Below are 143,090 nucleotides of genomic sequence, written 5' to 3' on the forward strand. Positions count from 1 at the left end.
CGATTCTTTTTAATGTAGTTGATGCAGACTTATTCATAAATTAGTTGCAGCAAAAATGCTGATTAGCGATGTGATTTTCCATGAATCTGCTCTATTAGCGATTAAAATATGACTTATCTAGTGAACGTTAGCTTGTTTACAATAGCTTGTAGCATAGTGCACTGACACTAACACTGCAACTAATGTACTAGTGCACTGACACTAACACGCCAAAGCCGTTTCCCATGCAGTGTTTTATTTGGGACGACTTGGCATAATGTTAACTTAACATTAACACACAATTAGCATATTGTTTATCTGTGCATTTACTAAATTAACACTGTGCTACATCTGAACTGACCACACTGTATTTTTATAACCAATTTCTATTCTGTTCTTAAGTGTCTTTATTTGTAAATAAAATGTTAAACCTTTTTTTAATTCCTTGTTTTTATTGTTGTGATTTTTTATGATAGTTTTACTTTATTTATGTAAACCACTTTGAATTGCCATTGTAATTGACGCAGTCTCCATGCTACAATAATAATGATAGAAATAAAGTTTTTCACTGTGGGGACACTGTGTCTTTATACTGTAAGTACAATTTGACTGTATTATTTGTGTCCCCCTTCAAAAATTGCTCACGAGAAATTTTATATTTATTGTCCCCCCCCTACTGTTAAATGAAATGTACGCCCATGGTTTATCATAAATGAAAACATAGTCAATATAGAGCATAAAGATAAACTATTATTGCAAATGTTTTAAAGTAATTATTCTGTTTTAAATGATGTAAATCATCAGGACACCAAAAAGAACCTTTGCTATGTTTCCACACGAACGGTTAATAAGGTGATACCGGAGAAACTGCACCTCTTCTAACTGTCTTCCGGATTACAGAATCAGAGAATATTGGTGTTCGATGTGAATTTGGGTTTTTAAAAGAAGACATTTCAAGCTTCTTATTCATGTATTTATTATGTCTGTGAGGCAAGTATTCTCTGAGATTCAGGTTGTTTTACGTATGTGTTTGTGACGAGAGATGACAGAGACGGCAGAGAGCGCCCCCTGTGTGTTTTCTTTATTTTACAAAATCACAGCGTTGTTACAGATAAAAGTAGACCCTTTACAGATTAAAATGATGTATTGCTCTTATCTGTACGATCACAAAAAACAGTAATTTAAGTTCGTTTTGAGGAAAAAATGCCACAAAATGCACTGGTGTATTTGTCGGCTCTAAAGGGTTAATTGTGTGCATCGTGGCGGATTTTGGTACTGATTTGTGACTTGGGGCATCAATAAAACACGTTTACTGAGTCAAAATAATTTTTCAGTGCAGTTTTTTTTTCTAATTGAGTAAATAAAGGACGTTGTGAATAAACGTGTGTTGCGCTGAAGATTTTAATTTCGCTTCTTTTATATTAATTTATATTTTGAATAAAAATGGTCAAACAGAAATGCGCGCTGCATTAATCACGCCTTAATAAAATGAGTGCCGTTAAAATCAATTTGCGTTAACACGTTATTAACACGTTATTCTTGACTGCCCTAATTAATATATAAATACAAAACGACTTTTAATTTTTGTTACTTAATAAATGTATACAGTCTGAACATCCACCACATAGAACACACCATGACTCCATGTTATTGGCATGACCATAATGGACATTCGTATTGCCTAAGCATAGAACATACAGACAAATAACAACAGAAATAAATAAACAACAATAAACTATAATAATTCTGTATATCATATAGTATATAATAATAATAATGAGGATAATAATAATAAAATATACTGTAATATAACTATAATAATATAAAAAACTATAGGGTTAAAAAGAATAGTTAGAATAAATAAAAGACAAGAAAAGAAAAAGGAAAGAAAATGAATATAACTGTGTGATTTGTTATATTGTTTTCAGATTTGTTAGCGTTTTCTAATATCACTTTGGTTTTTAATATCACTTTCTCAGTAATCTAAATTTTACTACAGTTCTTGGTTTGGTTTGGTTTAGTTATGCTGGTCTGAGTGGTGGGTGTTGGTGGGTTTGTGAGTTTTAAAGCCAGCTAACAGAGGGGGCTGTTTTCTTGGATTAGTTCTTGGTTTTTGAGGGCTTAATTTTGGATTGTATTTTCAGGGGAGTCTAGAACATAGGTGCCATAGCTTATTTCAATGAAGGGCCAAAATTCTACTTGACTGAGGGCCGTGGGATGAAAATAAATGTTGCTTCATAACAAAGTGTATTATATTACACTACAAGTTGCCATATTTCCTATCATTTATGATCTCATAATTTAAAAATAAAACAAATACATAGAAAACATGACTCTGTAATCTGCTTAACCAATGCAGATTTATTTACAAAGTTCAGTGTAACTTATAGTATAATGAGAAACAATTCAGTTTATTGTACAGTAGAGTGTCTAATACGAGTATTCAGTGGCTTCCAATAAGTGACATGAAGCTGGTCCTTATTTTCATTAAGGTTTTTTAAAGTAACATTTTCTCACTTTTATCCTCTTCTTATACAGTATATGACATGGTCCAGTTTAGGCATCTCTCATCTAGAATTTAAGTAAACATTTTGAATTTGTATAAATAAGGGATATCTGCCTAGTTTAGCTCTGTTAGTGGGTGTTCTCTCTCTCTCTCTCTCTCTCTCTCTCTCTCTCTCTCTCTCTCTCTCTCTCTCTCTGTCTCTCTCTCTCTCTCTCTTTCTCTCTCTCTCTTTCTTTCTCTCTCTCTCTCTCTCTCTCTCTTTCTCTATCTTTCTCTCTCTCTCTCTCTCTCTCTCTCTCTCTCTCTCTCTCTCTCTCTCTCTCTCTCTCTCTCTCTCTCTCTCTCTCTTTCTTGTTTTGCAAAGTCATCATTTAACTGTTATCAGTATATATCAGTTTGGTTAATTTTTATCCATATCACCATCTTGAGTAAATGTTTTTATCCTGATAAAGGTTTATGTGTATACAAAATTCATACTGGTAACACTGGGTAAAAGATGGGAATAAACCCTGGATGGATCTGCCTACTGTTTTTTTTTTTTTTGGAGAAAACACCACACACAGTAACCTGAACTCAATATCAAACCAGGGTCCCTGGAGCCATCCAATATACACTCACCAAGCACTTTCTTTGGAACACCCATATTTATATTCAGCCATCATGAACATAACGAATAAAATTCTGCGTATACGGGGCAGTAGCTATGGGTGAAGTATGCTTCAACTACCAGAATGGAGGAGAATTGTGATCTTTGATTATGATTTGAGTATTTCCATTAGGAATGTCTTCTGCCTGCTCATTGTTGGCTTCGTAGCTTATGTCTCAGGTGTGTGAGAGCCAGAAATGATACACCAGTGGTAGATTGAAAAAGCTGTGCGGTGAAGAAAAAATATTGATCATGTCACCAAATAGATTAAAACTCGAGTAACGAGCCTGGTTTAAAATGTAAGAAGTAGAAAGTGCAGATATTTGTGTAAAAAATGTAATTAGTGAAAGTAAAAAGTTGTCCGAAAAATAAATAGTGAAGTAAAGTACTGATACCAGAGAAATCTACTTAAGTACAGTAACGAAGTATTTGTACTTCACTGCTTCCCACTTCTGTTCATTTTATAAGTTATTCAAAGTCAAATGCAAGAGGATAGCATAAGATCCTATTGTAAATTGGTATCCATAGATCTAGCTTGTTTGTCCAGTACATCCCACAGATGCTAAATCAGATCTAGAGTACACCTTCAACTATTTGTCATGTTCCTCAAACAGTTCCTGAGCAGTTGTTGCAAAGTGGCTTGACACATTATTCATCTAAGAAGGCGGTTTGTAATAGGGTATACCTTTGCAATGAAGGGATGTACTTGGTTTGCAAGAATGTAGGTGCTGCATGTCAAAAACAGCTGAAAGAATTACTGGTGCTCCCCTGCCCACTGTACAGGAACTGTATACATCCAGAGTGAGATAAAGGGCTCAGAAAATCACTCTGGATCCCTCACATCCAAGCCATATGTTTTTTTTTTACTTTTGCCATCTGGCCGACGCTACATCGCACCAAACACTAAGACAGCCAGGCACAAAAAAAAGTTTCTTCTCCCAGGCAATCAAACTCATAAAAACTTAAATGTTCTCCGCATTGTGCAATTAAATAAAAAAAAAATACATATGTGCAATACCACTTTTTACTAATCTAAATCTGTAGTTTTCTTGTGCAATAATACTCTTTGTTTATTTTCTTTATAAAAAAAAAATGTGCAATTACATTTATTCTCATTATTTATTTTGCTTTTTAATTGCCATTTTTTACTTTAAAAATGTGCAACTGGAAGATTTGTGCACCAAAACAAATTCCTTGTAAGTGCAAACATACTTGCCAATAAAGCACTTTCTGATTCTACTTCTGATTCTAAATCCACTTATAGGTTAGCAGAGCCCATCTTTTCCACAAGTTTAAACTTTAATAATGCAAAACATTTCAATGACTAAAATTTAGCAACTTAAATTATGTTGCTGCATAAAGAGCACACTAGAGGGCAGCACTTTGTTAATGATTAATTGTAATCCTAAGTAAATCTACATTTTATGGGGAAGTGGTAGCTCAGTGGTTCATGAGCTGGTTTACTGATTGGAAGGTCCTATATACTGCTATAATGTACACGTGACAAGTTAAAAGGCCTGCCCCCTTTAAATTGTAATAAACAGACTGCCAAAAGAACACTGCAGTACAGTAAAAACCTTCTGCTGTTAAATCAGGGTAGTTTATATCTGTGCTGTCAGAATAAGTCATGTTTATAATTGCAAAACAGTGTGATCACTGTCTCTACTGTTCATCTTTTCTTGCATATATCCAAAATGTTAGTGTTAGATGGTATTATGGTGTTAAGTGAACTAAGACATGTTTGGCTACACTAATAAATATTTCATTCATGAATTCACTACATGTCTTGCCAAGAATGGAAGGCCCTGATCTTGGAAATATACCAGATTTTTTTAATTGCCAAGGTTTATTATGGTAATGTATTGGTTTGTAATATAAACCTTTTTACCGGGTGTGTTAAACTGAACCTTTTCATGGTGCTGTGCACTGATGTCCAATCAAAGCTCTATTCCCATTATTAATCCCCAGAGAGACTTCAGAAATACCATGATCCTGAACAAGATAAAGATAATGAATGAATGAATACATCTGTTAAAACTGTTCTTTTCATCTGTGCATCTGTTCATTATGAATCAAACAGTATCATTTTAATATTGATATATACATATCCATATTTTCTTACTTCCATTCACTCATTCATTTATCCATCCAGCCATGGTTGTGAGATGTAGACCTTTTTATTTACCCCGGGAGTTCACCACCGCTATTTTGCTCGGAGTGTACATTCCACCTAGAGCTAACGCTAAGGAAGTGCTCAGTGTACTCTAGGGACCAATAGCAAACTGCAGAACACACACCCTGACAGATTGTTTATTGTCGCCGGAGATTTCAACCATGCAAATCTCAGGACTGTGCCCCCTAAATTTCACCAAAATGTGGACTTTGCAACCAGAGGCGAAAACCACAGTTGTTAACACAAACCACATGTTGTTTACACAAACATCCCAGTCACATACAAGGCGAAGCCCTGCCCCGAACTTGGTTACCCAGACCACATCTCTGTTGTGCTGATCCCAGCATACAGACCACTCAACAGGCTTTCAAGACCAGCTCGAAAGTGGCCAGCAGAATTCATGTCTGCTCTCCAGGACTGCTTTGAATGCACTGACTCATGGCTGTGTGCTCAGTCCACTGCTGTTCACTTTGTTGACTTACGACTGTGTAGCAATGTACAGCTCGAATCACATCATCCAGTTCGCAGATGGCACGACTGTGGTGGATCTCATCAGCAAGAACGATGAGTCAGCATACAGACAGAAGGTGAAACAGTCAACAGCCTGGTGTAGAGCCAAAAGCCTGTCTCTGAACGTTAACAAAACTAAAGAGATGGTCGTTGACTTCACAAGAACACAGAGCGACCATTTGCCACTGATCATCAATGGGTCCCCCGTGGAGATCATCAAGAGCACTAAATTCCTTGGTGTTCATCTGGCTGAGAAGGCTGAGGAAAGATCATCTCCTTCCCCCATCCTGCCCATGTTCTACAGAGGGACCATTAAGAGCATCCTGAGCAACTGCATCACTGCCAAGTTTGGAAACTGCACCTACAGAGGATAGTGAGGACGGCTGAGAAGATCATCAGAGTCTTTCTCTCCTCTATCACGGACATTTACACCACACGCTGCATCCCAACAGCATTGTGGACGACCCCACACACCCTTCACACACACTCTTCACCCTCCTGCCATTAAGGAAACGATTCCAAAGCATTTGGGTCGTCACATCCAGATTGTACAACAGTTTTTTCCCTCAAGCCATCAGGCTTCTCAACACAGAGCTGAAATGAAACTCACGCACACACACAATCAGCTGTGTGACTGATCTGTACAACCCGGACTCAACACACAATCATACTCACTTCACACATCCATGTCTTCAGCACCACCCATATTACATTACTTAATTATTATAAACTGTTTTCATGCTGTTTACATGCTGTTTTTGCACATCCTTTAGAATGCTACAATTGCTGGTTTGCACAAACCCTTTTGTTTACATTTTGTTTACTTACAAGTACACTCCTGTGCTCAGTTCTCTCTGCACACTGTACTGTATAATATACAGTAGGTTTTACTGGCAGCGCTATCTTGTGTTTTGTGTATTTGTCCTACACTGTCCTGTGTTGTCTTTGCACTGTCTGTCTTGCACTTTTGAACCAGGTTGCACACGTTGCACTTTAGGTGGTGAGAACACTTACTATTCCTTAGCTCTGTGTTTTCTGTTATGTAGCTTATGTTTTTTTTATGTAGCACCAGTTCTGGAGGAACGTCGTCTCATTTCGCTGTGTACTGCATCAGCTATATATGGTCGAAATTACAATAAAAGCTTCTTGACTTGACTTGATCTAACACAGCTACTGAATTATAATCACATGTATAAATCTGAATTTATTATTCTTTACCAACAATGTGGAACCAGTATCTATATTATATTTAGATCATATAAATATCATAAAATTACAATCTTTTAAAATGTTAGAAATTCAATTCGTAACTAACTAAGTTCGAAACGATTTGATTGCCAGAACATTCAGTGCATTTTTCAGAAAGCCGTGTGAAATTGTGTCACATGACCATTCGCAGTTGGTTAAACCACAGTATGATTTAAAGTTTCATTAATAGACCCAAATATTTGTCATTTTGATAAATGGTGAAATGATTTAGTGAAATCTTGGTGTTTCTTGCTTAAAGTATAGGAAAGCCCAAACAGTCAACTTAAACTTGAAGAAACTCAAACAGCAGAAACCTTATTAAAATGTATTTTAAAATGATAATGAAATAAAGACTATAACTGCATGGGAGGTAAAATATATTTGACCCTAAGAGGTCAGATTTACAAAGCATTCCCAGTTACCCACCCTCAAGTGGGTCAAATCAACTGCAATCCAGGGGTATTAAGGATTGTTAATTCAATGGGAAAAAGACCGCTAAAGATTAAGACATCACATGCTTACTTGGGAAGAAGTACTTAATGGTCAGATGATATCCTTTTGCATTGATTGGACTGCAAAAATCTTGCCACTAAAAGTTCCCAGACTTAAAATAAAAGACAAGTGGTTTTTAGTTTTGCTGATTACAACAATCCAACAATCGTGAGAATTTGGGAAATGATTTAATAAATGAATATATGATTTAACAAGTGAAAAACATACAAATAATGTTGAATAACAATCATGTTTACTGCTATTTGCTTATATTACATATAATATTTGATTATTTTCTATTTATACTAAAGAACTGTTGAATTCTCAAACCTGATTGGTCAGAAGAGTCATTATATTAGTTTTCAGTAACAGCAACATTATTCACAGGAACCTATATGGTAGGATATCTCCAAAAGTGTAAACGTTATTTTAAGTGTATAAATGTGTTATAAATGTGTGTCCTTTAATAAAGAAAAGGGTATAATTAAATTAGGCTCAAACTCATTAAGTGTCTGAAAGTTTTCCACCATGGGGAATGTCTCCAGGACTCGTTTCTGAATTCCCAGAATTATGAAAAGCTGCATGTTTTTTATCCGTATCAGGGAAAAGAAAATATGTGATAACATGAACTTACTTGTTTAATAGATGTTTCACAACATGTAATGTACCATGTAAATGTAATGATGCAAGGTTAAAAGGAGAAGTGCAAACTTGGCCTATTGCTCTATAATATGCAATAAATAAAACACTTTGAGATGTGATGTTATTTAAAAAATCTTCACTTTCTTACAGTGTGAGTATTTGGCAGATTCGATGACATCGTTTTAGTGAAAGCTTGCTTGTTTATTGCTTTGTTTTTGGATTTTTTTCAATAGAGTCTCTATTTAGGCTGAATTTATTCTGTCTCACACTTCTCATAACAAGTCCCTGGTCCCCTGCACGTCTTACAGGCTCTCTATGAAAACGTGACATAAAGATATATTATTTACATTATTAGTTCTAATGCATAATAAAATGATGAGTAACACTCTAGCTTTAGTTGATGTTATATAAATTTTTCTTTGGTTCTATGAAGTGAGGCACAGCAACTAATGTGCTGATGCATATAAAAAAGAAAATATTTCTTTGCTCTCTGTTGTGTATGAATTTCTTTAATAAATCATCTAAGATCAAATATCATGCATATTTTATACAATTTTATTGACATACTGCTTGTTTCCATCACTGAGATCATTGTTTTAATTAAAAACCTAAAAAAAAAAAACAGGTCTTTGAAAGTGAAGCTGGCTGTTATACAGAAATCCACTTGGCTCCCATCTCGGATGCTGAGTGCTTGGCATGGAGTGTAAAAGCTGTTATACTTTATGTGTACAGTAATTTGGATTCCGTAGCTATTTAGGATCCAGCTATTGACTTTTCAGCAGGTCTGTAAAAGTGGGTCACTCATTTCTCTCATACGTCCTCATAGACACCACATCATCCATTATGCATTTCTAAAAAAAAAAGGTGTGCACACACACACACACACACACACACACACACATAACACACACACACACACATCTCGCCATTCTGCATTTCGTAAAGAAGGGCATATGACAGTAAAGGAAACATTAACCTCAAATTACTCACCACTAACAATTTCCCGCCCTGAACTTCTCTTTCAATTATTGTGCTCTTGCCTTCCCAGGTCTGTGTTTGAATGAGTTTACCATCCACCAGTCTCATAACAGTCTGAAATGAAATGTTTATTAGAAGAAGATACCTGGTTGTAAAAAAGTATGACACAAATGTTTGTTGCATTTACCTTCGCCTTCCTGTCATCTGCGGTGAGCTCATCAAATTCCTCATCCAACCGGAATTTTATTTCCACTGTCTTGAAGGTAGTTGTGGTTTTCATCAATATGAGCCCCTGATCATCGACACTGAATAACAGACTGGGCTTGGCCAAATTAGCGATTTGCCTGGATGCAAACCCAATGCCTGCAAATCCAAACTTATTTTTATTCATCTTGGTGCAGATAAATCACAAAGGAAATATGTGCAATAGGTTTCTATTGAAATATTTGTGAATTAATACTCACCAACAGCCTTCATGTATTCATCAAAATTCTCGCTAGCAGTCAATTTCCATGTACCAATAAACTGTTCCATGTTAACACTGCTTTTTGGTATACTTTGGTATTCGAATACTGATATGAACACTGGGGAGCCTGAATTAGAGAATTAAAAGAGAAAGGCATGTATAGGCACATACGGACAACCCCCAAGGGTGGAAACTTTTCATTGGCCCTAGATTTCTTAAAAGGGAGGGGTATAAGTGTGTGTGTGTGTGTGTGTGTGTGTGTGTGTGTGTGTGTGTGTGTGTGTGTGTGTGTGTGTGGAAATAGGAACAGAAATCAGTAGATGCATCATACTGTGTTATGAAACTAAGTTTCAAAAGATTCCAAATTATTACTTCTTTCTTTAGAACTGGACTGCACATGTACGCACACACATTTACATTAGCCATCATGCATCAAATATGCATCTTTACTAGTATTAGTTATTTAAAAAAAGATGATGTACATCATCTGAGTCATTCATAAGAATTAAATTAAATGCAGGGATTTGAGAAAACCTTTCAGGCAAATGACAAAAAACTTGTACCAGTTTTGGGGTTAAAGCTATGTAACTGTACTGTGCATTTTATAATTCTGCATTAACATTATGGTTTGATTTATGACACACAGTGGGCATGACTGTAGGACATGAAGCAGGATAAATACACTCAAACAGTGTACAGCAGTCCTGCTGAGAGAATATAGCTTTAATCCCGATTACAGGAATTTTACTAAGTATGCTAGATCAGCATATTCAGCTGGCACCACACTTGTATCAGAGAAATGTAAAAAAAATGTAAAAATACTAAACATTTTCCAAATATAGATAAGAATTAGCAATGATATTTGACATGTCAAGTCAAGTCAAGTTTATTTGTATAGCGCTTTTCAACAACAGACATTGTCTCAAAGCAGCTTTACAGAAATCAACAATCAAGGTAAATGGTGTGCATTTATCCCTGATGAGCAAGCCATGACATGCATGTATATTCACCCATTAACTATTTCTGTTTGCAGGCCATCTTAACAAATTAAAACTTTGCAAGCAATAATTAAAAAACAATGTAATAGACAATGTATTGGAAATCTAGCTGTGTTCAGGTGCTGTTATAGATAAAAAGAACAGATAGGCAGTTAAGGATGTGATTATCTGACTGTTGCAGAAGAGTGGGCATTTAATTTTTAGACAAAGACAACAATTGTTTGTACTGTGATTACTGTACCAGTGTACCACTATAGCACACTGGTGTGTTGAGTGTTTAGGTTGCCCAGTATACGAGGACACACTTCTAAGCCAACAAGACACAAGAACTGTTTTTGCAGTCACTCTATTATTTCATTCTAATGGAATTAAAGGATAAAGGAAATTATCTTCAAGCTATCGAATCCTTTTTTTCTATTATTGTCATTCTAACCACTGTTGGTTCTGTTCTATGCATATTTCTCCTGCTATTAATTATTACTTATTTATTGTGCTTAATGTCAGGTATTTTGTCAGTTTTTACTGTTTTATTAATATTGATATTGCTTTTAAGAAAAGCGTTGCTCCGGAAAGGTTCCTGATAGTTCTTGAAAACAGGTGACTCCGGTTAGTGAGTAGGGCTCGGAGGGTTATATCCACACAACTTTATTAATTAAAAATCAAAATATGAAGCTTTTTATGAAGGTCTAAATATCATATCATTGATCATAAAATGACCAAGAATCAAAGCAGTTGCACCTCTGAGACCTCCTGTAGCTGGCTAAGTTACTTACCAAGTTTTTAGGTTTTTAGGTTTTTGCTAATTTACTGGGCAATAATATGTAATAAAACCATTAAAAGCCTCTATGGCTTGGCCTTATTTTTTTGCCAGGAGTGTTTATTGTGTTTTTTCTGAGTATCTAATTTTGTGCAGCAAAAATAGGATTTCATTGTGTTTTCGAATGTTGCATCTTAAATAGTTTTTTGATGCTATAGTAATATATGCTGACTGCAAATGAAAACCACACAAGAGGAGATCATACAAAGCCTAGAGAGTAACCTGAGCTCTGGATTAAACCAGAACTGTGAAGCAGCAACACTAACGTGCCCCACCCTACCTCACAGTTATTCTGCCTTTCAGCCCATTCAACACAATCGGCACTGGACAAAATAGGTCAAATCTACAACTCTGCATCTTTGATCAGTTTTTCTGTTTTTGAATCTTACAATTCAATCACGGTTATTTATCATATCATATATGGGCTTTTGAAATTTGTATGTGATTTGTGAACTGTCAATTGTTATAAGTCCAGTAGGTGGCACTGTTCCTACACAAGAAACCTTTTTCTTTCCTTCCTCAGTTCCACAAGTTTATTGCGTTCACTTACTTTTAAAAAACATCGCTGTCCTGCATGAGGAAGACATTTTTTGATTATTCTCCTTTTTCTGTGTCTGAAAACATCTTCCTAACTGCTCTTCCTAGACTGCAAGCCAAACTCAGCTGTTGCACTAAAGTTAACATTACATTACTAAAGAGAGCTTTAGTGTTCAATTCTTTTATATGGTATATGTAATTATGGTGTTTAAACTTCATAAATCATCAGAACAACAACTGAACATTTGCTGTTTCCACACGGACGATTAATGAGGTGATACCGGAGAATCTGTACTTCTTCTAACATTCATACGGGATACAGAATCAGAGAATTTTTAAGAGAATATCTTATCTTATCTTATCAACATTTTAAGCTTTCTATTCATATATTTATTATGTATTATGGCAAATATCCACTGAGATTCAGGTTGTTTTATTTATGTGTTTGTATAGAGACGGCAGAGAGCGCCCCCTGTCTGTTTTCTTTATTTTACAAATAAATAAAGCACAGCGTTTTGTTATTATTATGAGTTTATACTAAAATATATCCTTTACATGTTCGATTGATATGTTGCTTTATTCTGTACTTTTAAAAAAGACAGAGTAATTTAAGTTCATTTTGGCATTATAAGGGAAAAATGGCTCAAAACGTGCCGGGGCCCTCAGAGGGTTAATTGTCTGCATCATGGCGGTTTTTGGTGCTGATTTGAAACTTGACGCATCAGTAAAACACACGTTTACTGATTAAAAAATCTAATTTTTATATCTAAGTAAAGAAGGGACGTATAAATGTGACGAATAAATGTGTGTTGCACTGAAGGTTTTAATTTCGCCTTTTCTACATGTATTTATTTATATTTATTTATTAGAAATGAGCAAACCAAAAATGCGCTCTTCATCAATCACACGTTAATAAACTTTGTGCCGTTAAAATGAATTTGCATTAACGCTTTACTAGTGCGTTAATTTTGACATCCCAAATTCATATATTAATACAAAAATCTAATTTAAAATTTTTTTACTTAATGAATGTATCCAGGCTGAACATCCACTATATAGAACACAAGCAGAGAAAAGATGTTGATGATCAGGTGATCAGGAATATCATGTTTACATTACTGACTCCCTCTGTCTCATCCACGTTAACTATACTGTACTTCTTGTTGGCTTCTACCTGCTCATTGTTAGCTTCGTACACTAGCCTGCGTCTGTGGTGTGTAAGAAACTTGCAGAGACCTGTTTAGAGGTCTGCCATTACAACATTAAATGTAATGATTAAGTTCCTCGCTCAAACGTTTCAAACCTAATTAATAATGCAAAATATAATGGTAAAATTACACCACCCAGTCTCAGTACCTGAGTATGAATGATGCTTAATATTTTATGATTAGCAAAGTGGTACACTATATTTTATGATGTTATATATTTGTAGTATTAATTGTACATGAATTGTCATACAGTGGAAATGCAGAGGGATTGAGGGAAATATGAATAATAACTGCGATTGGTTTATCTGTCTGATTCAACATTACATTTAAAGGTACATATTTGTTTTTGTTATTTGTCTAAGTTACATTTAGTGTTAAATGTCTAACCCATTATTCATATAGATAGATAGCTCTAGAGATCTAGAGATGGATGCTATTTGAACTGATTTACAGAAAACTGGTGGCTCCTTGTGGGTTTACATTGTCAATTTTTCCTCAGATAAAACAATTGGCACTCTTGGCCATGCTTATCAATTTAGCTTTTGCTTTAATTTAAAAACACATAAAACTTTACATTTTTCATTTTAATTAATTAGTTTTCATATAGTGTAGTTTAGTATCAATCACCCCATAACCTCTACCTCCAGAGAACCACTGCCTTCACTTGCAACATTATGTAAAGTGATGTCTCTCATTCACTCAGTTTAATATCTTATGGTATATGTTTGAGGATGAGTGCTGATAATCTCCTCTCTAGGCTAATCCTTTGTAAGGAAAAGAATGATCTTTTTGGACTGCTCCTTTATTTCTCATTTTGTTCTTTTTGCTTGTGTTATTCCAGAACTGGTGTTGTTTGTTTTTAACCTGCAAAGATATAAACTTAATCTGTGTCACTCTGACAACTACATGTTTACTACACATCAGCTCTTGGTTTGCACATTACTGGCACTTATATATTGCCCAAATATTTGTGAGGCAGGAATCACCTGCTTGTACAAGGCTCTCAGAGACATCTGCTAAAATTTAAACTGAAGATTGTATTCACCTTTTTTTATGCTACTGTTAACAAGCGTCTGCGAACCTATGCAAATAATTGCTTTGTGCAAGAGGATCAAAAATTAGCCATTATCTGCACAACACACCTGCAGGCACGTTACCACCCCACCCCAGCCCACCCACGTACTGATATACACACAAACTGAAATACATTTTGTACAACAACATGACAGAAATTCTATTATACAGATATGCATAATGTATAATGTATATAAATAACATCATAACAGGGATTATGCATCTGTCTCAGGTAAAGTCTAAGCTAAACCCATTTAGTGTTGTGTCTGGCACTTACTTACACACTCTCAGGGTGTTAGAGTGTGGCTGAATAGAATAGAATAGAATAGAATAGAATAGAATAGAATAGAATAGAATAGAATTTTAGATCTTAAAACATAGTCATGTGTTGCATGAAGCAGTATTTGGAATAATAATAATAAATCATCATGCAGCCATCTGTTCCTGGAAATATCTCATTGAGTGGGCACTGGTTTCAAAAGACTGAAAACTCTGGCTGTTAACCAGGATTCATAGAATCACTGTGACTAGTGCCCTATTTCAGCCCTTCACTTCCTGAAGTACTATAAAGCAGATGAATATAGTATGCCAAATATTGGAACAGGACATTTAGGTCATAAGGACTTAACAAAAATGTGCTTGATGTGCTTGATGCAGCATTACTGATATAAACCTTTATACAGAACATGAAAATGGTGCAATGGAGACACAAGTAGAAACCAACTGCCCAGACATCCTGGACTGCAAATGTTCTAAAACCCATGCAAAAGCCACAAGACCCATGAGAAGGAGATGTGCCTTAAAGAAAAAATGTCAGTATTGACTAGGTGACCAACATGTCTCGGTTTTCATGCTGATGTCTTGCCCAGGCTCTGTTTAGACAGGGGAAATTAGGCCCATGTGCATTTCCTCATGGCAGATAAACAGTTGGTCTGACAATTATACTTCCCACTATTCGGTCTATGCAATGCCATAGTTTGCATTTAAAGGAAGGAATGCTCTACAAGCTCACGCTCTGATTCTGACTTACTGAGCCATTAAATGGAATTATATTAGAAACCCATTTTGGAAACATTTGTTTTAGGAGTGTAAAGATACATGTATTCATGTCCAAACCTTTTTGGTACAGGGCTTTAGGTTCAGTGCACATGTAAACTGAATGCAATCCTTTTACGCACGGAACATAGTTAAAAGCTGAGTTCCCTCACAAATGTATTAAGTGGCAAAATGCAAGTTCGTTTAGTCTCCACCTCGCACTTGAGTGCAGTATTACTCTTTCTTTATTATTACTAAATTTCAAAACACAAAAAAAAAAAAATCCAAAGGTAAAATCCAAAGGTGTCACTGTGGCTATTCACTCAGTACCGGAAATACAATTTATAGTCCATTGTAAAAGCCAGATTTTGTTTTGCACATGCACAGAATTGCCTCCACATCCTGTCATCACCACCTGGCAATTTCTGACAATTCCGCATATCAAGGAAGTAAATGAATGAAGGATTGAAAGAATGAAGACATTTGTTAAAGTATGATGAAATAAGAAGAACAGTTAAGGAGAACATAACTTTAGAAAATATTAAATGTAAAACACACACACACACACACACACACACACACACACACACACACACACATACTTACATGTACATCTGTATTTAAGTACATTCTGCTTTTTTGTGTTGTTTTTTTGTTGTTTTGTCCCCCGCTTCTGTTTGTGTAACCTGCTGCTGCTGTAACACAATAATTTCCCTCACTGGATCAATAAAGTATGTCTAAGTCTGAAGTCTAAGTCTATTAAAGTAGTAAGTTAGTAGTTAAAACAGGTTTTGGGCTCATGATAATTTAAATAAATATTAATCAGTGTTTAACTCATTAATATCATTCTTAATAGATAATAGATAGATTCATAGATTTGTGTGCTAAGAGTAACAGAGCCTTTAACATAAACTGAGTTGATTAAGCGAGAGTCTTGTGACAAAAATGATAATAGCATATTATATCCAGTACTTTGGATACTTAAGTACATTTGAAAGCAAATACTTTTGTCCTTTTACTTAAGTGAAAGTTTAATGGGAGCACTTTTACTATTCCTGGAGTAGTATTTTAGAGTGTATCTCTACTTTAGTAAAGTTAGTGTTCATTTGCTTTATTCTATTTTATTTGTATATGCATATTATTTGTATGAAATTTTATTAAATATTATTTTATATATTAGTTAACCAAGCAGGCATTTTATTAAAAATGTTTTAAATTTAAACTTCACAGAATAATATTAAACGTAAACGACACATGAGACAAACCAGTCTTTAATGAACCTAAAATTTTTTGCCATAATGGACACAATTAGTTTAACGATTACATTTATAACCACTGCACATTAAATGATAAAAAAGCATTTTACTATAAAGCATAGTATATTTGTTTTAAATCATCAAATTAATAGCAGCTTTATGCCATAGTAATATTTAATTTACATCCTGTTATAGATCAGAGTTCTGTTTGTTGTTCAACCAAAGGTGGGGGAGCTGCACCTCTGAGTAAATGTCAAGTCTGTTCATTTATTTATAAACACACGTTAAATCTAATCCTAATTACATGTGAGTGTTTGCAAATTATGTTCTGTCAGGCTGGGTCATTTAAATTCTAGACAGTACAATTCCAGGCTTCGCTGAATAATTGTACTGAAAATGCTCTTGTAGCACCAGTGTTCATTATTATGCACACTTGGTTTGGCTTTGGCATGGTCTTACATGGATTAAGCCCTGAACATCTACTGATTATTGCATATTCTCAGTCTTGTGATTGCAGTTGCGATGTGACACAAGCATCAGCTCCATGCAAATGGTTACAGAAGATGGGCTCATTATCCACCATGGTAAATAGATTGTACGCCTCAATCTAGAGTTTGTGTTCAGGTGAACTAATACAGCTCTACATTTTCCTCTACAGTGCAGAAGTGGAAAGTAAATCTAACAGACTGTAGCAAACAGGAATAGGGGATTGGTGTTGTAATTTGTTTAGTCATAGATGGCAGTCTGTATATGTTTATGACAATATGAACAAGCAGAAGATGATAGATAGATAGATAGATAGATAGATAGATAGATAGATAGATAGATAGATAGATAGATAGATAGATAGATAGATAGATAGATAGATAGATAGATAGATAGATAGATAGATAGATAGATAGATAGATAGATAATGGTTAATGGAAAGCCGGCAGCAGTTAATGTTGCCTCTGAAATGTTTAATCTTCTTGTATTTCCACATACTGATTTATAAATTAATGTTGTAAAACATTTTGGATCGCCTTCCAAAAAAACTAACAACTCCTCACAAACAAATGTTTTCCACAATACAAATTACACACAGATCCACCACAAACAATAACACATATAATAACTATAGTATTGATATCAATCATCATGCAGCCATCTGTTCCTGTAAACCGTTCATTGCCAGATATTGAAAATGAATCTACAATTTCTGACCATTCAGTTTCTAGAACTTGCCATGATCTATTGAGTATGGAAGTATGTTTATGTATATGTATGTTTATGTATAACTTACCTTATATCGTAATGAATTATTCAGTCATTAGAATAATGTTCATGCTAATAGTGAAGTAATTATGAGAGTGAGGACTGTAAGTCTGGAATTATCAAAACGATTCTAAATATATGAGTGTCCATTGTATAGCACAGTGTGTTCTACAGTCTGTGTAATCTGTGTCTTGTATGTCTCACAGCACTCAAGTCATCATACACTGCAGGAGCAGGAATTTCAGAAAGGGACACCATAAATATCTACACTGTTTGTACAGTATAGCAGAACATTTGAAAATATCACAATTACTATGTCTTATTTGTCCACAAACAAATTCATCCACAGCATGTTCACAGAACCCCAAATCTTTATTCACCAAATTTTGCACACAGCGAAATGAAGGGAAAACACAATTTACACAGCAGAAGATGCAGGCAGGCATATTTTTTGAGGAAATCATTACATTAAAAAAAAAGAAAGAAAGAAAAGAAAAGACAAAAAAAACATTCAATGCATATTCTGTTTCCACCTCACTTCCACAGAGAATGGTCACAGAAGCTTAGCCACTGTAACATGGACACACACACACACACACTCATACATACACGCACACAAACACTCATTCAGATTTACACAAATGATTAGTCACTCCTCCGCAATGGCTGGATGTAAGCAGATGAAATTTGATTTTACAATAGTTACGTTAGCAGAATATATAGCGGAATAATATGGCATTTGACATCTTATGAAGTGTCCTGCTGGAAATAAAAATCACTCACTGCGTTCGTGTTCGGAAAAATAAAAGCCAACGTTAGAAGAAGAAGTCAAGGTGAGAAAAAACATGCTCTTATGAGTTATATAAAAAGGGCATGTAAGAAGACTAAACATTTTGCATTTACTATTAAGTCCAGAAGGTGGCTCAGGATGTGTTGCTGCAGATGAAGAATGTGTTAAGCTTGAACAAGGCTGCTTCATTCAGAAGATGGAAGTGCAATGTCATGATTATATTGTATATAAGCATAAATACACTGTACGGTTTCTTGTATATTTATGTGCATCTGTGTGTATGTGTATGTGTGAATGTGTGTGAGTATGTGTGCGAGTGCATGTGTGGATGCTGGGAGTGTCCCAGTGTGTCTTTGTTTGCATTTGTCACATCGAGACTAACCATCACTTATTCCAGAATCTTCAAAACGCTTAAATAAACAAATGATATCTCTTTTTGTTGTAGTTTAATCTAAAAGTTATATGATTATATTTACAAAATAATCTGTCATAAGCTATGAAATCAAGCAAGACAATTAAATGTTACTTGCTAGGTACTGACTGTGTGTGTGTGTGTGTGTGTGTGTGTGTGTGTGTGTGTGTGTGTGTGTGTGTGTGTGTGTGTGTAAGAGGAGGATAAGAAAGCTGATGAGCGGAGTGAGGAAAGGTGAGGACAGGATGCTTTCACGCTGTAATCTCTTCTTTCAGCTCCTTGTTTCTGCGGACCACAGCAGCGTGTTGCTCCTGAGAGAAGCACAAAAAAGCGACAGTCACATAATGACAGCAAAGAAATATAATTACCTAATTACAAAATAAAATAATTGGTACATACTACAACATATGTTCAGGGGTCTAAAGATCTGTATCTACATTGAGATTTAACAAGAAAGTGGGCATGTCTTATACCAAATGAGTTTGTTTGTTTTTTTCAATAGCGGTGACATGGGAGTTATTATTTTCTGCTCCTGTCTATCTGTGACATTTCCTAACAAGTGTAATTGATTTTAAATGTAAAATTTAATAGTATAGGGTATAGGAATGAATGTGGGCTTCCAACATTATTTGTAAGCATGCAATCCAAAGACTACAAGCTACAGACTACAGACTTCCCTGTCATTCCCTGAATCCCACAGGTGACTAGCAGCTTTCATACGCTCACACTATAGAGCAAGAATCACATGTGAGTTTGATTTAAAAATCTAATTCTCTATAGATTCTGAGGATGTTGTAGCCTCATTTCAACATGTTCACCAATTTAGAACTAAAACAACTCGTCTAAACTGGTCACATGGCAGGAGTGTCATGTTCTACCTTCTCATGCAGGCGTTCCAACATGGCCGCCAGGTAAGCCCTGCGGTTCTCATTGTTTTGCTCCATTTTCATAATGAGCTTTTCCTCTGCCATTCTGCTAAAGTTGTTGTTCTCCTCCATGGCTTTGAACAGCACGTCACGCTCATGATCCCGTTTCTCAGCCAGAGCTCTCAGAACCTGTGCTTCTTGAGACTGGGGAGAGAAGCCAAATATAAGCAGGCATTCTATATCAATGCAAACAACTGACATAAAACAAATTAGGTTTAGCACATTCATCACACTTCTTCTTTGATTTCACACCCGAATGTACAGTAGAAACTAATCAGTATTCATTCCAAGTCATTTGTGCCACCATGTCAGAATTGAAAACACTCACTTTCCTGCGGTCTTCTGCAGCTTCCAGTTTCTTCTGAATGTCATCCAGAGAGATGTTCCTCTTTTTGGGAGGAGTTACAATACTATGTGCCACATCTGACACAGGGGAAGGGGGCTTCAGGATCAACTCAAAGGCCTGACCCGAAGCCCGTTTGTTTATGGGCTTCACCTCCATGTCTGCATGAAAACCATATGTGAAACAACTGAAATATTAACTATGGCTTACAAAAGTAATTGTGTCTTAATTGGCTTTTACTATTACTACTACTAATAATAATAATAATAATAAAATAAAATAAAGGCCCATTAAATTCCTCATTGTAAGATATCCAATTAAGATCCAATTAAACATGATTAAAATATGAATTATCAAGTTAAATACTTAAGTAAACATATTTCTGAGCCAATATAATTAGTATATCTTACAGTCTTTCTTGGCGTCCAGGTTTTTCTGTGGCCTCGAGTTAAAACAGGAGCATATGAGGGAGAACATGGACAGCTCCTTCATCTTTTCTTTGTATGCTGTGAAAAAAAGAGCAATAAAATAAGCACCCTGAAGTGCAAAGTTTTACAAAATACATGGTCTCACAAGTGTTTTTTTACTCGTTTATTTCTGAGCATCCATTGTTATCTCATTATTTACACATTCAGTTCTATATTAGTGAGCTTTTTTGTTAGCAGGTGTTACATAATTTCAGCTATAACATGCGTTTTAAAATCCACTTTAAGTACAGGACGTAAGCTTTGCAGTATTACAGCGATGTTCCCCCACACACCACCTGATACATTCCAGATAGTTCAGTTAATTGAGTTAATTTCGAACTGTAATATGAAGCTCTTTACCAAGCGCAAAGTGCACCCTCCTTTACCACGTGCACATTTAAGTCTTTACAAAGCCTTAAAGCACAGGTGGCTCAGCTAATGTCTGGATTATGAACATTTTGAGGCCGGAGCTCTGAGTCTCATGAAATATGCAGGACAGGCTAATGATGCTGGTCATTTCCTGTCATCTGTAGAGTTTTACAGATTGCAGGCACATCCTCCAAACTCCATTATCTAGGGGAACAGAAAAAAGCTAGAATATATTTTATGCAGCAGTGAGACAAGAGTTAGGTGGAGATAGCCTGTGGTTTCTGAGCCATCAGCCATCCCATGCTAAAGCTTGTCTTTTTCCATTATGACCAAGCCCAGTTCACAGGACCAACAAGACAAAGGAGCAGACACATGGTCCCCTGTGTGCAGATGTCCACTAGTGTCAACAGAGCATAGATAACAATTCACATGGACCAGCAAATGCCACCATGTGCAGTGTTCCATTACTGCAGGGCTGGCCAGCCTCCCAATCTGTGGACTGCTTGGCTTCCTGCTACGAACAAGCCCAAGTCTATAAATATATTGTAAATTAGACCTGTATTTATATTCAGTATAGTAATAAGACAGCATATTTTGATGTTTAGGCCTGTATTTCTGCTGTAGGTCATAAAACACAGACCCACCCATTTACAGCTAAGCTTTCATTGAAACCTGGTGATCAACCCATCGGCGGCTTAGCCAAAGCAAATAACGATATTTCACCTTTTTAATGCTTTTAAATAATGCATTTTTACATTTTTAGCATATTCTTGTGTTGTAGTTGAATTAAAGAATTGCAATGATGTTAATAAAAAATGTCAGTCCATAAATAAATCAGGAGCCCTTTCATAAATCACATAGGTATACAACACAAACACAAAAGCTATCACTTATACTTGTGCATATCAATAAATCTGTGAATCAATACCATAAATCAGGAGTTCCTCTGTATATTTGTGTGTATCCATGATCTAGACGGGGCGTGTGATCTGATTCACAGCCAAACGTTTAACACATAAAGCTTTCAAAAGGCCATCGAGCATATATACAATCCCAGGCGGATAACCCATCCATCTATTATAACGCATTTAGGAATAGGAAAAAAAAACGACGCGTTTCAAACATAATAGAAAAGCATGGATAGGTGAATGTTTGATTATAAAGCTGTATTTTTTTTTTTTTGAAAGAGTTATTTTTGCTGTTGAGGGGGAGCAGTTGTAGAAGAGAAGATGCCGGTGTCTTGGGTGGGGTCTTTCTGCATTATGCTGGAGAGAGAGCCGAGGCAGGTGCGCCATTCTACACGCAGAATCGGATAAAATATCATATATATATATATATATATATATATATATATATATATATATATATATATATATATATATATATATATAGTAATTAGTTTATTTGTCTTGGATTGTAATCTTTTCTTCCAAATCATTTCCAAAAATATATTTTGTTCTAGCTTAAGGATGTTTTTTAGGTAGTAAAATCAGAATTGCACAACAGAATTAATTAATGCGACTGTATTTAATAGAATATTATTGTTATTGTAAATCCGTGCGTTATATAATTCTGTGTGCATGGGATTTGGATACAATCTTGGATTCAGGAATCCCGACAAATTGAGGATGAATAGGATGAATAGATGATCAAAATGTGAGCACACTTACCGACGGCGATTTTGTCCATTGTGGTGGTTTTGGGGTGAAGTGTTCAGGCGTTGCGGTCTGTGCCGGCGGCGTTAAGAAGATGCGTAAGGCACTGAATCAGCAGAGCACAATGCGCTCGTGCAGAGGGAGACAGCACTAATAAGCAGTGGGAGCGGTTCACTGATCAGCATCTCCACGCGAGAGCAGATTGGCCGGTTCCACTTTACGTAGAAAAAAGAGGGCAGGCGTTTAAGCGAATAGCTTACATAGCTCAGAGAAATGATCTTACAGATGTTCCCTTCCTGCTGTTGCCACAGAGCAATGTCAATCCAAATACCCAGGAATGCATCATCTCTCTCAGTGCCCAGTTCAACATTTCTGACCCTCTTTTTTTCTATAACATTTAATAAAGATATATACTGCATTATCCATGGTCGCAGCAGATCCAAAGCCAAATCCGTGGGCACAATAATCAAAAGGACACACCCTGAATAGGACAGGGTGGAAATGCACACACACACACACACACACACATGCACGCACACATATATACACTCATAAGAGGCATTTTAATCTGGGTTCTTCAATCATAGGTGGCTGCAGGTTGTCATTCCAACCTGATTCCACTGGATTAATCAATTCCCATTGGTCTACAATCACTCTGAAACAATGAAATATGAAATATGAGGACACACCCATAATAAGATGCCAGTCCATCACAGGGCACTGTGCACACACATTCAACACACTCAAAAGTAGTTCTGTCCAGCCCATTGTTCTTCCACAAATCCAGCGTTTTTCAAACCAAGCAGGAGATGATTTTACTGTTTTAATCAGTTCATCTTGGTCTCTAATAAACTGTGAAGTGTGTCATCTGTTTGGGTGGAATGGAAGCCTGCTGCCACAGTGGCCAACGATAGAAGATCCCTGGTCTGGCAAATTGAATCTAATTATTATTATGGTTGGAATAAAGCAGGGAACATAAAGGAAACCAATAGGAACAGTAGGAACACATGAGAAAGCACACACAGCAAAATATTTCGATTCAGACAAGATTTAGCATCTGTGCTAAACTTAATTACTTTGACACGCATTCAGAAGCTGTTTATTGTCACATAGTGATAGATTCAGAGGATATCCTCATACACATGGACATTAGGAGTGAGGAGGGAATACACCCTGAGAGGGACACCGTTCCTTTACAGCATTGTGCTTCCCATCAGTTATTTCATTTAATAAAAAAAACAACAGAATCAGATTGCTAGGCCACAAATATTTTTTCCCACATACAGTAGAGCCTGGCCATCATTAGGGGCTATATGTCATATATGATACGCACCAGAACAATTTAGACACTCTTGACCAAGGACTGTAATGTGACACCTGCATTAGAAGGCAGATATACTTTATAGTGGCAGCAAAAGGACATTTGGAATCATGTGCTCTCTGAGGTAAATCTCCCTCCCCGTAATTATGTTGCATCACAGACTGAGTCTTTCATATGTCATGATCAGTATTTTCAGGTTGTCAGTAACCAGCAACCAAGCCAATAAATCATCATACAAAGATACATAATTACTTCAGGACCTTTTCCGAAAACACTATACTATGTAGTCTGATCTCAATGAAAGCACACAACAGACTAAATAGTGCTGTGTCATGGATCCAGTGGAGCAGTGCAACACTGAAGGATTACTCCACTTCTCATAGACAGTGCAGGAAACATGATCAGAGCTACAGCTCCTGTGGACATCTCAGCATGTATCTACTGCTCTCTCACACTCTCGCTACAGTCTGACAGTGCTGTACTGACAACACTGAAATGTCACACTGAACTGTAACACTGAAGGTTAATCACACACTGCAGAAAAAAAGCTATTCTATTCTATTCTATTCTATTCTATTCATTTATTTTCATTTTGCTTTATTCTATCATGCTAATTTTTGCATTGATCTAGTTTATTGTATCCAGTTCTGATACATTCTGTTTTATTTTATTCTTTTCTATTCTATATTCACATTTTATTCTACTCCGATTTATTCGACTCTGTTCTGCAATCTTGTTTTCTGGTTTATTCAAGTCTCTTCGATACTAACTATCACTAACACTATATTCTATTGTGTTTTATATAATTTAATTTTGTTTTGCTTTATTCTATAGCATTGGTTGATAACATTCTATTTCGCTATATTTCATTCTATTTTATTCTATTCTGTTCATTTTGCTTTGTTCTATCATGCTCATTTCTGAATAGACCTATTCTATTGTATTCAGTTTTGTTCCATTATGTTTTATTTTAATTCTTTTCTATTCTACATTCACATTCTATTCTACTCAGATTTATGTTACTCTGTTCTGCACTATTTTATTCTGGTTTATTCACGTCTCTTTGGAACTTTTACAATATCCTATTCTGTTTTATATCATATAATTCTGTTTTGCTTTATTCAGAAGCATTGGTTGATAATGTATTTCGATCGATTTTATCCTATTTATATGGGTCTATTTAATTTCTATTCAATTCTTCTATTTACTTCTCCTATTCTACTCTATTCTTTTTTACTTTATTCTACTCTATTCTACTCTATTCTATTCTACTCTACTCTATTCTATTCTACTCTATTCTACTCTACTCTACTCTACTCTACTCTATTCTACTCTACTCTATTCTATTCTACTCTACTCTATTCTACTCTATTCTATTCTATTCCTCTCCGTTCTGTTCAAACCAATTCTATCATACTTAATTCTGCACTGGTCTATTCTTTTCATTCTATTGTACCCTTTTTTTATTTGATACATGTTTATTTCATTCCAATTCTATTCAGCGCTTTACTGCTCTATTCTATTCTAATCTGTTTCATTACCTTCTTCTCTTTTTTTATTCTATCTTATTCTATGTGTTCTATTTTTTTTTTTTTCATTGTCTTCTTTTTTATTGTATTTCTCCATATTCTACATCTTTATATATTCTTCATATTTCAGGTGAAAGATAGTTAGAAGTGGTGCAGTGAGTTTCAGGAAGCGTGGTTCACCCCTGAGCTCTTTCTGTCTGTTTCTCCACCATTGTTCTCCAGCAGCTCTTTTCCTTGGGACACTATGGTATAATGGACACTCCCCAGAAACTGAGCAATGAAAAGAACAAGCACATGTGGATTATGGTGAATATTTCGATGAGTAGACGGTCAGTGAACATGGAGCTTCGTGTTCAACGAATGAAGGTACAAATATTGAAGCTTAACATCAGTCAGATGTTGCCTGTATCTATGTATTCCGTATGCATAACCGTATATTCGTACTTGTAGTCCGTGTGAGGCTTTTTATATATATAATTATTACATCATTACCCAGGATCCATGTCGGCTTGACCTTCAGTGGGAGGAGACACGTGGCGGAAATCGTGAGCATGGCTGCTGGGATACTGACTAAAGGTGAAATGTTTATTTAAACTCATTTAACTATGAGACTTGGTGGTGCGTGTTAGAATCAGATGCACGCATGTTTCATTTTTTATATAATGTGTGTGTAGGGTGTATTATATTTGCTTGCATTATATATAGAGAGTGACGTATTCTTGCTAATGACCGGCTAAGCTTTCTGCGTGTTTCCCTGCTAGTCGGAGAGACTCAGTACACGTCCTCCACGTGTATGGAGAAATGTTGAAGTAGGCGAGTGCTGAGGCATTTATTGAGTTTTCATGTTCATGGTGTTATTTTAATATACACGATCTAACGTGGTTACCACAGTGGAATACTCGTGCACATCAGACTCTTATCACTTCCGGTGTATTAATTATTGAATGATGTGTTGGTTTTGTGTGATCAGTGATCCGTGGTGTGACTCGGAGTGATCGGCTTGGTGGAGCTGTGATTTCCTGCAACAGTCGCACATTCACCACTGCTGCTGCACCCACACCTACTTTCCCCATCGAGGATGCTGGTATGACCTGGAGCTCATGGATTCAAATATTTGCATCATTTCCGGTTATTGACTAGAATTGTGATCATTAAGGAGATACCACATGACTGGGTGTGGCTTTGTAGGAAACAAACATCAGCGTTAGTGAGGGGTGTCGCATTACCACACCGTACAGTGTGTAGAGGAGGGTTTTATTCTACTTATACCACCAGCAGTTTGACAGTGACACACCATGTTTCTTAAGCATTTCGATACCTTTTAATGTTTTCATATTTTCCCAAAACATGTACCTTTTAATTTTTCATATCCATTATGCAAGTGATAAACAGGTGTTTTCTCACCTACTTGTTAATTATTAAATACAGCTTGTGGTTTTACAACAGAAACAGAAATACCTCAAGTAGGATTTTATTATTCCAACCATACAGTACAATACACAGTGAAATCAAACCACCTGTTCAATGAAACATCATTACCCCAGGACTAATGTGCTGCATTAGACAAATTAACATACAGAAAGTAACACAAAACTTGTTTTTTTTTCTCAAATACGAACAGCTTGTGGTTTTTACAATGAAACCAGAAATTCTGACTGAAACACACTCTTGTGTTGGAAAACTCGCTAACACTTACAAAGATTCTTTACATAAATGTAACAAAGTTTAATCGTAATCAAATAATTGTGATGCATCTATATTAAATAAAGTATTTACTGCCACATTTTTGAACAGCAGTAAGAAAAAGGGCAGTAAATATTTTGGTGGGTTGTAAATAATCAACATTATTGTTGGACTTCTTTGAGATTCTTAAAAAAAACTGAAAGTGTTCACACATACAGTGATAATGTGCTGCTTAACTCTTGTTCCTGTTTTTTTCTCACAGATGTTAATGATAAGATCATGAACTTTCCTTTGACCCAGACTGACTTCTTCAGCGTCTCCGAGCTCTTTACTATAAAGGACCTGTTTGAGGCCCGAGTCCACCTTGGCCACAAGAAAGGCTGCAGGCACAGGTAGAGCTCAAAGATTTTGTGTTCTTTTATTCCTATGATCATTCCTCATTTAACTAAGTTTATATAATATTCTTGAGACTAATCATCTAGCCACAGTCTCATTGTCCTCTCTCTCTCTCTCTCTCTCTCTCTCTCTCTCTCTCTCTCTCTCTTTCTCTCTGCAGACTGATGGAGCCCTATCTATTTGGTAGCCGCCTGGACATGGACATCATTGACCTGGAGCAGACGGCATCCCACCTAAAGCAGGCTCTGAACTTCACAGCACACGTGGCTTACCGCGGAGGAATCGTGCTCTTCGTAAGCCGACGTCGCCAGTTCGCACACCTCATTGAATCCACGGCGAAACAATGCAGCGAATACGCACACGCCCGCTACTGGCAGGGTGGTGTGCTCACCAATGCCACTGGAGTGCGCCTACCTGACCTCATCATCTTCCTCTGTACACAAAACAGTGTCTTCCAGACTCATACGGGCGTACGCGATGCCGCCAAGGTCAACATTCCTACAGTGGGCATCATCGACTCGGACTGTGATCCAAGCCTCATCACGTATCCAGTGCCGGGCAACGATGACACTCCAGCTGCGGTGGAGCTGTACTGCCGGCTGTTCAGGATGGCCATCAACAGGGCAAAGGACAAGAGGAAGCAAATGGAGCTGATTAAGGGTATATGAACAAAAAAGAGCCCAGAGACATAAAAAGTTAAATGCAAGTTCTGATTTGTTTGTTGTCACAATTAAGAGATTATTGTTGCTTAACTAATTCCTGGTCTTTGTTGATTTGAACCCATTGCTCATGGAACCAGCTAATCAAACCTAACACCCCCTTTGTTTCCAAGCAGGGAGTCACAGAAATCTGTAGGGTGGGCATGGTGATGTATGGAGTTTATTTTATGTATTGTGTGGAGTACTATGTACTATTAAACATTTCAGTTCAATCAATAAGCAAGGATACGATTTCTGGTTAAAGCTTGGTTTTTTTTCTAGATAAAGCTTGGGTTATTTCTACATATCATCAAAGATATTACTGATTCAGCAATTTAAGTTTCTAAACACCCCATCCAGCATCTTTTAGTGTTTTTCCAGCACTCATTTTAACTCAGGAAGAAATGTTGCTTAATTGTATTGGTTGAATCAGTTGTGAAGTGACTCATTCATTTTTATTAATGGTTTTATTTTGCTCAGTGCCACAGTGTATCCAGAGGAGGGAAAACTGTGAACAAAGTGTTGGAGCAAACCTTGGGATGATAGTCCATCACAGGTGCAGATTGCACATGTTTATTTGCACCTATGATTATAATTTTGCACAATAGAAGGAAAATTGCGAACAAACACTGTGTGGGCAATAATGCAGACATGTAGATCGTTTTGTGCAAATATATTCCTGAGTATCGACTACAATTAACCCATTTTGACATGATGATCAGTTTAAAAAAAAAAAAAATGTTTACTCCAACAGGGGTCACCAGTGAGCCAAGTGAATGATTTTTTTAAATTTGCATTGTAAATATCTCGTCACACTGTTTGTGGAAATATTGACTTTATTACTAGACACCTTCTCCATAAATCAGTGACCAAGACAAGAAAACCCAATCATCAGACATTAAGAGAAAGGATATGTGTCCATGTGCTTTTCAGAGGACAACAATAGTCTGAGTCAGCACAGTGAAAAGTGTTGGTATAGATTTGGGGCCTTGGCATGGGGACTGTGGCAGATAGTGTTATTTCTCCTGGCTGCTGTAGGATATTTGAAGTTTTACGGTTCAGTACACAAATGCTGTTAATGAAACAACTCACTTTTAACGTTTTATAATAGCAGTGCTTTTTATTTCATAAATTATTGCAAATAACAGTATCGTGTCATCAAGTATTTAAATATTAAAGTTTATATATAGTTACGGTGGAACTATTGCAAATTCAAGTGTATAATTTATACTGTAAAAAAATCCTATACAGTATATAAGGAATATAAGGAAGTCTCTAAAACTTTGGTTTAGTATTAGAAATTTAAGTACTCTTGAAGGCATTCAGCTTCTTTTTGATGTAATGGCCAACTAGGATCTGTGGTCTTTGCTGGTAGTTGACCATTACATCATGAGAACTGGTCAGTTGGTCCCCTTTCTGCCGGTTCAAGAGGGTCACACACACCACAGCCGCTGTGAAACAAGATGAAACGAGATGACGGGTATGCATGGGTTATTTTTAAAACTAAACTAATTTATTATATTGTTTACTTTTTACACTCCTGAGGAAAAATACTACAAATGGCAAAAGTATTAGACGTTGAATGTTCATAAGGGATAAAAAAGTTAGAGTATTGAAGAGCATTTCCTACTCTGTTCTTTAAATGTTTAATCCTTACGGATGAACAGTTTTTTAGAATGAAGAAAAGAAGAGTCTTGTGTTTCTTTTTTTGAATGGTGGTGTTCATAGTTGGTTGTACGTCTATTCAATTTCAAAATCTATAAATATTTAGTGAGTCCTACGAATGTAAACAAAACATTTAACCACAGCAAGAATGCTTCCTGTTAGCTTTAACAGCACAATTCTGTATGTCCCGCACAGCGGATATAAAAAGTCTACACACTATAAAAAAATAAACGAAAGACAACATAAATGTCAGACTTTTGTGATCTTACCCTAAAAATAATCCAGATCGAAAATTAATTTTATTATTGGCTATTGCATAATTCTGAACACCCCTCCCAACAAATACTTTTGCCCTTATTATGGCATCATGTCTGTAAATAAGTCTTAATTTCTCAACTTTACACATTGAGTCTTTGAAATTTAATCTCGATCTTCTTTGCGAAAAGTTCAAGTTACTTCAAATTGTGAGGGGATCTCTTGTGTGTGGCTCTTGTGTGTGACTAATACTACAACAGCAACAGCTGATCTTTATCTGGCGTTACTAAGAATCACTTTAAATGATGAAACGTTAATTCCATTTACCTACAGGTCTAATTATAAATGTGGCTGTTTGACTCTAAGGATCAGTTAGAGCCCCTATTGTGAAAGGTTGTGCAGACTTATGTAATCAGGGTGGTGGTGGTGGTTTTTTTTGGTTTTTAAATGTTCCCATTTATTAAATATTTTAGCTTGTTGGAAGATCATGTTGAAGATGTAACAATTCTGACATTTATGTTGTTATTTCTGTCTTTTAAAAAAAAATCCAATTTCAAATGTCTGAAAATGGTTATATAAGGAAAAAAGTAAATAAGATTTAAGGCGAAAGTTCTACCTCGTATATTACTGAGTTTGCACATGGCAGCAAAAACGGAAGATTCCATCTCAATGTTGCGGACTCCTGCTGCGTACGCCTCAGACAGGTAGTTTTGTTTTTCCTCTTCGGTGTATGAACAGAAAGCCCCGTCCAAACGAGCTTGACCTGCATCAACACCAGCAAGTGGGAGCAGTGAGTGAGACAGCCAATAAACAACTGTTCAAACTGATATAATAGTGTAATAACTATATATATATATATATATATATATATATAATCTCTCGATATAGTTGCCGGACATAATACCTTCATAGAAGTCCATGGTGCACATGGTGTTCCCTATGACGGTCTCAAACTCTGCCAGCTCTTTGCCACATTGTAGCAGCTCCTCTGCCAGTTCAAAGTCCAGCTCCGTGCCCCTCACCACTGTTTTACCCAGGACCACCTGCTCAAAGCGGGGCAAGAACGTGGCATCCACTGCTTCTTTAGTGACCACAACTGTACCTGGCTGCAGACCTGAGAACACAAACCAGATTCTAGTTCATTCATCATCACTCATATTTTTATGATTCTTTAATGATTCTTTGACAATCTAGTAGGGTATTGTACAGTTGTGTCTAGTTTTGTTAAGAGAACTTGTCATAAAAGTATAATACCTATTCCACCAGAGGTCCCAATGCGCACGATAGTGACATCAGTGCAGTGAGCGTGAAAGAGGAGTTTGATAAGCTCGTGCAACATTATTGAGATTGAGGGAATGCCCATGCCATGCTAAAACACAGACATTAAACTCTACAATGAGGAACAACTCAGATCAACAGAAGCACACACATCATTGTGTTAAAGTAACACTACAAGCATCAGATTCTGAAGTCTGTATTCTTTGGTTACTTACACTAACAGATAGCACAGGTCCTACTTTGTACATGGCATAGCGATCGGTTCCCTCACAGAGGTTCGGGTACTCTCCATTTAGATCTTCAAGCCCCAGCTCTTTAGCAATGTACTCGATGAAAGACTTCATCCTCCATGGACTTCCCCCGACACACACAAACTTCCAATAAAAACCAAAATGCAGTTTGTTTATTGTACAAGTCTTTTCTATCACTAAAAACTCCAAGATGATTCAACCTAAGGCACACCCTATACAATTACGCAACATTATAGTGTAGTGCAATACAACCGGATCATTGATTAACTTACTTTAACATCCCCAAACTGTTTTTGGAAGTCATGAGTTGCTGTATCCAAGTTGAGATGGTACAGTATGTCCTCTTTCATCGACTTCAAATGAGGATTGTTAACACATATGGATCTATTGGTAAAAAATCAATGAAAAAACATACATTGAGATATGTGTGACGTGCTTAGTGAATCTTTTGTGACATTTTAGTGACATTTTGGGTTCTTTTTTTGCATAGAAGTGTAAGGCAGCACTATCACAATTGTGGGTAATGTAGAAAACCTCTGCCTGTAGTATAAACTGGCCAACATGATGTCAAAATAAATTACTGCCTGCACTAAGGATCACGTCAATTCCCAAAAAAAAAAAAAAAACGCTCAAGACTGATTTTTCCTTTATGTCTTTTAAGATAAAAAAAAATACAGTAAAAGCCAGATATCTAAACAGGATTTGCGGTCATGTCGTCTGAACAGCTGAACAAAGAATGCCAGTGAACAAAAATAGGAGCGTTTTTTTTTCTTTTCCTGTGATTAACACTGACCTCAGGTCAATAAGTCCTACACTGGCCCATCCCATACTACTACGCTTTTAACTGTCTTAATAATAAATCACTGCTTAGATCACAAATCTGAATGAACCATATGCACTCTTAAGACCCTCCTGTGCCATTGTTTCCTCTTTTACGTTTGCCACAGGGAACTGTTTAGAGGAAAAACGCTCGAAACACTGTAAATCGTCTTCTTACCCAAAGGTAAAACTGTGTTAATGATGATGTTTCACAGATTTTCCATTATTACTCATCAACTGGAGAAATGCCATTAGCACTAAATGACTCATTATTCTGTATAAAGCTGATTGTGAGTTACACACAAGGCTTAAAGGTTCAAATAAATAAAGTAGGAAATGTTTTTTTTGTACTATGTCACCTATTAGGTTCATTCCCGCTGATTTCCTGGACAATGATTTGTTGCCAAGACAATTAAAAGCTCAAGATTTTACAATAAGAGGTCATTATCAGTTTATAAATGAGGATTAATGTACAGGATCGTCTGTTCACGTTTTTAATGGAAGATTGAAAGAACTGAGACTGAAAGAAGACAAAGAAAAAACACAGCTGAGTGTGACATTAATGTTTACCTTTCACACTGATCTCTCTTTCTCTCCTCACTCACATCTGAAGGCATGTTTTCTTCCTGTCCTCTAAAAAGACACACAGGGAGACACGAAGGGACAGCAGGACAGTGATGAGGACCAGAACCACAAGATGTCAAGACACAATCAGTAGTAAGGTCATGGTCAGAGGAATCACTCTCTCTCTCTCTCTCTCTCTCTCTCTCTCTCTGTGATCAATGATTCTTTTGAACAGGTGAATAAATGTCTGTCTGCTCACACATCATTCACACACTTTTACCTTTCTGAAGAATGTCTCAAGCTGGACGCGATTTCCTCTCTAAGTGATGCTCCTTTTCCTCTCTGTTCCCAAATAAACTAAAGGGCTCCCGGGGCTTTCGGTTCTTTGCCGGTGTTACAGTATTTAGATTATGGCTAAATCCTAAACGACTCATTCCTGTACATATAGTGCACTTGATAGGGTGCAGGCAGGCAGTGTATTAAACTATGCGTAGTTGAAGTGTATAGGAGGGAGCAGTGTGATGATTTAGATGGAGCCCATAACATCCGGCTGTAACATTGGAGTACGTGACCGCGCCGCAGCCCTCAGTAAGGAAGTGTGGAACCCAAGGCTGTTAGCGCCACACGAAATACAGCGGCCAACCAGTGCAATGACAGCCACACACACACACACACACACACACACACACACACACACACATACAAAGTGCCCTTAGTGAGATTTTAGATTTCCCCCTAAACACCACAAAAAAATATTACAAAATGCAGATTTTTCAAACCTTTACTATCATATAACACAACATAAATACTGCAATACATTAACATAAATAAGTAATAAATCAATTGTGATAATAATTAAACTAATTTGTCTAACCGTCACTAGTAGAATCATCCAACAATTAAACAAAGTGCAAACTCTATTATATGTACTGTATTACAGAGCAGTTTACAAATCTGGATTCCGTTGCAGCAAAGTCATCAACGATTGCATCAAACCACAAATTCTGAGAAACATCATTATTGATGCTGATGACAGCAAGTTTGCTGAGACTCTCTTGGGCCATGATAGAACTCAAGTAGGTTTTAATTAGTTTGAGCTTTGAAAAGCTCTTCTCTGCAGCTGCTCCAGTGACTGGTATACTCACACTTATCCTCAGTGCCACCAACTTTTTTCAAGTCACATTGTTGGTAACTCATGTTGGTTGATGGTTTGTCAGAGGACATACATGATAACTGTATGCACCAGGCATAATTAATACGTTATGGTGATATTGTTCATCAGCTGCTCAAAATACTCCCTTTATCTTCTCAACACACTCTCCTCACTAGTCAACACATTTCCATCTCCACCTTTTCTTGCTCTAACTTGCAGCACATCTTTCCCAGCTCAGTCCCTCTGTCTGGCCAATCGGTACAAATCATTTTCTTCTTCCTTAGTGTCCAACTTCTCATAAAGCTCCTCATATGTCTTTTCCTTGGCTTTCGCCACATCCCTCTTTACCTGCTGCTGCATCTCCTTGTACTCCTGCCTACTTTTCACATCACTCTGTCGATCCCAATTCTGTTTTGCCAACCTCTTTCTCCTTATGCTCTCCTGCACGTCCTCATTCCACCACCACCGTGTCTCTTTGTCTTCCTTTCTATATTTCAGGTGTCTATTATTTACCAGCAGTTAACAGAAACATGGCAGATAGGACAACAGATTTTATGGGACTGTGAGTGTACTGAAACATGAATTAAATGTTGTTATAGAAATGTTCAAGGAAAAACAACACATCTCTCAGACTCTAATTAGCAATCAGACTGTAAAAATACATTTATTCATACAAATATCCAAACCAATAAGCTATAACATTAAAGCTACTTAAATATTTAAATAAATGAATATAGTGGTTGAGCCATGCATTTCACACCTAGGCCTTCATTGTTGTCCTGCCTTAATCAATCCACCTCTTTATGCCATCATTATGCTGCCACAGCTATAGAAAACATCAATATTATACAGAAACACAGTATAACAGAGCGCTGCATCACAGAGAGGTATATCATGCAGTGAGAAGGAATGAAAATAAAGAAACAACAATATTAACCTCATAAAATGACAAGAATAAAGTCCACCCCAGGTTTCTGTGCATTTCTGTAATATCTTTTCGTTTTCTCCGACTGCGAAAAAAAACCCTGGAGTACGATTCTCTTTAGAATTTGAAACAAGGTGTTTTTGTGAAACTTCTACAAGAAAAAAAAAAGTATAAATGTTTCTTAAAAAGGTTTAGCAACTGTTTTAGCTGACCTTACATCACAATGTCCAGCTTTTTTTTTAAAGTCTGTTTTGAAAATGGCCTTGTAATTATATCTATGACCAAATAAATTTCTTCCTCTCTGTTTGACATTTTGGAATGAAAAAACAGCTTATAAATCCACATGAATATATTTGTTTGTGTAGTTTAATGAAGATGACTAGTGCATGCTCTGACAATCCAATCAAAGGCTGTTAAAAAAATGCTAACGTTAGGGTACGCCGCTAGATGGCCCGGGTGTCACTAAGTCGAAATCTGATTGGTTAAAGCAACAGCTTTATCCTCATGTATCTGAAGCTACAGGTGTTGATCTAAAGACCTCAAGGCAAATTTCTTTGACCCTGTTAATTTATGATAGCTGAAATATGACTGTATAGAAACTCCACTCCTGAATAGACTATTGGGAATAATTTAACACATATTTATTGGAAAAAAATAATCAAAAAGTAAGTTAGTGAGTGAATAGTGATTAGGCCAGCAGAGAAGGCCTTGCTGGTCCAGATGGCCACCACCAGTGTTGGGGTTAACGCGTTACAAGTAACGTGCGTTACGTAATAATATTACTTTTCTGAAGTAACGAGTAAAGTAGCGCGTTACTTTTTAAATTTACACATTAATATCTGAGTTACTTTTTTAAAAAAGTAATGCGAGTTACTTTTCAGTTAAATAATTTTGCATAAAAAAATCAATACTGAATTAAAATGAACGTAGTCACGTAGAATCGCGCACTCATACGTGCGAGCCGCGGGAACAGAAGCTGGTCAGAAGCGGAGATGGCAAACCAGGGCATTACATTACTGTGATGGAAGTATTCTTATTATTTTGAAATAGTCGAGGAAAAGGAGAAAGGAATAATGGTTAAGTGTAGATTATGTGTTGGTGAAAAGCTCTTGTCAACTGCAAAAAATACCACTTTAAAAAAAAAAAAACATCTGCATGCAAAACACAGCACTACAGATGTGTATGTGTGTGTGTGTGTGTGTGTGTGTGTGTGTATAATGTTGAATATATGCAACATTATGCAATGTTGCATATATGGAAATGGAGACAGAAATATAGAAAACTTTTGCCGACATCTGCAGCTCTATGGACTGCTCAGAATAAAAGTTTTCAGTGGTACATGTACGATGCCATCACAGTGGAGATAGAGAGCAAATTCACAGCTCATTTGCTCTTTGTGGGAAGATAAACTGCCACGGTCACTGATAATAGCGTGAACTTTGTAAAAGCGTTCAGAATGTTTCAAGCTGATGATGAAGCAGAGAATGATGTAGACGAGGACGAGGTCATATTTACGGAAAAAGTTTTACGAGATGACAGCGAAAGGTATGTTCTCCCTCCACATACTCCAGTAATCATGTTAGTTCTCACTCTCCAGTGTTCTGTATTGTTAAAAGATTTATGATTAAACTCTTGATGTCACCCAAATGAGGATGGGTTCCCCTTTTGAGTCTGGTTCCTCTCAAGGTTTCTTCCTCATAACATCTAAGGGGAGTTTTTCCTTGCCACAGTCGCCATGGCTTGCTCATCAGGGATAAATACACACACACCATTCACCTTAACTGTTGATTTGTGTAAAGCTGCTTTGAGACAATGTCTGTTGTGAAAAGCGCTATACAAATAAACTTGACTTGACTTGACTTGACTTAAACACATACCACATACATTTGGATTGTACTTACCAAAAGTGATCCAAGGAAAGACAACTAGTTTGCCAGCAACCAGTTGTCCATTGATGCAGTTTGAAAGTGAAGGCTAACCCACATAGTACTATTATCTAAAAGAAGAACGAGCACAAATTGCTAAAACAGTTCATGCTGGCTATGATTGAATGGTGTCCATAATACATGAGCATCAGAACTACAAAAATGTATTATTATTAGGGTTCAAGAAAAAAAAAATGCATTATTATAACATTAGCATTATCTTGACAAAAAAGAGCAACGCAGTGCAACTATGAAAGTCATTTGTTTGGAATGTACCATAAAAAAAAAAAATCTTATTGTAAACAATTCATGATCTAGAATAAGTTTAGATTGTGGAGCACACCATTTACAATCATGGAATTAAAACTGTCATCTAGATTTCCCTCCATACCAAGTCAAAGATAAATAATTGCACAAGTAAACAATTTGTTGGATTAGACTTGTATTTGTTTTGAAAACAATAATACAGTTGTGAACTCGGCTTCACCAAAACACACAAAAACATTTACAAAACACAATACATAGAAATATTAGAAATCTTTTAAACAAACTGGGTTAAAGGAGTGCATGATGGTAACTTTGATAACTGAAAAGTAACATTTTCTAAATGACATCTCAAAATACTTACACAGAATTTACCCTTACTTTCCCCCTTATTTACAGTTAGGTACTGACATATACACATCAGTGTCCATTTTGGCAAATACAGTAAATATATGCAGGAAGTTTATTCTTGTATAATGTAGACCCCAGGGGTACAGTCTCCTCAGGGACAAAGTGCAGCACAACACCATGTACAACACAGCTGTATTCCTAAATTCAAAATCCTGTTTATATAAAAAAATAAAGTGTCATTGTAGCGTTCATTAGTAAGAATTAAAGTCAACACACACTTTACACTGAAATAAGAAACTACTGGATTTGGTCTAAATGGCAAAATCTGTTAAAACTCCAGTATTGAGAGAAATCATTATTCGGGCTACATAAAAGCATCACCTTATTTTGTGTCTCTAAAAAGAAGACAGAGGAGAACAAATAATATATAAATATTAATTGCACACAAAAATATCATCCTTGTATACCAGGAAAAACATTTTTACAACCACAAACCTATTTAACTGTAGAATAAATTTGTCTAAATATATACTATATACAGTAATAATGTTTTCAGTACTGGTTTGAGTTGAATTCCTACATTTTAGTGTGACATACCCCAAGAGGCCTACACCTACATTATTTTATGTAATTTAATTCTATTCTAGTTGCATAAGAAGGTATAATCACAAAGTGGTTTTAAGGAAATCTGGATATAAATGTATGTTTAGCTTATTTATATGAACATTTTAAAAACAACATTTAATTCAACTTAAAAATCAGATCCCATCTGAACAACAATACTAATACTTATACTAATACTAATACTAATACTTATAATAATAACAATAATAATAATAATAATAATAATAATAATAATATCAAATAACCAAATCTAAGGACATTTCCACACTTGGTCCAAATACTCAAGTCCCCACTCAGGGGTGATTCTAAGCATGTATGAAGAAGGGGTTCCTTATCAGATATAAGAATTTCCTTCTGAACCATGGCTCAGTCGCATAAATCCTCACTTCACATTTGTGCATTCAGGCTTGAAGAATAGTAGATACCTGTTGTTTTTTATTTTCTTTAGTCATTAGCATACAGGCAGTGAAGAGCAGCTCTGCTAAATAAGATTTTCACGTCTGAATGCAGGCTGGCTTGAGGTTTTCTCCCTTTTAGAGTAGCTGACCTTAACTCGAATCAATAATACAGAAATGAAGATTAAAAAGATTACTCCAGTCAGGATCACGCAGGGAACTAAGTAAGCCATTTGTAAATCTGCTTTATGGAGTAAATCATCACACACTTTTCTGGACATTTGACTTTATTAATGGACACACCTTTAGCATTTATAAATCAGTGACCAAAACCAAAGTTTTGATTCTGCTGTAACTACCAGCAAAAATAAACGTATAATTCATATAGTAAAATCTTATGTGATTTTACCAGGAAAGTAGATCTCTAAAACTTTGGTTTTGTATTAGAAATTTAAGTACTCTTGAAGGCATTCAGCTTCTTCTTGATGTAATGGCCAACTAGGATCTGTGGTCTTTGCTGGTAGTTGACCATTACATCATGAGAACTGGTCAGTTGGTCTCCTTTCTGGCGGTCCAAGAGGGTCACACACACCACAGCCGCTGTGAAACAAGATGAAACGAGATTACAGGTATGCATGGGTTATTAAAAAAAAAAAAAAATTATAAATAATAATAATTATATATATATATATATATATATATATATATATATATATATATATATATATATATATATACACACACACACACACACACACTGTTTACACTCCTGGGGAAAAAAGCTGACAAAATGTTAAGCTTTATTCTTAAGAAAAATGAAAGTTTAACTAAAGTAACAGTATTGAAGAGCATTTCTTCTTCCTTTTTCTGTTCATCAAATGTTTAAACCTTGTGGATGAAGAGTTTTTTACTGTGAGTTGCAATGCTGTGTTGAATTTTCATGATTTTACCTTTGCGTACTAGAAAAAGAGAATTTCCCTGTTTGCTGCAGCCAATTTAAATGAACAAATCGTTGCGCAAAAGCTCTCAGGATGAATCATTTGTTGTTGAGACCATTTAAAAATTTTGCTCAGGAGTGTGGGATCCAGGTATATTTATCTCCTCTTAGCTATAAGTGCATGTATATCAGGTTGATGGGTTACTGTTACATAACATGCGTTTTAGATTTTTTTTTTTAAACACAAGGGTTATTAATCAAATATATACAATACTATTAGGGCTATTTTTTATTTTTTGAAGTAAAAAGATTCAATTTATCTAAACAACCAAACTCTCTTAATATATATTGGGATCAATATTGTATATAATAACTTTGATAATGGTGAAACAAAAAAAAAACATCGCCCAAAACATTTACGACACGTTATATGTAAAACTTAATACTGTTTAAACAGCAGCACCTTTCTTTATGTACCCTGAGATTTATGTATAAGGTAAAACCTAAAGGGTTTTTTTTAATACATTTTTTCGATTTAGTTGGTTGTATATACTTTTATTATTTTTTTATCTCTATAATCTAACTATTGAAGGATGAATACAAAATTAAAGAAACTTTCGACTGCAGGAAGAATGATTCCTGTTATCTGAAACTGCAATAACTGTATGTCACATATAACCCTTTTCAGACATTCCAATAAAGAAAAATGTTCAGATTTAAGGCGAAAGTTCTACCTCGTATATTACTGAGTTTGCACATGGCAGCAAAAACTGTAGATTCCATCTCAATGTTGCGGACTCCTGCTGCGTACGCCTCAGACAGGTAGTTTTGTTTTCCTCTTGATTGTATGAACAGAAAGCCCCGTCCAAACGAGCTTGACCTGCATCAACACCAGCAAGTGGGAGCAGTGAGTGAGACAGCCAATAAACAACTGTTCAAACTGATATAATTGCAATACATTGTGCAATAAAATATATATATATATATATATATATATACACACCCACACACATAATACCTTCATAGAAGTCCATGGTGCACATGGTGTTCCCTATGACGGTCTCAAACTCTACCAGGCCACATTGTAGCAGCTCCTCTGCCAGCTCGACGTCCAGCTCCGTGCTCCTCACCACTGTTTTACCCAGGACCACCTGCTCAAAGCGGGGCAAGAACGTGGCATCCACTGCTTCTTTAGTGACCACAACTGTACCTGGCTGCAGACCTGAGAACACAAACCAGATTCTAGTTCATTCATCATCACTCATCCTATTTATTATGTCTAATGATTACCAACTAATTACACACCTGTATGTAATTAGTAATTTTGTTACTGTTGATGCATAAATCTAGAATTAGTAGGGTATTCTACAGTCAACATACACATATAAATACACTGATAAGATAATGTCTGAACTTTTCTTACCCTTAATGTGAAATTATAAAAAGAATCAGAACATTTTATATAAATATAAAAAATATATAAAAAAACTTACAAGTATTTGGTTGCATTGTTCTGAACATCCTTATGGTCTGATAATATGTATACAAAATGTTATCTCTGAGGCGAAAGAAGCACCTCACCTAAAAAAACACCATATCCACCGTACAAAATAGTGATGGTGGTATCATGCTTTAGGGCTTTTCTCCAGCAAGAATTGGGGCTTTAACGAAAGTGGAGAAAATCGTGAGTAAAAAAAAGTCAAAACGTGCCACGCTGATAGGCTCTTCCCCAAAAAGATGTAAATGGTGTAATAAAATCATAATGTGTTTCAAGAAAGTCTTAGTCTACGGGTGTCTTTTTTAAAATTTTGGGAAATATTCTGTCTTTAACTAAATTTTTATAGGTTGTAATTTCACATAGAGGGTGGAAAAAGATGACCTGATTCATCTTCATCATTTATAACAGAGCTGTGTATTATTATTACATACATTGGCAGAAACTGTGTGTTATAAAAACATACCTATTCCACCAGAGGTCCCAATGCGCACCATAGTGACGTCAGTGCAGTGAGCGTGATAGAGGAGTTTGATAAGCTCGTGTAACAATATTGCGGTTGAAGGAACACCAATGCCATGCTAAAACACAAAATAAACTCTCCAACAAGGAACAACTCAGATCAACAGAAAAAAATCTCTTTAAAAAGTATTCTTTGGTTACTTACACTAACAGATAGCACAGGTCCTACTTTGTACATGGCATAGCGATCGGTTCCCTCACAGAGGTTCGGGTACTCTCCATTTGGATCTTCAAGCCCCAGCTCTTTAGCAATGTACTCGATGAAAAACTTCATCCTCAATTGACTTCCCCCGACACACACAAACTTCCAGTAAAAAACAAAATGCAGATTGATTATTGTGCAAGTCTTTTCTGTCACTAATACTAAGCCCAAGATGTTTCAACTTGACACCCCATACAATTACACGACATTATAGTGTAGTGCAGGGGTCACCAACGTAGTGCCCGCAAGAACCACATGAGTAGCCCACAGGCCTTTTCTAAAAAATAGCTGTTTCCTACTTTGTTAAACCATTGTTGATAATTATTATGAGATATCATTAACATGATCAGTGTCTTCACATAGATGAATATCATTAATTATTAATAATAACATATAATAAAAGGTAAATTGAGCAAATTTGTTATTTCAGATCAAACTGAAAACTGTGTGTATCAAACTGGTAGCCCTTCACATTAATGGTACCCAAGAAGTAGCTCTCAGTTTCAAAAAGGTTGGTGACCCCTGGTGTAGCGCAATACAACCGGATCATTGATTAACTTACTTTAACATCCCCAAACTGTTTTTGCAAGTCATGAGTTGCTGTATCCAAGTTGAGATGGTACAGTATGTCCTGTTTCATCGACTTCAAATGAGGATTGTTAACACATATGGATCTATTGGTAAAGAAATCAATGAAAATCCACTAAGTGAAAAAAGCAGTGTAGCTGTAACTCATTGAATTATACCATAAAATATCTTTATTTTGAAATATGTGGATGTGCTTAGTGACTTTGGTGCCTTTTTTTTACTCACGTGAAAAGTGGTTTTGTCCCATACTAACATCACTGCTAACTTATGATAATATATAGTTGTTACAACTTTTAAAAGCTACATATTTTGTTTAGTTAAAAGCTCAATGTAAGTTACACACGTGGCTTAAACATAAAAATCAATATATAAAAAATAAAAACATACTGTTACATCACCTATTTGGGGTTTGTTTTAATTCCTGCTGATTTCCTGACCAATGATTTGTTGTAAGGACAATTTTAAACTTAATATTTTAATACTTAGGGCTGTTATAATTTTTTGAAATGGGGATTTATGTATAGGATTTTGTTAATATTTCATAGTTCTATTACTGCTTCAAAATGACTATTGTATCTTTATTTAAAAATCTGGTCCAGCTTCTGTTTCTCCTACGCTGTTTAACTGAATAACAGCTGAGTGTGACATTAATGTTTACCTCTCACACTGATCTCCTTTTCTCTCCTCACTTCTCTCAGAAAGCATTTTTTCTCCTTGTCCTCTAAAAAGACACACAGGGAGACACAGAGGGACAGCAGAACAGTGATGAGGACCAGAACCACAAGATGACAAGAGACAATCAGAAGTGAGGCTATGGTCAAAGGAATAATGTCTATCTCTCTCTCTCTCTCTCTCTCTCTCTCTCTCTCTCTCTCTCTCTCTCACTGGTATGATTTTATTGAACAGTTGAATGAATGTCTGTCTGCTCAAACATCATTCTAGTGACGGGAAGATCGGATAATTTTAGTGACTCGGTAGAAGAATCGAACGAATGAATCACATTAAAGACTCGATTAAAGAATCATTCATGAACGACCCTTCACTATATCTTCACCCATCACTACATCACTTTGACCTCTAATATTATACAAAAAATAACCCCAAACCAATAGAAAAAGTAATAAAAAAAGTTTATACCTATAAACCTACAATTTTTACGAAAATTCTCACGGAATTATAGATTTGTTACAATTTGCTCAATTTCTCAATTGCGTGACACTCGTTGTCCTGGCAACTGGGTTGCGGCTCGCCTTTAAAAACCAAGCTCCGCCCCTTGTCTCAACCAAAGCCACATCAGCAGGTAAGTAGAATTTATAAGTTTATATATGCTTCTATATAAACATGTACATATATATCACATTAATTCCATAAAAATAGCAATAACAACTACCACTATATTAATATTCGAACGAATCTAACAACACATTATGTATAAACCTAATATTAATACACCCCCCTACAGGAAAACAATGGACTCGTCAGCTTTTTGGTGCTCTGCGCATGCGCGGCGCTCAGTTTTTGCTCACCCAAGATCGCAATGTAGAAGTCTGACTATACCAGGGGTCCCCAAACTACGGGCTGCGGGCTGAATACAGCTCACCCCCATATCTGGAAAATCTGTGTTTGATTTTAAATGTTGGCTTTCAAACTAAAATGTCGCTTAGTTATTAATAGAGTTCGGAGCATCGATAGTTTATAGCTGTAACTATCGGCAAAAATCCATAGCAATAGTTTTTCCGGCTTTCGGTCCGCTGTCGATACGAGAGCGGCCTCTAGAGGCGAATCACTGACACACTATGTTTTTACACGTGAGACGGCGCGCTGCAAATTTATTATTATTATTATTATTATTATTATTAATATATATATATATATATATATATATATATATATATATATATATTTGTAATACAGTTCAGTACTATTTTATATGGAGTATTAGGTTTGTTTTGGTTTTTATCGAGTATCCATTAAAAAAAAATATTTTGGCTGCTCCCATTAGGGGTCGCCACAGCAGATCATCCGTCTCCATTCTACTTGGTCCTCTACATCTGCCTCTTTCACACCAACTGTCTTTAAAACCTGTCCCTCTCCAAAGAAAGGAAAAATGATGTGGTCCTCACAGAAAAATGTTTGGTGCCCTGGACAATCAGCACTAACTAACATCTCTCTGCTTATTATTAATAGAAAACATTAACCAAATAGATAAATAGAATTTAAAATGGCAGCAACATGTGTGCCTGTGTCAGCAACAGACTGTAGCAAACAGGAAAAGGAAATTGATGTTTTAATTTTCTACACATGAAGTCAGGCCTTCAGAAATCAGCACTGGTAGTGTAAAATCTGCACAAGCTAAAATTCTAAAGAATTTACACAACGCCACAATTTGTCTTAATAACAAATCCCCAAGGAAAACCATAATGCACAGAAAAAATGCACAGAAAACCTGGGGTTGATTTTACGAGGTTAGTGTTGATGTTTTAGCGAGAGATGATGTATCTGGACAGTGCGGCAGAAAAGTGGACTTTTTGACTTGTGTCATTCTCCCTGTATGAGATTCCTTTCTGTGATGCAGTGCTGTTATACTGCATTACTGTATGTGTATACAGTACACACACACACACATATATAATATATACGCACATATATATAAAATATATATACACACACACACACACACACACACTATATATATATATATAATATATAAAATAAAACATACTGTTACATCACCTATTTGGGGTTTGTTTTAATTCCTGCTGATTTCCTGACCAATGATTTGTTGTAAGGACAATTTTAAACTTAATATTTTAATACTTAGGGCTGTTATAATTTTTTTAAATGGGGATTTATGTATAGGATTTTGTTAATATTTCATAGTTCTATTACTGCTTCAAAATGACTATTGTATCTTTATTTAAAAATCTGGTCCAGCTTCTGTTTCTCCTACGCTGTTTAACTGAATAACAGCTGAGTGTGACAATGTTTACCTCTCACACTGATCTCCTTTTCTCTCCTCACTTCTCTCAGAAAGCATTTTTTCTCCTTGTCCTCTAAAAAGACACACAGGGAGACACAGAGGGACAGCAGAACAGTGATGAGGACCAGAACCACAAGATGACAAAAGACAATCAGAAGTGAGGCTATGGTCAAAGGAATAATGTCTATCTCTCTCTCTCTCTCTCTCTCTCACTGTTATGATTTTATTGAACAGTTGAATGAATGTCTGTCTGCTCAAACATCATTCTAGTGACGGGAAGATCGGATAATTTTAGTGACTCGGTAGAAGAATCGAACGAATGAATCACATTAAAGACTCGATTAAAGAATCATTCATGAACGACCCTTCACTATATCTTCACCCATCACTACATCACTTTGACCTCTAATATTATACAAAAATAACCCCAAACCAATAGAAAAAGTAATAAAAAAAGTTTATACCTATAAACCTACAATTTTTACGAAAATTCTCACGGAATTATAGATTTGTTACAATTTGCTCAATTTCTCAATTGCGTGACACTCGTTGTCCTGGCAACTGGGTTGCGGCTCGCCTTTAAAAACCAAGCTCCGCCCCTTGTCTCAACCAAAGCCACATCAGCAGGTAAGTAGAATTTATAAGTTTATATATGCTTCTATATAAACATGTACATATATATCACATTAATTCCATAAAAATAGCAATAACAACTACCACTATATTAATATTCGAACGAATCTAACAACACATTATGTATAAACCTAATATTAATACACCCCCCTACAGGAAAACAATGGACTCGTCAGCTTTTTGGTGCTCTGCGCATGCGCGGCGTTCAGTTTTTGCTCACCCAAGATCGCAATGTAGAAGTCTGACTATACCAGGGGTCCCCAAACTACGGGCTGCGGGCTGAATACAGCTCACCCCCATATCTGGAAAATCTGTGTTTGATTTTAAATGTTGGCTTTCAAACTAAAATGTCGCTTAGTTATTAATAGAGTTCGAGCATCGATAGTTTATAGCTGTAACTATCGGCAAAAATCCATAGCAATAGTTTTTCCGGCTTTCGGTCCGCTGTCGATACGAGAGCGGCCTCTAGAGGCGAATCACTGACACACTATGTTTTTACACGTGAGACGCGCTGCAAATTTATTATTATTATTATATATATATATATATATATATATATATATATAAAATAAAATTCTTTATATATATATATAAAATAAAATTCTTTTCATTAACATCCAAACTATAAAAGAACATATGGAATTATGTAGCAAAAGAAAAAAGTGTTAAATATCCCAGAATGTTTTATACTATCAATTCTTTAGCACCCCCACACAATGACCCCTAAGCTCTCATCAAAGATTAATGTAGCTACTTTAGAAATTCCAACGCACCACCCTCTGGAGGGCTCGTCTGTCCTGCATGGAACACCTTTCTCCTGGGTATAGTTTTTACATTTCTCCTCACACAGTACTGTATATTTAAGTATACAGTAGGTTTACTAGTCGGCACTATACTTGGTTTTTGTCTTTTGTCTTGTCTTGTGTTGTCTGTCTGCACTCTGTCTGTCTGTACTGTTCTTTTGTTTGCACTGTTTGCACCAGGCTGCACTCGATGCACTTTATGTTGTTTGTTGTTTAGTGTAGCACCAGGGTTTCGGAGGAACGTTGTTTCGTTTTTACTGTGTACTGTGTACCACTGTGTATAGTGAAAATGACAATAAAAGCCACTTGACTTGACTTGACTGTTCCCAAACCAGGAAGTGATGCTACTCGTCAGAACGCTCTCAATGGTGCAGGTGTAGAAAGTCTTAAGCACCTGAGAGGGTAGTTTAAAGTCCCTTAAGCGTCAGATGGTACAGACGCTGCCAAGACAGATCCTGTGCGATGTGAACACCCAAGTACCGGAAACTGTCCACTCTTTCCACTGGAGTCCCGCAGATGTTTAGCGGTTGGTATGACCGCTCCCACTTTGTGCTGAAGTCCACAATCAACTCCTTAGTTTTGCTGACGTTCAGGAGAAGGTCTCCAGGTTTTTAACCTCCTGTAGGTAGGCCGTCTCGTCGTTGGTGTTGATCAGGCCCACCACAACAGTGTCGTCAGCAAACTTGATGATGGTGGTGGAGTTGGATGTGGCCACACAGTCATATGTGTACAGCGAGTACAGCAGGGGGCTCAGAACACAACCCAGGGGAGCTCCAGTGCTGAGGGTGAGGGTGGATGAGGTGTGTTTTCCCACCTGTACGGCTTGTGGTCTGTCTGTCAGGAAGTTAGAGATCCATTGACACAGCGGCTGGCTGAGTCCCAGGACCTCCAACTTAGAGGTGAGTGTGGAGGGAATTTTTGTTGTTTATGTGTTTTTGCACCATACTTGGTGTCTTGTCTTGTGTTGTCTGTCTGCACTCTGTCTGTCTGTACTGTTCTTTTGTTTGCACTGTTTGCACCAGGCTGCACTCGATGCACTTTATGTTGTTTGTTGTTTAGTGTAGCACCAGGGTTTCGGAGGAACGTTGTTTCGTTTTACTGTGTACTGTGTACCACTGTGTATAGTGAAAATGACAATAAAAGCCACTTGACTTGACTTGACTGTTCCCAAACCAGGAAGTGATGCTACCCGTCAGAACGCTCTCAATGGTGCAGGTGTAGAAAGTCTTAAGCACCTGAGAGGGTAGTTTAAAGTCCCTTAAGCGTCAGATGGTACAGACGCTGCCAAGACAGATCCTGTGTGATGTGAACACCCAAGTACCGGAAACTGTCCACTCTTTCCACTGGAGTCCCGCAGATGTTTAGCGGTTGGTATGACCGCTCCCACTTTGTGCTGAAGTCCACAATCAACTCCTTAGTTTTGCTGACGTTCAGGAGAAGGTCTCCAGGTTTTAACCTCCTGTAGGTAGGCCGTCTCGTCGTTGTTGTTGATCAGGCCCACCACAACAGTGTCGTCAGCAAACTTGATGATGGTGGTGGAGTTGGATGTGGCCACACAGTCATATGTGTACAGCGAGTACAGCAGGGGGCTCAGAACACAACCCAGGGGAGCTCCAGTGCTGAGGGTGAGGGTGGATGAGGTGTGTTTTCCCACCTGTACGGCTTGTGGTCTGTCTGTCAGGAAGTTAGAGATCCATTGACACAACGGTTGGCTGAGTCCCAGGACCTCCAACTTAGAGGTGAGTGTGGAGGGAATTATGGTGTTAAACGCTGAACTGTAGTCCACGAACAACATCTTTGCATAATTCCCGTTTCTTTGGTCCAGGTGGCTCATCGTGGTGTGGAGGAGATGAGCAATGCAGCCTCAGTAGAGCGGTTCTGACGGTACGCAAACTGTAATGGGTCCAGTGTGTCTGATAGTGATGCAGTGATGAAGTCTCTGACCAGTCTCTCGAAGCACTTCATCACTACTGAGGTCAAAGCTACAGGGCGGTAGTCATTGAGGCAGGTAGTCATTTTCCAGACTGATAGTTCTCAATTACTTTCTTTCTCCTTTGTTTCTGAATTTCTTTGGATCTCAGCATGATGTTTAGCTTTTGAGGATCTTTTGGTCTACTTCACTTTGTCAGCCAGGTCCTATTTAAGAGATTTCTTGATTGTGAACAGGTGTGGCAGTAATCAGGCCTGGGTGTGGTGAGAGAAATTCAACTCAGGTGTGATAAACCACAGTTTTACAACACTTTTTCACACAGGGCCATGTAGTTTTGGATTTTGTTTTCCTCAATAATAAAAACCTTCATTTACAAACTGCATGTTGTGTTCACTTGTGTTATCTTTTACTAATATTTAAATTAGTTTGAACTGAAACATTAAAGTGTGACAAACATGCAAAATATAAGAAATCAGGACTTTTTCACACCACTGTATAAAACATATTCTGGGTTGTTTAACACTTTTTTGTTTAGATGTGTCAACACACACACACACACACACACACACACACACACACACACACACACACACACACACACACACACACACACACACACACACTATTAGGCAGTTTGATTTAATGCCTTGTGTTTGTTGATCTTCCCTTATTCGAGACATTCTTTACAAGTATGCGCTTTTTTATACTTTCTGAAACAGTTTGGGACACATGGGTGTGATGGTCAGATGTCTAAATATGTAACCAAATCATGACCTAGAATAAGGTTCTTGCATAAAGCACACCATTTACAATCACTGGAATGAAATAAAAGTCATCTAGATTTCCATCTATACCAAGTCAAAGTGGAATAATTGAACAAGTAAACACTTTCTTGGATTAGACTTGTATTTGTTTTTTCACAGTTGTGAACTTGGTTTCACCAAAACACACAAAAATATTTACAAAACACGACATGTAGAAATCTTAAAAATCTTTCACACTAACAGTAAAAGGAGTGCATTGACTTTGGAAAACTGAAAAATACCATGGTCTACCATGTCCCCCACCCCAACCCCTTATTTACAGTTAGGCACACTGACATATTAGCATCATTGTCTATTTTGGCAAATAAATATGTGCAGGAAGTTTAGTCTTATAAGGAATCATGTAAACTTTGTACAATGTAGACCCCAGGGGTACAGTCTCCTCAGAGACAAAGTGCAGCACAACACCATGCTAGTTACTAAATATAAAACTCTGTTCGAATCTCACTTCAAAAAAAAAAAAAAAAAGAACAAATAAAGTGTCACACAAAGTCATTGTAGTGTTTGTTAGTAAGTAAGAATTAAAGTCCACACACTTTACACTGAAATTAGAAACCGCTGGATTTGGTCTAAATGCTCAAATTAAATGGTCAAAGGTCAAAACGTAAACTCCATGTTACAAAAATTCCTTTCAAAGTTCTGAACTTGCCCTATTTCCAAAATGACATGCAATCCTGTAAAGCTTTTCAGAGTCGAAATTCTCATTGCTTCTTAGTTATTATGTTAAAGTTGGTTCAATCTGTTGAAACTCGAGCAGACAGGAATCATTCTTCAGGCTACCAGGACACAAACGCCACCTTATTTTGAGTGTCTACACAGAAGAAGGAGGAGAACAAATCATAAACAATTATTCAGTGCACATAGTAATATGTCATCCCAGATATATTCCTGACTGATATACAACATAAACTTTCTTTCGGCTTCTCTATACAACATAAACATACAATATATAACTCGACATACAGCCATTATTGTGAAAATATCTGGCAACAAAAGTGAGTACACCCTAAGTGAGAACAGCTGTACATGGTGTAACCATGCAAAGCCACATGTCCTATTTATCATGTTTATGTTTTTGTCTGTTTGACAGGACCATACAAAGGTGAGCAGTTCAAATTTGGTGTTTTGAGTACAAGTCTCTCATACTGACCACTGGATGTTTAATATGGAACCTCATGGTAACTCTATGAGGATTTGAGAATCAGAATTGTTGCTCTTCACAAAGATGGCTGAGGCTAAAAGAAGATCCGTAACACCCTGAAACTGAGTTACAGCACAGTGGTCAGGGGCATACAGAGGTTTTCCAAGACGGGTTCCGCTCGGAACAGACCTTGCGAGGGTCCATCAAAGAAGTAGAGCCCTGGTGCTGTGTGTCAGGTGCAGAATCTGGCTTTAAAAAACAGATGCATGAGTGCTGCAGCATTGCTTTAGAGGTTGAAGAAGCGGAAGATCTGCTTGTCAGTGCTCAGACCGTACGCCACACACTGCAGCAAGTCAGTTTGCATAGCCGTCATTTCAGAAGGAAACCTCCCCTGAAGCTGGTTCACAAGAAAACCCACAAACATTTTGCTGAAGAGAACCTGTCCAAGAGCATGAACTACTGGAGTCATGTCCTGTGGTCTGATGAGACTAAATAAAATTGTTTGGCTCAGATGGTGTCCAAGATGACAACTGCTTTGCTGAGGAAGCTGAAGGTGATGGAGTCTCCAGACCTGAACCTATTGAGCACCTGTGGGGCATCCTCAAGCAGAAGATGGAGAAACAACCTGTGCAGCTCTGGTGAATCCTGAACCTGAAGCTCTAAACTGGCTGAATACGTTTTCTGCACTCCAGGTATATTTGGCTGATGTTATGTTCTGAGTGTCATACAACTTTTATACTCATTTTGGGAACATGGCAGGATTTTTACACAGTATGTTGGTTAGGTATAGTTTTCTTCATCTAAGAATAGTATCCAAAATTGGATCAAGTCCATCTTTTTCGGACACAGATAATAATTCATGATTTGCATGATTTTGTAATCTGTTTTTTTTAATGTGCATAGCTCATATTTCCCAAATATTAGCCTACTTACAATGGCAATGTATAAATGAATGCTAAAAGTCTTAGCAAATCTAGTCTAGGTCCGCTAGATGATCCAGAGTAGACGACAAAACGTCTACCAAATTGTAGTCAGGGTCTCAAATCTGTGGAACAGTCCCCCTGTATGTATTATATCTGCTTTTTCCGTCTCTGCTTTAAAATCTTATATGAAAATTGATCTTTATAGAAAGGCATTTCCCAACCTACCTGATATTTAAGTACTTAAATGAGCAATTAATAAAAATAATAAAAATAAATGATTGTATTTATTCAAAGAAATAACTTCAATACTTTCTGTAAGTTAAGGGTAAATGTGAATGTGGCACCTATGTGCTGTCTTTAGACTGCCTTTCTGTCCTATGTTTATGTTCCTTCTATTTAAATATTCCATGTTACATGTTTTTCCTGCATACTGTTTATCTGATTTCACAAAAAAAAGGTGAACATGCTGGAATTCATATAAATGTACTTACAGGTCCCCTTCAGCTCAGCTTCCCCCAACAACTTGTGCGTGTCTAGTTCCCTCTGTGAATAAATAAAATGAAATACAGGAACAGTAACATGTGTATAATATACAATGTGTGTATAAAACATGTAATAATAAAATAGACATTCAAACAGTATTCCATAAACAGCAACCTACCCCTTTGACCAGAACTACTGGGTGAGATGGTAGATAATCCGGTCTTTTCTTTGCCATTGGTGAATTTGCCAAGCTGATCAAGAAGTCCCTGCTGTATGATATTCTCTCTATCAAGAACAAGAGCACCGCTTTACTCTCAATAATATCATTGAATCAAAACAGGGAAATCGGGCTTTTCAGCCGACAGTGTTGTTACCATAGTGAAAATAAAACCTTATTCAGTATTAACCTACAATTAAACCTGAATCATTTAACAATCACAATTTGGCAACCTTTTATAATAATGCAGGTCTTGCTTCATATCTTGTATTTTATAATATTACAGATCTGTCAAATTCTTGATTCTGATTGGCTTATCACATCAGCTTGAGCGAGAGTGCTGGCTGTAATTTAACTAACAGTTCTCCATTAATGCGTATTAATATTGCACTGTAACAGTAAGATTTACACTGTGTGAAAGTATTCAGGACAGAGGACTTTGTGCTTTCTAGTTTCTTGATAAGATGCCAAGCTGTGTCTTTTTTGGCCTGTTGATCTCGAGAGAATAAAACGGAAATGTTGGTGGATAAATTAATGTTTATAGTGGCTATGACATCACAAGTCTAACTGGGTAAATATATAAATGTAAATATGAAAGGATAGAAAATACAACAAGCTGTTTATGAAACATTTTAACATAGTAATCATTGGCAGACTGCTGTGGTATGAAAGAAATTGTTATGAATAAAATGAAATGATGTGAGTAAAAAAATCAATTTTTCAGTAGACTGCTTTTCTATATAACAGCACACCCTGCTGTTTCTTTTAATAAAATAATAATGAGTGAATATCTGAAAACTGACTCCTACCTGATTTGGCAGGTGCTAGACTTTGGCTTGAGAGCTTAAGAACTTCAATACAATTCTCTATTATTATGTGGTTTAGCTGAAACAAACAGAGAAACAAAAAAGGAACCAGTTTCATTTAGCAAAAAGTAACCAGGGAAACCAGATATGAATGAAAAGAACCTGACACTGTAATGAGCATTTTACAGTATGAGATACAAAAACCCAGCCTTACTGGGTTTTCTGTTCCCATCTTCACAGGCTCAGCTTCTACATTTGTCTGGACTACTGTACACATAAACAGCACACACTTTAGAAAAAAGGCAAACAGTAATGTCCACTGCAACATGTTAGAAAATACTTAAAAACTGGTAGCGTGGTTCAGAGAGAACAGTGAATCGATGTTACCTTGATTACAGTTTAGTCTGCGCAGTGGCCTTGCTGGCTTTAGATTTCGCATCCTCCTTGTGGACCCCTCCATTATTCTGATAAAATGAAATGTTCATGAATTAAGATTCGTAAACTACCCTATAAATAAATAACGAATAACGGTGTGGTGTCGCAAAATGTTTTCCTTCCAGGGGACAAACTTCATGACTAAGGTTTTGCGTCCCTTTTTGTTTTCATTTTATTGTATTTGTATTATTAAAAACGGAAAATAAATGGGGACTGCTGTGAAAAAAACGAGTGACTGATAATTGAAATTTAGTCTGCAAACATTCCACAACATGAAATTTATCTATAAACAAATGTTTTAGCAAATTAGTCTTTTGAAATATCATACCCATGTGCAATATGCTTATTTAACTGGACAATCACTGCACTGTCACTGTCTGTCTTAGGCCAATGTGTACCGTCTTCTCTGCTTTAATCATTAAGTTGTAAACATATATTAGTCTATGTCTTGTTTCAGTCCAGCACTGATGTGTAGTACCTGTATGTAAATTACAATGTTGGTTTACTGTAGACTGGAGACAATTTCCTGGTCAATATTGTGTGTGTGTGTGTGTGTGTGTGTGTGTGTAATGATCAGGCATAACATTATGACATTATAACATCGTGACCGGTAAAGTGAACGAAACTAATTATCTCGTCATCATAGCACCTGTTGGTTGGGTGGGAAATATTAGACAGCATGTGAAAATTTTGTCCTCAAAATTGATGTGTTAGAAGCAGGAAAAATGGGCAAGAGAATGGAATTGGGCGAGTTTGACCAGGGCCAAATTGTGATGTCTAGATGAGTCAGAGCATCTCCAAAACTGCAGCTCTTGAAGGATGTTCCCAGTCTGCAGTGGTCAGTATCTATCAAAAGTGGCCCAAGGAAGGAACAGTGGTGAACTGGCGACAGGGTCCTGGGTGGCTTCATGGATGCACGTAGGGAGTGAAGGCTGGACCGTGTGATCCGATTCAACAGACGAGCTCCTGTAGCTCAAATTGCTGAAGAGGTTAATGTTGTTAATGCTCGAACAGTCTGGACTGTTTTGGCAGCAAAAGGAGGATCAACACAATATTAGGCATGTGGTCATAATGACAATACTGATCAGTACACACACACACACACACACACACACACACACACACACATATATATATATATATATATATATATATATATATATATGTCTTTATGTCTCTCTCTCTCATATAGATGATATAGTTTGGTTAAGTTTAATAGTAAACAGGTTTAACACTGTTTGTTAAGGTTCAGTTCACTGCTGTCTGATGCAAGAGCTCCTCTGGCTGCCATTTCAAACATAAACACACTGATATTATTTGATTTATGCAAGTATTTAAAAAGAATGTATGACATTTCAGTAGATACAAGATCTACTACACAGAAAAACACATGTTTTTGTTGACAAAGAGATAAAACAATGTCCAGATCATTTAAAAAAAAAAAAAAGTTTGCAGGCCAGGTCGTGTTCATGGCTGATGGCTGATGGAGCAAACGGCCACCACTGAACATTTTCACAAAGTTCTTTCAAATGTAACCTTACCATATTACCAAACAATACACACTGTCGAGAAAAAGGTTACAGTAAAAACTTGTCGTCGGTGTCTTACGTGAGGAATTTCTCCAACGTGAGAAACAGTGCTATGTCTCTCTCTTTCTCTCTGTGAGATCTCCTGTACTACACACTGCGGTTCTACGTAAGTATGTAGAGATGCAGGTCGGTGCAGCGCCTCTCACACTCTGATCAGGACGGTTTGTGAACCAATCCGGGCTCAGCATCCGGGATCATCCTAAACCGCTCTCTATCTGACATTATAGTGCACTATAAAGGGTGTTCCGGCTACCATTTGAGCACACTACATAGGGAACAGAATGCTGTTTAGGACATAGCCCTGGAAAATGACCTCGGAGCACATCAATCCCTAAAGATGATCCGTGATTCGTAATTGAGAATTCATTTTTATACAAGTTTTACTACTTTGTTTTAATTATGTAGAAAATCATGGTACTGTAGCAAGTATGTGTTTAAAATCAAATAAAAAAATGAAGAATCTCTGCCTCAACGCTCCTGCCTATATTTTTACGTATTTTTCCGTTGTCTTTGTTATTTTATTTTAGTGCGCTCTAGATAATACATTTATTTTGAGAGATTTTATATTTTTATATATTATTAATTTCAAATGATTCCCTCTTCCATACCCAAGTGAATTATCATTACAGGGACTGGGACTGTGACGTCACGAGGAAGACTCCATTCACTGGTCCGCCATTTTGGTTAGTCAGTAGACTGAAAAGCAAACCTAGATGGCAGAAATCCATTTACACGCAATTAAAGTTTTTAAAATCTGCAACGTGTGCTAAAAATATATATATATTATTATCTGAATAGCACAATACGCAACTCCTAACCAACTCTATCCTCACAGTGTGGTATGGCAGCTCCACAGTGTGTGAACAGAAACCACCTCATGTATCTACCTGCACCCTCAACACAGTAGATGTATACACAGAACACACATCACCAAGACACTCAAAACCCACTCACAACGCCACTGTCCATCCAGAAGGAGATGCAGGAACATTCGCACCAGAACCAGCAGGTTCAGGGCCTGTAGTTTTCCACCAACCATGACCCCATTAAACTCCACACTGCACCACTACGACACTGACGGTTCACTACCAGCTACCAGGAATCATTCTGCTTAAATTTATGTATAATTATATTTTATAATAAATGTAGTAAACATATAATTACTGTATGTAATTGTAAAGTTTTAGCATATACCAGATTATCTTCTATATACCTGTAATTAATCGATACATATAATTTCTGTATCATTGCACATACAATCTACATATATTGTAATATATAAAGCTTACATTTATCTACATATATTGTGCCATACAAACATTTTGTTAACATTTTTTTATACTTTTAAAATTGTGTAAAAAAAAAAAAAAAAAATTACATATACGAATGTGTGTGTGTGTGTGTGTGTGTACTTGCTTAACAGCTGGCAAATGTTTATGAAATCTTTATTAAAAATATGTAAAACTCCTGTTATTATATTTGGGTTTCCTGTACCTTGCAAACATTGATTTATACACAACATGGGCTTTGAGTGACAGTTTTTATTCTTTTGATTGATTAAAAAAAAAACAGGCACACTAGATAAGAAACAATGTCTGGAAAAAAAAAAAAAAAAGAATATAACACATCCAGAGTTTTACTCCACTGTTTGAGGGTCACCATCCATATAATCCGTAGACCATTTACAGTGGAACCTCGATACACGTGACCTCGACAGTTCACGACTTTTCATTTGGAACTGGACTGAGAGTAACTCGAGAAAAAATATGATAGTTTGCGAGAAGTCGAAAGTTCAAAACAGAGTTTGTACTTTTATTATTGTAATATTTCATTTAAAGTAGTAAATAAAACATTTTTTGACAATTCACAATTTTTGTTGTGTTCACAATACGGTACATTACACTGTACACCTATTTGGGCTGCAAAACCGCAGTTTTTTTGTTACTCCTAGAACTAGGGGGGTCCTGGAACATAACCTTCAGGAGTATCGAGGTTGCACTGTATTTGCTTCATTAAAACACTTTCATGCATTCTAATAATACTGAACTGCAGCAATATAAAAATTATGCCATTGCACTTGTATTAAAAAAAACAACATAAGAATGGGTTTGTTAATAACAACAAACCAAACCATTAATATTAGTAAATGAGTGCATTATACATACAGTAGTAAATTATCTTAAATGTAACAAAACCGAACATAAATGCACGCTTATACCCCATGAATATGGGGGGATATATTCAAATCAAAAGTAAATGCCGTGAACGCATGTAACTGCATCTTTGGCACTAAGTCTCTTCACAAAAAAAAAAAAAAACCAGTGTCTCTCTCAGGGGTCTGATAAAGATGCTGGTCATGTACAGGTCCCCAAACACTCCAGGGATTAGATCAGGAGGCCGTTGAATTAAGTTTATCCAGTTTTTAAACATGTTTTACTTCTGTGTGAGTCTTAGCAAAGTTACTTGGTAAATCTTGTGTACATCTGTCTAACTACAATCACCAGGCTCTTAAAACGACGACCCTGAACCCCTGCTCATTCATGCAATAACTCAATCAACCCATAATTTCACACCAGTGCACTGTATGTATGTATGTATGTATGTATATATATATAAAACATTTGCTCGTTGTTTTTATACCATTTTGTATAAACTCTGAATAACATTGTCTGAAAAAATGCATCCGCGGCTGTTTCGACTGCACCACTGCCGTATGACTGGCTGAGTAAAAACAACAGCATGAATGAGCAAGGGCTTTTGCAAGTTATTACATTATAGTGATCAGTGGGTGTACGTATAAATACATTTGAGTGTTGAAGATTCCACACTGTCCGTACCTGTCCCTGTTTGTAATGGCCATTCAAGCATGCTCATAAAATGCTTATCCATTAGTAGGTTCAGTAAATTCCACCAGAACGTTGTCATATTTGTTTTCCAACCCAATTTAAAGGATGTTCATCATCCCAGTTGGGCTTTGTACTTCGTTTTTGTATTTGGTTTTTACACTCTTACACACACTTTGTTGCCTGGGAAAATTAAATAAATCATCACCATATAATGCACAAAACCTACCAATCACAATAGGAAATGTTCAGTTTCTGTTTTTATGCATCAAGTAACAAAAAAAAAAGAAAAGAAAAATACCATGTAAGCATTTTAAATTATTATTATAGTGGCTTAACAGTCAATATCAATCATGACACACACTAACATGTGAACAAAATTTTCTATGAGAATGTTGAATGAAAAACGTTGATTTTAAACACCAATAACTATAAAACAGTAGCACATATACCAGAATAACTACAACCTTTTCTAAAATGTTTCTGAAAAATAAAAAATAATAAAACAAAACAAATCGTTGCAATTAAGTGTCTGATAAAATGCCCAGAGTCTCTCATTTTACACAAACACAACATTAATTTTCCTTGTACCAATGGGTCTTCCATCTAATTCTTGGACAGCAGTGACTGCCTCACTGTGGCTTTCAAACACAACAGTTGCAGTACCTGTAGGTGCTCCAAACCTATTATACTGCAATGAGACCGACCCTGGAATTACTCTGTACCCGTAGCAGAAGTCATAGATTTCATCATCCCTTATCTTAGATGGTAGATTGAGCAACCGGACGCAAGTAGGCTGATTAAATAGTTGGTCAGATGGTCCATACTGTTGTACGTCAGAAGCACAGGGCCCCTGTCCATAAGCATCTGGGTTTTCAAAATCATCCAATAGACCACTCTTTCCAGGACCATAGTGTTGGGTATCTGGCATCATGTCATAATTGTCCTGATACATTCCGTCATTAAGGAAATTCTGCTCACCGCTGTATCTTGGCGATTTGCTCGGAGATTTCTTCTCGGGTTTGCTGCTGTTTTCAATACCAAATTCTTGCATCTGAGTCAAGGTGATGCATTTCAGCATGACCTCCGATCCAAGAAATCTTCGCCCGTTCAGAGACTGGGCCATCATTGCCTCCGTTTCTGTCTGAAAAACCACTAACGCCTCCCCAAGTCCGGCTCCTCGCTCATCATGGAGCAGGAAAAGCCTGTCTTCTGCAAGCTGGAATCCATGGAAGAAGTCCATGATCTCTACTTTCCGGACATCGAAAGGCAGGTTGCGAACATATATGCATCGTCTTTCAGAGTCATACACACTCTTTTGTGAATGCTCAGATGATTTGCTGGAACTTCTGTGGTCTTTTCTTGGGTACTGAGTAGACTCAAATATAGTGGCAATCTTTTCTTTGGAGACAGGAGACGCATAAATAACACTGTGCAAAAAGGTCTCCTTATGGTGAGCCAGGCCAGAACAATAATCCTTTAGATTCTTGAACACCACAATAGCTGATTTGCTCCTGTTACTATGGTTATCAACAACAATACTGATCTGGTCGTCTGTCAAAGACACGGGATGGAGTAAGGCTTTTATATCTCGCTTTTCAACTGAATATGAGAGGTTTTCATACAACACACCAAACTCTTCATTGGAAGGGGAATGAGACCGATGGCGAATAGGAGAGCGAGATTTTGAGCGCGATGAGACGTGTCTTCTCGGACTTGTCCCTTCTGGATTAACTGAACCCCCTGATTTGACCCACTGATGCTCCGAAGCCGGCATTACTCTAATGTACCGTGGCCCAATGTATTCCCGATCCTTCTTCAGACCTTCAATGGTATCCTCTCTGGTTCTGAACTTGACCAAACAACAACCATTAAACATTCCATAATTGTTTCGCATGAAAATTAGGTCATCGATTTGCAAACCTTCAAAAAAGACACGAACATCCTCCTTCGCTGCTGAGAATGGCATTCCAGACAAGTACAAGTAGATGCTATCTTTAGTTCTTTCTTTCCTCTGAGACCGAGAGTCATTAGGAAAAGCTAGAAGAGGTCTAATTCCCATGTTTTGATTATCTCCTCTTCGCATATCTACTTGAATGTCCTCGTTTGGTGACGGGGGTCCTCCTTTGACTCCTGGTCTTTTGACAACCTCCTTGTAATTTCTCCTGTTAACCGTTTCAGATTTTCTTGTGCTTTCCTCGAGGACCTTCTGCATCTCTGACCTGCTACTCAAAAGCAAGTTGACAGGAGAGCCTTTAATGCATCCTCCTGAGCGACTCATCGCCCGTCTTGCATCTTCATCAGATGCAAAAATTATGAACGCTTCCCCGAGTTCGCCGCCAATTATATGAACCCCACCATCGGGGATTTTAAGGCCAGTGAAGAAATTGCGAATGTCCTCTGAACCAGCTGTGATTCTAAGTCCCTGTAAGCGGATGACCACTGCCATGATGGCACACACAACAGCACCTGCAGACAAAAGTACACATGATAGTGTTATCTCCATCTTGGCCATCATCCACCATGTCACAATATTCAAGCTCTTCCATTTTCCAAAAACCAACGCATAATAATGAACCCGAGTGATTTAACATAATGCACACAAAAAATAATAGCGCCGATCACGTGTTACTACGCAACTGATTTCCTGTTCTTCGTAACAGGTTTATTGTGTTGTCTTGTTACTTGTCCTGTCCTCCACAAAAAAATACAGCACTCCAATTCTCAAAAAAAAAAAGAAAATGTTTCATCCGGCATTCATACCTTTGCGATTTCCTCATGCTCAATACGCCGCCCATTTCCGTCAATGATACTAGACTGTTCCTAGTGTTATAACACAATCACACCAATCACATCATTCTGTCAAAGTTCATTCAGATGACACACCACGACACCGTCTCCTGCTACAAGTGAAACTGAATACAAAGACTGACATTCCACAAAAATCCCATTCACCCATTTCACCATGTCCGAGACTTCAGTGGTTCTCCAAAGCACATAACCGGTCAATTTTCCATTGAAGAATTCAGTTATTTCATGATGCCATTTCCACCACATCAGACTTACCTTTGAATTCAAAACCAAATCCAACTTTTCAAATAGCATCTCACTTCAGCAAGATATCCCAAGGCCTGAGACATTATCTGGTGCAATAACCAAGAAGGGAATATCCTCGAGGTAGACACAGAGATAAGGTGAAGAAAAAAAAATTAGACATTCATTCATCTTCAATAACTGTTTTATCCTTCTCGGGACTGAGGTAAATCCAGAGGCTATCCAGGGAATACAGGCCGGAATAAAGCCTGTATAAGACACTTGTCTTCAACCTGTGAAAGACCAAACCAGATCGAAGTGTGTGTACAAACTCCATAGCATTAGCAGCTTCCATAAGACTGTTACAAGACACGGTGGCTAAACCCCCAGACGGGATGTAAAACACAACACACACCAGGAAAACCGCAACAACAACAAGATCGCAATCCGAATTCTTCTAGGTACTTTGCAGGCAGAAGTAATTGCTTCACACCAGAACGATGCTCGACATGGCCGCCATGATGACGCACATACAAATCATAGACGCATAATCAGAAGCGCAATACCGGATCACTTACACAAGCTGCCACAGGACCAGCGCCTTATTTAGCTTATTAAACCACTGATGTACTCTTAAACAGAGTATTAGACTTCTAAATTTAGCAGTTCAGTCTTTTTCCTGACAAGAAAACGTGTCAGAGTATCAATCCGCCCAGCAGCGAGATAGCGAGAGGAGCGTCTTCTTGCTCTGCGTTAGTCACAGGAACGGAGCTTCTGCACACACCGCCATCTAGAGTACGGAGGGCAACAACACAGTGATGGCTGAAAACTAAGAGATTTACAAGCAAACTAATAAAATATGTTTTTAAACCCGCAAAGCATTTATTAAAAATTGTAAACAGTCTGGTACTATGAGTTAAAACTCCACTTGTCATGAACACTTTTGCATTTAAGAGTCCTTCGGGAACATTTGATAACCTAAACAGTGATGACACTATGACGAATGGAAACTCACTGTCAAGATGAGGATGGGGTTAAAATATGCATTTTTCAAGTATAACATAGTATTTTGTCATTTGTGTTTGATAGGGTTGATGAAAATAGCTTCATATTTTGTATCAAAAATACCTGTGTTTGGTATTGTTAAAATACTGTTTAATACTTTTGTAAAAAGTCTACATGATGACATAAAAAATGAGGCCTCTGATCGGAGCCTACTCAGTACTTTACCCAGACTTGTTGAGATCAGAACAGAAAATTGATCCATATGGAGGAAGGTGGTGAAGGTAAGAAACGTGCAGGCTGCCAGCTTCCAAACAGGTGTCCATTGATTGATAAATAAATATTTGATTTGCATGAATGACTGCCTGACACATCATATATTATTATATTTATGATTACCAAATCAAATGATTAATTAGTTAGAAACTAGTTGCTATGAACACTGCTGCCATCGGTTCTTATGAATAACTTGTTTGTCAGTAAGTCAGTGTTGCTGATGCAAAGTAGCCCTTTATTACCAAACACCAAGTAACCTTCATCTGGGAGATCACAGGGATTATGTATGTGAATAATGATTTATTGTGTGACTCGGCCAGAGAAAAGCTGTTGCTATCAAACATTGTTTACTTAATCAGCTGAGTCAGAGTTATGGTGAAGGGATTGACTAAATACGCCAATTGAAATTTCATGCTTTCTTGTAAAAGTATTTTTTATTATTTTTAAAATACAAAAATACAGTCATTTATTTTGATACATAGTGTGGTTGCTGTATTTTGTAGTTTATTTTGAAACACAAAGATATTTGGTATTTTATTTTTATGTGTCTTTGCCCAACACTGCCTATTAATATAAATCTATTTCATTCTGTAACACTGCTTTGGGACAAGATCCATTGTAAAAAGCACTATACAAGTAAAATCAAACTGAAGTTTCTGGTGACCCTCAAAAACACAGTCATTTTACATGTTCTTACGGAAATCTTGTCTCTTGTATGATATTGTTCCATGTTTGATACTAAAAAGCATACATGCATATATTCTGTGAATTCCTCATCAAAGTCATGTTATATATATATATATATATATATATATATATATATATTTTTTTTTTTTTTTTAAGAAAATGTTTCATTACCATGAGACTACATAAAGGGGGTCAAATAAAACCGTATTCATTCTATATATATATATATATATATATATATATATATATATATATATATATATATATATATATATATATATATATATATAAATAATCACCCCCTTTATAAGTTTAAGTTTTTATAGTTTAAGCATTCTGGTATGAAGTGTAGCACTACTCCTGTTTTATTTTATAATAGTATTTTATGTTTGCAGAAACTTTTACCTCACTTTTTCTCTGAATAACATGCTAATTTAAAGTGAATACATAAACTGTGTTAAATGACCATTACCCTGCAGTTTTGTGAGTTTGAATGATGTGTGTGCCTGCTGTAACAATAGACAATTAGCTCCTAAAATATGTATGATGTGCAAAAGCATGTACATTAGACACATTTATGCAATACACCAATGAATTTGCATAAATGATTAAAATATAGTTCTTGTAGATCAGTACGTTGGCTTTTTACTTACTTTACGCTTGAGCACATTCAAAAGCAAGGTTAATGAAAGGTTAATGTATCTGTGTATACAGTGCACAGGCCCATTGGTTTAACCTGTAATGATACAACATACACAATACAACATATACAACCAAATGGATACATTTACCATTTACATAAGATACATTAACCATTTCATTTTAACAGAATTGTTCTATATGCTAACTGCTCACTTTAATCAGGAACACCTTAATACATTAATCATTCATTTCATTAGGAGCACCTCAAGGAATGTACCTCTGTAATAGTTGGCAAATATTTGTGGTGTAAGTGGAATAACACAACAGACTGTGTTGTAGCAAAGTAATGTACTTTCAGGAAGAAATGTGATTTGAAGTATGCATTTTTTAAAACCTTTGATTCTTTTTTTTTTTTGCACCTTTAAAACCTTTATATTTTCTTTATTTAATTTAATTTTTTTAATTTTTATTTTTTTATGGTTTCAACAATTAATACCGGACCATGTATAAACCATATATCACAGATTATATCGTTTCACCAGCAGATGCAGCTAAAGATACCTTCAAAGCCTTGAACTTGCTAGCATGTGAAGACTTTTTAAAACCCAAATACACCATCTATGCATTTAAACGTATCATAATTCAGTGACTGTTCTAAGCATCACTGAGACTCGTACTCCTCAATTAAACCGGAAATTGTATTTAATGCCTGCTGAAATTCTTCCATCCCTATTCCATAACGCTCGTACCAGTGTAGATAAGCTCGTGCACTTAACATCTCTGTGGCGCGTTGAACTACATGGCCTAATAACCTCGTGACACTGCTGTGGTTGGAACATACAGTGAGTGTACGGGTGGACAAGGACACTTTAGCCTCATTTCGGGGATCTGGAAAATAAGAAAAAGAAGTTACACGTCTTGAGTATGCCTTTGTGTCCTTTAATACAATACAAAAGCATTTTCACACAATTGCTTACACTAAAATTGTGACAAATGACTGTTTTTTGCCAAACCAAGCACATGATAGCTCACCAGTCCAGTGGTCAACAGGAAAAGGATTCCATGGGACACATCTATGTCCTTGCTGCAACTTCTGCAAGACATTTGAAAGGATAAAAGTGTTGTCCTGGTTGCCACGTGCAACTGCCAGCACAGCACGACTAGAATACTGCACTCGGCAATAAGGAATAACCCACGCACAAAAATAATGAGACTTAGTTTCAACAGTAACCCTATACCGGGAACAAGAACAGGAATTTCAACTCTAGTACTGGGTGTGAAATAGGGGTGTAGGCTAATATTGGGTAGGAGGTAAACAAATTAGTACTGTTTTCACTTGATGTGTTTGCAGAATTAGCAGTTATACCACAGTATCACTGATCCCAGTCACTGCTGCAAGATCAATCACAATAACAGCCATAATAAATATGTATGTATATATGAATAAATATGTGTGTATATGAATAAATATGTGCTATTTAATATATTATTACACTGTAATGGTTATTTTTCTTTAGATCAATTATTTATTACACAGTTTGGGAATTGTATTCTATTTGATTTACTGATGCATGCAACAAAATCTAAGCAAAGCACAGCATAAACCACATAATAATAACTTCTTATGAAATTAGCTAACTGTAGCATTTTCCTAATCCTGTATAGCTTTAGAAATGAATGTGAAACAAATATAAAGGTAAAAAAAAAAAAAAAAAAAAATTTTTTTAGCTGACTCAGCATGTTACTGTGTATACACAATAACGCCAGTTTTCAGTGGTTAACACTTTGATGGTCTGTGAATAATCTTCAGTACTCTCAGACAATTTCGAAGGCCCTGAATACTTGTTTTACTTCAATCTTGATAATAAGCGTTGTGATTTCACCAAACATGCAAATGATCCCGATTTACCTGCAGTGGGGGAAATAATTCTTTGAGTCCCCTGCTGATTATGTAAATTTGCCCCCTTACAAAAAAACAAACAGTCCAGAATATTTATGGTAGGTTTATTTTTTTTTTAATCCAGAAAGAAAAGATGTTATATATAAATTAATTTGTATTTGATCCCCTACCAACCAGCAAGAATTCTGACCACCACACACCTAAATTAGTCCTGTACCTTTAAGAAAGAACTCCTTATATCAACTTACCCCTACCCCATCCATTCAAACCTCTCCACCACCATGGGAACAACCAAAGAGCTGTCAGGGACAAGATTGTAGACTTGCACAAGGCTGGAATAGGCTACAAGACTTGAGAATGGAAAAAATACAAGATAAGTCAAATCGCCCTCGCTCTGGAGCTCCATGCAAAGTCTCACCTCATGAGGTAATAAAAATAGAATAAATTCTGAGAAAGGTGAGGGATCAGCCCAGAATTACACGGGAGGAGCTTGTTAATGATTTTAACGGAGCTCGGAAAGTCACCAAGACAACCATTGGTAACACACCAAGGTCTCTCTGCTAAAGAATGCACATGAACAGGCCCGTCTGAAGTTTGCCAACGAACACCTGAATGATTCAGAGAATGGCTGGGAGAATGTGATGTGGACAGATGAGACTCGCAGTGTTTGGAGGCAGAGAAATGCTGAATATGACCCCAAAAACACCATCACCACTATCAAACATGGAGGAGGAAACATTCTGCTTTGGGGCTGTTTCTCTGCTAAGGGTACAGGAAGACTTCACCACATGAACGGGTCCATGCACTGTAGAATCTTGGATGAGAACCTCCTGGCCTGGACGTGTCTTCCAGCATGACAATAAACAAAAACATAAGGCCAAGACAACAATCTGATGGTTTTGTAGCTCATTCCAGCCTTGTGCAGGTCTATAATCTTGTCCCTGATGTCTTTTGACAGCTCTTTTTTCGTTCCCATGGTGGTGGAGAGGTTTGAATTGAAGAGGTTGATTCTGGAACAGGTGTCTTTTATAGATATAATGAGTTTATATTAAGAGTACTTTTCTAAAAGGTACAGGACTAATTTGGCTCTGTGGGAGTCAGAATTCTTGCTGGTTGGTACAGGATCAAATACTTATTTAACTATCAAATACGAATTAATTTATAAACTTTCAGATTTTTTTTATATTCTGTCTCTCTCTGTTAAAATAAACCTACCATAAAAAATCTAGACAGTTCATTTCTTTGTAAGGGGTAAACTCACAAAATCAGCAGGGGATCAAATAATTACTTCCCCCACTGTAATGCCTATTAAAGGATACAGGTTTTCCATCAGGCGAAAACTGAGGTAGATTCCGAAGTGTTTCACTGACTAACGTGTCCCAGTGTGTTGTTTCACTAGAGAGAGTCATAAAAAGATACAAGCAATGTTATTAGCAATGTACAAACTTCATTAATACACAAGTAAAATATCCAATGACACAAAAATCTCAAAATATTAAAACAGAATTGGCCTTCTGAACTATCCACAACTTACCTTGCAGAAGCTTGGGCAGTGTAAAGTAGTTTGGCTGTAGGAACTGGACATACAGACCTCACCAACTCCCATGGTTCTATTCCCAAACCTTGGCCACTTAAAACAAAACAAAAAAACTGAAGTTTGTGGAGACCTGACCATCACACCCATATGCACAATCCCAAACCAAATGGATTATTAATGGTATTATAAACACCTGAAAATCTACTAAATGAAAAGAAAGGATCGGATTTTAGGCCTAAATAAGGTCAGATAAAAACAGTTATAATTAGTTATGCTCAATAGCCCGATTTTGCCACAGAATCACATTTACCTGCCTGTAGTCAAAGACCTCAGTGGCATCAAGAGTCCGGCCATGCACGAGGTTATGTGTGCATTCATTGCTGAAAGTGTGCTTTGTGGAAAACCACAGGAGACAGCTCCAAACCCTGCATGTGATTTCTGTTGAAAGCCAGCCTGACTTAATACATGGTCATTATGAAACAGAAGTATGCCGTCGGTTGACCTGCAAGTTATGGAAAACGTAATTACGCAAAACTGAAAAAATAAAATTAGATTTTTAGAGAGCAGATCGTTGAAATTAACATTTGTAAGACCTGTGTAGTGCTGCTAGACTCAATAAAGTGTTGTAGTGCTGGAGCGGGCTCTCTCCACTTTGATGAGGGACCACGGACACGGTCAGGATATGACCCACAGGAAACTCCTCACGAATATCCTCACACAGTCGTGAACCAAAACCTGCCAGTCCGTACAGGTGAAAATAATATATACTTTCTATTTTGAGCAAATCAATCGATTTCATTGGTCTTCTCTATCGAATAAATGTCTTTTCCACACTGAAGAGTGTAATTAGATATGAAGTGATTATAGATTAACTGCAGGGCCACGCTGCTCACCGGACCCTGTGCCTCCACTCAGACTGTGCAGGAGCACAGTTCCACCGTAGTAATCTTGTCTCTCTGCCTCTCGACGCACTGCCTCCATTGTTTGCTGGAGTAAAGCATTCTCAGTCTCACCTCTTCCTCCATGGTAACCTGTTTTATACATCAACAGCTCAGGTTCCTTTGTTTTTTGAGAAACACAACAAATAATTCACCATAATTAAAAGTACACATGCCTATTTTTTTAATATGGCCATGCGACAGATCATATATTATAATCGTTTATTGTTATCGTCATTAAAAACATTGCAAAATTACATTTTTATTGTCTTTACCTGGTGTAAATGCTGAATTTTTTTTTTGGTCATTTTAAACTGTTAGGTTTGTCAGGACAAAACTTAAAATAAATCTGCCCCTTCTAAATAATTGTGCTTTATATAACATATGTTCATTATATGTACCATGAACTATAAAAAGTGTATCTGCATTGTTAAGGATTGAGCAGCACTCTGGACTGACCATAGGCCCAGTTTCCTCCACGTCCACCTTTTCCCTCTATAATGTTGGATGGATGGATCACTCTGGAGGACAGAACAAATACTGAAATTCCTCCAATAACATTAAAATGTTTTTTTTTTTGTCTTTGTGATGATTATTTACTTCTTTTTGACAAACTTGTAAGCATTTCTGAGGACTTTGGGCTCAGTGTCAACACACACTGCTGCTAGTTCACCATTCCTGGAACTGAAAGGACATCTAAAAAAAAAAAAGGACCATATTGTCTTAAAAAAAGCCATTAAACGATATGTTTTGTTGTTTGGTTTGTAATTGAGGTAGTTACCTTTTCTTGTGCTGTTTTGACTTTTGTGTAATGAGCTTCCACCAGTCCAGGCCCAGCTGATTCCCACACTGGCCAACTTGCAGCACTACAGCAGACATACTTCTGACCAGGCGTTAGGAAGTTATACAGCATTATAACACGCCTAATCAATGACAAATGTGTGTTGAACTAAATCAATAACAAAACAGCTACATATCTGATTAATGTACAGAGTCTGTATTTACCTTAAACGGTGCTAGCTCTCGCAGCTAACCAAATCCGTGTTTCATTTCATTCCGTGTAACAAACCCACGACCAGTCGGCGGTTCGAACCCGATCCAGGGCCTGCTGTGACTGCTTATAACCGCCTTTTGAGCGCTCGACTTGAAGTGTGCTGATCAGTGTGATGGTGTTCTCTGTGAATGCAGCTGAAGAGGAGGAGGAGTCCAAACCGGTGCATTGTATCGAGTCAGGAGCGTGTGTGTGAGTTTGCCCTGGCCGTCTTCACTAGACCATGAAGCAAAAAGGAGTCTGCTTTCCACGACATGCTCGACGGTGCTGAGAAAGTGCACCAGAAGCAAACCTCGGCTCTCTTCATGGACTCCATTTGGATTAACCTGTCTCGAAAATTTACTTGAAGCTCACCTAAAAATCCCGAAGCGCATCTACTGAATCCGTGGGACGAGCTGTTTTTGAGGAGTGTTAGCCGGCTAGCTCGTTGGAGGCTAAGCTGGCTATCCCGTCCGTGTGGATTTGACGTTTCATGGTGGATGTTTATCAAACAGCCCATAGAGATTCCTGCCTCTCTTGGTGTCGACGATGGGGGATTTACCTGAATTAGACCAGAGCCCGAAGTGAGTATTTTCTCTGTGTTTGCATCGCATTTGATCAATTTGCCCAACTTTATACACAAACATCTACAGCAAAGCTTGCTAGCTAAACCGCTACTGATTCCTCCCCCCGAGCTAACTGGTTCTAGTTATCCGCCTGGTTTAGCAGTCTCTAAATCCAGAAATCACTCTCCTGTTATATTTAGACCTAAAACAATCAATGATCACTTGTAAGATGGTTAAAAAAACATACACCTCACAACTAGTAGTGAACTAGCCGACTTTCTGTAGCATTCGTTAACCTCATGTCTTAACTGGTCAATCGCAGCGTATATGCTAAACTAAACTATAACCCACTATGTGGCCGAAACCTCTACCAGATCACCTCATTCACAACCGTGTCAATCAGTGAATGAGCCAAAACAGATCTGATGTATGACTGTCCCGCTAACACGGACGGACGGACGGACGGACACCGAGGCCTCGCCACTAGGCCTCTGTATCTGCGGTGTAAATTTCACAGCCTTCCCCCCACGCCTGCTTCCTGTGCAGCCGTTTTATTGGGGTTATTCTCGCAGGCTGCCATATTCAACTCACACGTTTCTGTCCGGCTCGTTCTGCTTCCAGCGAGCAAAGAGAATCGATAGGAGGTTAGCATGGGCATGAAATCATTTGCACGATTAGGATTGCTTCTGCACAAATTTATTCGAGATACAAACGTGTAACATTGAACATGCATATTACACGGGCACCTATTCTCTACAGCCAAACGGGGTTTGTGTGTGTGTGTGTGTGTGTGTGTGTGTGTGTGTGTGTGTGTGTGTGTGTGTGTGTTATTGGCCTTTGTGTTGTTGCATCGATCGAGTGTGCGTTATGTTGAGGGTCTGCCATCGTTTTCTGCACATGTAAGGCTTTTGCTCTCTGAGACAAAAGGTACCCTCTTTGAACAAGGACAGGTAACCTACTGATTTGCACCCGGTTTAAAAAGAAAAAGAAAAGCCCCCCAAAAAAACATTTGATCAGTGTTGTAGGATTTCACCAGCACGTAGTAAAGCTCGTTTTTTTGCAAATGTCTAGCTAAGACTCGTGCAGTTCTCCTGAGACGTGTTTACCCTTGATTTTCAGAGTCTGGGCAAACATTTGCATATTAATTTGGTTTCCTTTTTGGCGTCACGCAGCTCTCCATCTTCCCATTAACACTATCAGATTTTTCTAAAATTGTGTTTTATCTCGCACGTTTCTGACAGTGTCACAGTTGTTCTCCTGACCTAAGTATTAGACACACCACACAGACAAGTTCGCTCTTGCCATAACCTAATTACATCATCAGGGAGACGAACAATCTCAACTTTTTAGTGCACAAGTAAATATATTATACACATTGAGGTGCAAACAAATCAGCACCCCAGTCTAGGGAGCTCATCAGAATAGGTAGAAGAGAGTAGCACGGAACCGAAGAGTCATGTCTGTTGTTGTTGCTTCTCGTCAGGTTTTGCATTACATCAGAGAGCGTGCTTCTCTGAGCTGCTTTATCCCAGTGAGGGAGCTTCCATCAAGGTGCTCCTCGCTCGGCCTGCCTCAAAATGGATGCACTGCTGAATCCTGAACTCAGGTAAGCTCCACACGTGTCACTAAGCAACTATGATCGAGGGTAAACTTGTGTGTTGTTTCTGACCGGCGAGAATGCTGCCTTTTCATTTCATGTTACGTGTTTCCTGGTTTTAATAGACGATCAGGTTATCATGACCCCCGGATTATCGGAAGTTAGTGCATGTAAGTGTTTAGCGAGGCTGGAGTGAAATTTTATACCAGCTCCACACACAAATTAGTCCTTCATCAGCAAAGGAGTTTAGATGACTGGGCAGATAAGTATAAATAATACAAAGCTAAATTTTCAACTGTTGTCACCTGTTTTCACAAGCTGCATAATCTCTATTCTTGAAAAAAAAAAAAAGATCTGTGGCAACTTTTATTTTATTTCTTTTTTGCACAGTGGTTAGTTTTTTCTTTTTCTTTCTTCTTCTTCCTGTACACACCTTTAAAGGCAGACAGGTTTTGTTGTCTTTCTCAAAGATCTCATTGGTGATTCATTGTTTTAAAGATGGGCTTAGATCCCAGTGCAACTAGAGATACTTTCTCACACAGGGTCAGACAATGTATTGTCAAGTTTCTGAAGCAGTAATTATTAGCACCTCTGAGGGCTGCAAAATGAAACCCCTTTTTTATTATGATGCAAACATTTATGTCAGGTGGGTGCAGTGAGGGAAAAACTCCACTCCATATCCCAAAATGTCAAAGCTAAATCCATGTGATATTTTTTTGACCTTCTGCAAGTTCCTCTCATCTTCATGCATGATCTTTAGAGCTTTGTTCGACTGACTATTGGGTCCCTGGTTATCTTATTTTTAAAGGCCCTTCTCTTTCGATGGTTCAGTTTGACTGGAAAGCGAGCTTTAGCAAGAGTCCTCATTTTTCCAGTCTTTTTTTCCATGTAAGATTTATGTAAGTTGCTCAGTGCTGTTGCGAACCTTTAATGGAGCAGTGTGTTGTTGTTTTGTTTTTTGTTTGTTTGTTTTTTGCAGCTTTTCACCAAAATTTTCATTCTGCCAACAATGTGAATGAATTTGACCTGAACTTTAAAGGATAGTATTATTTGTCTTTGCAAATTAGCACCTCACTCATATATACAGTATCTCACAAAAGTAAGTACACCCCTCACATTTCAGCAACCATTTAATTACATGTTCTCAAGGGACAATACTGTAGAAATTAAACTTGGATAGGTTTTTAGCAGTGGCGGGCCGTGCATTTGTTACCTGGACCTTGGGACTTACTTGACTTAATCCACCTCTTAATACCACCACGATCACGTTGACATTTTAGAAACCATCCATACTATACAAAAACGCAATATAACAACACGTGGCATTACATAGAGAGAAGCATTTCACATATGGAGGGTGAAAACCATTTAACTAAAACAAGAAACCCAGTTAAGACTTCAAGCCTCTACACTACAATCACAACTGTGCCATCTACATTATCTGGAGCAGTTCAGAATCGATATTTGTCTAATAACATGACAAAAATATTAAAATGTAAATTAAAAAAAAAAAACTCACCAGAGATGCAGACTCATAATTTGCACTGTTCCTCAGAGGCTGTAATCCAGTGGTTTCGCTTGTATTCACTGGTCTGGAAGTGGCGAACAAACCCTTTCCCGGGCTGAGACAAGCTATCTAGCTTTGTTTTTAGCTGATCTCTCCTCACGATGTCTAGCTTTTCTGGAAATGTCCACCTTCGAAATGGATTTTTAAGTATGTCCGAGACTAAGTCAATTTCTATTCCATTGTCAGCCATTGTGGGTGTAAAATATTCCGATGTATTAACACATGTTCCGATGTATTAATGTGTGCAGAGTGCTACACATGTGTTTTGCCAGTTGAACTTGGCTGTAACAGTTTCCCTCTGACCAACCAATCAGAGGACGGAAAAATGCTGAAGCTCTTCTGGGCCTGCTAGCTGCCCTGTAAGGCGAATATGAAATCTGATTAGTTAAAGAAACAGACTCATTGCTAACATAGGTTATGGTACATCGGCCAGCACTACTGATTCTGAAGGCCCTTGTCAGATTAGAACGACATGGCTGCACATAGACGTTGAAATGTGATTGGACAAAAAAAATCTGACCTACACGTACTGGAAGCAGTGCAGCCAAGAGAAACGCTACGAAATGAAGAGAATAAACTGTTGGGAATAAATTAATACAATTTTATGAAGCTAATATTAGAATTTAGGATGTAAATGTGGGTCAGTGCTTCTGATGGTGTTTAGGCCAGCAGAGAAGGCTTTGCTGGCCCTGACTGCCCACCACTGATTTTTAGAGAAGTCAATGTGCAGCTTTTATAATGGTACCGATTTACTGTCCTCTGTAACTAACTCAGCATACAGCCATTATTGTCAAAATAACTGTGTGTGTATGTGAGTAAAGTGAGTACACCCTAAGTGAACATGTGAAACTTTGTCCAAAGGGTCAATATTTTGTGTGAGCACTATTGTTATCCAGAACTGCCTTATCCTCCTGGGTATGGAATTCACCAGAGCTGCACAGGTTGTTGCTGGGATCCTCTTCGTGACATCATGGAGCTGCTGGATATTCTAGACACATGGCGCTTCTTCACCTACCACTTGAGGATGCCCCACAGGTGCTCAATAGGGTTCAGGTCTGGATACTCGATCACCTTCAGCTTCCTCAGCAAGGCAGTTGTTATCTTGGCGATGTGTTTGGGGTCATTATTATGTTGAAAAAAACACCCATTTGGCCCAGTTTCTTAATGTGGGCGTCATGTTCTGCTTCAGAATGTCACAGTACATGCTGGAATCTATTACCACCAGGACTCAACTTCATTGATTGACCCTTGCGAGGTCTGTTCTGAGAGGAATCCGTCTTGGAAAACTGTATGACCCTGGAAACTATACTGTAACTCAGTTTAAGGGTATTACGGATCTTCTTATAGCCTCAGCCATCTTTGTGGAGAGCAACAATTCTATGTAAAATCATGTACATGATTAATAGGACGTGACTTTGCACGGTTAAGCTGTTATCAGTCAGGGTGTACTCACTTTTGTTGTGTTATGTAGACAATGTTGGCTGTATCTTGTTCTTTTTCAGAGGACAGTAAATCTATACAGCTAAACAAGCTGCGCACTGGCAACTCTAATGCTATCTGAGTTTCATTTCTATATTATTGTCCCTTGAGAAGACACTAAAATGGTTGCTGAAATGTGAGGGGTGTACTCACTTTTGCAAGATACTGTATATTTATTGATAAAACTAGTATGTGATGTCATTTTTGATCTAGATTAATCTCACTAGGGTTGTCTGATGCAACAAGCCTGTACAATGTTACATTGCCAAGATTTTTAATGCGGTTTGTCAGTGACCACAAAAAGCATTGGATTATGCTAGTAGAATACTTAATTTATAAAAAGCTTTAAAAGAACATTATTTTCCTTTCAAATAGAATTGGACATAAGCCAGTCTTGATGTGCACATCTGGAGCTGGAGTGATTTGTGTAGGTGTTTTGGGCACAACAGTATCAAAAACTCTTACTGGAAGCACACTTACCCCAATCTCACTGACTCTTGATATTCACATGAAATTCAGTATGTCTATAAATGTAGTGTCAAATGTGTTACTGTGAGCAGCATCAGCAAAAAAAATCCATGTAGACATTAGACCGCTTGTGTGTATAGATATAAAAGGCTTTCATTTAAACGCTTTTGTTTTTGTCTTCTTCTTTAATATGCCCACAAGTTAAATTCGAATGGCAGATTTTCTTTTTTTTTCTTTTTCTTTTCCCAAAGTTTGTAGTGACAAACTATTAAATGTTTATCAAACAGCATAATTGGTGCATGCATTATAGTGTAATAAGTAATAATTTTTTTTTAAATTACAGCTGCCATTGTAAGGGTGCTTATGAAGGTCACGGGAAAGAAATGATTCTCTGTGGGTCATGTAACCTAGTTTTTGCCTTGAGATCCTTATTTAGTTCTTAACGATAAGTGATATTCCTGTTTTCAGGTTGAATGTTACATTTGTGTGCCATAACCAGACCACTGTACGATAGAAATAAATTCATCAGTAGTACCCACAGATCTGAAAGGAGTTTGCAAGCTCTGGTTTGAAGGGAGTGGTTGTGTATGTAGTGTCTGTAATTTCATGCAAGTATGTAAAAAAGGAACACATTAGCTAATCTATCAGGCAAATAAAACCCTAGGCATAACATTTATGGTAGCTAGTAGTAGGTGGTATATTAGGCAGCAACATTTTGTTCTTAAAGTTGACGTGTTAGAAGCAGGAACAATGTGCCAAATTTTGACATCTAGAAGACTGGGGCAGAGCATCTCCGAAACTGCAGCTCTTGTGGAAGTTTGTGGGTTCCCAGTCTGCAGTGGTAATAATCTCTCAAAAGTGCTCCAAGGAAGGAACAGTGGTGAACCGGCGTCAGGGTCCCGGGCGGCCGAGTCATTCATGCACGTGAGGAGTGAAGGCTGACCATGTGGTCCAATCCAAAATATGAGTTCCTGTAGCACAAATTGCAGAAAAAGCGTTACGGTGTTAATGCTCAAAGGGTCGGCTGTTTTAGGCAGTAGATACTTAGGCAGTTGGTCATAATGTTATGCCTGATCAGTGTGTACAAGCTAATGTATTTTTCGGACTATAAGCCGCTACTTTTTTTCCACGTTTTGAATCCCACGGCTTAAACAACGAAGCGGCTTATTCATGAATTTTTCCTGTCTTTTTCATGGTTTCACAAACTTCACGCCAAAAAACCGAACCCCATAACATTAGACCAATGAAATTTCCGAACGGAAACGGAAAAAAAAAGCACCTTACCTGTGTTCTGAGCTGCACGGCTTCAGGAGAAAAAATTTTTTTTTTTTTTTTTTTTTTAAACGCACGACGATGCCAAAAGATAAACTCTCGAGAGAAATAGTTGTGAAAGGAAGGAGGAAGACAGTGAACAATGACTTTCTTGGTCGGCTACTGTTTAGATACAAGCCATTGTAGCGTGTTGAGTCTGGGTGAAGGGAGAGCTCGCTAACTCCAGTTGCAACAGAAATCATATATAAGCACAGACAGGTTTCCAAAACTCATGCTTTTTTAATTTTTCTTGGCAACAGCGTTACGGGTTAGTCAAAGAAACCTAGAAATGAGCATCAGAAAATAATAAGGACATATTCCTCAGTCTTGCACACACGCAGTAATACCGGCATAATGCAGTGGCAGGCTATTCCCAAAATACTGCTCTGCTCCTAAAGGAAAAGCAACATATTTCACCCGTTGCACAGCGTAATGTGTCTTTCGTTAAAGCCTGTGTAAAGTACATTAGTTTCAGTGTAAAGACACTAAAGACATTGGACGGCTTGTACACAGGTGCGGCTTATTTATGTTCAAAATAAAAATATTTGTAAAATTTAGTGGGTGCGGCTTATATATGGGTGCGCTTTATAGTCTGGAAATTACGGTAAAATCAATTGAACCTGATGCGTGATGAGGTAGTTATGTAAATGCATTGAGGCCAACTAAAGAAAGGAAATCATGTCCCTAATGCAGTAAATGTCCCTGATGATGATTCTGTAAAGTTACTGATCTACTGTTTTCCCCCAATGTTTTACAGCCTTGTGAAGAGGAAGGTGAATTGAAATGGTTGCTTAGTAGTATGTAGCTGTTACAAAAGGACAAATTTGATATCCGTTTAAATCTATTTATAACATTCTGCTGCTTAAAAATGCAGCCCAAAACTGCTAAAAGTACACTGTTCCAAGTGAATGAATAGTGAAACGTGTTATTTTCTCAATGGAAGTGAGCTAGCAGGGGAAATAGAAATATTGTTTTACACATTTCAATAGGAAACTTTTGGTCTATAGTCTATTTTGTTGTTCACAACATGATTGCAGAAGGCATGCCTCATGTTCATTTTGGTAATAGGTAAACTTCAATTTGCGATTTGCTACCGTCACAGCGTATGTTGAAAAAATAGGATCTGACTAGGAACTGAAGGCAGTAGTTTCTTTGCTTCTTTACTATAGGAAGTTAGTAGCTAGCAATCAGTCACGTAGGGTGATTAACAGCGTGTTTTTCTCTCTCACTTTCCTTTTCTCTTTCTTTTTACACTGCCATATAAAAAAATTTTCTATTTCCTTAAATGGAATAATAAATAAGATATTTGGTTGAACTTTAACACTATTGCACTCCATTTGTTGGGAATTGGTCTATTTGGAGAATGTGTACCTTTTTTAAAAAATATAATTTCAATCTAGTTTTTTAATTGAAATATTATCTATTAAAATATATATATATATATATATATATATATATATATATATATATATATATATATATATATATATATATATATTATATTATTAATATTCTATTTTAAATTTTATAAAATGTCTTTCCATAAATATTAATTCAAATTTTCCTTTTTTTTTTTTATTTTTTTTTTTATGGCCTGCTGCTGCTGATGACTTCAGGGAAAACACAATTGATGGTTCGGTATGCAAGTTTTCTTCTGGATCTTCTGTTGTGAAGCTTTCTCTTTCCTTATATATGCGTATGATGTTCTGATTATTGAATTTATTGTGCTCTTTTGTTCATTCCCAGATCAAGGTTGAAAACACCTCACAGCAAGTCATATTTAGAGGCCTTGCTCCTCGAGTTGTTTTAACAAACCATCTCCAGTCTAAAGTGAATCTTGAGAAACAGGGTCGACAGAAGGTCTCTTTCAGCTTCACCCAGACTAAGAAGCCACGCCAGAAAGTGTTCCTTGTCCCACAAAGTCCAGAGAAAGGGGCAAATGAAATTTCTCCTGCAGTGCAGTCTACAAATTTGCCCCCTGCAGACCTTACAACAGGACAGAGTGCTGAAAGCAAGAATGAGCAAATTGAACCCCCTGTTGTGCCCACAGAGTCCCAGGCAACACAGTCCCCAGTACCCCTCACCTGCAAAGCGAAACATGACATGATGCATTTTAAGAAACAGATTTTGAGTATGTCTGTTGTTGAAGAACAGCCCACAGTCAGTGCTTTTTTAAATGATGCCATCTCAGAGACCGAAGTTTTAATTAGATCTTCAACAAGAATTGAAGGTGAACCCCCTGTGGCTCCCCCCCAACAAAACTCTGTCCCTGACTGTTCAGAAAAAGTTATCAGAGAGGAAAGCGCTCAGGAGAAATTAAACACTCGCCTTAAGGGACCAAGCGATTCCTGCCATATTGGGAACGAGTGTAAGGAAAACATTTCTGAGCCTGAACACAGCAAAAATGTCCACCAGTCAGACAATACTCTGCCAGGTTCTGACTTTGATGGTGAGTCTGTTCGGATATCTTCTAACCAGAAGTCTAGTGATTCCAAGAATGTGGCAAAGTCTGATAGTCAGAGTGTTTCTGTTAAGAAGTCCTCAGGCTCCAAAAGTGACGTATCGGACAAATCCAGATCAGATAAGAGAGAGGAGAAGGATGAAAAAGGGTCTAGCCGAAGTAAATTGGAGAGAGACTCTAGACACACCTACTCACGATCTTCTCGTTCTGATCGAAGGAGGACCAGGAGTCGGTCACGGTCTAGATCCCGAAGTTCCCGGACAAGTTCTTCATACTCCAGATCTGAGAGATCAAGAAATGAAAGGCAGTCAAGGACAGATAGGTCACATTATCATGATTCTGAAAGGAGATCCCACAGAAATTCACGCGAACGGAGGAGGTCACGCTCCCGAGGTGATGGCAGATCGCGGGACAGCTCCGACTCTGAAGATGACCTCAGGAAGCTCAGGACTCGAGGCAGCGATTCAAGCCGGTCCTCCACATACTCTAGCTCACAAAGAGATCCGAAGACGTCCTCTCATTCAAAATCCTACAGAGACTCAAAATCCGACTCAAAGTCTTCTCCTCATTTGTCAGAAGCTGACAAAAGATCACAGTACTCAAGAATAGAAAGATCTGGGAGAACTAATTGCACTGAACCAAGTAAAAGGAGTTCTCCAGAGACTGAAGGCAGTCATAAAAAGTCCAATTCCCATTCGAAATCGGAGATACACGGTAAAACATCCAATTCGAGTAACGTATTAAGATCTGAGAAAAAGGTCCAAAAAACTAGCGGGAGTTCTGACTCTGATGATGAGCACAAAATGAAAATGCAATTTCAAAGCTCAGATCGGTCTCCTAGGTTATCTGATAAAAAACCAAGTCATTCAGATTCAAAGTCGAGTAGTGTTGGAGCAGATGGACAATTGTTAGCGAAAGTAAATATCAATGCTAAACTTCCACACTTGGGTTCTGACAAAAACAAGTCTCAGGGAGAATTCAGCAAGGTGGATGTTCGTTCCCAATGTGAAGAAAGCAGGCAGTCTAAATCAACAAATAATTCCTCTCAACAACAACAGCAAGTTATCCTAAATGACAGTCTGAGAAGTCATGTTGAGTTGCAAGATTCTGATCTTAAAGAAAAGGGTCCAGCTGCCAGTGAAGAGAATGGTAGTAAAATCCACATTACGCACAAGGACATTTCTTTAGAGGATGATCCGCTTGCAAAGCAGACCGACGTTACAGTTCAAAATAAAGTGGAGATCGTGAAAGAGGCACCGACTAACATCGCAAATGTTGGTACCGTTTTCAAAACTGTTGATTCCTCTAGCTTAATTGAGCCACCATTTCCAGGCTACACCCCCAGTCAGGATTCATTAGGTTCATTGCCAGACACTCTTTCTGTGAAAGAATTACCACCTGGAGAATGCTTGAAACCGAACACTAAATTTGTTTCCCAGTTGTTTCTTATTAATGAAGTCGATCCCCTACCGGTGAATGTCGAAACCTCTGAAAAAGTTAGTGAGCAGGCAGATATCAAACCTGTACAGACTCATGCTGCAGTTATAAAACATAAGGGTGCCCATGTTAAAAAGTCACGCTGGGATATTGTTGGTCAAGACACTTTGGAAATCAGTCCTCCGAAAAGGTTAACAATGAGACTTCCTATGTGAAAAAGGTTATTTCAGTTAAGAAAATTGATTTTGCCAATGACGCTTTCCATAAAGAAAACTGCGCAAAGGAAGAGGGAATTCCGGTCGAACGGACGAACGAGGAAACAACAGAGCCTGAGCGAGAAATCATGCAAGATTCTGAGCAGCTATTTTCTGCTGATGCACAACAAACCGATGAAGAAGGTAGCAAACATATCGCTGACAAGTCCCTGGCAAATCAAGGTCCTCTAAATCGTAGCTGCAGTCCAGGTCCTGTTATTCATGTTGATCAGACATATGCCAGTTCTGATCAATTAAACAGTGATGACGCGTATAAACCTTTGACTCAAAAGTCTCTTTCGTTCAACTGTGATGGTAAAAGCCACAGTGAGGAGAGTGAAACTGATGACTCCGACTCTGATTCAGATGATGGACAGGTCAGTCTGAAGCGGTTACACTCTGTGGTGGTTGTGCCAAAGAATTCTACTATAACCCATGAGACAACTGACCGGCCAACACCACCGACTAGCCCATTAACTCTCTCTGGACAGCTAACTTGTCAGCCAGATGAGTTGAGTATAAGCATTAACAATGAAATTCCCGGTATTTTTAAGACTCCAGTTAAGCCTTTGGAACGTTCACTCGAAGGAAGCAAACACGATCTCTTGTCAGTTGCTGAGAATAAATGTCTGCCTTCTGGGCACACGCCCTACCAGTCCCAGAGCGATTTGGTCGACAGCACTAGCCAATCTGAGGCAACCACAACACTGGGTCACGCAGAACGAAACTGCACTGTCAAAGAAAGACCAAAGACTTGTGTCCGAACTGACCAAGTACCAAGCTATATTCAGAGAGAGGCTGAATCAGGGTGTCCCCAGTATCAGGACAATCCAGACAGTTGGCATGGAAGAAAGGGAGGACAGGAACAATTTGTAAAGTTTATTTGCACAGATAATCTCAGACCCCAAAATGGTTTGAACCTGATTTGTGATTTCACCCAAACCGAGCAGCCCAGCAGCACATTTCAGCAGCCAGACAGCAGCCACAGCACTCAACACCCACCCCAAATAGGAAGTACATTTGCCAGACAAGATGGTGGTTACTGGACCCAGGCTAGCGTCTTTAATAAAAGCATGCCAGGCAATACACTTGTGCCTTCTCCTTGTCATGAGTCGGTGTACCAGATCCACCCTGACTCTTTAACTAATGACCAAGAGGAAGATTACGAGGGAAAAGCATTTGGACTTGATGGAGGGGTACAATCTAGAAAACCTCCAGGGTCATCTGCATTTGTTCAAGCCAATGAGATAAGCAGCAATTGCAGCTTTGTAACAGCCACTGCTGAGAGCCAGATAATCTCAGAGCCACCAAGGGAAAGCAGCCAAAAGCCTCATCGAGGTAGAGGCCCACCCAAGAAAAGAAGGCCAGACTTGGAGTCAGAATCAGACAATGAGGCTGAAGCAGGTCTTTCTTGTAAGCGAGAATGCTTAGAGGAGCATGAGCGGAGCAAGGACACAAAAGAGACCAAGGTTTCCTCGCAGCAAGAAGAACAACGTCCACTGCTTAGTCTGAAAGAATTTTTCGATCCTGGTAATTGGAAGGATAAAGCTAAGCAAAAAAAGATGCCTCCTTATTTCGACCTTATTGAGGAAAACGTCTACCTGACAGAACGGTCAGTATCTCTTCCTGATTACATTTTTTATATTCTGAACAGTAATAATAGTAATGTTGGCATTTTCATATTCATAACAATCAGAATCTAACATTGGGAAAAGAAATCCAAATTTAAATAAGGTTGTTTAATAGCAAGTCAAGTCATGTGATCAGTCAAATCTGTCTGTTCCTGTGTCTGTTAAATCAAGCGCTCTCTCTCTCTCTCTCTCTCTCTCTCTCTCTCTCTCTGTGTATATAATTAATCCAAAGCTAGGTTAAAACTTACATTCAGGCTTAAGGCTTACTTATAAGAACAAAATTGGTGTGCATGGAATGTTTGTTTATTTGGTTATTGCTAAAATACTGCTTTTCATCAGTAAAGCGATTAAAAGCCATTTTAGGACATTCATGTTTAAAATAAATAACAACCAGTGCTGCACGATTAATCGCATCGCAATCGCGTTGTCAGCTTGTGCAATTATATGACGCCAAACACTGCGATGTAATTAAATATAAGTGCGCACGTGTGGACACATGCTTTCTGAGAACGGTTTGCAGATTTTTCCGCGCCGCTAACAAAACAAAAAAAGACCTCACTTTAGGCAGCGCACGTGAGGCGTGTGCGGTCACGTGACTTTTCGATGTGCAGAGCGGAGACCGGGTAAAGATGGATGGCGAGCAGACCGACACTGAACTGGTAGTCGAAAAACCCTACCTCTGTTATATGGCAATCACCATCACTTGGTGATCAGAGAGATCTAGCAGATCTCACTGGTTCCGGGTTGAAAAAAAGAGACTATTTATTTAATTTTCATTCACTTTTGACTCGCCACTTTCCTTTCCTCGTACTCATGCCCACTCACGGTAACGCACGTCTTTCCTCGAGGCCAAAATGTGTAACCCGTGCACACTCGCGGATTGGCGCCTTCACCTGCCAACCTTCCCTTTCCCACACAGATCCCCATCAGCTCCGCCCGGTGTATATATATATATATATATATATATATATATATATATATATATATACTCTCTCTCTCTCTCTCTCTCTCTCTCTCTCTCTCTCTCTCTCTCTCTCTCTCTCTTTCTATGTCTGTTACATCCTGTGTACAATTTCCTTGATAACAATCAATTGCATGGCAATCGCATATCAAAGTATTGAGCAAAATAATTGCAACATGACTTTTTGTTTCCCAAATCGTGGAGCCCTACTAACAATCCATAAAATCTCTGTTAAAAATAGCAAGAAGAATAAGTCACATCGAGATATTAAGCGAATGCAGTGCGAGTGCGCGGTCCTTTCCAGAGAGGAGCGGGCACAGGGAGTTATGGCGTGCGGAGAAGATTGTTTGAATCGCCTGCTGATGATCGAATGGTATGTGACCTCATATTCGATCGTTTTGCTTAAGCCTTGTGCACAATTGTTTAGCTTTAACGTTGCTTATCACTTAACGTTACAACTGTAAAACTAAACTGTATCACTACAATACTGTAGTATTCACGATACTGAAGTGTTTTTTCTCTCTCTTTTTTATTAAGCTCATCACGGTGCTTAAATGGAGTATACTGTTCAAACCGGCGCTTTCAGATGAAGCAGCACGCAGATTTTGAAGTCATTCTAACTGAAAGCAAAGGCTGGGGTTTGCGGGCTGCCAGAGACTTACAGTCGTGAGTACCAAGTGCAAATGAGCCCAATATCATAAAGGACATTATTCAGAGATTATTGAGAGACAGATTTTAATTTAAGTTGATTGAATCCAGGAACACATTTGTGTTGGAGTATTGCGGAGAGGTTCTGGATCACAGGGAGTTCAAGTCACGGGTAAAAGAGTACGCTCGCAGCAAGAACGTCCACTACTACTTCATGGCTTTGAAGAATAATGAGGTGAACCTGTACCCTTTGGTCAAACACAAACATGCGCCAACAGCAGCATTCGATTCAATCATTTAATCGCCGTCATTTAGAAATTGCATAGAGTCCTCTTTGTTTCATTTATAGATCATTGATGCCACACTGAAAGGCAACTGCTCAAGGTTTATGAACCACAGCTGTGAGCCCAACTGTGAAACTCAGAAGGTCAGTGCTGTTGACGAGCATGAATGAATGAATGAATTCCTCATTCTTTGTGTAGAATCTTTTCATTTGGAAATGTGGTGTTAGGGCTAATTTCCATGGTGTCTGGAAGTTCTCATTGTTCAAGCAGGACCTTTTTGTTGTTGGTTTGTTTGTTTGTTTTTTGTTTTTAATAAACCGTTTGTTGCCTCTCCAACAGTGGACTGTGAATGGTCAGCTCAGGGTTGGTTTCTTTACCACCAAAGCTGTGAAAGCTGGGACAGAACTCACATTTGATTACCAGTTTCAAAGATATGGGTAAATTTGCCTCATTTTCCTTCAATACATTTTAGTTCAGTCTCTTACAGGATTCAAGTATCGTTAATATTGTGATTTATGTTTATCTTCATCTCCAAGGAAAGAGGCACAGAAATGCTACTGTGGAGCACCAAGTTGTCGCGGCTTCCTGGGGGGTGAGAATCGTGTTAGCGTACGGGCAGCAGTGGGCAAAAAACAAAGGGAGCGGTCTCGGAAGAAAGAAGCAGTCAGTGCACTGACTACAGTAAGTGGCTTCGGCCCAAACAATGTACAAGCTATTTAAGAGCAGGAACAAGATGAACCGAACAATATCTCATCATGGCAGCCTATAGTGCTTTATTTGTAGCACAAACAAGCACACACTTTCTCTTATCTGGATGATTGCTGCAGTGATCCATCAATGACAGGAGTATTGAGAGAAGTATACTGGGCTGATTTGGGTCAGATGTGTACCTAGGAACATGTTAATTGCTCTGAGACTTCAAGTGCCACTTTTGGTCTATAGATACTATTCGTGAAATGACATGCGCTGAAGGAAATTTGACACGTGAATTCCACTGCTATAATGGAAATGAACTTAAAGCTCTGCGGACAACATTTGGGCTCTTTTCACAACATTCCATTGCTAATGTAACCATTTAGTTATTATTTATTTATTTGCCCTTAGAACTCATTGTGTGTGTTTGGCTTCCCATGTTACAGGTGGATGAAGAGCTGGAGGCTCTGTTAGAGAACGGGGAAGGTCTGAGTGATGAGAAACAAGTGGTTTCACTATGCAGACTTATGGTGCGTGTGGAAACTATGGAGCAGAGGCTGACTTGCGTAAAACTCATTCAGGTAGGTCCCACATTGAAAACGTAATTGCGATTTAATATTAGTAACAGGATTTAATAGATGATGATGTATTAGCTCAAGTTCATATTTATTTTCCATGTTTTATGTTTGTAGAACACTTCAAACTCTTCATGCCTCAAGCAGTTTTTGGATCATCATGGTCTCTCATTGTTGTGGATATTCATGGTTGATTTATCTGAAGCCAAAAGCAACTCCGTTAATAACATCAAACTGCAGATGGAGGTAAATGTGCAAGGAGTATATACGTACACATCCGCACAACCAGCTCCGAAAAGGATTTTCTTCATGGTCTTTAACTTTGCATTTTATTGATATGATTTGTAATGGGTGGTGGTTTTGTTATACTTAACATCTTTTCTACATATTACATTAGTTTTTCTTCTTCGGCCGTATTATTACCTAACATGGGCACATTATAGAAACAAGAGGAAGCACGCTTATGGCATTTTCCTCTAGTTTTCTGCCATTTCCTTCTTTGCTTTCTGTGTTTGGCGGATCTAGTTAAAACCAGACCTGAAAATCACATAGAAAAGACACAATTTTTTAGCAGCAAAACAGATCTTTTTACAGGTCACTGTTTAATGTTTTAAATAAAAACTTTACAAGATAAGAACCATTTATATGTTTATATATATGTAGATTTTAATTTGGCCATTTCTGATTAAACATTTAGTTGCAGCCAATATTTAGTGCACACGCTTTTACTGTCTACACTACAGTAAAATAACAACTGAATCCTTCCTTATTGTACTGTCCTGCTGTGTCTCCGCACAGATAATGAAGGCACTGGCAGTGCTGCCCATTTCTACTAAAAACATGCTGGAAGAGAGCCGTGTGCTCCAATTCATCCAGCGCTGGGCCCAGAGCCATCCACTTGGCCAGTCTACAGAGCAAGACGGTTACTCCAGTGAGAGCACCTCCCGAGCCCACACACCTCTCCCACACACCCCTGACGGCCCCCCTGCCAAAACTGTACCAGAGCTGGACGGAGACACACCAAAACGTGCTGTCTACCGCAGACTAAAGATCATCAGCGAGAACAGCCTGGACAGTGCTCTTTCAGAAGGAAGCAAGGTCTCTGATGGTAAAGAGGAGGAAGATGAAGAGGAGGAGGAGGTGGAGGAGGAGCCCTTGCAGGAGGTCACAATGGGCACAGCAGAAAAAAGTGAGACAAATGAGGAACTGACTGTAACCCCAGAGCCACTAGTTAAACAGGAAGCTTCAGGTGCTGTGGAGAGTAGTGAAGCAAAACAGGAGATGATGATGGAGGATGTTAAGCAGGATCAAACGGAAGCAGAGGAACCTGTGGAGGACTCTGCAGAGCAACCAACTAGCAAGACAGATGAGAACCTGTCTGCTGTCATGGAGGAGCACTGTGAAGCTAAGCCTACTGAATTGAAAAGTCAAGAACAGACACCTGCCATAGAGCAAGCCCATGATCCTGCCCCTGTCATAGCTGAAGAAGACACTAGCCCTTCTATGCATCCTCCTGATGAAAACACTCCCAGCTCTGAGACGACTTCTGAGATTGAGAGCATTGTGCCTTCGGTTGCTAACATCATGGCTCCTTCAGTCATCGGCACTGTGCCTACAGAACCCCTTGATGTCAACATGCCTTCAGATGGGATTGAAACCACATCTGCTGAGTCTACAGTTAACCCAGAATCTGCACCTCTTAACTCTGACAACATTCCACCTAATTCTGGTACCAGCTCTGCAGAAGACCCATCAGCTACTGATCGTGCTGTTACTCTGGAGGGCAGTGCTTCAGTATCAGTGGTTGGCACAGCAGAGGTGCTGTCACTGGGAATAGTGGCAACAGAGGGCACCATGGTGGGCACACCTTCCCAGGATGAGGAGGAGGCTGTGTCTGACGTGGAAAGTGAACGAAGCCAAGAGCCTCAAATTGGAGCTGCTGACATCAGTGAGATGGCTACTCGCTTACTTGACAGCTGGAAAGACCTGAAGGCAAGATTACATTACATAAGATAAAAAAAAAAAAAACAGTACATTGTTTTTAATGATATTTAAATGTTGTTGGTAATATAATTGGAAAAACGATTATAATAATTTTCATCAATCAATCAGGAGGTGTACAGGATCCCTAAGAAGAGTCAGGTAGAGAAAGACTCAAATGGTATGTGAATTTTATGTAACTGTATTGTTTAATGTATGTATTGAACTGTGTTGTAATCTCTTTTTAAAACCAGTTTATCCCTGGACATGTAATATGTTGTTTTTTTTTGTTATTTCATATGCAAATCGTTCTCAATTCTGATAAACAGACCGTAGTCGGGACAGGGAAGCGATGCTGACACCCCGCACATCCTCTAGCAGCCGTGAGAGGGAGCGGGACAGAGAGAGAGCGGGACTGGGACCGGGAGCGAGAGCGAGACTGGGATAGGGAAAAAGACTCGTTGCTGCGTAGCGGCGAAAGGCGTCGTCGTCGAGGCTCTGCCTCTCCCCCGTACCCATCTCCTTATGAAAGGAGCAGTCGTAGAAACGAAGACCGGTGAGATGCATAGTACACGTTGACACTACCACTATATAGTTCCTCTATTATATCATGTGCCTAACCGTGTGGCTTTATTTCAAAGCTATGATTCATCCAGCAGTAGTAAGAAATCTCGTACCAAAGAGGCTCGTACCAAGCTTTCGACAGAAGAGCGACGGAAGCTCTTTGAACAGGAGGTGGCTCAGCGAGAAGCCCAGAAACAGCAGCAGCAGCAGCAGCAGCAGCAGCTTCAACGACTAGCATTCAATCCGCTTGTGTATCCTGCAAGCCCAAGCTTCATGAACTATCCACCAGGCTACCCTATTCAGACCTATGTTGACCCATCTAACCCCAATGCGGGCAAGGTACTATTACCTACACCACCCATAGACCCTATGTGTGTGACTGCAGCTGGCACAATTGCTTTTGATCAGACTTTGGCAGCTGACCTGACTCTGGCTTCTCAGTCTCCCAGCACCACTCCGGCCAGCTCAGCCACAACCCTGGCACATGTTCCTGCTACCCTGGAGTTGGCATCGTCTGCCCAACCACAGCAGTTTGTCCAGCCAGCCGCGCCAGCTCAGGACCCTGGCGTCACTGTCCTGTCAGTTCCTGCTCAGACAGCTGGCGCCCAAGTGCAGGGCCAGCAGGGCTATGCAACCCTTTGGGATCCCAATACGCAGCAGGCAGTGACCGTGCAGCCTGCTCAGCAGTACTCAAACGCAGCCCAGCCACAGACTGCCATCTATTACCAAGGTCAGCCATGCCAGGCGATCTACAGCATTCCTGCAGGTTACCCACAGAACAACACTCCTGTCATTCAGGTAGGAAACTTGACACTTAACTAGCATATACCTTATTTATTTAGGAAATCCTAGTCATACAAAATATAATATAACTACAACGTGCTCTAGCAGAATTGAAAAAATGGTGCAATATTGTATGTACTAATATTACTTCTGCTAATTGTCTCATGTCCATGTGTCACTGCAGACGTACACAGAGCCAGCTACTGGCTACCTACATGGGCAACAGGTCTATGCTGGGCACCAGCAGGGGGTGGTGGTCCAGCAAGGTGGCACAGTAACCACCATAGTCACATCGCAGACTGTACAGCAGGTAGGTAATGAAGGCTACAACACCACAAGAGGGGGCTGTTGGGCCTATTTTTTTTAAAAAACATATCCACACAGCAACAAAAGCTTCTATTAGTTTTGAATTGTCATGAAGTTTATTTCTTTAAAATGAGGATTAAATAGCACCTTTTTAAAGACAGTGTAATTTTATTTTTGCTGATTTTGTTTTAGGAATGTGTTGCCACATTGGAACATGTGCAAATTGATCTCGATATTTCAAATAAAAGACCCAGTTCACTGTTAAGGACAGAAAAGATTTACACTGATAATCTAAAATCAATTTGTGTTTTTTTTCCGTTCAAATATTGTAATTCCACTTCTAACTCCCCTATCTACAGGAAATGATTGTTCCCAACAACATCATGGACCTTCCACCTCCTTCACCTCCCAAACCTAAAACCATTGTCCTGCCTCCCAGTTGGAAGGTGGCGCGGGATCCCGAGGGCAAGATCTACTACTATCATATAGTCACCAGGTATAAAATTCTGCTAGCGAGATCTTACTCTGTGTCCCAAATAACTCTCTTTGATATCTTGTGTAAGTCTTGTATCTTACTTGTGTATTGACAGTAAAGCTATCGTTAGAATATACTTCAGTTTCTTAGATATAGTCTTTTTGGTAAAATAACTTTCGGTTGTGCTTGTTTCTTTCATAACCATGGTGACATTGTAGAACTTGTGTAGTACCCTTATATACCTGATGTGTACCTGATGTGAAGATATCCTGATTGCTAATATTTATGCCTAAAGTACCATTCATTTACAGATTAAAAAAAAAAAACAAATTCAATCACTCATCTTTTTGATATTGTGAGAATCTTTGATGCAGTGTTCCGTGTTGGACTGAGATCAACAGTGTTCTCGAACAAATAAGTATATGAAGTCGTTTGGTGTATTAAATAGGTTGGAGCAGTTATTAGTAAATTAATAAGATGTTTATCAGGTGTTATTGACTAATGCTAAAATTTGACAATGGCTTGAGCATGCCGTTAGATCTCATCATTACAAAAGTGGCTTTTTCCTGTGAATATGTAAATATAAACATTTAAGTAGTGGGCCCCTGTGCAAGGCCCTTAACCCCGTAGCTGCTCAGTTGTATATTATGAAGTATAAAATGTTGCCAAATGTAAATAATTAGCAGGCATAATGTAGACTATAGAAATGATAACGTTATAGCATCATTAATATAAATCAGATTGGATTCTGAGGTGCAGTGAGGTGTTCCACACTGTAATTATATTATTTCTTTCAGTCAAGTGCCTAATAAATCTCTTCATAAGCGGTGTAAGATATCACAAATTTTGCTTGTGTATATTAGGCAAACTCAGTGGGATCCTCCTAGCTGGGACGGAGTTGGTGAAGAGGCCCCTGTGGAGCATGAGGCTGAGATGGACTTGGGGACACCAACATACGATGAAAATCCATCAAAGGTTAGAACAAGATCTTGATCTCATTCACGGCTCGCCAAAGCTCATGTTTCTTTAAATGGGAACGGTCCAAAAAGGGCCTGCATTGTTCTGGAGTTCTCTACAGCATTTGAGGTTTGTCTGAGCTCTGTGGTAAATTGAAGATGCTCCACAGTGTAATAGACAGCAGCTGGAACCTGTCCCCAGAGAGAGACAGCACTTTTTGTTATGCAAAGGGATACGTGTTTGAACTGCTCTACTCTGAGCCCCCAAGCACTGGTTTTTTTGCAGCGTGCATCTATGGTAGCATTTAGAAACTTTAGGAATTGTTTATGAAGGCCTTTGGGGGTTTGTCATGCCACATCTGTCATACCCTTTTTCCTTACAGACCGCTGTGCAGTAAAGATGTTTGCTCCTTCTGGCTCTGCTTATTGTTTTAGATCTGCTTTCCAAAAAAATCTTTATTTTACTTTCTTTCTTTCTTTCTTTCTTTTTTTTTTAAATCCTAACAAAACCCTATCTGTCTGTAGTTATAAAATATTTGCCCTGAAGAAATAATTGGACACATCGTAAAATATAACACCTCGATATATGTTTACAGTTTTCCACCAAGACAGCTGAAGCAGACACGTCCAGCGAACTTGCAAAGAAAAGCAAAGAGGTCTTCCGCAAAGAGGTATACTACACACACTCATGCTTACAGAAGTGTATTCTCTATTTTCTTTTTGTTCACTTACCTTTCTGCTTCATCCTGTTTATACCTAGATGTCACAGTTTATTGTACAATGCCTTAATCCATTTCGAAAGCCTGACTGCAAAATGGGCCGCATCAGCAACACTGAGGATTTTAAACACCTTGCCAGGAAGGTAAGGAGGAGTTCAGTTTGAAAGTTTGTTTTTGTTTTGTTCCTTTTACTATTTTCTGAAAATAAACAAGTGATTTTTTTTTTTATATTTGTTTATCCTTCTTCAAGTCACTGTATATGAATGTCTGTTGAATCTCCATGATATTTACATGTGTGAAGATAAAAAAAAAATATATATATATATATATATATATATATATATATAATTAATTAAAGGAAATACATACATTTACATTTGTTGGGGTGTCTACAAAAAAAATCATTTTCAAATTCAAATAAATTTCACTACTTCCAGTAGTTTTTTTTTTTAATATTATAAATTATTATTATTATTTTTTAAGATGCTTTTAATGAGGCATGCTTTTGGCAATGCTGCTGCATAGGAAATCCTGCCACTACTAAAGACGTGTTAAAGGTTCTAAATAGTTTTCATACAGAAAAAGTATTTTTGTATTCACACCACGGTTGGGTGCGTAGGAAAGTTCTAGAAAAATGTAGACTTTTGATCAGTATAATGTTTTTCATTTACCAGTCCAGACCCGTTATTAAACAAGCGCTTATGTAAAAGCCACACGTGGAATATGTTTGATCAGGAATGCTTGTTTTCCGTCGCCAGGTCTGTGTGTGTGTGTGTGTGTGTGTGTGTGTGTGTGTGTGTGTGTGTGTGTGTGTGTGTGTGTGTGTGTGTGTGTGTGTGTGTGTGTGTGTGTGTGTGTGTGTGTGTGTGTGTGTGTGTGGATGGTCATAGTCGCATGTAAATATACACATCAATCTAAGTAATTACTTTGATGAAGCCCACATTTTGCATTAGAAGGTTTACACACTATTTGGAAACGAGGTCCAAACCCTGCAGGTGGTACAGTGCACCATTAGGTGTGTTTACATGGAGCATTGTAATCGCTTTAAAAGTCCAATCCGAAAAAGAGGGCTCCACATAAACACCTCAATTGAAATAAAAATGCTCAAACCGTATAAAATTGTGATCAGTTTGAGAGGGGTGAGATAAACCTTTCTATAACTCAAACAAAATATAAAATTCTGCTATGTAAACGCTTTAAACCGATTACTTGCAGAAGACTTTTTTTACTGTGCTCTTGTGAACACAGGATTTGCTGCAACACCACTTCCGGGTTTGTATAAAACAACCGTGAAGCGCATAATTGGCGGAATAGGATTTATACCTGTGTGAATAACAAGCGATTCATTCGAAAGTTTAGTTTCAATTCCAGCAATGCAACCCGCTCCCCACCGGTCCTTACTGCGGACCTCAATCCAGACGTATTGACGCACAGCCACCAAAAACACAGCTTCCTGCACCCGTTTTTTCGTTATTCTGATTTAAGAGCAACATTTTACATAAAAATAGCGCATAAGAAACAATGGAACTCCATGTTGACAGGAATAAAAGGTGGCAAACAGGACATGGGTTAATGTGCGCATGCCACAGAGTCATTCGGATCGAAAGCGCCAGCACACGCAAACACCACACCGGATTAGATAACGTCTCATATCCACCGAATCTTTCGAATCGGAATGGCAAAACAGTGTACGTGTAAACGTGGCTGGTGTCAATTGAACATAGATTAGTATCATCAATCTGAAGCTCTCCAAGTTTGTCATGCGCATAAGATTTTGAGCATCTTCATACTGTGGATTTCTCGTGCTACGTCTGCGCACTGGTACCCTGATAGATAAACTGTTATATTCATAAATACTTGTGATTTTTCCTTGTTTTTAAGAACTTTTTTGTGGTGTGTGTGTGTGTGTGTGTGTGTGTGTTTACAGTTGACTCATGGAGTAATGAACAAGGAGCTCAAATCCTGCAAAAACCCCGAGGACCTGGAGTGCAACGAGAACGTTAAACACAAGACCAAGGAATACATTAAGAAATACATGCAGAAGTTTGGAACTATTTACAGGCCTAAAGAGGACACCGAACTGGAGTAGGCTCCTTCCCCCTCACCCGCGCCGGCATCTCTGGAGCCTCAGAGTCCATCTGGTGGTGTTTTGGGTTTTTTTTGTTTGTTTGATTTTTTTTTTATACTAACACTCTGACCTTGTCCTTTACTGCTGCTCTGAAAGTTCTGCCCCTGCACGGAGACAGGATAATCATGCTGAAAAAAAAGAAAAACGTACAAAATTCTCACAGCCAGCAAGCAGATAAACGTGCAGAAAACGCACAAATAGGGTGCTACACAGACTTTTCTCCCCCGTATATCATTTTTACGCTTTCCGTCTTCTCTGCGTCGACCTCCGCATTACAGCGTCACCTTCACTCGCAGGACGCGCTGCAGCTCCGGGGAGAACATGGAACCCGAGAGCTCATTCGATTTCCTCCGTTATCTGCCTGCGAGCGTTGCCCTGGTTCGTGTTTTGAAAAGTCTCTGTCAGCGGTGGCTTGTGTCAGCGGCCATTATCGAAGGAGACAGGCATTTCCTTACCAGCTGTTAATCAAGACTTCCAGACGAAGGAGAAGCCGAGACTGTCAGGAAAAGCTGGAACGATGAAGTGTGTGACGATTTTTTTATTTATTTTTTTTTTCAGGTGGGGGAGGAGGCGGGGGGGCTCAGGCTATCGGAGGTTTGCGCCCATCTTCGCCCCAGAGCGTCGAGCGTGGCTTTACTGCGCAGGATCTCGGGATCATTTCGTTTAGCTGCATTTTTAAAAAAAAACAAACCTTTTTAGAGAATTGACGTGTGAAGGACGTTCGTTAATGTACCCACTCACTCTAAGCCACTCTTGGCCACTTTTACTCTCCTCACAGCAGAGACATGTAGCATTTGTTGTTTTATCAACTTGTTTCTCGCTGTTTTACATTAACTCTCATTAACTAGTGCTCTTTTACTAAGATTCAAGACGGTTCAATGTGAAGCTTTCCAGGCATATGATCTTTTTTTTTTTTCTTTTTTTTTTCTTCTCCCCCGCGGTAAAGCTCATCAGGGTTCTTGTACGATAACGACATCATGAAATCCTCTCACGTCTTTTTAAGTTGCATTAATTCTCTCCCCACATGTATTATATTGCTTTATATGTGAATATATTGAGAAATAGTTTTTTGAAATCCTTTAAATAATCAGAGACATTGTAATCGGACTGTGGAGCTTGTGGTTTATTGTGTAAATATGTGAATACCAAACTAACTAATATGGTCAGTCCTCAGTCCAGCCAGCAGCTCTAGTGCTCCCATAGCAACCAGGATTCTTTCCCACAGCTCTGTGTTGGGTTTAATGGGGTGTGTGGGTGGTGTATTATTATTATTTTTTTTTATTTTTTTTTCTTGTTGTTGTTCATTTATTTTCCCCTCCCTTTTTATTTCTTTCTCTATTGAAAGACATTTTTTTATGTATAAAACGGAGCCCCGCTCCACTGTAAGTACTGTGCAAGCACATTGTCATACTGAGTGTAAAGAACATTTTAAAATAAACTGTTTTGTAAAAATAAGCACTTGCGGTCTCTCTGAGCACGCTTCACGCCTCGTGCCGTAGCCGCCTGTCGCGTTTTATACGAACGTGTCGAGCGGCACCGTAACGCTCAGAGCGCTTTGAAGCCTGGGGCTTCCTAAAGCTGCACTATAGAGTGTGCAGGAACACAGCAGATGTCTGGCTCGAGTAACTCTAGAATCAAAGTGATTTACTATGAGACTGGATGAATACAGCTAACCTAACTTCTGTCTTCTTAACAGTGAACAACCCCCCCTCCCTCTCCCCCTCTCTCTTTCCTCTTCATTTCTTCTTCTCTTCCAGGGCCGGGCATTCCTTCAGCACTGCTCCAGACCGCAGTTAAGCAGATCCATCTGGAGAATGTAGAAGCATGCAAAGGCGCCCAAAGCTCAGGCGCTTCTCACGTCCTGCTTAACAGAGCGGCCTAAGAAATCATTAACAGATTTGCGAGTGGGTGGGTGTTGGGGGGGTCGATGCTAGGAGCTAAAACGCTGCATAAAAGTACCAGATCCTCAGCCCCAGCTGGGCCTGCAGCACTCCTGCTCCATCTCTAGAGTGCAGCTTTTCTGGAAGCACACGCTAATGTGTACGCGACCTAGTGAGCGCTCGTAGCGTACTGACTCAGCAATAATAACCTGATGAAATCTCTGAAGGAAAATCTTTCCTGAGACTCGGTTGAAGAGAAGCTTGCGCTGTACCATGATGTTGCCACCACCGTGCTTCACTATATACGCTTAGTGGGTTTTTTATAAGGTATCTTGGTATTATTAGATCATAACACATAATGCCACGTGTTTCGGATGACTAAAAGGTATTTTTTGTATTCACGAGTGTTTCGTTCTTGCCACCTCTCCCTTTTTAACTCCAGTGAGTGACAGCTGCCTGCAGCTCCTATAACAGTGCTGTGTGCAGTGCAGTGTTGTGCAGTTACTCGTTACTTCATTTAAAAAGTAACTGTTACTTTGTTGATTACTTACACCAACGCGTTACTGTTAAAAGTAACTTTTTAGTTACTTTTTTGAAGAACCTTCTTTAATGTTCCCATTAATGCCCTTTTATGCGTTATGGTCTACAAACACAAAACTGATTTTAAATACAAAGTAATTTTTAAACACTATTTTATTTAAGTCAGAGCATCACAAGGATTTCTGAAATAAATAACAAAACAAGCTGAATAATATATTCACAATCAAAAACTAAAGTGGCTTCTGCATCATAAAAGCTGTTGAGTTGAGCTCTTAAAAATGTTCCTTTCACAGCTGAAGTATGAAAACTATCAACAATGTAGAACAGAACACCGGGTTAGCTTCTAGCATGGAGTTTCTGGAGGAGCTTCAACAGATTGGAGTTGCTGTTTATCGCAGTAGATACCACCTTCGAACCAGAAAGACACAGCTTACATTTGACTAAAAAGTTTTCGTCTTTATCGTCTACACTTCAGCCAAAATTCATTCATTTAAAAAAAATGTAACCGGTAATGCACCATACGGTAACGGAGTTACTTTATTTTTAAAAGTAACGCATTACAGTATTAGTTACTGTCAAAAGTAACTGCATTACAGTAACGCGTTACTGCCCAACACTGGCTGTGTGTGTCTTATCACAGTTCCTCACAAACGGTGTGTAGACTTTTTATATCTACTGTAGATCAGCACTTTCACTCCAAATCAGACTCAAATGAAGGTTCAGGTTCATGGTTTCTGTGCTTGGTTGTAATTGTTATTACGGTTGTAGAGGTTTTAAAGTTCCCCTACAGTGTCCTCTGTACAGAGATATAAATTTTATGCTTATAGAAAAGTTTTCCACATTAGCAGGATGTTACGGTATATGAGGAAACATTGCAGGGTTGGAATGCTGAACGTAAAGCACACATGACCTCGTCATATATTCTTTTCCTTCATCCTGTACTTCACTTTTCTGACAGTCCTGCCTGTGGAACTCACATTGTCACGATCAATAAAAAGGTTGTCATTAAAATACTCGCATTCTAATAAATAATAAAAAAATAACCTGCCATTTTCCACTGTAAAGACTTTATGATGTAAACCTGAACAACTCGATATGTAAAGTGATTTATTTCCTGTTACCTTCGATGCTAAAATAAATCTTTTTCAACTTAGAAAAGAAAAAAGAAATACTCTCATTCTGTGCTCACACGGGTGGTTATTAAAAATGTTTTATTTATTTTTTATTAAAAGACAAAGAAGACAAAATGTTTTCATGATTGACAGGACAAACAAAACACAAAGTCGCATGATGTTGCTCCCTTAAGTTGTAGATGCTGATGAACTGTTTTACACACGCACAGAAACAGTGCTTTATGATCAGTTCCTGCATAGATCTCTGCTACCACACAGCACACCTCATCCCTATAAAACACGCATTGCTCCTGATGGTGTGCTCGTGTGACTCAGGATTCGATGAGTCTGAATGCCTTCGTTAGTAAAAACTAAGGGCATTTTATTTTCCCCAGAAGAAAAAGTTTCTCTCCTGCAGGAGTGAGTGGAAAACAGCAGTGAAACACGACCTGCAGGCAGTAACCAAAGCCATCTGAACCACAGATTATTTTTTTCCCCTCCTGTTACAGAGGTACCATGTTTTGTTTCGGCTTGTCAATACTCTGAAATGGAAGTCCGTCTTCTGCACATAAATACCAAAACCGTCTTAAACGGAAGATGAGCAGAGCATCCATTCTTGGTGGAAAGCGCTGCAGAAATGAGCAAAAAGGCACTTATATTGATTATAAAACAAGCAGGATACAGTTCTTTTCCTTCTTTTTGGAGGCTAAAGTCTTTTTTTCTGTAATGCAGAAACGAGTGCTGTGCTCTTTTCCTCATTCGGGTCCATTGTTGTCCATGTGAAATGAACAGATCAGACCATGCTGATACCTTGACTGGGGGAACTGAGTGCTTTGGCTACGTCCTGGCGCTCGATGTTGGTCAGTGCGCTGGAGAGCAGCTCGAGTGTGGAGCCGTCTTGTAGCCCCCAGTCAGTCAGCAGTGTGTGGACGGGGTCCTCGCCACGGCCGAACATGTCCACCTTTTCCTGCTCGTACCCCAGCACGCTGGCCAGCTGCCTCCAGCTCCGGCTTCCACCCTCAGCCAGGAGCTTCTCCACCTCGTCCTGCCTGTGAGGGGGCAGGTTCGCGTAACGCACGTTCTGCTTGCTGCCTGCAGGGGAGACGACAGTGTTGGTTCGGCATTCAGCCTGGACGTACTGTAGCAGTAACAGTGTAGAGCACGTGGAGGTGAGACTGCTGTGCTTACCTTTGCTCGGCTGGCTCTCCTGCAGGCTGTGAGAGTCGAGGAACACGCCGCTGTCGCTGTGTAGCTTCTCGCCCTCCACCACGTTGTTCAGCTCTGCAGCACGGGCTTTCCCCAGAGCCCGCTTCTGCTGGAAAGATTTCCAGCTAATACACACAGACATATTAATTAGCTTATAATCATTAAGCATTTTAATACCTATCAGTCTTTTGGGGTCGGATAAAACGGCTGCCTGTGAGTAAACAAGCAAGTGCTATAGAAATACAGTCAAGCTAAGAGTTCTTCATGGACACCTGACTATCCTCGTTCTGCATTTATTCCCAGTTTGCTGTTATAATTATTCCCTCCACTCCTCTGGGAAGATGTTCTACTAGATTTTGAAATGTGGTTGTGGAGATTTGTGCTCATTCAGCCACAAGGATGTTAGTAAAGTCAGGTGCTGATGAGACGTTCTATAGCATCCCAAAGATGTTCAACAGGGTTTGTCTGAGTTCTATAGCAGGCCACTGAAGATCTTCCACTCCAACCCACCATATCTTCATGCAGCTTGCTTTGTGTACAATTGCTACACATTGTTATGTCTAAGGAAAGGAAGATTTAAGACATCCTGTGGTATCAGTTCAGGAAATAAAAAAAAAGAATGGCTAGATAAGTCAGGTGGCCCAATACTTTTGTCCACATAGTGTAACTATCAGTAAGACTGGCACATTTCATTGACACATATAATTTTTTGCAATATGATAAAGCAGTCGGATTTCTCACCACTTGTAGGCGACGTAGATCAGGAGTCCCAGCACCACGGCTGCCAGCACAGACACGTAGATCAGGATGTTGTTGCCTCCTTGATGGTCTTGAGAGTTAAGGTCTGGAGCTTCCGATCCTGTCACAATTTTATTCTTCTTTTCACGCTCCTCGTCCGACACAGCGGGTCGGCGTGGAAACTCCCACGGGCCCTCGGATCCGTTTCTCGAAAAGATGTGCAGGTTTTGATCTGCAGGCAAAGAATCCGCATCATCAACCGTTTCGACACAGGATTTTTTCCGCATCTGAAAACTCTCCACACCTTAATTAGGATTCACAACGGGGAAAATAAATCTGTTTGTTTAGAAATGTTTCGCGCATGACGACCAGAAATATCGTCACTGTACCCCGTTGCTTTAAATGCTTAATAACCTTTATTAATAGTGACAGGGAACAACATCTGGTCGCAAGCAGGATGGAATCTATGCAGAATTCCAACAGCCACATTAAGAGGAGCAAGATGACGCTTTCGCCCCACACACACACACACACACACACACACACAAGATAAGAATGTGAGCAACACATGGTCAGAGCCCGCCTGCGTGCCAGGCACGACTGGAGTACCAGGTTGTAAGCTGAAATGTAAGGAAGGAACAGGCATGCAACACAACACAAATATCACTCAGTGAAGCTTCACAGTCCTGCCATAGGGGAAATCCCCTCCAACCAAATTAATATTTCACACACACACACCCTTGTGGGATCACTAAATGCAGATCAAACATTGTAGCCTTGCCCTGTTCAGGCTGAGTGTTTTGTCTCATGCTGTGTCTTAAGCAGCCCTCCAGCAGTCAGTGTGGGTCGTGACCCGCTATCCAGCTGCCTGGAAACCTGTTAACCGACTTAACAAATCTCACACGTTTCAAACTGAGGCGGTTGGTGTAGGTGTCAGATCTGCAGCAAAACCTGCTGCATTCCTGCATTACCTTCACATGCATAAACATAATGAAGGTACTGCATCACAGTGACAGGTTTATTAACCCTGTTTTCCTCGTTCTCCCTGCTCCTGATTCAGGCTTATACACACCACAGATAGTTAATATGAGGAGAAAATGCCTCTCTCTCTCAGTGCTGCTGCTGCTTGCCACATGTTCATTATATAACTAACACACACACACACACACGTCTATATGTGTCTGTGTTGTTAAATTGTATTGTGTTATATTTAGAGGCCTGGCCTGTGTAACTGACTCCACACGCGAATGGGAGTTTCGCTGACCAAAAGCAACCAAATTCAAATAGAATAAAATTAACGATCCGTGTGGCAAATTAGAGCAGAAACTATATCAAGTGGAAGAGCTGGATATTCTGTAACGCCTGTGAGCAGCGTTGTGTTTATCCACAAGCGAGCACACACGGACCACACACACACACACACACACACACACACACACACACACACACACACACACACACACAGCAGCCTATTGTTGCTTTGGTTTGGGGAATAATATGCATTTTCATCAAGTGATTATTTACCTAGCTCCCGCTATTTTATACCGTTTAATGGACAGACGTTTCTTCTGTATTTTTGTGTTTTATTGAGAATTTTGTTCTAGTTGTAATTGGTATTGGTGCTCTATTTAACTAAATTTACCGACAGGATTGTGACATCAAAACTGAACGTTAAATGCTACAGATCAGAGTTTCAGAGTCGTGTACCAACCCATGCAAAGTGTGTCTGACTCAGGCTGACACGACCGGATTTCCACCTTGTCCTCGCTGCACAGGGAGCATGGCATGCAGGCCTGGCTGTAACTTTTGTCCTCTGAGAAGGTGCCTGGACCACACGGCTGGCACACCGTGTTTCCTGCCGGGCCGCACGCTCGCACTACACCCTCTCCACGCCCACAAGCGGCACACGGGGCGCAGACTGAGTCGGTTTCGTTCGATCGCTTCCACAGGAAGAAATCCTTTCCGCAGTCACAATGTGTGTCTTGGGTGACGGTGCAGTGTGCCAGCTGGGGGATGCCTAAAGGGCATTGAGAACAAGGCTGGCATCCTGACAGTCCTTCAAAGCCTGAGAACGTCACACCTGTGTATGAGGGAGGGACAATGAGATTAAAGAATGAGCTTCTACTGACATCTTAATTCCTACAAATATATCTGCACACACACACACACACACACACACACACTGGATTAAGATGTGGAGCGGCTTCAAAACACATGCTTATATTTTCACAGCATTCCACTATGGATGAAGTACTTGTGCAAATGTATAAACACTCTGCTTTAATATGTCTTCAGCAAAAGTACTTGTATATGAATGTATTTATGTACTAACTGATCTATGAATCTTATATGAATCATTTATACAATTTCAAGGTTCCAGTCTCATGAGCTTTATACCCTTTTAAGGACACTGCTTTTATATCCACGATTTCTCCACACAAACTTCAACAAAATGTTATCATTTAATAAAATCTATGTGTTCACTTCAGGGTAGTATGGAACGCCATGTTATTCCGAGATGTAGAGTTTAAAAGGTGTAGAGAAAAGGTTTCCTGATTTGAACTGTAGTAAAGTAATTCGATTCAATGTTTTTATGCACCACTGCACAGCATATACTGAGTACATACATGTACTAGGCATGTCAGAACATGTCATTCTATGTATTCAAAGGCAAAGAAACTTTCAAATGGTTTACTTTTAGTCCACATTCTAAACTTTTCACTACATTACTGTTAATATGCGTACATTGGTTTAAAAAGAAAAGAAAAAGAAAAGCTCTTTGGCTGAATTTTAGCCATGAACTATGCAAAAAGGGAAGTGGTAGTCCAGTGGTTAAGAAGTTGGATTTCCGATTGGAAGGTCAAGAGTTCAAATTCCACCAAGCTTCCACTGCTGGGCCCCTGAGCCAGGGTCTTAACCCACAGATAATTGTAAGTCGCTCTGAACGAGGGCGTCTGCCAAATGATGTAAACGAGAAAAAACCTTTGGATTTTTTTTCTCTCGTTATTAAACGTATTAACACACAATTACTTTTCAAGAAAACGTAAACATACTCAATCAAATCGTGTTGGAAATGTAACAATCCTGCTGGCTGAGGAATCAGACTGCACATGACTGCAAATCCAGCTGAAACCTCACAGATTTTTAGTGACTAAACAGCTCAATAAAATGAGTCAGTAAATACAAAAAGGGTTCATTTTGTAATAACCAGAACATAAATGGCTTCTAGGAAATAACTGGTGCCCACACGTGATTTCGGCGCTGTATCTGAAACACTCACCCTCATGGCATGGCTGGCATTTGGTGTCTTCTTGTTCACAATTGGACGCCACTCCTGTGCCTGCGGGACACAGACTACAGCACTCACCCAAAGACGTAAACTTCCCGCTAGCACACACATCACCTTCCACCACCTGCACAAACAGAAACACACACATACACACTGCTGAATGACAAATGATACGTTTCTCATAGTAAAGGAGAGCAGCACTAATGACAGCGCTACTATAAAATCAGATTCATCTTTATTACCAAGTATCATGAGTTACATGTTCAAGGAATATGTCATAGTGCCCTGGTGCTATAAAAACATGAAAAACTGTGTAAGAAAAACCTAGAAAAATATAATAATACCAACAAAAAACCCCACAATTATTTGAAGTTGTTACATGACTGCTCCGTAGCACAAGAATATCGGTGGTTCTGAGTGGTCTAGCAGGTTAAAACGGGGGCTGTGTTGAAAACAATGATTCATTAGCAATGCAAATGAGAGGATCAACAGTCGCCTCAAAAGACAGATGAGGAGAACACAGGGGATCAGATAACCTTTTGGTGTGAGGGTTTTAACATTACACTAGAACCTCTTTCTTCAAACTTCACACTGGTCTGTCAGGCAAGAAACGATTTACTTTACAATAAATCAGCCCACTTTTCAATACGCTACATTTTCAGTACATCGAGTAGAAAACATAGCACATAAGTACAAACGCGATAACACAACTGAGTGAAAACGAGAGCTATGTTAGTGGTCAGACATCCAATAAAAGCCTTCGAGAAACACCACCACCCTTCAACCTCCAGCCTTGCTCTTATAAGCCACTCTGGATAAAAGGATCTGCCAAGTGACTAACTGTAAATAAAAATGTACTGTTTCTAATCCCCCAAAGTGTTGGTTCTGGTCTGTAGTGATTGGTGACGGACCCCGATTCTGAGTGGTCCTGAACCCTGCGGTATGTCTCCAGTGTGTCTTACTGTCTAACAGCTGTGACTGGCTTTAATCAAACACAGCCACACACAATGGAAAGAAGATATTAAAACAGCAGAGAGAGAGACAGGGTGGGGGGGGGGGGGTACTGGGAGGAGGGTAAGGCTGTTCTGGCACTCTGGAACATTACACACATGGGTGTGAATGCAAATGGGACAAAAGAGACCTGAGAAAATTAATCAGAGGAAAGGGCAAGAGGAGAATGAATGCACAGGACGTAGATATGAAGCAGAAATACCACAGCTGTCCTCGCATGTGCTCCAAGAAGGAAAATGCGGCAGCGGGGAGGGGACACGACTGCAGTCCTGAGGACAGGGTGCGGACAGACGAAGCGAGTCTAGCATGCGAGTGTGTGCCCTTTGATGTGTGTCCCCCTGTTGCAGTACTGCAGATGTGTGAGAAAAGGTCAGTACTGCTGTGCTTGAAACGTGTGCTAGGTTTAAGGCAGACTGGCCTTTTTTGCCCTCCAGGGAGCTGACAAGAGCAAACAGATGTCTAACAACCAACCTCCTGCAAAGCGGGAGGGGGGGAAGCAAAACCTCAACAACCTCTCTGATGTCTCTCTCGCTCTCTCTGATCTCTGGGCCGCGTGTACTGACCTGTCGAAACGTGAACACACACTCACACACGCACAAAGCTATACCCACAGGCTAAAACTAGTTCCAGTCTACAGCCTTGGCTGAGCATTCATTCCATAATCATCCTGGCAGACTGTATTAAGCTGGCATTACGGTTCATAAAAGACGCAATGCTGATTCAACTTGATGGAGGGAACGAGAGCTGTAATAACAGGATATGAACTTCACAGTATGGTATTACACAGACATGCGTTTGGAATAAATCCTTAAACCTCTGTTTTGTGCTTAACTCTCTTTCAAAACAGAATATCAAAGAAAGGAATATAGTATGTATATGGCCATTTGAAAGGTTTTGCAATAGTACAATTGTTAGTGTTCTATTGGTGGGTTATAAAGGAACCGTGTTAGAATTATTTCAAAACGAATAGTGTGAGAGAAGCGTGCGAGAGCAACAGCACAAGCTGTTTTCGGTCACACTGAATGCCATATTAGGCAATTAAGGACATTTTCCCTTTTTAATTTCCTAATATGGCATTAAATGTTGCCTACTCTATAAACTATGCTGGCACTAACTGTCTCCAAACACTGAATAAACTCCAGACGGGTAAACATCGTCGGAACGACCACAGGGTCTGCGAGCGGATTCGGTGAGGTGGAAACGTTGCATACGAAAGAAGTCAGTTAGCATGAATCGGGCTCACGCCTTTGATCCTGAAGTCTCTCAACAAAGATTTTATCCTACGCTCCGAGGGACACAGGATAGGGCCCCTAGAGAGAGCACAGTTGTTCAGCACTAGCTTAAGAGGTTCCTGTTTCCACCAGTTTGCCAAAGAAGGACCACCAAAGATCAGCGAGCTCTGCTCTGCGGCTGTCCTGGTCACTCACTCATTCTCACACACACTGACTCTCACATACACACACACGCTGCTGACTGGACTTGATGTATGGGCGCATGTGGAGTGTGTGTAAGGGATTAATGACAGGACTGAAAGACACACTTCAAAGGGCACATGAGACTGCAGCTCAGTCAGAAAATGGGATTTATTGCCACAGCTTCACACCCAGATGTCTGTCACAAACCTTCAACAGCAGCCGAACTGCAGACATGTGAACTTTTTTTTTCTCAAATAAGAAATCAAGTCAAATGTACCAAAATCCATGGGATCTTTATTAACATGCACACTGATCATTAAATCTAAACTAGTGGTACAAAAGTATATTCAATGTGTAATAAAAGTGGGAAAAAATCTGCATGTACGAACTGAAAAGAAGTAGATACTGCACCAGTCTCATAAATAATATAAAGTATTTTGTAGCAATGTGAAAATGTGACACGTGTTCCCACAAATGGATCATCCTATTTGGACCCCCATGAATTACCATGCTCTCTCTCTCTCTCTCTCTCTCTCTCTCCAATAAAACTTCAAGCTCCTGATTTACAGACCTGCCAGGTAGAAGTTAAGGACCCAAAAAATCGCCTCAAAGGAGGCTGTTTGAGGAAGGGGAGGGGATTTTGAGGAACCACACATACACATACCAAAGCCATGCAGCAAAACGGAAAGTCAAATTACCAAACTACAAACTCCCCCCCTCTTGCTATCCACAGACCAGGAGAAAATGAGGATAATTACTACACTCTGCACACACACACACACACACACACACACACACATACACAGAACCAGCCGTGCTTATGCTGTGGTTGCCTTTTCACCATGTGCTGACTTAAGGGACAGATGTGGCACTGTCCTCATTCCTCACACTGTTTCTATGCACCGAATGACCCGCATCTGCCTTACAGCGATTTCATGCCTAAAACAAAAAGCTCGCACGAGCACAAGAACAGAGTCCTCCTTTGAAGATAGCGAGCATAACAACCCGATTAGATCATAGCTTTTTTTTTTTCTCCCTGTTCTCAAAGTTCTCCAGAATGCCATGTTTTGATACAGAGAATAAAGAGAGAATGTATACAGAATTCTGGGAACAACATGGCACAGAAGGATAGAAGGATAGAAACACAAAGACCAGCATTTAACAGCAGATTTCTTCAACAAAACAGCATTAGTTTTATAGCTAATTTATTGTTGCTGGTATATTTTACAGTCCTATAGTTTGAAAGGAAAAATCACATATTGATGTAGCATATATTATTGTACGGTTTTGACTATATATATATATATATATATATGATAATACAATAATATGTAATAATAATATTTCTGTAAATGGGGTTGTATGAAATGATTTGTAATTGCGATAGTGTACGTCTACAATAGTTACAGCTAAAATCAGCCATGAGATCCATCAAGAATTCTTTTACAGCATACAAACCGTATACTTAATAATGACCAGATGTGATAAAGTCATACAAATGAGTACAAACCCCTTTTATTGTACCCATTTAAGAACTTTTTAGACTATTGATTTTTTTTACAGTGTTACAGTTATACATGTAATGTTATAGAAAGCCTTTGACATTGCAGAGATCATGTAACAGAACACACTGTATTAATAAGCAGAAGTAATGCTGGAAAAGCAGGATGTTGGAGATGTTCCAGATGTTCCAGTGCAGCACGTTGCTGCTGTACTCACCTTCAGAGCTGTGAGATGGAGATAAAGAGGGAGAAGCGCTGCGACGAACTTCATCTCGGGCTTCTGCTTTCAGGCTCGCGCAGAATCACAGATCGTAGGTGTGTGTGTGTGTGTGTGTGTGTGTGTGTGGTTGAGCGCGCGCGTTAAGAGGAGACTCTAAAAGCTACACCCGCTAAACCTGAAACACTTCTACGCTATAAACATCGAGACGTGAGTGATGAATAATCCCGGTTTGAGTTCCTGTAGGACTTCACTCTGTTTTCGTGATTACTAGACTCGGACTCACTCCGCTCCGCGCGCACTGCCATCACAACACTGAAGTGTGCGCGAGCCGCTTTTGAGGCGCTTTGGCGGTCCGCCTTGACGTCACTTTGTGCTCGTCCATGATTGGGCAGAGAGAAGAGTGGGGAGAGGGGGAGAGAGAGAGAGAGAGAGAGAGAGAGAGAATGATGGAGGGGAAATGTGTGGACAGGGTTAGGAAGAGAGAAAAGGGATGTGTGGATGGATGGATTAGTACAGAAAAGGATGGTCGAATAGATGAATGGGTAAAGAAAAGTTTGGATGGATAGATGGATGGATGGATGGATGGATGGGCAAAGAAAAGGATGGTTGTTGGGATGGATGCAGATATGAATGGATGGATGGGTAAAATAAGTGGATGGAGGAAGGGATGAATAAATGAGCGTATCATTGTATTGCTGGCCTACTTGTTAAAAGAGAGTGAGAGAAATTACACTAGCAAATTGGTTATTAAATCTTCTACTTATTATTATTATTATTATTATTATTATTATTATTATTGTTATTGTTATTATTAATCATTACATAATGATGTCACCGGAGTCACATAAAATTTACACATGGATTTTTGAATCTGATTTTCATGTGATTTCCACTCACATTACATCACTTCATTACCATAAACTGTTTACATGCTGTTTTTGTACATCTTTCCTGGATTGCTGCTATTTGCTCTTTTTGCACAACTTTTTGTTTACGTTTTTGCTACTGTTCACTTTGTCTCTTTACAACAGGTTTACTGGCGGAGCTATTTTGTGTTTTGTGTGTTGTCTTTGCACTGTCTTGCACACATGCACTTTATGTGGCGAGGACACTTACTAGTCCCTAACCCTGTGTTTTCTGTTTCTGTGATTGTTGTCGTATGTAGCATCATCGTATGTAGGAGTTCTGGAGGAACGTTGTTTCATTTCACTGTGTACTGCATCAGCTATATATGGTTTAAATGACAATAAAAGCTTCTTTATTTGACTTGATTTCTTAATTTGTTATTATTATGTAATTTACATATAAGAATGAGTTTAATTTATATTATATTTAATATAATATATTTTTTTATTTGAATATATTTTTCACACATCCCATATTGTTCACATGATGTCACATGTTCAGGACATGCAATTCATTTGAAAAGATTCATTTTATAATGATTTTTACATACAATCATATATTATTCACACAATCACATCATGAAATGCATGGGATTTTACTGTAAGTAAGTGCAGTGGTGAAATCTATGAGTTGAGAATAGACCCACTCCATTATAGGGTTTTGGATATTGTGTGTGTGTGTGTGTGTGTGTGTGTGTGTGTGTGTGTGTGTGTGTGTGTATCGGAGACCCGTCTCGTCTATACCTGTATGCTCGTCTTGACTCGAGATAAATAGTCCAGTCTTTTTTTGAATCAGAGCGATTGAAGGGCTTCTAGATAAACAAGCGGTCAGTGGCTGTGGTTGTAAAGCCGCAGGGATGCACCACATGAGGTCTGGATACTTCAGAGGGCAACAAATGGAGACGGCCCCCAAAATACAATGAGAGGATAGCTTCAAAGAGACACAGAAAGAGAAAAAGAGAAAAGAATAAAACAGATATGTGTCTCAGCATCCACTGGCTGTTTAGAGTTTAGTAAAGAACAGCTGATACTTTATGAGCACTTCAGGCTGCACAGTGTGAACCTCAACCCCAGTCTGATGTATACACTTTTACACATACACCAAATATAATATATATATATACATAATTGTGTACAACTGAATTGTACATATTGTATATATAGCATATATTATGCTATCATGTAATAAGGAAGAGATTTGGCTAAATGATTTGTTTAGAAAAGTGTTTTTGGATCATTTATTTGTACGTTATTAAGTAATGGTCTGGCTGTAATATAACCTGCAGAGACAAAATTACTGTATTTAGTTTTTTTAGGGTCCTGGAAGATCCTAACATCTAATATTCTTTTAAAACATCCAACTTTCACAAAAAAAAGATATGTGCAGCTTTTAATAAAAATGCAAATTGTAATTCGATTGGTTTTCTTGATTTCACCCTTAAAGCTGTGTATAAGTAATTCATTTGATATACAAACAAGCTGTTTCGATTTATATTATTATTATTATCTGGATTTCAGCTGATTATTTCAGAAAACATTTTAAACTTTCTTTAAATCAAGAGACGATATTCGCACATCAAAACGTGTTAATATCACTTCATTTATTGTCCTTTTTTAGCTGGATATGTGTGGACCGTGTTGCTCGTTTGTGTTTATGCAACTGTCTAGTTTTGACATTTGCCTGCGATTGTTTTTCTTGATTTTCACCATATGTCTTTCATTTTAGCAGTCCACTTCTACACAGCTTGTTAGAGGGTTAATTACTCATCAGGGATAAAACAAAAAAAGTGGTCGGCACTTTTTGTTTTCTATTGATGCACAATTCAGCACTGAAATGCAGCCTTGCAATTTGCTCCATATTGTTATATCTGTAAATCAGTAAATATCACTAGCAGGGCAAAGTGTTTCTTGAAGTAACTGGTAAAAAAAAAAACAAGTGAAAACTGGCCAATGAAAGGATTTATGCAACTATCTACAAAAGTTTCCTGATATATTTTGGTAGTTTAGGCGAATTAAGAAGATACAGCTTTACAATTCAGCATGACCGATCTATACTGTTTTTAGGTCTGTAAAAGCATGCAATTATTTTCCTAACACATCATATTGAGGGCAATATTGTAAATATTGACATGTAGATTTCATTGAAAAATGTTAAATGCACTGTATTTTGACACACATTTCCCCTTTTTAAATCTTAAATGCATACATTTCCAAGAATTATATTAGTGATTGCAGCCAATGATGGAATTTACATTGCAAGTCCAAACCCACAATCAGATACGCAAGGCTTGTCATCCTGTAGATTTCCAGAGGGTAACAAATAGGTGGTCAGCAGTGAATCTAGGAGGGGTGAAGAGGATTCACGGTTGTTCACAAGTGCTTGTGGTTCTAACAGTAAGCACTCAGACAACAAGTAATTGTCAGGGGCTTTCCATTTCTCTTTCTCCTTCCCCCTGCCTCAGGACTGGGAAGGAGATACCTGCTTTTATGGAGAGCGAGGTGTCAAGCCCTCCTCCCATTGTCAGCCTGAGAGATCAGAGACGGAATAGTGACCATAACCCCACACTCTCTCCTCCCTCCCGTCATCCTCTCTCATTCTATCTCTCTCTCTGAGCGTGCTCTGGCTGGAAAGGCCACAGGCTGTCTCTCTCCAAACCCCCCCGGCTCTATTGTCCCCCTTGGGGTGTTTATGAGTAGAGCTACAGGATGTTCGGCCCACGAGCGCATCAAAGGATTCCTCAGCCAGATAAATGTAGGGTAACTGTGACCTTTTCAACCCTGATTGGATTGACACGTCAGGACAGGAGGAGGGAGGCGTAGAGCGAGACGTTTCGAAGAGAATGTTGAATAGAATAAAAAGAGATACTGAAGAGAAATCGCTCAGTCACTAATGTGACACGGCAAAGGGTTGTACATTATTGCATGCATGTTTCTGTAAAGTTAGAAAACATATTTTAGTATATAAAATCACATTTTTATATTTACAGTGGTTATTTGCAAACATTAACTGCTTACCAGTGTTTCATCCGGTGTTTCAATATTTTCACCTTATTGTATGTGCACCAGCTTCTCCTGAATAATGATGGTTTGTGTGACCTGTAATATAAATTGATACCTGCACTGGAAATACTTATTTATCATCGTCTTCAGTAACTGCTTTATCCTGCTCAGGATCATTGCAGCTCTGGAATCCGGCATTGGAATATTTGAGGACTGAAAACAGGACTGTATTTAAAATGCTCATGATAATTAAATATTTGAATCAGTCAAATATTAAACATGATATCATTTTTTTTTATATTCTTGATATTTTGGTAATGGCAATAAAATTTATTATTTTTTTTTTTAGAGAAAAGTCTCTTGGTACTTACCATCTAAAAACAGTGTATTAATGGAAGCAGTGTGTTTAGAATATATCCAGACCTTTTATTCCCCCCCCACATTTTATTATGTTGCAGTTTTATAATAAAATACTTTAAAACCAGATTTAGCTCAGGTTCTCTGGATCAGAGTGAGTGGACATGATTTAAAAACACACACACCTCTCTATATAAGATCTAACAGCTGAAAATTGGGGGTATGGAGACAGATGATCCGCTGTGGCGACCCCTAATGGGAGAAGCCGGAAGAAGAAGAAGTAGTTATTAAAAAAACAGCTTTTAAAAAATAAATGTAAAGTTATTACAAATCTGGTTGCTTTTGCTATTACAACTGCTGTTGTGGTATGTAATGATTTATTCACATTAAAAAACCTGAACAACTCCAAACATGTCAGTGAGAAGACACTGTGTCCCATCAAGGGTGAACTAATTGAAAAGACTATCACTAATGAAAGTATTAAAAAGTCCAGACGCAATATGAATTATTGCAAATGAAATCATTTTCCTTTCTTTAGTGTATACATAACCAAATAAGATGAGATGTCTGATACCTACATAAAAGAAAAATGAGGCAACGGAACGATTGAAAGAAAGAAACAAGATGTATTTCATGTTCATACACACCCACTCTTACACATATGGGGGAAAAAAAAAAAAAAACAAGAACAAAAAAAGGATCACAGATGCAAAGTTTGCGGCGGTTAATAAACACCAGCCAGCTACAAGACCGAACGCAGCGATATGAATTGGTGTGAAGACAAAACTCCCAACAGTGTGCGTGCCAGAGCTCACCGCAGGGCATCTCGTCACATCGTTTATTCCCGCTGTGTTTACGCGGAGTGCAAGGCATGAATAGAAGGCAATGGTGCTAACATGAAAAGACTCATTCACTCTGCACAGCAGTGTTCACAACAAATGAGAAACACAAACTTGAGTACATTGCTTCAGATTGTAACAGGAATTTAAAAAAAAAAAAGTGCGTGAAGAGGTGGCGTGGGTCCAGTCGAACAAAACAGCAGTGGTGAAGGCTTTAAAAGGCATCAAACATTTCGCGCTTGCCAGTGTTTGACCTGTATTATAGTAGAAAAGACGAGCAGGGAAAGCTGGGTGGTAAAAAAAAAAAAGGATGTGTGCTGAGCGGCAGTCCATAGGGCCAAGGGATGGGGAGGGGGACAGTGCAGCTCGAGCTCAGCATGGCTGCATTCCCATGTGTTCTACAGACTCACAACACTCTTCAAAGGATCGAGTGTTTCACCATAAAAAGAAAAGAAAAGAAAAACATACCAGTGCGGGCGACTCGAAACGCTTAACGCCAAGACTCACATTTACACGACAAGTGTAAAAGCAGTTTCATGTATTGCTAAGATTCATTGTTTTGAATCATTTTAGTCTTTGAGGCACTTGAAAGCAGAAGACACGCAGGAACGAAGAGCAACGACGACGATGAGAATTGAATAAAATATACTCTTCCAAAGCGATGCATTTTAACACAGGAATCAGAGAGGCACTTTTTTTTTTTTTTACACACACACAAAACAAAAAAAAACCCAAACAAAAACCTGCAACCAGTGCGTAAGCCCGCTACAAAAACGACACAAACGAGTGCGACGCAAAAATACGCCATTACAAACATAGATTTGTCTAACAGTGTAGTAACAGACAGAAATTTTCGTTAAAGGCACAAATTTTACAAGTCTTTTGAATCTCGAGGTGCATTAAGAGCAAAATATCAAGCGAAAGTTAACTAAATGTGCTTTGATAATTGCTTTAAGCAACTGCGTGCAACCACGGGATATTCACCCACACACTCTCACACACACATTAAAAAAAAAAAAAAAAAAAAAGAAGCGAATGCTCTTTCTTTCTTTCCTCTCTCTCTATTCCTTACACACACAATGCTAAAAGATCCTGTTAATATATCAGTGTGTGGGCTGCTTGACAGATGACGACACACTCCGGCCACAACCAGCAGCTCAAGAGAGGTCTGTGTGTCTTTAGCTTCGTCCCCAGCGTACATGGTGTGTGTCAGGACGTCCTGTTATTCCAGAATTCCTGGCTCCGAGACTGAATCCACTCTCACATCCCAGTTCAGGTGAGTGTAAGCCTTTCTCAGATTCTCACGCTTTGGAATGATTACTTCTAAAAACAACAACAAAAAAAAACAGTCCAATATAATAAAATAGAAATGTCCCTTTTCCTTTTGCTTGTTTTTAAAAAGTGCAGCTTTGGGTGACTCTGCTTTAATCCATAAAACCAGAGCAGCAGCCCTAAGTATGCAGACCTGTCTACAGGGTCAACATCTCAGGTGTGTGTGTGTGTGTGTGTGTGTGTGTGTGTATAAAGAGTGCTGTTGAAGGCATGCGGAGTGTGTATGCTCATTTCCCAGCATGGTCAGTAGGGTTGTATTCAGTCTCTCCTGAAGACACCTGAGAGATTCTGCGTGTAGATCCCCAGAGACGCCGAGAGAACTGGCCTGAGCGCACCTAAATCAACACACACACAGAGGGAAATGTCTTACTTTACCATTAGTTCAATTAGTAGAGCACGATGCAGTAACTAGGCAGCCAACCTGCTGTTTGTTAGGAAACACTGTCATGATTTGTCTACAGTTAAACAAATATGATGTCAAATTGAGGCACAAATTTGAAACTTCCACTCGGGTGACAAGTCAAAAACGCTGAAAATCCAAATTCTGGGATTTATTTCTTTTTTGTTACTACACCAAAGAGTTTCTTTCTTTTTTTTTTTTTTTTACCTCCTCTGGTTTTCCAGCTCCCACAACGATGAGTTTGCCGTCCTCCAGTCCCACCAGAATGTGACTGCTCTCCTTGGTGACTGATACACTGCGAATAGGGAGCTTCAGCGCCAAGGGCTTAGTAGCCTGCTCTAAGCTGCAACACAAACCCCCATCAATATTTAATAACTGCCCTTATGACTACAAAACCATATCCAGACTTGGAGAAAAGGGTTCTGTAAGGATTCATTGGTTCTGGATGAAATACAGTTTTGAGTTTTACATACATTGGCATCCAAATGCCTGAGACCACACTGAAAATCTTCGTGAGCATAAATAAAAAGAAACGTCCTGACTATTTAATATAGATACCATTTGTAAGTCTGTTAGACAAAAGATTTTCCATAAGTTGTATCAGCATTTTTTCCAGAAAGCAAACTGATGGATTTGATCTAAGAGGAATCAAAAAGGTTTGCACTTGTGGACTCCATGCCAGAGCAAAAAAAGCTTTAAAGCGTTACAAACCAAGGAGGAATAAACTCGGAGACTCTTTTAAACATTTTTAAGATCGTATTTTTCTGTAGCCTAAGCTGATATGCAGACTAGACAAGGTGAGAGTACACACAGTCAAGCTAAAGGTTAAGCATAGCATTAATAAAACCTCGTCAGAGGCGGAGCTAACAACCTGCCAGAGCCCGAGTGCTGCCGATTACCTGAACAGATTTTTAATGTGCAAGTTGCCCTGTAGTGTGCCCAGTATGAGGTAGTCAGAAACCATATACAGCGCCGACACTGGCTCCTCCAGCACCGAGGACGCCAACAGTGTGCCGTTCACAGAGTACACATGCAGTGCACACTTCTCCTACAACACCAAGCACACACATACACACACACAAATAAATACACAAGCATGCCAGACAATCATCAATTCATGTTTACATAAACAGTGAAACAATACACAAAAGTAAAGAAGATGACTTGCCTTCCCACCAGAGCAGCCCTCCAGGACAGACTGTGCCACCATGTGACCCTCCATTCCCACCTGCAGTTGGTTTACACGGACAGAAACGCAGCTCTCGCAGGGAGGACGCAGCGTGCGGAGATACTGTCCTCGTCGGATGCTGTGCACGATCACGATACCATCCTGACGACGTAGGGAATGAAGCAAAAATTGGTATTTTGTGGAAACAAGGAGAAGGTGAGAGCTGATTCGCTTTCAGTGTGACTAACTTTTGATCCTGAAACAGCCATGTCCAGCTCAGTGCTTATGGAGACACAGGTGACCTCTACATCATGACCACACAGCACCTGCACAGGTCGTGGACATAGACCAGTGGAGAAACCACCCTACAGGAGAGAGAGAGAGAGAGAGAGAGAGGAAAATATTATATGAGCATTCTGCCTTAGTTGTGTGGAGTATGATTCTTATTAATTAAATGCATTTAGTAGAATAAGTCCACTGCCAATTAATTTTAATATTTTATCAGTTATGAAAAAAACAAATGCAATTTCTCATGACTGATCATTTAACCGCAGTATAAAGTAGGTAAAAATATTTCAGTCAAGGTCAATTAAGTTCATAAAAAATGCTTAATAATAGCTAAACAATATATTAGTTCCATCTGTATAAAATCACAAGATTGTGTGTGTATGTATATATACAACATAAAGCATGAAGACAAAATATTCTTGTAAATGTTTTAAAGTAATTATTGTGTTTTAATTTACGTAAATCATCAGGACACCAAATGGAACTTTTGCTATGTTTCCACACGGACGGGTAATAAGGTGATACCGGAGAAACTGTACCTCCTCTAACTTTCGTACGGATTACAGAATCAGAGAATATTTGTGTTCGACTTGAATGGAAAAGTAGAGATTTTGAGCTTTCTATTCATATATTTATTATGTCTGTGAGGCAAATAATCCCTGAGATTCAGCTTGTTTTATTTATGTGTTTGTGAAGAGAGATGACAGAGACGGCAGAGCGCGCCCCCTGTCGGTTTTGTTGTTATTATAAGTCTTTACAAATAAAAGTAGACCCTTTACAGATTTGAATGATGTATTGCTTTTATCTGTACGATCAAAAAAGACAAAAAAGGACTTCAAGCGAGGAGAAAAACATGAATTTTCCTTAGCAATAAATAATAATAAAATAAAAGGCTTAAAGACTCACTGCTGTTCATTACTAAAACAAAAAAAATTACTTTGAACATTACAGTGGCATAATAAAAACAACACACTTTGGAATGTGCAGTTTCCTACAACATCCTGTCATTTTTTACACTTGCTTTTAATTTGGATTCCAGTGTACGAGATGGAGTTAACAGAAGATAGTATATGTGTGAACTGCAGCCATAATTGTTCTATAGTCTCCAATTTAAACTCTAACATAATGATATACTGGGTTATTAAACACTGTTCAGACCTGTTGGAGAACCTGCCACACCATGCAGGTGGTGTCACGAGAGCCTGAGATGAGGTAGATACCACACAGGTCCAAAGCCAGACACGTCACCACATCTAAAACACAGTGAGGAGAAAAGTTTGACAATTCGGTTTCTTAGAGAAGATACATAATTCTTACAGTGTAACCAAGACAATTTTCAACAAATACCAAGTTGTACTGAGAATCTTTTTTTCTATAAATGCTGATTAGTATGTAGGACCTTTTCCTTTCCGTAATAATCGAATAATTCACTGTGACTTTATTCAGTTCTAAAACTGTTATAAAGATTTCACATCATTTCATAACACCACACTTCTTCCTTCCAAAACTCTGGATGTTTGTCAATTTATATCTTAGAATGTTTTACTTGTGCTTTCATGTCTCACCTGCATGACGGCAGATCCTGCCCACTAGTTTGGCCTTGGCCAGTGTGGTGACACGGAGGCTGCAGTCCCAGTGCCCCCCGCTGAACAGCAGGCGGGCGTCAGTGGACACCACCAGCACCTGGGCCCCCATGTCCACCCCTGGGGAGAAGGGTCCACTCAGGAACCGATGAGTTCTAAATATCACACACACACAGTAAAATAAAATGTTAGATTGTTTCTGCCGCATTACTGACAAAAAAAATTAACAACACTCCTAAAAATCAATTACAACCTCATCCTTAATACATTCACAAAAATGGTTGCAGGGACACAAAACAACTGCTCTCAATTTCTAGATTTAAACTTAATTGAAAACCTGGTGTTTGATTTGGAAAGGCAAGTTCACATACACATACCCCAGGAGATAAAGGAAATTGAAATACCCTGCCTGTAGGAGAAGCCTAAGATTCCTCTGCAAATTACTTTGATACACTGTACGGCCAAATGTCTTTGGAAACCTGACCATCAGACCCACTTGTGTCTTTACCAAACTGTCGCCACAACGCTTGAAGCGCAAAATTATCTAAAAGTCTATTAAGGCATTTCTTTTTCCAGAACTACACGACCCAAACCTGCTTCAACATGGAAACCCCCCTGTTCACAAAGCAAGGTTCATCACCATTTCATCTTTTGAAAAATTTGATGTAGAAAACCCTGCGTGACCTTCACAAAGCCCTGACATCAACCCTATAGAACACTTTTGGATGAACTGGAAAACCGACCGGGTCTCTTTACTCAACATAAGTGCCTGACCTTACTATTGCTCTTAGAGCTGAAATCCCCACAGTCAAGTTTTTAGAAAATTGAGGGAAAAGTCCAAATCTGAAATTGATCTTCAACAAGCAAATTGATGATTGGGTGGCTAAATACCTTTGGTCATATAGTGTGTTAGAGCAAGAGGCTCCATTTTATTTTTTTCCCCCCAAGAGAGAAGTAGAGAATTGGCAACCACTTTAAAACAAGCACAGTACTATAGATCATGTTTGTATATGTGTGTGTGTAACCTGCTTACTTCGGATTGCTCATCGTGGGGTCCTTAGTAAAAGTGAAATAATTGGCGATGTTCTTGTCGTAGGGCAGCCAGCTGTGTGTTCCAATCTGTCCTTTAGAGCTCACAGTCACCTGGTGTAACACACACCCATGACACATGTTTCTAGATTCAAGAATTTGTTGGACATATCTAGATATATACAGTCTCTCACAAAAGTGAGTACTTCTCTCAATACTGCTATACAAGCTGCACATTGACTAAAATATATCTAAGTTTCATTTCTATATTATTGTCCCTTGAGAAGACACTAAAATGTAATAGATCTTATATATAAGATAATATAAGATGACGCTCGTCCCTCACCAGCACATCGGACCCCGGTATGATGAAGGAGTGAGTCTGATTCCTGGGCACCATAGCCTGAACTAGAGGCACACCATCATTCACCACCTGCAGACAAACAGAAACAGAAAAACACCCGTTTTCATTTACGTACTCTTAGAAACCCGGCGTGTTCAATGTCTCCAATAATAGTGAGTTCTGACCTCCACGAACGATCTCAGTTTATCCAGCTGCTCAAAGAGGTTGGGAGGCAGTGTGTCGATACGTGCCTGCCGTCTGGATGCGCTCTGCGCTAACATACGGGGAGGATGCGGCTCCTAAAGCGCAACCATGCACGGTAGTTAAATTATATGCTGTTGAATGCTGTATTGCAATAAAAGAGGTTATTGCACGCATATAGAAACGTGTTTTTCGCCGTTACCTTGAGAAGCTGACAAGGTGTTTGCCCAAAGTTACTTATAATGCCCTCCAAAGCCTTGCGTTCAGTCTCATTGGCTATGGCATCCAGATCCACTGCACCTGAGGAGGGAATACAGAGAACAGTACAGAAATGACTGCCTGCTGTTATCAGTGTAGTAGGAGAAATTAGACTGGGAATGGGAGATGAACCCCTTTAATATTCATCCATTTAAGAATATTCTGGCATACAAATATTGAATGAATATACATTAAAAATATGTGTGAACAGTAGTAATTGATACAAACTGCAGCCAGAGAGCCCGAGTGTCTTACCTTCATATGTGCAGTAGTAGAACACGTTGAGCGCCTCCACAGCGGCAGACCCACGCTGTTTATAGCCAAATATCAGATCAATCCACTCGTGCAGGTGGGCAGACACATGCTCACTCTCCTGAAAACAAAACCACAACACGTGTGTGTGTGTGTGTGTGTGTGTGCGAAAAAATGCGGCAGGCTACACACGTGCGAAGGCTGGTGAAGCCTCAAACTTTGTGGTTTCTATTTGTATATGTGTGAGCCCATGCTGATGTGCCCGACTGTGCATGTGTAAGTGTATACATGTCTGCTATGCAAATTACAAGCGCCTGGCGATGTTTTCTGATGAAATCTTCTCTTGAAGAAGCCCAGTTTGGCAGCACCACATCATTCACTTGGTCCTGATTTACCTGAAGACAGCCCAAATTGAACCCTGTAGAACAAAATAATGTTTTTTTTTTATATTAATAGATTCAGATACCTTCCTATACTGTGTTTTAAAAGAAATCATTCATTTATTCAACTTTGTAAATGTTTGATCCTGGTCAGGACCATGGATCCTTGGGGGAATGTAGCATAGCCAATACTTCAATTACAATGCTTCAAAAAAAACGTGGTTTGAAGTTGGTTTGGAGTAAAACCAGGGAAAACTATGTGTCCATATGAAATTCATTATGGAAAAAAAAGGAATGCTCTGTGATGATGTATACCGTTCATGTTTTGCAGGAATTCTGGGAAGTAGAAGAACTCGGGGATGAGCTCTTTCACATCGGCTGGGCTTTCCATACGAGCCTGCCATGCTGCTGCTACTGAGTGAAACTGTCTGTCTGCACAGTCGAACCTGCACACACACCAAAAACACATACCCAGAGACAAAGCAAAATGCATCAGAAGGCCAAAGATATTCATTCTTAAAAAATTGCCATACATACAGCACAAAAATAAAACCTAATATCGATATTTAAACACTGTAATTTAAGATACAAGGTGAAATATTATTTTAGGTTAATTATTTAATCCAATATGACCTTGGTAGTAAATGATCAACCGCCAGGTCTGGGCAAATCACAAGAGAGCACAACTTGCTCGTGTGCAATACTGCCATCTACTGGCTAATCATGGTGACACTACAAATACTCCTGGTATGCCTTAAACTTGAAAGCAGTAACTTTATATAGCTTTAAAGCAATTATTATATATATTTGCTGGATGCTACAGCGTTAAGAAGCCTAAGGGTTACAGCAAAATTAGATCTTTAGATCTTTAGTTTTTTGGGTATCACTACAAGAGCAAAAACTATTTTTTGGAGATAATTAGAGATGTGACATGCAGGTTCATTATTGGGACACACAACAGATCAGATCCAATCATGCAATACATAAATATTGCCATTTCTTTGGCCAGAACTGAAATTAATTTGTATTGTATTTGTAATGTAATGTTTTTATAAAGAATATTTTTGAAATCTTTTCATTTTAACGTACAAAAAACATTAAAAAAGAATTGTAAAGCTCTGTAGTAAGATATTAAATAGATATTAGATGTGCATCGAGATTGGCTGATGCTCAAGGTTTCAGTATTGTTATTTAAAAATAATTAATGGCATGCTATCTGTAAAAATACATTTATTGATTGCATAAAACAATTGCTGGTCAAGTAAAAGGCAGTCATGTAAAAACAGTCATAAATGCTTTGCTGTGTGTTGCCAGTGCGACGTGTGACCTACTTGCCGCTCTGCAGCTGGATGTGGAGTCTGGTGAAAGGCTCCATGCGGATCATGTAGTGCATGACTCCTGCTGCGTTGGAGTAGTGTGTGCCGTAGTGGAACTTATCAACGGTGCCTGCGGGGTCTTCAAAGCTCTCGTACCTGCGCATGCGCACGCGTAAACACACACCCATTCAATTCTGTTCCACCTTAACTCTCAGCAGCCATCAGCAGGTCTAGACTAACATTCTTTCATAACTATGTACTTTTTTTCCCCTTTTAGTTTTAGTGCAATTACTAAACAATTCACTGCGGTTACAGAATTACACCTCAGAATGTATTAATAAATAACATCCAGTGGGTTTAAAGGTTAATCATTGTTGAACAAACCAGAATGTGTCACAGAACATATTTCTTTTATATTGTACTCCAATCAGACTATACTTCAGCACAGGCTTGGTCTTAACAGTCAGGTATCAATGATACATAAAGAACAAAGTAGCTCACTTCTCTCTGACATCCTGGGCATGACGAGGGTTCACCACTCCAATGGGTTTAGACAGATCTCTGAACACAGCCGGATCTTCTAAGTCCAGTACACTAGATGTGTAGTCACATAGCACCCAGGGGAACTGAAACACACAAACACACAGGTGTGTATGAAGTAAAGCAAATTCACTAAAGGCTAAAAGACACTACAAAAAGGTAAAAGAAGAAGAGTTTTACCACAGGGTACTGAGAGAGATCGTTATAGGTGCGACCTGCAATGGTGTTGAGCTGCATGAGATACTCAAAGTTGGAGATCTCTCTGCACACCCATTTCTGCACGACATACAGTCAACACAATAAATATGTGTACAAAACCAGGGCAAAAAAAATATCCAATAAAATGAAAGACTGAAGACATACAGAAAAAACACATGACATACTACACAAACAGATACATTAAGTTAAAATCATTGTTTTTCAGAATATTAGACTGTGTTTCAGTTCTCATTAGATAAAGATGAAAGTTAGTATAATACCTGAGTGAGATTGGAGGCTTTGAGAAGTTCCTGAGGAGACCGGGAGCCGAAGTAAAACAGATTAGGAGGCCGGAGGCCAAGAATCCTGGTGTAGACTTTGTTCCGCACCTGTGGTGGTCAGAAAAAGCAAATGGTGAGGGGAGTGTATGCAAAACTTTTCCACATATCCCATGTGCAGGATGTGTGAGATTAGTGCGAATGATTAATGGATTGAGCTCACCTTCTTCCTGAAGTTGATGAAGTAGTGAGCCTGGTCGATAAAGAAAAGCTCGAGCGCCGAGCGCCGCAGGTTGTAGCGTCTCAGGTGGACTTCTCTCAGCTGATTTAGTGAGCGCTTGAAATCGAAACCTATGCCTGCACAAAACACGCAAACATCAGCTGAATACGTTCGGTTTCCACAGATTCATTTTCTTGCTCTTCAAAGTTTACACTATACCAACACGAGTTGGTATAGCAAACTGCACAGCACATTCTTTAGCTTACAATAACCAGGCCTGCCTTCTCCGCAACGTCTGTGTGTGAAAAAAATGACTCAATCCATTACAGTGTCGTTCTATCTATAAATATCATCTAAACTATCTGGAATGCTGTACCCACAGGCAGTGAAAGTACCCTAATTATTTACTTAAGTAGATTTATAGTAGTTCTGGTGAAAGTTTAAAATTCTTGCTGTATGAAAGTCATTCTACAAGAAAAATCACATACATGCTGATTACTCTATGAACTCTATGCTAATAGCTGTATGTCTTGAGAGTAGAGTGTAGTGTTTGTGAAAATGTAGGACTGTTAGGAATTTAGATCACTGAAATCGTCCGATCGGCTCACAACTTTTTAAAGAGAAATACTGTAGATTACGGTAAGTAACAATAAAAAATATAGAAACCCTCAATAGATACATAAGAAACAGACTTAAATATAAAAAATGCTATCAGACATGCAGTTTAATGTATGCCATAATTTCTCCCCAAAGTTGAATGAAGTAAAAGACCTCTTTGTTTTATTTCCAGATATTTTTCCACACATATATTTGCATAAATATATACAGGATTACAGTCTTTTCCATACCCTCCTCTGTCTCCTCCTTCTCATTGCTGGCATCATAAAAGTAGATGTGGTGTGTAGTAACTTCAAGGCGCCCCGTCACCACAGCTACTATAGTGATGAGCTCACAGTCCTCAGAGAGCACAAGCTTTTCCTTTTGGCTCTCCTCCTCCACCTCCTCCGCCCTGACACACACACACACACACACACACACACACACACACACTTCAGTCATCTCTGTCACTCACACCCCAATTTACCCTCTGCATGTGCCGGGGCTTTAAGTATTTTCCAGCACATGTGCATTATGTATAATTTGAAGCTTGCTAACCTACACTTTGCAAATCTATATTTTGTGTGAATGGGGCTGCTTACTGGCTGTCAATAAATAGAAGGTCTTCTTCCTCCAGCTGGTCATCTTCCATGTCACTTACTTTAGCTTCTTTAGCTACAGCCAGTGGGAGGGGCTCGGTGGAGCTGCGAGGGCTTTCGGCACCTACAAACCACAGACAATGGATTTAGATACAAATGTCCTGCACTCGAACGTTATATATCGACACGACTAACTATACAATCACATCAGGACTGTTTTGAAAATTTTTGAAACATAAAGAAACATTTTGAAGGTTAAGTATATAGGACACCGCTGTAAAGTAAATCTAAAATGATATTCAAAGTATGACTATTATGCAAAGCCATGTGAGCAAAGATTTATTTCGTATTAGAAATGCATTCATCAGCCACTGTACTGGGAGCACCTATACACCTGCGATTTCATGCATGTAGAGCGCAGTGCATAATATTATACAGATAAAGAACAAGAACACAAGCAGGTGTCTCTAGGTGTCACTATATGTACATTGCTGCATTGTCTCGTTTCAAGATCATATTTAGAAACAGGATTGAATATGAATTGGTGGTCATTTCAATATGTTTGTTCCAAAGTCTATTATCATATATATATATATATATATATATATATATATATATATATATATATATATATAAAATGTATTAATAGAACAAAGTTTTTACTAATTTCAAGTGAGCGCCTTAAAAAAAACCTCACTTGGAGTGAGCCCAATCTAATAACTAAAAACATGAAAAAAACAGCTGTGTATTATTCAGCTACATTCAAGAAAAGTGAATATACAGTATATAAAAATTACAACCAAAGATCTGCATCATTACTCCAAAAGATTTCAATGCTTTGCAGCTGATGACATGCACTTCTACACATGCAGTTCCCATTAGACAAGAAAAACACATAAGCATATGTTTTGCGGTAGTGCAGAAATGAATCTGCACTTAAATATAATTTAAGTGTGTAGTTATCTATATACATATGTAGCGTATTAAATACATGCTCCATATCCACTGTGAGACACACCCATGTTATCCCGAAGTGCGCTAGCCTCGCTGTGAGAGTCGAAGTTGTAGTTGGGCACGAGCTTTAAACGCATCTTGGAGTACGTCTCTGCACTAGACAGCTTCCACTTCACTTCTGGCTGATCCCTAAGGCATAAACACAACACAATTAATCAAATGTACTCTTTCAATTGGACTCCAACTCCAATTATTAGGCTCACTATATTCTAGTATTATACAGATACTAGAATATAAAGCAACTGAAAATGTATTATTATTATCATGAAGAATTAATATATATAATTACATAATTATTACTGTAGATTACTGCTTTAAAATAAAGGCACTCTTCCACGCTCTTTTAAATAAAAAAAGTGAAATAGACATAGAGAGATTTGATGTAAGGACAATAGATTCACACACACACACACACACACACACACACACACACGCACACAAACATATACACACACCTGTTTGCCCAAGCTCCTCTCTCACTGGTGAGCAGCCTGCGAAGGGATTTCCAGTGCTTCCACACCACCCCCTGCTGGCTGTTGTTTAGCTTCTGTGCACCCACATAGCGTCCGTTCTCAATGCGTACGCGCCTCAGGTATGGGTCTACTATCAACTCCTAAACACACACAAGAAGGAATTAAAACAGGATGGTGCACTAATCTATGTGGTCTTCATTAACACAAAGCACAGAAACATCATTTTGTGTCACTGTGCTGCTGATAGGGGATGACTGAAAAGAGACCTGAAACTTGGCTCTGACACCGGCTTTGTCCATGTTGTTCTTTTCGGCGGTGCTCATTAGGTCGTCAAAACACGAGTTCCAGAAGTTGGACAGCAAGTCGTGGCTTTTTCCAAAAGTATCCAACTCGTACTGTTGCATGGTGGGTTTCACCTAGAAATTGGAGGGAAAAAAAAACAAATACAGAAATTAGAAAGATTTTAATTAATCATGGAAATCCTCCTTCAGGCACAGAATAACAATAATCTGGAATTATAGACACACATGGTGTACATAAACAAATACAGAAAATTTGAACCGAATGAACAGATACAATCCATTCGAACATACACCCACACACACATTCAGACATGAAATGCTAATATAGTGTGTGATTTGTTTATGCAAACAAAGTAGATTAATGACCGTGTTGTCATATTCTGCTCGATAAAGCTTCTCCAGAGCCAGCAAGCTAGACATCTGTTTAATCGAAATCCAAGATTTATTTCACAGCTGGCAGACGCTGCATATAAATCACACCTTCTCCTCTGCTTTTATCTTGAGCTGGTCTAAATATGGACTTCATTCCTATAGTATACAAGTGCATACAGGATCAGTATCCTCCTCATAAAACAATACCCATGTCCACTAGTGATTCATTAGCCAGATCAAATCCAGCACAGGTCTTCATTATTTTGGAAAACTGGAGACAGCTGTGAAAATGAGTACAGGTGATCTTTCTACATGTGAACTGAAGACAATTTAGGTTCGATGCTAACTGCAAAAATAAACTTTATTTATTTATTTTTTCTTCATTTTTAGTTGTGGAACAATCCTAATAATATATGCCTCATTTACATTTACCACATTTAGCGGATGCCCTTATCCAGAGCGATGCACAAAAGATTGCTTCAAAAGAATGTCGTTTGAAGAGAGGCTGTTCGGACATCTAAGGTGAAGTTCATACCACCACCAGAACAGAGAGGAGTCTACCTCTTACCCTGTCAGATGGTGGTGGTGATCATTATACCTTAGCTTTGTTGAACTTCCGAATCTGAACCTCAAAAGATCTGAATAATTGTTCTAACATTTATCATGCCACTACATACAGTTTTTTTATGCATCTCTGACATAATGCATGAGCCTTTTCAGTCTCTACTCACATGGTTGCAGTAGAAGAGCTGCCACTCGGCTGTGCTGCAGTAGGACAGCAGGTCCTGGGCAAAGGTGGCACTGCCGTTGGTGGGAGGCAGGCTTGGCAGAAGCAGCTGCAGCTTGGTTGGGTCAGCATGCTGATCCAGGAGTGTGCGCACCACTGGCACTAGTGGCCTCAACACTGCCTCTAGACCCGCTGTGCCAGCCATCAGAGCTATACTTTCTACAGGCCACAGAGTGGCACCCAGACGGCCCAACAGGAAACAGACCTCCTCCCATGAGAGGCACAAAACTGTCTGCAGTAGACTGTGCAGTTTCACGCATGCCATCTCGCACACCTGTACACACAAACAGTGCAAATGCAGAATAAACAATCAGTGTTCATAAACATACAGTCTTACAAAGCATTGCTCTCACTTATTATACAGGGTTATGGACACCCGAGCAAATCTCTAATACTTGAACAAATAAATCTGGAATACTTATGCTTGATGGCTAGGTGTCCACAAACTTTTGCTTAAATACTATAGTGTATATCTGCTGACAACAAGAGACTTTTATCATAAGCTTGTTCCAGGGGGTTCATTCTATGGATGATTTTGGGTCCCCATTTCCCTAATTAGCACATTTCCTAATGAACAACTTTTCGTTTTCTAAACTGAAATTATTTGTCACATGTTTCGTTGTATTAAACCAGGCGTTTGGTGAGTGTGTGTCAGTTTAAAATGTGCTGCAATAATGACTGCAGATAAAAACCAGAGGCACCAAAGTCCAGGGCATCCAAAAAGTGACTTTTAGTTTGGAGTGTTAAAACTTTCCTTTCAACAACGATCTTCATAATGAGGTGAATTCTCAGTTCATTTGTTCGTAAAATGTTTAATCAGCCAATGAGTGCAAATAAATTAGTTTAAAAACCCTCTTTTTTTAATCGCAGCACCTTTCACACTAATCAGTATTAGTCTTGATTAAATGGCAATATGAGGCTTATTACAATCAATTCCTTCCATTTTTTTTTTTAGTAGATTTCCCTGAATTCATAGGCAATCAGGCAAAATTAACCACCCTGTTAGTTTTAGGTGCAAAACCTGATTACAAGAAAAATAACTTGTCTTAAACATCAGTATTCTATTATTACATATCAGCACCAGGGTTCAGGAGAAGCGCCGTTTCATTTCACTGTGTAATGCGTCGACTGTATATGGTTGAAATCACAATAAAAGCTTCTTGACAATATTATAACAAAATGATTGACTAATTGGCATAATTCTAATTAAAAATGGCTCATGTTTAATGCTAAATCTTGACCTTAAGGTCAGTTTGTACAACTACACTGGGAATTTTTTGTTTTTTCCTCTGAAATGACTTAACGTATGCCATGAGAAAGGCTGGCGAAGATGGTAGGTGTTATAAAGGTGATCATAAATTGTGTGTGCACACGTGTGTATATTCTTTTTAATCTCCAGCTGTAGAAAGAAGGCTCTGTGATAAAGCAGAGCAGCAGAATGCTGACATTATAATTTGACATGCCCTGCTTTTAGTTTTTCTCTAATGGCTCTCCACTCATCCTGCAAAAAAACAATCTTCTTTTCAAAGGTCAAATGCAAGAAGCTACTTCAGAGCTACTTGGGAAAGTTCACAGTGATTCAGAGTGTGAGTGCTCGAGTGTGTGTATGTGTGTGTGTGTGTGTGTGTGTGTGTGAGATCGTGTACCTGCGAGCTCTGTTGCTGTATGTAGCCAGTAATTATCCACAGGCCAATCTGGGCCATCCGTTTGAGCTCTGCAGCACCAGCTGTTGTAGAAGTGGTGTGCCATGCCTGCAGCCTATCGAGCAGATTCACCACTCCCTCAAAGATCTGATAACACCCAAACACACACACACACACACACACACACACACACACACACACACACGCACGCACACACTCCAAAGTAAGAACACATGAAGACTAGAGAAATACTATTCATTAACATTTGAGACGGTCAAGGAAGTGTCTACTAAAGTGTGCAATAACAGGAAGTTACAGCATTTCTTTATACACTGACTGCAAAATGGCATTCATAATATACACTTTCTTTAAAAGAGAGAGTGTATGTGCATGTATAATGTGTATAACAGCAGTGTACAGCTACCAATAAATTACAATATATACAAAATATAATCAATTTCTCTGAAGTTTAAATCTGACATGCGCATTAAAACAGACTTTCAGAGAGACAAATGATTTTCTAGTATTTCGATGAAAATTCCTTCCCGTGTGTAAGTTTGATGGACGGAAAACGATAAAACACTTGTGTCTTGTACCTTTTCGCTCCACAGTGTTTGATTATCCGTGCCCTCGGCAAACAGGAAGTCCTGCAGCAGCCTGAGGAGGCGAAGCAAGGATGGAATATGAGGCAAAGACATGCCCTGGGAGTCCCGCAGGTCTGAAAGAGACGACTCCAGCATCATCTCCAGAAGACTGAAACACATAGTACATTTACAGAACATACAAACATATCAATTAATCAAAATCCATTAAAGCGAGAATCTAATATTTGTAATGTCCGCGTTTAAACCAACGCGTTGCTGAATGCTCGATTCTTATTGGTCAGAAATTGTCGATAATATCAGCTCTGACAGTAGTTCAGGCTGCAAGGTTTGAATGCACTTGTCTAACATCTATCAAGATATCGAATTCATAGTAACATCTATTCTAACATCACAGACATCGATGACAGATGTAGCACAAACAGATTTTCAGTTTTCATCACAAAGTCATCTGGACTATGAATCTTTGCTTTGTGGTGTTTTTTCAGCAACACGAACAAGAAAATGTTTTAGCAATGACTATAATCTAAGTGATAAGAGAGACTAATGTAGTTGATCGTTGCTTGTCATTTATCTGTATCAATAGATTGATTATTCCCATAAGTAAGCATGTGACTGTATGCATTACAAATAAAAATAATGAGCAAATGACCTTTAAACATTAAGGTCATTTGGCCATATTATTTAGGAGATATTTCAAAACACAGATTGCACACACACACACACACACACACACACACACACACACATACACACACACACACACACACACACAGCTGAGAGATTTCAGTTAGCTGACTAAAAATAGAACATGGAATTTTAAACATGCAGATAAATATTATTAATAGAAAACAAACTTAACATTTGCTCATGACTACTTGCAGCGATACAGCAACAGATGTTTCTTATCAGCTATCTACTATGTGACTGGTATTTCAGAGCTTTTCAGAGGATTTCAGAGTTTGCACACATAAGTGGTATTGCCAGTTGTGAAAATGCGGTTTCTCACCTGCGCTTGATATCATCCGGGGGGCGCACGAGCTGCCAGGAAGAGCCCAGTTTGGTGAGAGCCGAAAAAACCTGCCCTCTCTCTCTCCACACTGCATCCTCCGTGCCTTCTGTGCCAGTCCACAGAACTCGAAACACAACGTTAGTCAGCAAGTTGCACAACTCCTCCTCTGGGGCCTGCTAAAGAGACAAAAAGAGAGAGACAGATAAAAAGAAGAGATGTGTTGAGTGTTTAAGGGCATGGAAAGGCTCCACTATGGCCTACGCTCCTGTTGTCCAGTAATTGGTTCTACTAAAGAGTGGTAGCTAACGTAATTACGTGCATTAATACAAACTAAAGGAAACGATCAAATTATAATCACGAATTATGTCCAAACAAAGTGTCTAATATAAAAGTCTGCTGGACCAAACATGAATGTGTTCTTGTGGACTTTCTGTAGACCACAAGAGTATTATGATAACATGAGACATTTACGGCAGCTAAAAAAGAAGACTTTGTTCGAATGTGTGTAGCAGGTTGTAGTGGAAGCGTGTGTGATAGTTACAGCATTGTAGTGTGTAGCTCCACTGGAAACTACAAACCAAATCAAAATCTCTGTTTTGTAAAAATCGACAAGGAGACTTTTTTCTTTCACTGATTGTTAAACCTAAACACATAATCTATCATAATTATTATAAGGTCCTTCACAGGTGTTTCACTTTAGGTGGCAGTACCTGTGGGTTGGAGTTGTTGGAGATGGTATCAGCAGTTGGAGGCTCAGTGCAGTAGCTGGTGTCATCCAGCACATTAGACAAACTGGAGCTCTTGCGTGCTCTGAGGCCAAGAAAAGGCTTGTTATGGTCTAGTGGAGACGGCGTATCTGGAGTCTGCAATCCTCTATGTCCTCCCAGCTCCAGCTCCAGCGGCGAGGTACCGAATGGTGAGATCGGCTGATAGAGACCCTCATCCTCTTCTTCCAACAGCTGTGACGTGGATGGCGCGTCCACCATGTTGGACAGGGATGACGAGCGGCTGCCCTGTTCCACCGAGTCAAAAGACTTGAAGTTCATGGAGTCACCGAAGCTCTTCAGCTGACCTCCTGCAGGTGGAGACTGTGACAATTCCATAAAACCTTCTGTAATTTCGCGGGATCTATCTTCTTCTTCATCCTCGTCCTCCTCTATTTCCTCTCGCTGGGAGCTGTAGGGGATGAAGACGTCAGACCGAGGGACGTCTAGCATGCTTTCATCCCTTCGTAGCAGAGGCCTGGAAGAAGTAGGCTCCAGGGAAGTGTGAGGGCTGGATATGCTGACGGTGCAAGATTCATAGGACTCTTTGATGTAGAGTTTAGTTAGAACATTCTGCCAGCCAGGCTGCCGGGCCAGCTGCTTTATGTAGTCCTCGTTGGAGTAGATCAGGTAGAAAAGCTGCAGGTGGATTGAGATGCTCAGAGAAATAACAGCTCATAAAGACATCACTGATATATAAGCATTCACTGCATTTGTGTATTTATGATTACCATGGACATGAATTCTGATGCTTTACTTAATTTCTCTGCACTAAAAAACATTTATTTGAAACTTAGGCATGTGGACACTTCTTGGAAAGTAATGTATATAAACTTTCATTTATATTTTAATTATAATTTTGTATAACTCTTTCTATAAAAAAACAAACAAACAAACAAAAAATCTGCTTTGAATGAGGGAAGTGTTTGTGCTAATGCATTTGCAATGTAGTCAGTGTAAGGTAAGAGGTAAATGCCTGATGTTTAATTGGGCAAATCCAATATCAGTATCATTCTCAATATTCCAGAGAGAGGGGTGAGAAAACAAACAGATAACCTTAAACACGGAAAATCCCTAGTCAAAAACAAAATAAGGAAACGGGACAAGCGTCAGTACCAGGAGACAAAGAACGAGGAACTTTTAAAAACAAGGCTCAGACTTAACCATATGAAATGCTTGATAATACATCTGAACAAAAAACCAGGATAATTAGAAGCTTGACATTTAATACCTGAACTCAGTTGACAAACACACCAATAACCAGACAGGGGGGAAGACAGGACCAGAACCAAAACAAAAGCAAATGCCATGCTCACAAAACAAAACATGAACTGAGTGCTCGTGGCTTTTAGAGCTGCACCACGTGCTGGGACGTGACACCCTCATGTTCAGTTTCCACACAATAGATGGCAGGTTCAGCTAAACAGGTTTATCTTTTTTTTTTCTAGGTCAGAGAAAAATGCCAAAATCCTTATCCATGGTAATCACTGATACACTACATATGTGAGATTAGATTAACATGGTGTAGAATTACAGTTCGCTTAAAACAACTAATTTCTGAGACACTATACAATGACCTACTCAGTATATACACACATTATTGAACAATGATTGTAAAAACCTATTACCACGGTCTGTTTCTAGCCTTTTTTGTCTAAAATGGTTTTGCCCCTTCCACTACAATGATCAACCCCCCACACCTTACAAATCCTTTGCAACCTTCCATTAAAACGTTAAACACATTTAATAAAAATCATAAAAAAAAATGCCAGAATTGAAGTCTGTAAACATATACTGTACATTAAACTTTACATTTACATATACTGTACATTAAAAGTTTAATAATTTAAATAGGCGGCGGCGAGCCAGGCGGCGCACACTGGTGCCCACCAAGCTGGTTGGACCCTAGCCCACCGTCTAACTTGCCTATGCATCCGATAAATTACCTTGCGACATATATCCAGTCGGACGGTGAGATCAGCTCGATGGGACAGGTACACGACTGCCAAAAGGTCTTTGAAGCTGGGTGATTGATCTGCAAACCACACAGACAACATGTGAAGCAGAAGTTCATAACTATGCCATACTGACTGGAGTCTCATTGCCACTAAGTTATTTACCTGTAGCCAGCACCTGCTCGTACAGGCAGCGGACGACTGTCATGGTGACTGGGACCTCTTGCAGGAAGCAGACCAGGCCCAGGTAGGTGGGCTCTCGCAGCTTGATGCGCTGTTTTCCACGCTCTGGGACTCGTTCGCTCTTCAGCACTTTGTACATGATCTGTAGAGCAGCATGTAGAATCAGAATGCAGCTCGGGATATACCCAGACTGGATATACAAACGCAATAGACAGCAGGAGAAAAGGGCTGGAGGTGCTCACCCTGAACACTCTTTCACGTGCTTCATCACTAAAGCTGGGCTTCAGTAGCAGACAGTAGAGCTGCTCCACACCCCACTCCAGGAGCACAGACAGAGCCTGAGGGCTGCTCCTCAACACAGCATACAAAACATCCAACAGCATGATCGCCTGGACACATCGAGAGAGAGAGAGAGAGAGAGAGAGAGAGAGAGAGACAGAGTGAGAACTATTTAAAATTAAACAAACAGTATGTCTTGTGGTTAACAAGGAGGAAGTGGTTAAGAGTGTAGAGAAAGATGGGAGAGAGAGAGAGATGTGTTAGAAATAAATAAACTCTGTTTATGCATATGCCTTGTCTAGCTTCAGGAAATTAACACAACACAACAGATTAGAAGAAGACAGACAAGAACATCACAAAATAAAAAACAATAAAGTTAAAGAAAAATATCAGTGTATATATACATACTTATTCATAGGCAAACACACATGCTATTATGAAGTGGGAAGAGGAAGAAAAGAAGTGGAAAGTAATTCCTGAAGTGATACAAATACACTATTTATATACATGGACAGATCAGGCATAACACTATGACGTTATAACATTATGAGTGGTGAAGTCAATAACGCTGAATATCTCTATCATGGCACCTGTAAGCGGGTGGGAAATAATAGGCTGCAAGTGAACATTTTGTCCTCAAAGTTAGAAGCATGAAAAATGGGTGAGTGTAAGGATTTAAACGAGTCTCGAAGGGCCAAATTGTGATGTCTAGACGACTGGGTTAGAGCATCTCCAAAACTGCAGCTCTTGTGGGATGTTATAGTATAACATGTTCCACCAAAAATAACGATTTATACTAGAATATATCGGCATGTATGATATGTATGTTAGTATCTGTACCTGTAAACACTGGAATAATTGCGGTTACAGTGTGTGAACAAGAGTGTTAAGAACTAAGACAGAGCCAATGTTTTACCTGCTGCTGGTCTTGTACTACTACAGTGTAAGCCAGAATACTGTGCAGCTCCCTCGTAGTGGGAGACTTCAAAAGGAAATCTTTCAGTAGATCAAAGAGTGATGTCTGCACTGTCTTCTTCTCATCTGACAGAGCACTGCCATCCTTCTCCACACTAAACACACACACAAGAACAGTTTGAAAGTTTTGTTTCACAGTCTAGGTTCTGTAACTGTGCTGTCTGGTGTTCTCTGTAATCACCTGTAGTGTGACCGAATGGAGTCCAGGATGTACTGAACGCCATACTTTCTGCGTGTCCTCTGCTTGCCCTCCTTCAAGACAGAGGACAGATACTGCACATGGCCTACACACACACACACAAACACACTTATTTTATGGCTCATGTCCTTCCGCTTAACAGCTCTTGAGGTTTAGCACGCTGGTCAGAAACTGTGCTTAAGGCTACACATTTCTATAGCAGTATTTCTTTAACAGTCCAACTTTACATGCATAACAATATGCCTATTGGAGGAGCTTTGCTGGGTATTGCTAAATAATGATAAATCGTTCAGTCGTTAATGGAACAGGCTGGACCGGCAGCATTTACCGAGGCAGACTGCAAAGTGACAGTGGCTCCAGATGCGGAAATCAAACAGGAGGTGCTGGTAGAGCTGAGACAGCAGAGCGCTGTTGCCATCACTGGAGACCTGCTCCAGTAGCAGCTGACATGCCATTAACACACTCATATCCATCATACTGCTGGGCACCTGACACACAGAGAGAAAGTGAGAGTGAGATAGAAACAAAGCAAAAGCAAGATACAAGTCTGGCAGAAACTGAAACCTGTTGGTTATGGCATGGTTTTCAGATGGAAGAAGTCAGCTTTTTTTATACATCAATGAATACTAGACAGATGAAAGCCACAGTCCTCTATTAAACGTGACCTAATACACGTTTTCTTTTTTGAGTTGGACACAGAGACAATGCCTCCATGTGCCGTGATAATTCAGTGAATTTTCATCCATATTGCCAGTGTGTTCTACCTTGCTGAGCATGGCTCCGATGATGGGTGGCCCATGGCACTGGAGGAGACTTTCTTGATTGACCGGGTGATTGCGCAGCATGTTTCTAACCATGAGAAGAAAAGCGGCCACGCTGTTCCTTTCCAAACGGCCTTCTGATAGATTGAAGGAGACAGCAAAGTTCAGAATGAGTAATACTGCATATATTTTATATATATATGGTCCATTTTGACACGAGGTATACAGATTACTATTATTATAGCTATTAAATGGTACTTCAGTATGTCTGTTAAATGAACTGTAAGTCTTTTAAGTGATGCTGACGTTCATCAAATGCACCCATTATGAACACTTTAAACTAAATGAGTTCAGATTCCTGATTCGGAGTAAAATCTTTCCTATAAATCCGCCTCCATATTTTAAAAACTGAAATACGAACCACAGGATTTTCCCAGGGGGAGCAACATGCCTGCAGGACCCCTGGAGGAAGTGAGATCTGGTCCCAGCAGGTCAGAGGTCTCCTGCCCAGCATTGTCACCCTGCTCCAGCACACACACCTGCTCTAGGAGGGGCAGCAAAGCCCCCATTCCACCAACACAGTTCAGCACACCCTACACAAACACAACCAGGGGCAGGGATAAGGAAATATAAGAGTGCAGGATATACTCCCTTGTGTTCTATGTTTGGCTCTAAATCGACAAAAATTACTATCCGGCACACTGTATGTTGTCAACTAAACAAAACAGAACTCGAACCTTGACGTCCCAGTTGACAACCCTGTGTCCAGTTAGTCTGCCGTCATACGTATGGTTGGGAGACAGATCCAGACAGATCTGGTTTTTACAGGCCTGCAAAATACAAAACACACAACAGAAACTCAGTGTCTTTCATGCTACAGGGCTGCTGAATTTATGTACCTGTGGTCTCAAGATGTCGATTACATATTACAAATCATAACTGATTTTATAGGAAAATAATTAATTTTAGTGTAAATGGCATTGACCTGTGGCCGACCTTCCAATATTCTATTAAAACAACATGTGACAATCATTTTTTTAGGCAAAGAGGTGGTGAAGACATGGGGCAGTTCCTACCTGAGGTGTGTAGTATAAGAGGAGTTTACTGCAGAGCTCTGAGAGTTCTCCATCCGCTTTAAACAGGGACACGCTATTGGGACCTGCAGTGTGAAAAGCAGAGAACTGAATGTAAAAGTATTATGAAAGTATTACAAATGTACACAGTAGAAGCGCTGCACAATGTAGCATGTTCAAAACAAGAATTTTGGTGTCCTTGATGGATTAAACATAAAACAGAAACACTTGAGAAATAAATGTAGCTATTTAGCTTAGGTTAGATATCAGTTTATTGAGTCTGAAGTTCCACCGTTTATTTAATAGTAAGCTGTCGTGGAGGTTAATAATTAATGTATTAATTGTACATGCGTGCTTTGCTCGCTGTTATATTACTATTTCACACAGGTGTGGACATTTGTGAGCATTCATGTGAGAGAGAAAGAGAGATCCTCACCAGCCATATAGAGTGCACGTGTCTGTGCAGGCTGCAGTGCTTCGTGGCAGATAAAGGCTGTGGCCAGCAGGCCATCCAGTGATGATGGTGAGCCCCACTCTGTGTCCTGTAGTCCTGCAGGAATGGTATAGACAGGGACATCTCTGCCCAAACTCCAGCGTCCTCCCCCTCCTGCAGCAAACGAGGCTGGAAAAGACTGAGAGCGGGTGAGAGCTGGAGGACCAGCGGACATGGAGAATGCCAGCTCAGGTGAGTGTACCGGGACAGGCAGAGTCGGGGAGGTAGTGGTGGTGGTGGTGCGGTGACCCGCTGAACCAATACAGCAGGATGTAAAGGGCTGGAAGATTAAAAAAAGAAATTAGTTCAACTTTATTGGCATTTTCTTTTTTTTCAGAACAACTAACATTTATAAAACTGAGTGGTTAAGGTTTAAGCGCCTTGCTAGAGGGCCCAGTAGCAGCAGCCTGGTGGTCCTAGAATTTGAACTTACGACCTTCCGATCGGAAGTCCAGCGTTTTAAAGAGCGGTTCTACCAATGAACGGCACTGGATCATTACCTCACTGAGTGTAGGGAAGCGCAGCTGTGCTGTCTTACACGAGTTTCCGTCCACATAGATGGTGACCAGGTTCTGTCCGAACGGCCTTCGACCTGAGATGTGCACTATAGCTAAGGAGTGCTACAGGAAAAGAAAACAGCATATTTAAAAGTGCTTTATGTGCACTAGGCACATTAATATGTGTGGTATATGGGTACCTACCCAGACACCATCGTTGAGGGGAATTTCAGGCAGTGAAACTGCCATGTACTCCTTCTTGGTGCACACAGCTACCACCAGTACTCCCTCCATGGTGAAGAAAGCCTCAAACCCTGTCCCACTTGCCGTGAAGAAACTACGAGAATCAATTTGTAATTGTCTTAAATTGTTTTGAGGACCCTCACACATATATACTGATTAAAAAATATTTATTATATTTCAAACAATAAAAAAATAAAACAAAGTAAATGTAAAGTGATAAATCAGTATTCTCAGTATTATTATTCACTAATTCATATAGTGGCATGTTTACTCCATACTTTCTTAATAGAATATTATAATACTATATTTATATGCAAAAAACCAACCCACCTGTAGAGCTGCTTGCGGCGAGGACCCTTGGTCATGCGGAGTGTATTATCAGGGACATTGACGTGTGACTCTGAGTGGTGTTGCTGAACTGGAGGAGGAAAGTTGGTGTTGAGACACAGCCAGGCGTGAAACGCAAAGCCGTTACCCGGCCAGCGGTGAATGGCGGGCACCATGATGCCAGCCATAGGCGGCGAAAGGTCAAAGTACTGCAGAGCTCTGTTGCCCGTGTGGGTGTGCGCAGCCATTGCAGCGAGTGCCCGTACGGCGCGAGTGCAATAGGGATGAGGCGATGAGCCTGAGTTTGTGCGCAGCAGCCTTAAAAGTCTCTTCAGGTGATGAGGGCGCAGTGAGAGTGAGCCGAGCTCCTGGACCAGGCCCAACAGAGCGTCTGCACACTGGCGCTCAAGCCGCTCGGGACCCTGGTTCAGCACATCCAGCACAACATCAACCAAGCCGGCTTCCACGGCCACAGAGCGGCACGCCAAAGAACCGCGACACACGGCCAACAGCCATTCACACACCAGCAGCTGCAGAGAGCGAGAACCTAGGTCAGGAAGCCACTGCAGAAGCAGGAGCAGGGGCTGCTCGTTACTGATTCCCAGCGGGACAGCCTGGCAGTGTTCCCTTCTACTGCCTGCAGATGAGTAACGAGATAAGACAGGATGGAGGACAAGGGCAGAGAGAGAGTGAGTAAGAAACAGCATGAGAAGGGAGCAAATTAGAAAAAGGAAAAAAGAGAAAGTTTGAGTGAAAGGAAGAATTTCGATTCAGTTCAGTTCACACTTCCATCAAGGTCACATTAGAAATTTCGACTGAACTGTGAGCGAGTTTGCATACCATGCTCATGAGCTCCTGGAGGAGCCTTTTAGTTGGCTGCCCTTGGCTTTTTAATACATCAAAGAGTTGAGAGTAGCCTATGCGCTCCTTGAAGACCTCCTGCAAAGGAAAGCACATTGAAAAAAACCCTCTCACGACCTCTTCAGAAATAGAGCAACAATTTTAACAAAACCTATGAAAATGTTTTTCATTGCACAATTTTTACTCAAATTAAAACAAACAAAAACTAAACAGCCATTACCAAATATTATAACTTCACAAGGGGTATAAATGAGGCCTGGCACCATTCCGGCACTGTGGTTTCATATAATTGGTTTAAACAATGTGAATAAGATAAGCTACAACAACTTCTCCTCTGTATGTTTACCAAGCTTTCAAACCTTCTCAAAAGATCAGAGAGCTAAATGGCTAGAAGAATATGTGAACTTCAAAGGCATGATTGGGAAGCGGAAAATAAAGGGGATTTAATGTAGTTGTGGTGTGTGTACACATACTGTGTGTGTAGAAGACTAAGAGCACACATACCTTGGCAGATGGTGAGCTGCTCATGATGGCAGTAAGGACTCCAATGGCATGCACTGTAATGCAGTCAGAACCTTTTTCCCAGACCTAAAAGCACACACATGAGCCGAGCTGCCAGTTTATTATATATACCTACCTATAAAATACGACCTACCAACTGTAGCCTGGCAACTGTTACACTTGGGGCTGTTATCATGACGCTACACATTACCATGTGTTACTGTAGCTAAATAATAATAAAAAAAGCCTAGACTTCACAATAGGCGTCATTGATCACATCGTTGCCATAAAAGGCAAATCACAGAGTTGAGAACTAAAATAACGACACCTGAATAGTCTGAGTGCCTTCTGTAATGCAGCAGCAGCATGTTGCCTAATATTAGAACTCTTCTTCCTGTTATACATGTAACACTCTTGCTTTGTCTTAATATACACTTCTCACCATGGCTGGTTTCCCTAGTTTTTAACACTTACAACTTTACACTTAGCCCACACTATTTCTACATCTACCTAATCTTTTACTTCTTTGTTTTATGTAACACTTTAATTACTCTTATTTCCTCCATATTTTGCTTGGGCATGCAAAGGAACCTGTTTTGCCTCACCATGCTTTCATTTATGGTTTGAAACTGATCATTCATGTGGAATACAAAGTGAATTTGTGGAAATACCTGAAGTTTCATGAATCACATGCTCTTCATAAACACCTGTTAGTAACCAGTTGGATGAATGAGGCCCAATGTTAATAGAATCATATATTCCTTTTTTTTGTTTCCCATTTACAGCTACATATCACACGTTTGCACATTCGTGTACACGCACGTACCAAAATTCGACATCAAAATAGGAAATGCATTTAACTTTCATGCATCTCTAATACAAAACACCAAACGCAGGATTACCCATGACGCCATCACCAAACACATACCCCGTCTGTCCATATGAAACGAGTTACATAAAACAGCACATGCAGCAAACCCATGACCCAATGCAGCAAAACATGAAGAGTGACACAACTACACACAGATGTCTAGGTGACACACACACACACGTTCACACCAGACATAAAACCCATGCACCCAAGCACAAAAAAATCGCTCGCCGACAATAAACTCCCCCTCCGTATCAGAACAAAGTCTAAAAGCAAGACTCCATATCTTGTTTTTCCTGTGTGCGTGTTTGCAGGTCTGTGTGTGCAGCAGGATCGCATGCACATTGATATTTGTTGATAAGAAGAAGAAAAAAAAATAGGTTTGTGCATGTGTGTGTAATAAGGAGGGTGAGTTTCCTGTGGACGGGCCCTCGGGGGAAAGTACCTGCTCCACTTCAGCTTCTGTGAGCAAACGCATGGTGAGTTCGCACTGAGCCTCATACTCTGTTCTACCCCTGCTGCTCTGATAGAGCTGCAGTGCGTGCGCGCACACACACAAATATGAAAAACACACAACGAAAAACACAGACGGTCAGAAACATGTTCAGCATTAAGTACAGTATTTTTTTTATAATATATAATGAAAAAGGTGAAAACGAGAGACTTAAGAAGCGCACAGCACAAAAGCAAACTGTTCCTAATCCTGAGTTTATATTATTACCACATCACAACTACCCAAGTTTCAAAATCCTACTGTTGAAATATTTAACAGAACTTACTCCCTCCCAACCCCTCTCTCCCTGTCCGTTTATTTTTTCTTTTTCTTGCATACACAGACATTTAATCTCTCTGTGCGTACTGCATAAGTCAAACGCAAAGAGTAAAGACAGCCAGACACACAACTAGACAGTAAAATACAGCTCAATGCAAATGGGGAGATAATCCTCAAGCAGCTCTAAGGATAGGAAATAGCCCTGAGTGAGTTATAAAAACTTAATCGGTGCAAGTTATTAATAGGATATTTATATAACATTAACCAACATTAAGCTCATAATGTTTAGAGGGGTTTTTTTTGTGATAATGAAGGTATCTCTGTGACACCTAACTTAAATATATACTGTATGACATAGTAAATATGTATAAATATGGTATAGAATGAAATTCCTGTTTTTTTTTGTATTTTTGTACTGTAGCGAGGCAGCAAAAAAAAAATGAATACAAGTAGATTCATATAACTAATATACTCTAAGGACAGAAATATTGGGACACCTGACTTTCCCCAACCATGAGTGGCTATTACCACAAATTTGGAAGCACACTATTGTACAGTATATGATGTCATTGAATTCACCCTTCACTTAGATTAGGAGACCCAAACCAGCTCCATGGGTTGGAGTGGAAGATCTTGAGTGACCTGCTATAGAGCTCTGACCTCAACCCTATTAAACACCTTTGGGATAAACTGTAAAGCTGACTGCCCCAGACCTCTTTACCATACATCACTACTATATGATATTACTAACACACAAAATCTAGGGTTAGGCCTCATTTCCCCTAAAGAGTGGAGGTTATTCGAACGACAAATAGGGACAAAATGTGGAATAGGATGATCAAAATGATCAAATCTTACACTCAGGTGTCCACAAACTTTTGCCCATATAGTATTTATTGGCAACTTAGTGGTGTCATATTAATATTTAAGATTTTACTCCTTTTTTTACGAGGTTGTGCATTTCTGTCCTGGCCCTAAACATGCGATAGAAAGTGTGTACACTGACCTTGCTGTTTTGGATGAGGCGAAGAATGTGCTCGAAACAGTTATTGTTCAGAAAAATGGCCTGCAGCACGGGTCGGTCGGGACACTGCAGAATCTCCGGGATGGCATCTACAGGAGAGCACAATGTTAAACAAATCTACAGCCATAGACTCACGTGAACTTGCATTGACACTCAAATGAACAGTCTTGGTGAAAGTTGAACTAAAGCTCTCTGTTTTGAAACTCAAAATGTAACCAAATACAGCCCTTCCCTTCAGGGTTCGCTTCAAAGCCAAAATCTCCAAAACACAAATCTTGGCGAGATGCTGGATTGAGACAGAAGGCTTTCTAAACAACTCTTTTGATTCTGATTGAATGGATGATGGTGGTGGAGCACGAACAGCGGGCATAAAGAAATCTCCATAGTTTAAGATCGTTGCGATCGATCGTTTCCTGGTTACAGCAAACAAGAGAATTCAAAATTTCAGAAACATTTCAGGAAAATGGAATCATTTTATAATGGGCTATAATGTGACACATTTGAACTCGTGCAAAAGTATTCAGACGCCGCTCATCAACGAAGTCATTCTTATTAAAAAAAAACAAAAAAGGTAAGCTGCTTCTGGAAGATTGTTTTGATGTTTCCTGGTTGCATGTGACTGCAAAGCATGTCTGCATGTCTGAATTATAGGGTACGGAGGCAAGATGCCTCACCTAAACACAGGCACATTTAAATCACACCAAAGTTTGCAGCGAAATGTGTAATTGTCAAAGATATGTTTAGCATAAGAAACATATCAAGTGTTTAATGCAGAAAAGCAGGTGGTAGCTCAGAGTTTAATGCATAAGACTCTAGATCCGAAGGGTCACAAGTTCAAATCCCAACACCACCTAGCTGCCACTGCTGGGCCCTTGAGCAAGGCCCTTAACCCTCAACTGAACGATTGTAAGTCGTCCTGGTTAAGGGCTTCTGCCAAATAAATAAATGTATCTGAAGCAGGGTGGTGCCAACATCATGCTATATGGCAGATTCTTTTAGCTGGGACTGAGTAGTCAAGATAGAGGAAATCACAGATAGATCAAAAAGCACAAATAAAAGTCAAATCTCTAAAAGAAGTAAATGTATCGGAATGTCATTCAGAGTCCGAGTCCCACTGAAAATGTGTGGAACGACTTTCAGAGGGCTGTGTGCGAAAACATGCAATTGGACACATCTGGAGAATATCTGCTAGGATGAGTAGAATAAAATTGCTGAATCAACAAAAAATGTAATTAAATAATAATAATAATAAAATGTTATTGGTTGACTTGAATAATGCTGCTTTCTATAGAAGATCTGAATTATGTAACGTGATTTACCATGGTCTCAATCTGTATTTCACAAAACCTGCTTTTAACAAGGGTGTGTAGACTTTTTTTTTTTATATATATCTACTGTAGCTGATCATTTCTGACATTTTACATGCGATGGCATGTGAACTTTACTAAATCTAAATCTCCATGACCCCTCCTTCAAATCAGTGCTTACATGATATTGTCGCTGTACGGTAGTTAAGAGGAAATAGTGTGTAGTGGCATTGGAGAAGTGATCAGATGGAAAAGCAGAAAAAAAGCACATCTGTTTAAATTCACTTCTCTGTTTATGTATTACAGTGTAGGAGGGGATCAGTGGATTGTTATATGATTGGGTTATGAAACAGGGCAGTTTTGAATTGAGTCTGCAGGGTGGGGCATCCGTGAATAGAGTGTAAAAACAGCTTTTTGAGATTGTAAGATAAAAGATTTTGACCAAAATCAGGTTTTTTTCCCCAACTGTTTCTGCTTTAAGAAGTTCTGCTTTAACAACCGCGACAATAAATGCAGTCAGTTTTGTTAAACAAGTCGGGAAACTCACTAGTTTTTTTTTTTTACTAGTTACGGCTTAACGTTTTTGTATAACTGCATTCCACAGTGACTTAGACATAATCTTAATCCATTCCACAAACTCTGTTACCCTGATGTTCAGGATGGAGCTGAGTGTATGATAAACGATAAATGCAGGATGATAAGCTCTGGTGTGTGACGCTTCTCTTACTTAGCATGTGTGTTTGCAGGGTGATGATGCTCTCCTCCCAGGCTGAGCCGTCTGCATGCTCACTAGCTGGTGGTCTGTTCCAGTTGAGCAGCTGGAAATAGTTGCTGAGCACAGTCTTAATCTCCACCTGTCTTTCGGCAGGGCTGCTGCTGTGCAGCAAGTGGATCATGGCAGTCAGGCAGCGCAGCGTCAGGCGCAACACTTGCGGGTCCTTGGGCTTGTCTTGGGCGGGACGGAGACACCAGGAGCGCAGCACAGACATGAGATCCTCCACAGCGTGGGGTGTGATGGAGAGCAGGCCATTCTTCTACACACACACACACACACACACACACACACACACACACACACACACACACACACACACAGCATGCACTGTTAGTAAATATTTCAGTCAAAATAATAAATAAAGCAGTCTGGAACAGGATGTGTGTATAGTGTGGACTACCTTGCACCCGCTAGTGACAGCACCTTGTAGATGCACCAACCGCAGCAATAGTGGATCGGGAATTTGCTCGCTCTCCTGCAGGCACTCTGCACACACAGCCAGGGCCAAATATGCACACGTTGTGAAAGGATTGTAAAAGTAACATAGAAAAGTTCTTAATAAACAGGGCACGGTGCAAGCAACGAGCTTTGGAGGTAATGCTCAACGATTAGAATTAGTAGATTTTTTATCTTATATATCTACTGGCACAAACAAAACCTATGAAGAAGATGGGCACAATGCCCACATAGTGCTTGAACCGCCTGTTTAGTCTATACTCTTCTTCATCAGCTTTCAAAATCAGTAGCACGCTCGCATGAACAATCCCAGACATCCCAGACACGTGCATTTACCGGATCAGTGGGCAGCTGTGTGCTTTCTATTGGATGAAGATTTCTAGAAAGCACTCAATTAAAGGCGATGTTTCAAATCCTAATGTCCCATGATTGTGGACTAGGTTTGCAAAGGGGCGGA

General features: G+C 39.0%; 10 protein-coding genes and 1 pseudogene across 16 annotated transcripts in view; 2 read left to right on the top strand and 9 right to left on the bottom strand.

Annotated features, from left to right (window-relative positions):
* Positions 1-8,687: 8,687 nt before the first annotated feature.
* Positions 8,688-9,783, bottom strand: fabp4b (fatty acid binding protein 4b). The gene is made up of 4 exons (XM_046846161.1): positions 9,639-9,783; positions 9,362-9,537; positions 9,187-9,288; positions 8,688-9,047 (listed from the first exon to the last, which is right to left on the bottom strand). Exons 1-4 carry the CDS (start codon positions 9,706-9,708, stop codon positions 8,994-8,996), a joined length of 402 nt encoding a protein of 133 aa, XP_046702117.1. The 5' UTR covers positions 9,709-9,783; the 3' UTR covers positions 8,688-8,993.
* An 8,389-nt stretch (positions 9,784-18,172) lies between these two features.
* stmn2a (stathmin 2a) lies at positions 18,173-22,951 on the bottom strand. Its single transcript, XM_046847784.1, has 5 exons — positions 22,797-22,951; positions 20,701-20,796; positions 20,276-20,451; positions 19,900-20,091; positions 18,173-19,332 (listed from the first exon to the last, which is right to left on the bottom strand). Exons 1-5 carry the CDS (start codon positions 22,813-22,815, stop codon positions 19,273-19,275), a joined length of 543 nt encoding a protein of 180 aa, XP_046703740.1. The 5' UTR covers positions 22,816-22,951; the 3' UTR covers positions 18,173-19,272.
* A 3,185-nt stretch (positions 22,952-26,136) lies between these two features.
* On the top strand, positions 26,137-28,660 carry mrps2 (mitochondrial ribosomal protein S2). 2 transcript variants are annotated; one of them, XM_046847782.1, is made up of 4 exons: positions 26,137-26,207; positions 26,602-26,715; positions 27,577-27,706; positions 27,871-28,660. In XM_046847782.1, exons 1-4 carry the CDS (start codon positions 26,183-26,185, stop codon positions 28,376-28,378), a joined length of 777 nt encoding a protein of 258 aa, XP_046703738.1. In that variant the 5' UTR covers positions 26,137-26,182; the 3' UTR covers positions 28,379-28,660. The 2 variants fall into 2 exon arrangements, with proteins under 2 accessions (XP_046703738.1, XP_046703739.1); XM_046847783.1 differs by lacking the exon at positions 26,137-26,207 and adding an exon at positions 26,309-26,440.
* Positions 28,661-29,500: 840 nt separating this feature from the next.
* Positions 29,501-33,720, bottom strand: upp1 (uridine phosphorylase 1). The gene is made up of 8 exons (XM_046847780.1): positions 33,521-33,720; positions 33,247-33,309; positions 32,130-32,241; positions 31,822-31,980; positions 31,583-31,697; positions 31,233-31,442; positions 30,945-31,091; positions 29,501-29,859 (listed from the first exon to the last, which is right to left on the bottom strand). The coding sequence occupies exons 2-8, from the start codon at positions 33,291-33,293 to the stop codon at positions 29,711-29,713; spliced, it is 939 nt and encodes a 312-aa protein (XP_046703736.1). The 5' UTR covers positions 33,294-33,309; positions 33,521-33,720; the 3' UTR covers positions 29,501-29,710.
* A 5,436-nt stretch (positions 33,721-39,156) lies between these two features.
* LOC124384919 lies at positions 39,157-43,854 on the bottom strand (annotated as a pseudogene).
* A 6,001-nt stretch (positions 43,855-49,855) lies between these two features.
* Positions 49,856-56,465, bottom strand: gra (granulito). Of its 3 annotated transcripts, none has more exons than XM_046846304.1 (7): positions 56,340-56,465; positions 53,749-53,825; positions 53,576-53,628; positions 53,365-53,440; positions 52,517-52,623; positions 52,347-52,398; positions 49,856-50,602 (listed from the first exon to the last, which is right to left on the bottom strand). In XM_046846304.1, exons 2-7 carry the CDS (start codon positions 53,819-53,821, stop codon positions 50,568-50,570), a joined length of 396 nt encoding a protein of 131 aa, XP_046702260.1. In that variant the 5' UTR covers positions 53,822-53,825; positions 56,340-56,465; the 3' UTR covers positions 49,856-50,567. The 3 variants fall into 3 exon arrangements, with proteins under 3 accessions (XP_046702260.1, XP_046702261.1, XP_046702259.1); XM_046846305.1 differs by lacking the exon at positions 56,340-56,465 and adding an exon at positions 55,338-55,876; XM_046846303.1 differs by lacking the exon at positions 56,340-56,465 and adding an exon at positions 55,405-55,874.
* Positions 56,466-56,813: 348 nt separating this feature from the next.
* rbm12bb (RNA binding motif protein 12Bb) lies at positions 56,814-62,025 on the bottom strand. 3 transcript variants are annotated; one of them, XM_046848152.1, is made up of 2 exons: positions 61,840-62,025; positions 56,814-60,697 (listed from the first exon to the last, which is right to left on the bottom strand). In XM_046848152.1, the coding sequence occupies exon 2, from the start codon at positions 60,675-60,677 to the stop codon at positions 58,788-58,790; it is 1,890 nt and encodes a 629-aa protein (XP_046704108.1). In that variant the 5' UTR covers positions 60,678-60,697; positions 61,840-62,025; the 3' UTR covers positions 56,814-58,787. The 3 variants fall into 3 exon arrangements, with proteins under 3 accessions (XP_046704108.1, XP_046704107.1, XP_046704106.1); XM_046848151.1 differs by having other exon boundaries at positions 61,295-62,025; XM_046848150.1 differs by having other exon boundaries at positions 60,992-62,025.
* Positions 62,026-64,293: 2,268 nt separating this feature from the next.
* Positions 64,294-69,391, bottom strand: LOC124384162 (tubulin gamma chain-like). Of its 2 annotated transcripts, none has more exons than XM_046846786.1 (11): positions 69,249-69,391; positions 69,025-69,166; positions 68,844-68,939; positions 68,703-68,764; positions 68,199-68,336; positions 67,899-68,040; positions 67,616-67,807; positions 67,303-67,398; positions 67,088-67,163; positions 64,901-65,036; positions 64,294-64,756 (listed from the first exon to the last, which is right to left on the bottom strand). In XM_046846786.1, the coding sequence occupies exons 2-11, from the start codon at positions 69,120-69,122 to the stop codon at positions 64,530-64,532; spliced, it is 1,263 nt and encodes a 420-aa protein (XP_046702742.1). In that variant the 5' UTR covers positions 69,123-69,166; positions 69,249-69,391; the 3' UTR covers positions 64,294-64,529. The 2 variants fall into 2 exon arrangements, with proteins under 2 accessions (XP_046702742.1, XP_046702743.1); XM_046846787.1 differs by having other exon boundaries at positions 69,025-69,126; positions 69,249-69,389.
* A 329-nt stretch (positions 69,392-69,720) lies between these two features.
* Positions 69,721-94,571, top strand: setd2 (SET domain containing 2, histone lysine methyltransferase). Its single transcript, XM_046846783.1, is given in 24 exon segments — positions 69,721-69,857; positions 71,323-71,445; positions 77,878-77,899; positions 78,008-80,330; positions 80,333-82,025; positions 83,247-83,378; positions 83,543-83,671; positions 83,765-83,888; positions 84,003-84,080; positions 84,277-84,374; positions 84,474-84,618; positions 85,077-85,211; positions 85,323-85,451; positions 86,004-87,197; positions 87,318-87,366; positions 87,515-87,587; positions 87,589-87,741; positions 87,827-88,547; positions 88,717-88,842; positions 89,198-89,334; positions 90,177-90,288; positions 90,866-90,940; positions 91,030-91,131; positions 92,916-94,571. Coding segments are annotated over 23 exon segments (7,941 nt in total). The 5' UTR covers positions 69,721-69,857; positions 71,323-71,416; the 3' UTR covers positions 93,078-94,571.
* Positions 94,572-96,730: 2,159 nt separating this feature from the next.
* On the bottom strand, positions 96,731-106,349 carry nradd (neurotrophin receptor associated death domain). Its single transcript, XM_046846086.1, has 6 exons — positions 106,027-106,349; positions 101,873-102,005; positions 100,304-100,672; positions 98,596-98,824; positions 97,837-97,979; positions 96,731-97,740 (listed from the first exon to the last, which is right to left on the bottom strand). The coding sequence occupies exons 1-6, from the start codon at positions 106,078-106,080 to the stop codon at positions 97,442-97,444; spliced, it is 1,227 nt and encodes a 408-aa protein (XP_046702042.1). The 5' UTR covers positions 106,081-106,349; the 3' UTR covers positions 96,731-97,441.
* A 4,548-nt stretch (positions 106,350-110,897) lies between these two features.
* nbeal2 (neurobeachin-like 2) overlaps positions 110,898-143,090 on the bottom strand; it is a 50,366-nt gene continuing 18,173 nt past the window's right edge. The window contains exons 7-55 of the mRNA XM_046848005.1: positions 142,578-142,663; positions 142,130-142,436; positions 140,078-140,184; positions 138,745-138,831; positions 137,432-137,515; positions 136,883-137,005; positions 136,070-136,680; positions 135,701-135,833; positions 135,500-135,619; positions 134,943-135,279; positions 134,510-134,592; positions 134,171-134,263; positions 133,855-134,026; positions 133,437-133,570; positions 133,001-133,160; positions 132,655-132,757; positions 132,415-132,568; positions 131,462-131,608; positions 131,202-131,361; positions 131,028-131,116; positions 129,028-129,720; positions 128,315-128,493; positions 127,300-127,456; positions 126,707-126,850; positions 125,005-125,334; positions 123,866-124,015; positions 123,582-123,739; positions 123,131-123,255; positions 122,116-122,236; positions 121,765-121,925; positions 120,920-121,053; positions 120,700-120,807; positions 120,401-120,496; positions 120,182-120,306; positions 119,696-119,836; positions 118,680-118,810; positions 118,293-118,402; positions 117,988-118,105; positions 117,677-117,774; positions 117,459-117,572; positions 117,277-117,363; positions 116,935-117,044; positions 115,884-116,056; positions 115,477-115,571; positions 114,279-114,395; positions 114,031-114,192; positions 113,762-113,910; positions 113,070-113,205; positions 110,898-112,797 (exon numbers count right to left, since the gene is read on the bottom strand). Of these exons, the coding sequence (XP_046703961.1) occupies positions 112,690-112,797; positions 113,070-113,205; positions 113,762-113,910; positions 114,031-114,192; positions 114,279-114,395; positions 115,477-115,571; positions 115,884-116,056; positions 116,935-117,044; positions 117,277-117,363; positions 117,459-117,572; positions 117,677-117,774; positions 117,988-118,105; positions 118,293-118,402; positions 118,680-118,810; positions 119,696-119,836; positions 120,182-120,306; positions 120,401-120,496; positions 120,700-120,807; positions 120,920-121,053; positions 121,765-121,925; positions 122,116-122,236; positions 123,131-123,255; positions 123,582-123,739; positions 123,866-124,015; positions 125,005-125,334; positions 126,707-126,850; positions 127,300-127,456; positions 128,315-128,493; positions 129,028-129,720; positions 131,028-131,116; positions 131,202-131,361; positions 131,462-131,608; positions 132,415-132,568; positions 132,655-132,757; positions 133,001-133,160; positions 133,437-133,570; positions 133,855-134,026; positions 134,171-134,263; positions 134,510-134,592; positions 134,943-135,279; positions 135,500-135,619; positions 135,701-135,833; positions 136,070-136,680; positions 136,883-137,005; positions 137,432-137,515; positions 138,745-138,831; positions 140,078-140,184; positions 142,130-142,436; positions 142,578-142,663 (7,820 nt within the window). The 3' untranslated portion in view covers positions 110,898-112,689. The remainder of the gene's footprint in view (positions 112,798-113,069; positions 113,206-113,761; positions 113,911-114,030; positions 114,193-114,278; positions 114,396-115,476; positions 115,572-115,883; positions 116,057-116,934; positions 117,045-117,276; positions 117,364-117,458; positions 117,573-117,676; positions 117,775-117,987; positions 118,106-118,292; positions 118,403-118,679; positions 118,811-119,695; positions 119,837-120,181; positions 120,307-120,400; positions 120,497-120,699; positions 120,808-120,919; positions 121,054-121,764; positions 121,926-122,115; positions 122,237-123,130; positions 123,256-123,581; positions 123,740-123,865; positions 124,016-125,004; positions 125,335-126,706; positions 126,851-127,299; positions 127,457-128,314; positions 128,494-129,027; positions 129,721-131,027; positions 131,117-131,201; positions 131,362-131,461; positions 131,609-132,414; positions 132,569-132,654; positions 132,758-133,000; positions 133,161-133,436; positions 133,571-133,854; positions 134,027-134,170; positions 134,264-134,509; positions 134,593-134,942; positions 135,280-135,499; positions 135,620-135,700; positions 135,834-136,069; positions 136,681-136,882; positions 137,006-137,431; positions 137,516-138,744; positions 138,832-140,077; positions 140,185-142,129; positions 142,437-142,577; positions 142,664-143,090) is intronic.

Source organism: Silurus meridionalis, chromosome 4, assembly GCF_014805685.1.
Source record: "Silurus meridionalis isolate SWU-2019-XX chromosome 4, ASM1480568v1, whole genome shotgun sequence".
Taxonomy (NCBI): domain Eukaryota; kingdom Metazoa; phylum Chordata; class Actinopteri; order Siluriformes; family Siluridae; genus Silurus; species Silurus meridionalis.

Coding starts and splice junctions, on each gene's coding strand:
- fabp4b (XM_046846161.1), bottom strand. CDS start 9,708: ATGGAACAGTTTATTGGTACATGGAAATTGACTGCTAGCGAGAATTTT. Junction 9,289..9,361: donor CAGATGACAGGAAGGCGAAG/GTAAATGCAACA, acceptor ATTTCATTTCAG/ACTGTTATGAGACTGGTGGA. Junction 9,048..9,186: donor AGGGCGGGAAATTGTTAGTG/GTGAGTAATTTG, acceptor TTTTTTTTTTAG/AAATGCATAATGGATGATGT.
- stmn2a (XM_046847784.1), bottom strand. Junction 20,452..20,700: donor CCTGGACGCCAAGAAAGACT/GTAAGATATACT, acceptor GTTTTCATGCAG/ACATGGAGGTGAAGCCCATA. Junction 19,333..19,899: donor TGGAACGCCTGCATGAGAAG/GTAGAACATGAC, acceptor TGCTTCTCTCAG/GAGCAACACGCTGCTGTGGT.
- mrps2 (XM_046847782.1), top strand. CDS start 26,183: ATGGCTGCTGGGATACTGACTAAAG. Junction 26,208..26,601: donor TGCTGGGATACTGACTAAAG/GTGAAATGTTTA, acceptor TTGTGTGATCAG/TGATCCGTGGTGTGACTCGG. Junction 27,707..27,870: donor AAGAAAGGCTGCAGGCACAG/GTAGAGCTCAAA, acceptor TTCTCTCTGCAG/ACTGATGGAGCCCTATCTAT.
- upp1 (XM_046847780.1), bottom strand. CDS start 33,293: ATGCCTTCAGATGTGAGTGAGGAGAGAAAGAGAGATCAGTGTGAAAG. Junction 31,698..31,821: donor GACCTGTGCTATCTGTTAGT/GTAAGTAACCAA, acceptor TCTGTGTTTTAG/CATGGCATGGGCATTCCCTC. Junction 31,092..31,232: donor CACCATGGACTTCTATGAAG/GTATTATGTCCG, acceptor GTGTTGATGCAG/GTCAAGCTCGTTTGGACGGG.
- gra (XM_046846304.1), bottom strand. CDS start 53,821: ATGGAGGGGTCCACAAGGAGGATGCGAAATCTAAAGCCAGCAAGGCCA. Junction 53,629..53,748: donor CAGACTAAACTGTAATCAAG/GTAACATCGATT, acceptor TTATGTGTACAG/TAGTCCAGACAAATGTAGAA. Junction 50,603..52,346: donor AGCTGAGCTGAAGGGGACCT/GTAAGTACATTT, acceptor TCTTCTGTGTAG/ACACTCAAAATAAGGTGGCG.
- rbm12bb (XM_046848152.1), bottom strand. CDS start 60,677: ATGGCAGTGGTCATCCGCTTACAGGGACTTAGAATCACAGCTGGTTCA.
- LOC124384162 (XM_046846786.1), bottom strand. CDS start 69,122: ATGTCTGCTGTAGTGCTGCAAGTTGGCCAGTGTGGGAATCAGCTGGGC. Junction 68,765..68,843: donor TACAAGTTTGTCAAAAAGAA/GTAAATAATCAT, acceptor TCTGTCCTCCAG/AGTGATCCATCCATCCAACA. Junction 67,808..67,898: donor AGTCTAGCAGCACTACACAG/GTCTTACAAATG, acceptor CATAACTTGCAG/GTCAACCGACGGCATACTTC.
- nradd (XM_046846086.1), bottom strand. CDS start 106,080: ATGAAGTTCGTCGCAGCGCTTCTCCCTCTTTATCTCCATCTCACAGCT. Junction 98,825..100,303: donor GTCAGACACACTTTGCATGG/GTTGGTACACGA, acceptor CTTTGCCTGCAG/ATCAAAACCTGCACATCTTT. Junction 97,741..97,836: donor GGAGAGCCAGCCGAGCAAAG/GTAAGCACAGCA, acceptor TCTCCCCTGCAG/GCAGCAAGCAGAACGTGCGT.